Source organism: Polyodon spathula, chromosome 4 (assembly GCF_017654505.1).
Source record: "Polyodon spathula isolate WHYD16114869_AA chromosome 4, ASM1765450v1, whole genome shotgun sequence".
Lineage (NCBI taxonomy): Eukaryota > Metazoa > Chordata > Actinopteri > Acipenseriformes > Polyodontidae > Polyodon > Polyodon spathula.
Window position 1 is genome coordinate 29,320,056 of NC_054537.1, and position 144,179 is coordinate 29,464,234.

Sequence of the window (144,179 nt, forward strand, 5' to 3'; positions counted from 1 at the left end):
GGGGGAGGAAAAAAAAATCCCAAAAAACGAATAGTAGCAAGCCTAGTGATATAACAGAAGAAAGTCACAGTACACAAATATGAGGAGTTAAGCATAGTATCTGTGCATTTTTAGCTCAATTGGATTACAAACTTGTTTAGAAAGAGGGGACTGTAGCACCATGAGGAGCAGTTTTGAAGTGTACATTAGCAGCATGATCCAATACAAAAATATTGCAGGGAGTGTTTCCAAGATACACATTCAATATGGTTCACTTGTACCACTGAAGCTTATACCGATTTGCAGAATTCTGTGTCTCTCACTTGGCTTGCAAGTCCTTTCACAAAATGACACAATATGGCTCACCATACATAACTTTTTTTTTTTTTTTTTTTTTTTTTTTTTTTTTTAAGTGCTGTGAAATATGGACTCAGATGAAAGGTTTACACGTTTTTCATTTCCTACCACTCATTACACTTTGCTCACCTATACTTGCAATTGAACTCCATAACATGAACATTTATTTTCTTGGACTGATTTGATGCACATTTTGTTTTTTTTACCCTTTCCAGTTAACAATTAGTAGCCAATATATTTATTGCATTACACGTGTTTTAATTAAACCTCTAGTACTGACAGTGTATATAAATTTACGTTAATTGTACAATAAAACCCTTTGCAATTACTTACAACTATTTAAAGTTACAAGGGTTTGTAAAAAGTACAAAGCACTGGAATACCAATAGGAAAGAAATCCAGCACAGGAAGAGACAGAGGCAGCTAGGGTTTGTATTGCTTATGAAGTAGTGGGCAGCACCCAAACAACAAATGATAATGATATGAAAACTGACAGAACGCATGTTGAAAATAATTGAATGTCAAACAATGTTATGTAATCTGTTTTCTACCTTTGTAAATATGGTAAAGCAGATTGCACCAGATAAACTTGCCTGTCATTAATAGCCCATTCTGTACAAGATTAGGTCACCATAAAAACTATATTCACAGCATGCAGAACAAGACAATTACACATGATACAACTACATGGTCACAACCACAATTTTTACACATATACCTCACCAGGCAATCACAAAACAGACCTGTGCAGTGAATCTGAAGGGAAGTTTAAATACATTTTAAATGTGTTGATGGGGGATTAACAGATAGGGCATACTTATTAATGTCATATATCATTAAGAGCCACATGCTTTCTCTAGAAGAGAAAAAGTTTAATATGCATGGATTTGTATATTTTAATTACATTGAAAGCCTCAAGTCAGGGACACAGAAGTTTTGTGCAAGTAAAGCAAAATGACACCGATAGTAAAAAACACTGTAAAATATTGTACCTGTAAGACTATTAAACATTTTAAAACTTCTATATACAAAAAGATAAAACATTCTAATGACTAAATAAGAAATCTAAGGGCATGAAACAAATCCTAAAGCAAATCCTTTAATTTTTTTTTTTTTTTTGCTCTAAAAAGGCTTCCGATTTTAGAAAGTGCTATATTTTAAATATGCCTTATATGGAGGCAGACCAAGCAATAATGTAAAACCACATACTCGACACAAAACACTTGGCACATTTAAACCAATTTTAACAATACATTCAATATATTTCTATAAACGCTAGATGTGGCTCATTCATATTTTTGAAAAAACATTTCAAGGTTTTTTCTTTTTTCTTTTTTTTTTTTTAAAACCACCACAACATTAAGGTTGCAAATTTTCGTAAAGTTAGTAGTGATCTATACAAAACCAAACTAAAAAACAAACAAAAAATGCCAACATCTTTCGTTTAACTAAAAGCACAGAACGATCACTATCAGTCTACTACAAAGTGAATGAGGTTCAAAGTTGTGTTTGAGGTCCTTCTTTGTGACTTAACTTAAACTCTCCCTTTATATGCAGCCAAGACTGGCAAATGGCATGTGAACTAATCAATTTAAACAGAAATCTGACTTGCTGTTAAATACAACAGCAATGATCCTAATCATCAATACAGTAGGGCAAAAACTGATATTCACTGAAAGTTTAACAATACAGTAAATACCCAAAGATCACAAAAAAGTGTGGCTCTGCTACAAACATCCAGTTGCTTATACTGAAATAAAGCTTTTAATATTAGTTATTTATATTAGAAAAAATCATGTTTAAACTGAATCACAACTAAAACATGGAAAGATCTACATTTCATATTTTTTGTCAGCTTACGGATTTGAATATTGTTATTGTTAAATAGTGTTATTTCTATACTTGTCTACATGTACCATTTAAAAAAAAAAATAAAGCTTTTAATATTAGTTATTTATATTAGAAAAAATCATGTTTAAACTGGTAGTTTTTTTTTTTGTTTGGTTTTTTTTTTTGGTTTTAAAGAGAATTGTTACAATCACAGCTGTGCAACCTTTTGCACACATTCTCCAAGTGTTCGTAGTGGGTTCAGAACTTGTTTATATTTCAAAAGTTATCCAACTGCAAAGAAATACTGAAAGTAGGCACAGCAATCAGAGAAAACCGAGCAGCAACATTAATCATATATAATGAATAAAAAAAAACAAACAATGCAACAGCAAACAAATGTGGTTTTGAACAGGTTTGTCAATACAGTTCAAAGTGGCATTGAACTTATAATTTGCATAAGTACTATTACACGATTAACAGTTAAATATTTCACTAAAACTGAGGGTCTTGAAAGGATTTCAAATGCTTAGCAGGAAATTAACTTTTTTTAGGCATAAATACACATGAACTTATGCGAAGTGCTATATGTTTACTTAGACATTTAAAACTGGTTACTGTTATACAGTATTGCACCACACTTTTGTAAGAAAGGGGACCCTATTAACTGTTTAGCGTTTGTTTTAAAATGATTGAAGGTTACAGTAATCGCATACCATTAGGGGCATTCACTGTTGCAGGCAACCTCTCCAAATCCCAAAAATACTAAAAGCTGTTATTGACCTTTCAGAAAAAAATAGCAGTGGTGGCTGATCAAAGCTGCAGCTTTTTAAAAGTGTCAGTTTAACAAAACTGCTTCTAAGAGTAACACTCTCAGAATAAGGCAAAATGCCACCTGTGGATGTTATCAAAAACCTAACCACATTACCACCAAAAAGGAGTCTACACTTGTAAACTACAATACATTTAAAATTCTGTTACTGGCTTTTTGAAAATACTTTTGAATATTTGGCAGTTACATTAGCTTTCCTCTGGTAAGAAGCTCCCATAGTCTACTGAAAGGCTTGGTGAAAGCAAGGCAGGGTGGTAGTTGTGCTTAGACTGGTTGTAAAGGCTGAAGGCAATCCTTGTAAGTGGCTTATGCCCACAACACTCCCAGGGTGTTGTGGCTCCTGGGACTGTGAGGGGAGCTGGGACAGAGAGGATAGAGTATCGTCTTGGGTGTAACTTATTCCCAGGCCTCCGACTGAAACAGATGGGTTATATGGAGGGCCATTTAAAGGCAGGAAATTAAATAGTTGAGAGAAGTCTAATGAAGAGGAGTGAAGAGGGTCACTGGCAGAAGCAGAGCTTTTTGAGAGTGAAACATCCCCAGGTACGTCATCCAGTGCCTCCAACTGTAGCTTTGAAGCAGCGCTTTGTGTATCCTGTGATGAAGAGGGCATACTGCTTTGTAGTTCCATTAAATAGTTCTCTATTTCTCCCTTTAATGGCTGTTCTTTTTCAGGCATAGAAATGGCACACGAGGTAGAACCAAGTTGATATTTCAAAGAAAGCTGGTGGGGAAGGAGAGTGGCTGACTCCATGTCGAGAGGACAGGTCACTCCAAAAGGCAAGGATGTGGTGACCATTTGGTGTGCAGGTCCCACACTCTGCATTGGCTGGATCTGGGAGTTGTAGATGTTTAGCTGCAAAGTGTTGGCAAATGGCTTACAGGCAAGTTCACTGGAAGATATGGACATCATCGAATGCAGTTCATCTTTTATTGGTAAAGAAAGGTTACAGGAGAAGGAGTCTAAAAGGTCCAGTGGTTCTGTTTTGACCTTAAGCAGTTCTTGCGTGTGGCTTTTCTTCATGTGTCGTGTTAGGTGATCCTTCCGACCAAATCTCTGAGCGCAGTATTGGCAGAGAAAGTCCTTCCTCCCAGTGTGCACCACCATGTGCCTACGAACATCCTTGCGGGTATAAAAACGGCGGTCACAGTGTTCACACTGGTGCTTCTTCTCTTTGGTCCCACCTGAAGACTTACCAGCGTGGGTCTTCAGGTGTGCCAGCAACACCCCTGTGCTTTCAAATGTTTGCAAACAGACCTTACAGGTGAGGTCACCTCTGGTTGCAGCATGTAAGGCTAAATGACGCTTGAAACCAAGCTTGGTATTGTAGTTCTTGCCACATTCTTCACACTTAAAAGCCTCTTTGTTTGGGTCATGTGTATGAAGGTGATTCTTTAGGTGATCCTTGCGGTGAAACATTTTCTCACAATAATTACACTTGTGGATTTTCTCAGGAGAATGAGTAGCCATATGCCTTTAAACACAGAGATATTCTGTAAGCATTTATGCATTTTAACAATAACTCATTTATTAAGATTAATTTGGCAAAGAATGTGTAGCCATGTATTTTATACTAGGCCAAAATAAATTGCTAAAAAATTAACACTAGCTGCACTTAAACTAGAATCCATTGGAAAATGACAGTACTGTTATATGGAGATACTAATGCCCTGTTCACACTAGCATTTTTATATCTGTGTCACAGGAAATAAGTTAGCCGTGAAATAAGTTAGCGTTTGCCTTTTTGAGCCTTTCTGCGCACGCGCGAATTTTAGAAGTTAAAAGGCAATGTTCTGTGGAGATGCCATTTGTATTTTTGTAAAACAAACAGGTTTTGCAGACCTATTTTTTTATTTAAAAATGTGGCGTTTGATTTCATATTCATTGAAGTGTATTGCAGACATTTTACTAAAAAAAGTAACATCTGTCGTCTTATAGATCGAAGCGTAAGTGTACGTTTAGGTTTGACTAAATACATTTTAAAGTAAAGCGCTCTGTTTGTGCAGTATTTATCAAATAAATATTTTTAAAACATTGTCAGTATAATTTATGTTCATGCAGAGTTAAAATCACTACTTGCCAAATGTTTATTTCCTTTAAAAAATGTTGTCATGTACTGTGGCGTAAGCAAATAAGCATTTATTCTATGTAGGCTCAAGTTTAAGTTATTACTTTCAATTTAAAATGATCGGTTGTTTTCTATTTTGAATAAATGTTAAGGGGAAGTGGGTACAAACACTTAATATACAGAGAATACTGTACTCCACGTTTTAATCAAGTCTACGTGTGGGAATATCTAAACCTGTTTTAATATATACGGAAAGTGATCGTGAAAGATGGTGTTTTAAGAGATATATAGATAGATCATTTGAGAAACGCACAAAAAGATTGGCTTCCTACTTTCATACGAAGAAATACACGCAGACTTCATATATATGGACGTGTATTTCTTCGTATGAAAGTAGTATCCTATGTTATGAATGATAAATTAGAGTGCAGTACTTACAGATCGATGCTTGTGATGCGGTCTGGTTTTGTTTTTTGTATATTTTTTTAAAAAATTGTTTTAGATTTTGCGCTTTTTTGGGGTGGGCCTGGGAAGTATACATTAGAGGGGAGGGGTTTGTGACTTGACAGCTGTAATAATCTAATTGCACATAAAAATAAATCTTAATGCTTTCTGATGTCATAACCAATACACAGAATATTGCATTTTCCTCTTTCGGTAATATTTGTACAAAGAAAACCTATAATTTAAATATGCTGCGATTACAAACTTAAAATGACAACTCTGATGATGGTTTAAACTGGGAATGTTAAATAACAGATATTGTCATTATTTAAAGAGTGTTATTATAACGATTTAACAAACATAATTGCACATAAAAATAAAATCGCACGACCACGTCTGTAGTAGCTTAAAGTTAACCGCTATTAAATAAAAAACATGACACAATAAGTGTTATTAATATTATAACAATGTGTTTTCAATTTTAACCACATATAAACTTAGCTTTAATAAAGATCCTGACTTTTTAAAAGAAAAACTATTTTTTTAATTAAATAGTACCGACATAAAATGCAGACTGCTTAACCTTGCCTTTAAAATTCTAAAATTTGCGCATGCGCAGAAAGGCTCAAAAAGGCAAACAGCAACTTATTTCATGGCTAACGTATTCCCCATGACACCGGTATCGTTGCGGAACTGTACCAAAACACCTGTCCAGACTCGAGTTCTTATCGGCTTGTACCGATACAACTGCTTTGGAACGAAACTCATAAAATAACAGGTTTCGTACCGGTACTGTTTCGACACGACTTGGAACAGCTCAAGTGTGGACAGGTAAACCAACACAGTATCGATACAGTTAAGTCAATATTCTGGAGCACGCGCATGCCTTGCTTTACAGTTTAAATACTTTAAATAGCTTTAAATTTTACGGTGAGCAGTACCTTCATCACGGCTACACCAAAAAATGCCAAAATAATCTCCACAAAATTAGTGATGATGGCCGAGGTAAAGCATACTGCAGAGCAGTGCCGCTCTAAAATAAAATCCCTTGCGAGAGAATATCAAAAAGCAAAAAAAAAAAAAAAAAAAGCCAGCTGTCTTTGCAACCTCAGGCTTTTAAAGACAGTTAATTGTTTGTATTTGTTTGTCTCATCCTTTCCTGTTCTGCTCATCTCTTAATGCTTTAAACACCAAAACAAAATACTGTACATGGACAGGACAAAACATGCTGTATTACACAACAGCGGATCCATTTCTAACAGATGTAGTCATGGAAACGAGTTCAGACCCCAAACACACTGTTGATTTAAACATGTGGCCAGGTATATCGCAACTGTATCGGTACTGTACCAGTACTGAAAAGTTAGTTAGGACAGAAAGTGCTTTATACCCGGTATATTCTACACCGAATCAAACTGTACTAGTATTGTACCGGTACAAGTGTGAACAGGGATTAAAATCAGTTTCCAACTGGACAGCATCAATATAACATGAAAATCAGTGAAGTTTAGTTTGCTTATTAAAAGTAGCTGTTTCATGTAACAGTAATTAAAACTCCAGATAATGAGAATAACTCAAAACATGTTGATCTAATGCAACATCTTATACTAAACATATTTGTCAATTTAAAACTGACACAGTACCACGTAAAACCTGAAAAACTTAACTACCTACTTAAAGTGGTAGTTCTACTAAATTATTACTGCCAATGCAAATATTTTAACTGCAGATAAAATTACGCATGAAAAAAACCCTTCTTTACAGCTACAATTATATACTGTAGGTAAAGTTGTATAGGGCTATATATGAATACATGGTCTTAGTTGAACTTCAGAGAGAATTTAGTACCTTAGGAGCTTGTACTTGGAAACAAAGGCCTTGGTGCAGTCTTGTTGAGAGCACGGGTAGGGCCTTTCGCCTGTGTGAGAATATAAATGCACCTTTAATTTCTCAACACTGCTAAAGGCTTTATCACACAGCTGGCACAGAAAGTTTTTTCTAGGTTTGCTTTCACCTCGCTTACGTCTCCCTGCTGCTGCTGGGACTTTCTGGGTGTCCTTAACATTTGCTAAATCACCGGGTATGACCGTGTCCATTGCAGTCTAAGGCAGGCCTCCTCGCTGGACACTTGACTATGGCCCAGCTCTACTAAATGCTTTAGCTTTGGCTGGGTTCCCTTGTTTCATGTGGTCAACACAGTTAGTACTTTGGGCCTGAAAAGAGAAAAAAAAGGGATTATGTTAAAAAAGCAATATAAAAATACATTGAGAAAATGTTTATATCCATCTAAAATGAGCATCATTGGTCAATTAATGTTAATGGAGTGCTACCCAAGGCCAAATCAATTTGTCTTTAATGACAATGATTTACCAGCATACATAGAACCCCAATTCTTTGCTTGTTATTTCATGTCAACTCAGGATTATCCAAAATTAGCAAACAGATACAAAAATAATAAAATAAAAAAAAGGATAGAAGCAATACGAAGTGTCCTATTGGGATTATAAAATGGCCCTTTCCAGAAAAAACTTAGGAATGAGGCTAAAGAGATTCAACCAGTGTGCTGTGGTCCAATAACAGCTTTTCTTGGAATTACGATCACCCAAGCTATTTTATAAGGGAACTACTGCACTTGGAAGTACCAGAAGAGAGCAGCAACTGTTCAATAGTTCGGTGTCTGAAATATCTGCATATTGCATATAGAAGTACTGTATAAAATACAAAGAACCAAAGGATAACCAGACAGAATATTGTAAGTGCTAAAAATATGTAAGAAAAGGGAATTCAAATCAATTGTTAGCATTGCTTTCAAAATTATGCAGTCACACAAACTAATTTACTGCACAACAATGCAACTTTCCAGATGAGAATGCTGTACCAATGAGCTTCCACTGCTCTTAATAAACATTGTTTTCCCATAGCACTATAGTAAAGCGGTCATGTGACTTACATAAATCAATGGCACCAGAAGTTGTTTTCAAAGAATGTTTTTCACTATTTCTACAAATGAATGTTGACTAGTTTCACTACAATTCTACAAAAGCTTGCACACAATTGTATTTCTAGTACCATGTTAATTCACACCTGATGGAAGACCAGTGCACTCTTCCTTAAGCTCTAATCCACTTTCACTAAATATTCGATGGTGACCAGAATGTGTTACTTCCCTTAAATAAAAATAAATAAAAAAAGACTGATGCAAATAAAGGACTGACCGACATTGTGTATGAGTGTTATCTGTATGTACTATTAGTGTACTCCTTAATAAAAACATCTGATTAAACGGGACATTGTTGAAAAGCAACGTTCAGAATGTTTTGTCTCCGTTTACACGGTTACTTAAGATAACTTTTTCAAGTCATGTAAAAACAGCTATATATTTAAAACATTACAAACTCAACCAAATAAATAAATAACACAGTTGCCTAAGGGACAAAACTAACAGAAAAATCTACTTGCCCCCTACCTGGTCGCACAAAACACAAAATAAGTTGGAGGATTTTGCTTTTAATAGTGAACACAATCATAGTGATTAACAGGGGCGGGTCTAGCCTTGCAGCTTGACTAGTTCACAAAATTTTTCAAGGATGTACAAAAGGTTCCCTGTAACCCAACCTCACCTCAACAAATCTATAACATACTTTAAGGAAAATGTTTAATACCAAGAGTTCAACTATAAGCAATACTTGTTAATTATTCAAATATAAAAATAGCTTCTACCTGTCCCCACCCCCCACTTTCTCTATAAGGTGAATCCAACTCCTGATGTACAGGTGTTTTAGTTTGTTGCATGAGAGATACAAAATCATTGCCAACTTTATCAGTGCGTTTACATGGCCAGTAATATTCCACTAGTATTTGGAATACTGAATAATCCGAAAATATATTCTGCAATGTAAACAGCATATTCGGAATAAGAGGAATATTCCACCCCTGCATATTCAGAATACTGGAGGTGGTATATTCCACTAGTATGCAGAACACTAGGGGAATATAAAGCCATGTAAACAGCATATTCTGATTACGAAGTGTAATCCACAACAGACACGCGCAATAACAAATACAGCAGTAAACATGACGGCACGTGCGAGCAAACGCGGCTACTTTTGGTCTGATGAGACATCACTTTTAAGGATTTTAAAGCCATAAAACAGCTTGATAGCAAGAAACAGATGTGTAGAACTGTTTAAAAGGATGGCAGAGACAGGATCAAGTTAATCACTGATGTCAAGTTTTAAAAGCACAGCACTAAAGCAAAAAAAAACTAAAACCCCATGCGATGCAAGGGGAGGCGATGGGGAAAAAAAAAAAAAAAAACCTGCGTTTCACATTTTAAAACTAGAAGAAACAAGCACATATTGTACATTTTACTCTCTGCAAGCTTTTCCCACATCTGCACTTTTTCTGTAGGTGTTTACTCACTCAGCTTTTTAATATTACAAAATTGATGAGAAGTGCATAACAAACTATGTTGTATTCAGTGTTTTATCAAGTGTAGCATTGTATATAAACTAGTAAGTAGCAAAAAAAAAAAAAAAAAAAAAAAAAAATGTATTTTATGTAAGGGGTGCACTCTCACGCAGGTGGACATCAGGTTTGAAGAACGTTCCCCTGACCAGCTGACTGAAGGAAAATAATCCTGTCAGTATGTCACATTGTAATAGATTAGCCATCACACACATCTTTTATTTGTCAGAATTTCTAATCCTGCTAGATACAGTATAAAATGTTCTTACAATCCAAGTACAAAAGAATATACAAAAAACATATCAATACATGCTAGATCTGCAAATATGCAACTACTTTTAAAAACATTTATATACAATTACATCTAACAGAAATTCAATCAAATGCTCTTTGAAAAAGCAACTATGCATATGATGACCATTAAATACACGCACAGTATTTGCTTTATTATGGTTATTCTGCTGTATATTTATTTACTGTAGGCTCTGTTGATGTGCTTGCCTAAACAGGGGCAACTCATCTTCAATCTGTCCTTGTTGTAAACAGGCCAACCTTGTGAACACATTGCACTGAATCAATGCCCACAAGCATCCAAACCATCTAAAAATATCAGATTCCATATCTCAAAATAACAAACAGAAATACACCTCCACCAGCTCTTTACAATAAAACAAAACGATCCTACTACAATCAGCACTCTGTTTGCAGTGTGAAGCAAGGTATGCATACATTAACCCTCCTTTTATGTTCAGAATTTAGGTACATCTTATGTTTTGGGTCATATTGACCCAATGCAATTTCAAACTAATTAAAAAAAAAAAAAAAAAAAAAAAAGAGCCTTAAATTGATTAAATGTTTTTATTTGCAAAGGTGTTACTCTTTTATGCTCTTTTAGTCCAGGTCCTGTGATAAAACTTATTTGACTGCCAGCCTGGGAGCTCCTCATTTTGGAATGATTTTACCAGTGAGATGCTGCTGCAATACTGACAGAGAAAATGAGGCTCTTCCTTGTAGATATATATAGGTTGTTTTTTGTTTATAAATATCTCCAGACAAGTAAGCCATTTCCAGAGATAATACAAATATAGTAATAAAATAACAAATTAAAAGTAGTTAGTTTTATTCCTGCACACAAATCTATACAGATAAATGCCACGGGTCAGTGACCCGAAACATCTTATTTGCACACATGACCTGTTCTAAAATAAACGTCTCAAAAGGTTCTGTTTTCTGTGTATAAGTTCATCACCCCAACTTAGGAAAAGTCATAAAATATTATACAGAAAATGAAAAGAAAAACAGCACTTAAGCTAATTGGAAACTAGAGTCGGGTCAAATAGACCCAAAACCTAATAGGAAGGTTAATAGCATAAGATATATTCAGTTTATCATGTAAACGCAGAATATGAAAGGAATAAGAGAATTCCGCCTGCAAGTATACAGAGCATTCAGAATATTCCAAATAACTTGTGCCATATAAAGGTACTGTATTACTGCTGCTGTGTGGAATTCTGATTTCTTTAAGTTTTTAGTTTTGTAACTGCTGAACCCTTTTTAAAAGGACTTGTGTATAACCTGACAAGTTTCTCTGCATGTTTTTGTTTAACTCTTTCTACCAAAATCCACACTATTTACAGTAGGCTCTATTAAATTCTGCAATGACAAAATAGTTTCTCTCGTTTATTTTTATTATATACTTTTTTTTTGCAACCGTATAAATAACATTTTACAGCTATTTCCTCCTCTAACATCTTGTCCCACGATAGCTAACTGGAAAACTGCTGCAGCAGCAGGGTGATCCTGGTTTCATACCATGATGGCTTTTTTTTGGAGGACATTATTTTCCTGCACTACTCACTGAAAAATAAATATACGTTAATGAATACATAAACAGTGACATGAGATGTAGTCTTATTTTAAAATAAACTATTGTACAGAATCTCATATATAAGCATTTCATTTCTATCATTATAAACATATTTGTCAATCTTCATGTGTTAATAGTTTCACAAATCAATGTATTGTGCATGTCCAATAAATAATTAATATCACTTCTGTTCAAATCTAGTATTTTTTTAATTTATTTTTTAATAGCAAACTAGGTTAGCAACACTAAAATAATAATTTTAAATGCCAGGGAAAGTTTGTCTTGAAATGCTTTAACTGTAAACTGGGGGGGGGGTTTAACTTTACTAGATTGCTGCAAGCAGTGTCACTTATTTGCTAATTTACAAAAAAACACACTTTTATAACAATTTAAAACACGTTGGAGGCGTGTTCTAATATGCTCTAAAGATGGTTTCACAAAAAAAATAAAAAAAAAACACCACACAACTTCTCTGGCAATCCCTTTAATTGGTGTACAAGCTGAAACATTCATCTTCACTTTGATAAGCTTCACAAAGAGGTACAAATAACACAAACACAAATATTCATGCAATACATGGTAACCACATGAAAACCAGGAACTACCTAAAGGTTTAAATACATGGTGACAAAGAACATCGGTCCGTTTTGTTTTGCTCTCAGCAGCCAGCAAACACCAACACATAGATGACGCATGGCTGACCAAGACGCCTTGAACAAGCACATCCAAATGGCCAGGCCCTTTGGTGATCATTCAGTTGAGGTTTCAGTAGCCGGGTTTCCACACAACCTAGAAAGTCATGATTTACGCAACGTAGCACACACTACAGGAAGTGCATGTCTAAAACACTATACGACTTTATAGGGATGGGTAAATCACCTTCTCACTCTACAAAAGCCATTCAATTTACCAAAAACGCAGTTCCAGAAAGCCTCACACTATCCCTGCGGAATTCAGATTCAGGTATTTTTTATTAGTATTATTTAGCTGTAGTATTAATATTATGTAGTGGGATATGTGAGTAAGTAGGACTACCAGTATCTTAAAATGTACTTCACTAAACATTGACTACAGTTTTATATTATTAATCTAAAGTGCTGGTATTTTAGCTTGGTTCATAGATTACATTAAGGTTCAGAATTGCTGAAGCTACAGTTCTAAGAAAAGTTGTCTTGCATATGCACATAGATAACAGGTTTATGATATATGCAGTTAAATGTTTAGAAAATACTGGCAAAGCACACAGCACTTAAAAAAAAAAAAAAATTCCATTTGGTGGAACGCTATCTCCTGTAGTTCAACAACCCCCCCCCCCCAAAAAAATACCACACACACATCCCACATTTGGCCACATGAGGCAGGTTGCACTTGCAGTGCTTAAACACAACATAAAAAGTTTATGAAAACCCAATTTAAGGAAGCTGTACAACAGCAATAGCTGCGCAAAGCCAATTTGGAACCCAGAAAAAATTTAAAATATCCTCCCGTATTTTATTACATTACCGTATTCCTTGAAATTTAAGGAGGCAACTCAAATTTCCCATCCTCAATTTGAAGAACAAAATGAAACAATTAAAATATTCATTTACAAACATACAACCTCAATTACGCATATGGAGGTGGTTTAGCCATCTGCTATCACAGAGTATTACAGTTATGTGCTGCTTTTCATTTCCAGCCGTGATTACTCACACCTGTTTTTCTCCCAATTTGTGAACTGTGGCATTGGTTGGCACGTTGAAAAGTACAGGGAGTCTGATCAGCATTTCCGATCTGTCAAAGCTGGTACTGTTCATTAGAAATGCTGAAATTGTAAAGTTTCTCTTCGAATTCCTGACGTTGCTTTGAAAATGGCTGCTTGTATATCAGGCAGTAACGTTTTGGCTCGTCTTTTCTCGGCAGGAAGTCACATTGCTGTTTGTGTATTTCGGGCAGCGACATCTTTGTTCGTCTTTTAACACGGTCAAGTTGCGGTTTGTGTACTCGGGTAGTCACCTCTTTTGTTGGTGATTTTAATACACTCATCACTATACTGTACTCTAAGACAAAATGATTCAGAAAGTGCATCTTAAATGCAAAAGGAATTACAGTACGTTATCTGCATTTAGGAGGAAAGGTCTCTAGCTAAAAGAAAACAGTGAGAAAAAAGGGGACTTGTTCTTTCCACAGAAACTGTTCCACTGTAGTGGTATTCAGCTATTTGTAGGTCAACACATCACATGATGAACAAGCACAGAAGTACTGCTTTTTCAGCACTACAGTGAGGTTTCTTTTCAATCTGTTTAATAGATTAAACAAACATTGTGAAAATGGTAAATCACTAATCATACAGTAATTAACTAAGTGTAAAGATACTATAAAAATACTGTTTAAAATAACAAATGTTAGTCAATGCACCAGTCACACAACAGTACTGAAATTATTCTGAAAAAAAAAAATAATCTGTAGCCTAAACATAAAACCATCGAATTGTGTTGCCACAGATACAATTTGTTAAAATAAATAAACAGATGATGAAAAACTTGACCACATGTAATTACAATTCAGCAACATCTCTAATGTGTCATTGCCTTAGATATTTAATACAATATCTTTACTTATTTTCATATTCTTCCGACTTAAAACAACCAAATCACTATCAGACAGTACCATGTATTTGTTTTATTAACAGCACTAGTGGAAAATTCTTCTTAAATACAAAACATTTTAAAACAGGTGAACATGTACCTGAAGTGAATCATGGATATATGCTAAATAAAATGCTTTTTGGTAGGAAGCCCTGTAGACTTTTTGCCAAAAAATTGCAATACTTAACTTCTATTTTAAATGTCTTTCGAGAAAACCTTTAAAGAGCCATTACAACCCATTTGTAAAACTAAGCTAATGTGTGCAAAATATACTACAGAACATGCACACACTGAATACATTGTGTAACAAATATTTACCCAAAGTTCTAAAATGTTGGTTGAAAAAAACATGAAATCGGACAAAAGGACAGTTTGGTGCTTATTTTCCTCGGATTAGACATGACAGTAAAAGGCTTAAACAACTTTGCTATGAAGAGTTTCAACTCTAGGTTCAAGTTTCACTTCTCATTGTAAAGGGTATATATTTTTTTTGTTAAATAAATGCACTTAGCTTTTTATTCCTATTTATTTTAACCAAATATTTAAACAATAAGAATCTGTAGGTGAATGCATTTTGTTTACATTTAAGACTGTTCTTCCGCATTCTGTTCTGTGAGTAAAGTGCAGTATGTTGTCCCAAAGCAAAGGGACAAACAATGTATTCCCCCATACAAACTTCATTCACAGCACAGTCTGCATATAACTTTACAACAAAATAAAAAATTAATACTTTGTAACAGAAATAAAACGTGTTTTTATTCAAAGAGAAATCAATTATTTTGGGGTTCAGATTTCAGAAAAGTAGGTCCATCAAGGAGTAAAATATTGAATCTATGCCATAATTCTGCATTTCATTCCCCCAAAAGAGGCTTGTTTATGTGTAAAGATGTTTTTGGGAATGTGCAAATCCACACAGGTCATTCTGTTTTGTTTTTATTTTTAACAGCAATAAATAAACAATCAATAAACGAAACCTGTAGATGCAGAAATCACATGTGATTTGTCCAAGAACGAGTATACAGGTTCAGTTTCAGAAATGGAACATATTAACTTGATTTCCTCATGATTTATAAAAATTACAGGTTTGACTGCAGCTGTCCTACAGCCAAGTGCTCACATTGTTTTTTGTTAATTGCTATACAAATTTATTGTGGTTTGTTCTTTTTACTTCTGCCATGTACTGTACAGTGCTTTGCGATACTTGTATAAAGTGTTATATAGATACAACAAAATAAACACATGAACCATCAAGGCAGCATATACAGGTTTATCATTTTGTCCTTCTCACAAACAAGGAATTTCAATTAACATTTACTCTAACTGTACTTTAGCAAATGAAAGAGTTAACACATTTGGTGTGAGCTATCGTGGCACTATTACCTGGCGCTACATATTCTGACTGGTTAAATGTAATAAGTGTCCTCTTGGCCATTTACCTATTACAGTACCTTCACAAAAAACTGTAAAATTAATTATCCTACTTGGAATCTAGCATTTTAACTTAATCAAACTCAGTTATTTGTAAGCAACATATTTCTCTGGGTTGTATTTTCAATACAAGGAAATGCCATGTAAAGAAAAAAAAAGTACCAATTATAGCTATATTTCAATTAAGTTGGGATGAAAGTCCAAACAGATAAGTTAAGAATGAGGCATAGAAAGTGGTAACTTTCTTAAATCAGACATTAGTAAAATATGTGCACGATAACATGTTTTGTTTAAAACTGCAACTCTGAGACCCATGTAGCCAATATAAAGTACAAAACTGAACTATTTTGTGAGCTACAATTACTATAGAAATCAATCAATTGTTGGCCAGGCTAATTTGTTATTATGAGAGTATTTATTTTATATATAAGCCCTAAAAGACAACTTAAACAAATAAATTATATTGACAGAATATTTTTGTTGACATCGGCTGTTAAAGAAATAGGAATTACTAAATGATTGTTTATGAATAACAAACCCAGATCTCAGAAGATCACAAGGCTGAATTAACATGATTTTGCTCGATACCCTATCTTTAATCATAATAGTAAGAATTCTGATAAACAAGTATACATTTTCATTTGACATGAATATTGAGCGCACACTTCTGTTAAAGTGGATTAACTTCATTAAGAAAGCAATGCTGGATTGTAGCTAATATGCTCATAATGAACCCAAACAATTTGTATTGGTATTTATTTTAGTCATGAGACATAGAAGAACTTTAAATATGCAAGACTTAAGACACAAATATAAAAACATTAGTTTTTGGTACAGAATCTTCTCTGTTAGCAAAGAATTTTCATTAGAAACCAAGACATATGGATACTCAAGAATACTGCTGAATTATACATATTTTTGCAAACTTATCGGAAGTGAAATTCAGTAAATCCGAAGAGAATGGTGTTCTTGTGCAATTTATTATGAAAGATTTTAATTTTGGTGTCACTAACACTACTGATACCCAAGAAATCTGGTACCCAGTGAGATTAGCCATGCTCGTTATTCCCCAAGGTCTATGGTTTACAGTTAAGTCTCATGGTAGGGCTCAATTAACTCTAATTCCCAAGCATGCACACACTTTTTTTTTTTTTTTTTAAAATAACACACACACACACACACATATATATATATATATATATATATATATATATATATATATATATATATATATATATATATATATATATATATATATATATATATATATATATATATATATATATAATCTAACTAGAATGGCCTTACAGCATGAATAAAAAAATTAATATGGGACTATTTGACCTGAAAAAACAAACAAAAACTGAGAATTTATAGAACTTGCAAATTACCTGTCTTAAAAAGTTCAGAAGATAACAGAGGTTAGTTCTTAATGCGTGCCATTTTTATGTTTTTAAAAGACTGGGAAATCCTGTTCTGGTGTGTTCTATAAACCAGAATAAGGATTTCTAAGAGGACTGTCAGAGGGCTACCAAGCACATGAAAGCCTTGTTGCCAAGTAGAGGGAACTATCAGCATACTCAAATTTAAACAATATGTTTAAAGAACATACTTCTGGTTTTGTTCTACAACAAGACTTTGAAAAAAAAAAATATAATAAAATAAAAAGTGAAGCTTCTTGTATTTAAATAAAACCCTGCATTCAGACTATTTAATAATTGAAACAAATTAATCTCTCAATTCTCTTCCCAACATTAAACATTTCTGGGATACCAACCAACCTTAAAAAAAAATAAAAGTTGATCATCCTTTGAAGCAAAAACAGGATATAAAACAGCTGACAATTCTTTACACAGACCCAGCTAGAACAGATTCATGTGGGGTTGGTCAACATTTTCTGAATCAATTTGTACAAGCAGTAACTGCTTTGGTGTGATATGTACCAACTAATATGGACAACTTCAATTTCTTATGTTCAAGGTAAGACATCTGTAAAACTGTAAATAGACATTGTTACTCTCCCCATCACAGCTTCTTGCATTAGTCACAAAACCCAGTCAAACCTTTCTGTTAAGAAAACAATTTTATTTCACTAAAACCTTATTCACTTGAAGGTCAAAACTATCTTTACAGGTGTTCTACAATAACTGAGTGCATTTAATCACTCACTTTGATTAAACTCTGTGCAACTCAGATGCATACCACACAGTTTATCAATTGATTTATGGTCAGTTATTGCCGTGGGAATAGGTAAATCCAACCCAGAGAATATATTTTAGTTCAGAAACTTGATATGTTCCTAAACTTAAGGTATTTGTCTTTGCTTTCAATAATGAACAGTTTTATACCACACAATACTTTAAAATATCTGCGACTACCATTTTTGTCCTAAAAGTTAATTAAAATGAAGCATATCTTCTGAAAAAGGCAACAAGGACAAAATAATGCACATCAGCTACTGAATAGCTTGCAATTAATGAATTGCAGTAAAACTGGCACATTGAACAAACACTTTAGCAGGGAACTGGTGCTTAACAGAAGCAAGACTAACAGCAGTTTAAATAGAGGTTTAAAGCAGATTTAAAACATTTGTGTACTTATGAAATTGCAACATTTATTACATCTTTATATAAATGTACACACAAATGTGTACAAGATATTTAAATACAGCATTCAAGCTATGATTACTAGCATAGTAAGTAAAAATTGACAGTTTTGTTTCACAATACTTGTATCAGTCAGTTTGACAAAGTGAAGGCTTAACAGACTTAACATTAAATTTCACATGCTGATAAAGGCCAAAGTGTAACACAAAAAGAACACAAATACAAACATTTAAAATGAGCTCCAAGCTATGATTACTAGCAAAATAAAAATGAAGATAGTTTTGTTTCACAAAACTTGTATCAATCAGTTTGACTAAAATAAAGTGAAGGTTTAACAGACTTAACATTAAATTTCACTGATAAAGGCCACAAAGTGTAACACAAAAAGAACACAAATACAAAAATTTAAAATGAGCTCCACAAAACACGCTCCACAGAGAATAAACCACACATTTGCAATGTATTTAGAAACACATTTTACATGGTGTTAACTGGTCTCTAAAATAAAAATTGCATATGTAGCAGACAAAATAAAAGTGCTTAAATATGCTTTTTAATTAAAAAAAAAGGCTGGATTGTATTTGGCATTTAAAATGCATCACTTAAGTTGGGTTTTCAAAATAAATACATACAGATCTTTATATACAAGAAAACGTTTCCAAATGAAAACAAACCTGTTCCTAATAAAACATGTGTTCTAGCAGAATTCATTTGTTTTAAGCACATATAATAGCTTTTGCACACTGTTGAGCAACATCAATATGATTACAGTATTTCTCAGGGGACATTTCACACCATATTATCTTTTTAATTGCTACCAAAATGCACTTAAAGCATGCTTTTTCTCTACTGGCACAAGGATTTTAGAAATAAACACATATTTAACAAGCTATTACTCGTTCTTTTCCATTTGGACGACAAAACTTTCGAGGTTGTAAATGAACCAAAACGATGACATTTCTATGTATTAAATTAAATACAAAACGAAGACTACATTTGTATATTACTCCTGATGCAAACTATGTTTATGTTCTCTTCCTAAACCCTGAACTTAAATGATAGTTCAATGTAAAACATAAAAGCATAAAACTATTTCAGTTAAGAAAATTGCTGATTATTTTAAAAAAATAAAAAAAATATGCAAATCCAAATAAGTCAGTATGGCCATTTTTAAACTCCAGAACCAATTTTAGTTCTGTTTAAAAACAAAATGATACCACTTCTAACTAGAAAATGCAAAAGATATAAAAACAGAACGAAAGTGAATTGCTGTTATAAAATGTCAGTTTTGGAAACAGCATTTAGAATCGTTTTTTGCATAAATGTATTTTCCATTATATAAATGTGAAGCTTATATATTACTACTGTACACCACTTGTAGTTTTTGTATCCACTGCTTTCGTATATTACAAATCGTAAAACAGTTATCTAAATACAAATGGCATGTACATTTTAGAAAGCATTCCATGTGACTACCAATTTTTTTTTTTTTTTTTTTTTTTTTTTTAAAAGAAATAAATAAAAGGACCAGTAACTGATAAGCTAAAATGGTACTGTCTCTTTAAAATCTCGGTCCAACTAAAGTTCCCATGTTAAATAAATATCAACAACACTTTAAGATGGTAAAGATGTATACATATATAGCTTACTTGTATACTTATCATTAGGTATACCTAACTAAAACGCAAGAGTAAAACCAAAAAAAACTTACAATTAAAAGCTATGTGTAGGGAGCACCGAGGCATATGTCTCATCAATTAACCAGTCAAGATTAAACTAATCCAAAACAGCCGCCTTTAAAACAAGTAATGCAAATAAACAGAAAACCCAGTTTTTATCTTACCTAGTTACACAAGTAAAAAGACAAAAACAAAAAACAAAACAAACAAAAACAGAACACGCATTTAACTAGTGCTTGTCACATATACAGACACACGTTCAAAGGCAAATATAAACAAGGTGACAGACATGCCTAATATCCAAAAAAGGGCAATTCATTCACGTTAATGCATTTTAAAACACAATCTATTAATTTTTCAAAGTTAACAAAGTAAAACATATCTAGCTTGAATGTGTTTCTTAAAGAAACTTTAAAATATACACTTGGTTTCTGACTTCGTGCATCCTTTTTAGAAATCTTATGAAAACGAACGAAACTATATACTGTAGATTTAAAGTTAAATGTTGAATTAGTTTTTCCCTTCTGTTCTCCCTCCATTTTGGTTGTTTGTGATATTGACAAGCAAGTTCTCCTCTATTGGTGCTTAATCTACTTTAGCACAAAACTAACACTAAATATGCATTCCCAAATTAACCACCTTTTGTTCAAAACATTCAATCTTATCACTGTAATCACTCAATTACCAACAATTGCAAATCTTTATCTCTAACTTACACAGAGGAAAATACCAGCTTGTCTTAATGGATGAGTGTGAAGGTGCTTTAACACACATTTACATGAAAACTGCAGCAGTCTGCACGCAATATGCAATTGCAAAAAAAATAAAAAATAATAATAAATGAAAAAAAATAAGATTTTTATTTGCATGCCCCGTCAGATGTCTTCCTCGCTCTGTTATAATATTATAGGAAACGTGTTTATAACTAACTTTCCAAAACTTTTTGCAACTTTTTATAACCCCAGAAATTCCCTCTGATGCGTGAGATGAATTACTTAGAAACATGACGTGACAACAATCAATTCAACAATTTTATTTAATTTTTTCTTCATTTTTTATGTCTTCCTCTCCCTTTCTCTGGGGTCCCAAACAGGGGGCTGATTAACAAACACAGCCCCCCCCCCCCCCCCCCTGCTCACCCCTTTCCCATAATTTAAACAACCCTGATATTTTAATTCAAGAAGACAGTAACAATTCACCAAATTTACATCAAACTCACCGCAGAAGCCTTAACATCCTTTCTATTGCCTTTTTCTTGACTTCAAACAATTTTCTGAATTTTTAATAATTTTTTTCTCATATTTTTTGCTGGACGCTGCGGGCCTGAAAATTGTTTGCTTTCCCCCCCTTTCCAGCAGCCATTGTATATGCGCTGCGGTGCTACCAGTCTTAGTCAAACGCTCACGCCCATTTCTAGCCCAATCGCACTCCTATTTCCGATTTGTTGGATGCTCCGTCACTTTAACCAGGTTGGAGATCTATTCGCCACAGCTCCTGCCAATCAAATCCTCGACTCGGCACATTCAGTTCCAATCGAAAACAAGTCTTCTGCTGTCGATGTGCTTGAGAAGGCGGTTTCGATATATTCAATTGGAGACGCTGTTAGTCCATCCAGTTAATTGCCTCAGCAATGCAAAATCTGAAACGTCGGTTGGGGTTTACGGCTGTCAGTGGCGCATAATATAACAAGCTAGGTTGCAAAGGGGTTGTTCTATGGTGGTAAATGACGTTCTAAATTTAAGTGTGTGAGTTTTCAGTGTTGCGAAAAGAGAGGTAGGTAAGAAGGAAAGTATACAGGAAAGTGTTGAATGATATAATTGTTGTTAACTAAAGGAAATAATGGAAACAAAATGTCAGTATGTGAATCATGCTAGTGCCAGGGGCAGTTAAACTTACTCAACACAGGTCACCTGCACAATTGAATTTCCAGTGTCTTGGTAGCGGCTGCTTCACAGATATATAACATTTCGTGCCAGGAATCGCTGTACACCTGCACTGATATTACGTTTTCATTAATATTATTAAATAGGAGCATGCTACTGAGGGCTTTCTGTACTATGTGTGTGCAGGGTAAATCAATCAGAAACAAACGTGGTGCTCTTGAGGGTGAAGGTCATATTTATGTAACTGATGTGTGTGGTTCCTTCGTGGACTCTGGGCTTTGCGAGTAATTAAGTCATGCACGAGCAAAAAAAAAAAAAAAAAAGAGACACAAAAGGACAAATGCTAGTGTCCAGAAGAGAATGTTCGGGGTTCAAGTTGTTCTACTCAGTTTTAATGCATTGTTGTGCAAGTTCAAGTTATTATAATACAGCAACAACAATACACGTGGGAGGGGTGGTTAATGGTAACATTTTAAAAACGGCATCATTGAGCCTAATGGTTAGTGGTCACCTTGTTATAAAGACAGAAGTCGCATATATATATATATATATATATATATATATATATATATATATATATATATAGAGAGAGAGAGAGAGAGAGAGAGAGAGAGAGAGAGAGAGAGAGAGAGATATTGCAAAAGTAACAATTATAAACAAAGATTTTAGTACGAAATCACAGGGATGTAAGTAAGACTCCCTTTGCATAGCAGTTTGATTAATTTTGATCCTGGTTTTACTATGTTTAATAAGGCACATCTGAGATTGTTACCTATACACTGTGGCTAAGCAAGCTCATAGTAAAACCTAGAATGAGTGAAATTTATATGCAATAGGAGACTTAATTACATCCCTGAATTACAGGTTTCCTTAGACTGTATCCAGGAACCATACATGTATGAAGAGACACTTATATATATTTTTGAAGTGTCTCTTCATACATGTATGGTTCCTGGATACAGTCTAAGGATATTATATATATATATATATATATATATATATATATATATATATATATATATATATATATATCCCCCCGGGCAATGCATCTTTTTGAAATTCACATAAACAGAAGCAACATTTTTCTATTACTACGTTTTATGTTACCATGGCAACAGACCCCTAAACTGGAAAAAAATAATCCTGGTATCAGTTAGCTTCATACATATGTACATGGCTGATGTTGTTTTTATCAGACTCCCTACTACTGTCATCACTGCCTGCGCCGCTTAATGTCAACAGCCACCATATTTACAACTAACAACAAGCTTGTAAAGAGCACAATGCCATATTTTGCAAGTCTGATAAGGGCTTCACAGTTATAGAATCATGCACTTGTGTCAAGCATCTTTAATTCATCTCCAGCTATTTGACCTTATATCTAGATCTTACAAGATAAGCTAAGTTGGTTTATGGTTAGTGGACCTCAGTGGAGTGGCAGAAAGTAGTTATGCGGGCAACAGTGCCGGAGCCTTTCTAAAAGTGGGGGGGGGTTAGTTTTATAGTGTCACCGTAACTAAACATTGTGTGCCCGAGGTGCCGTCAGGTATAAATAAATAACAAAAAAGTGGAAGTGCCACAATGTTGGAGGAGGAGATCTGTGCAGAAAGTTGCAAAACACAGGGGTAGCTCGGGTAGCTAGTAAAATTCTTTAAAGAGGTCTGTATAAAGCATCTGACTTTACCTGAGGACTTGTTTTACTACTGCTGCCGAGGTGTGACAGGGTCAATCACAAATCTGCACATTAGGAACATATTCCTACATGTGTTACTCTATATACAGCATTCACTGAACTGATGAATGCTATATGTAGTCACATAATCAACCATGGACTATAATTAGTACATGAAACAAATTGGGTTTTATTGCATATCTAATATTGTTTATTTTAAAATAAGTAATGGTAGCACAATTTACTGAAAAAAAGTTACATTTTCAGGAACATTGCTAAGCCAAAAAAAGAAGGGGGGAATGTAAGCTTTATATCTCTCTCTCTCTCTCTCTCTCTCTCTCTCTCTCTCTCTCTCTCTCTCTCTCTCTCTCTCTATATATATATATATATATATATATATATATATATACATATATATATAACTTTTATTACAGCTTACCAAAGTAGGTTATTTTGAAAAAAGTGCAAGGTTTCAGATTTCATCCAAAACAGCGTGCACTTATTCTGAATAAAGATTACTGCAGCCTTGTTTCTTTAACGCTAATACAAACATGGCCGTGCAAACCCTAACAATACTGCTTTCTCTCGCAGTTTAAATCTGAATGGATGAAAATTCACTTCTCACAATGGTTATTGAGAATGTCAGATATTTTACCTGATAAAATAAATGTTGGTGTGTATAGTTCAGTTCGTGTCATGTAGATTGGTAAAGTAAATTCAATCTGGCCGTTTAAAATCCCACTAAGAAAATGTTATGTTCACTTCCGTGTCCCTTTGCCATAGTAAACAGTTAAATTGAGACTTGTTTGTGTGTAAGGCCGCTAGAAAACATTTGCTAATATAAATTAATCACAGTTTATGAAAAAACTGCCTTAATATGCAACGCTGCCACAAGGAGGACATTTAAAAATGTAGGGAGCTTTATTTTTCAGATTAAACATAGGAGGGCCAAATCGTATACTGACACCCCCAGTAGGAAAAATGGGGGGTCATAGTTGGTGGCTAAGTAGTGGGCTCTTCTCCCTCTGAACCAAATCGTGATTTTAGGGGGCACTATCGTTGTGTGTGAGTACTAGGTTTTTCCAAAGACAAAGCTCAGACAAACCGCCCTCCACACAAAGTATTGTCTTTTTGTGTAGTGTATTTTGGATCTTTATTGACTGTCCACACGCTTTCCTTAGGGGTTTGCAAGCTCAGGAAGCGTTGGGTGTTTGTTTATGTCTTCAGAATACATTTGAGGCCTACTTTATAACGAAATATAACTTAAATGTTAATTTTGTGTTCAGGGCAGAAGCATATTGTTTCAGTATGTTTAGATGTTAAATTAATATTAATTTCCAATTATAGGCTTTTGTTTGAAGATACCAAGGATGTCTAAGAATGTACGGAAACTGACAGACCAGAACATAAATCCTTGTTTAGAGGCAAGTAAACAGTGAAATGCATCAGAATTTTGTGTGGCAGTGGGAATTGTCATGTATAGTTTTACACCCTTATGGATTTTAGTAAGTCTTGCAATCTTATTAATGAATGATGTGGACTGACCTTTTGTAGTACGGTTCATTAAATCTGGGTTGAATCTTTTTTATTTAGTAATTTAACAAGCAAACTTCTGACATAAACGACTAGTATTTATAACACAATGTAATAACTTGGTTATGTGCTTGGTTTGAATTTTAGCTTTCTATGTTTAACCTACAAACCAATAAGAAGAAAATGTAGGTTGGAATGAACACCATACCCTATTGTCGGAAGCTATACAAAATAGACCATTTGTGTTCTGCTTTACAAGTCTAGTGAAAAGGTATTACTGTATATAATATACTATAGGCACAATTCTGTTATATAATGAGTCATCTTAAAATGAGGGAACACTGTACAAAGTCTTGCATGAGGGGGTGTATGAGATAGCACGTTAAAGGCTGTTCATTATCTTGCTGCAAAATTTGAACAAACGTAAACAGAGCTGAAAATTTTAATGTGACTTTTCTTTTTGTTTATTTATTTATTTTTATAAATAAAGGAAACCGATGATTCCAGGAAATGTTTGGCTACAAATAACTACAAAAAGGACATGTGCTCTTCCTATTTTATAAGATACAAAAACTGCAGGAAATTTTGGGTAAGTGATCTTCTTCAATGATAATGTTCATATTCTGTACATGACTGTATTCATCAAGGAGTTTTGAGGTACTGATACATATTGGCAGGACTGTATAAGTACTGTACGCCATTGTCTTCAGATTTTCTACAAAGCTGACAGCCACTGTCATGTTCCTTTTTAAAGAGTTGTCTGGTTAAAATGTAATTGTCTCACAGCCAAATTGATTTGTATCGTGAAAAATGTATAGAAATTCCAACAGTCTTGAACATGAATCATCATCTATCAATCAAATTTCAGATGGTAACTGTCCAAGGCGGCCACATTTGCTGCAAACTCCAGTCATATCTCAGACATCACACTGGCCTCATATAACCACAGTGTATCGTTTTGGGGATGTTCGTTTTACTCTCTGGACATATCAATGATCATGTTAGATGTCGGCACTATGTGGGCTGGATCTTGAGCTCGGATTCAGACCCACGATGTTTTGTACAGCTACTTCAGTCCTTTGTTGAAGTTAGGTTAGTTTATCATGAGTTTCTTATCACCACTCGAAAGGCGGTCATTTGTTTTGTCTGTTTTACAGCACAACATAATGACGCAGAGGAGGAGGGACGGTGTAAAGCCTGACATGCCGAGTGCAGACGAGAGGCAGCAAATATTACAAGCTATTGGTGGGAAACCATATTGATCACTGTGTTTATTTTTGTTTGGTAAGATTATGATTGGATTCCAAACTGAACTATGTGATGGTATGCAGTGTGTAAAAGGAAGTCCATTATGTATGTATATGGAATAATTGTCAGTGCAGTTTAATGTGCCTCGGAGTGTTGATACAAAAAAAAGGTTATGATTGGATTCCAAACTGAACTATGTGATGGTATGCAGTGTGTAAAAGGAAGTCCATTATGTATGTATATGGAATAATTGTCAGTGCAGTTTAATGTGCCTCGGAGTGTTGATACAAAAAAATAATTTTGTATATGAAATATCATGGTGTGCTACCTCCTGTTTGATGGATGTGGAAAAAAAAAAAAAAAACATGCCTCACTCTACCTTTTTGTCTGTTTGTTTTTTAAAATTGTAATATATTTAACAAATATCAGTCTGTAATTAAATGTTATGTACCAATGCATTACATTACAAAATATCAGTGTGTCATATTTCCTAATGTGTTGGTTCTCGCACATCCTTCAAAAAATGAGGATCTAAAAAGTGTATAATGAGTTTAATGCGGACTTGATCAGAATGAGCCATCAATGTTTATCCAACAAATACTGATACACACTCCATGTGCATGTAAAACCTGCTGATATTGTATGTCCAAAATGGTTAGCTACTGTAAGTAAAATGTTAGTTGAAGTGTGCAAGTTGTTCCCTCTTCTGTATTGGGAAGCAGCTTGGCACTGTATGACATTGTCAAGAAAGTCAACTGACAGTGAATGGGTGCTGGAGACTACTGTACTTGCTATAAATATAATTCAATATTAAAGTGTTGAATAGCCAACAAATAGATCGCTATTTCACATTTAGCAAGACAAACAAATTCCTCTAAGACATTACTGATGTATCCCTTCTTTGAGGCGATCAGTCTTCGATATTACTTTGATTATTGTGTATTCAGAGGTTTCATTGAAGTCTGGGGAAAGTGTACTATGTTCCTGGGTATCCATAAAATCATCATGTGTTATGCATATGGCATTTAAACATATAAGTAGCTGATGTGCCTCAATCTGTTTTCACATGCTTGTTTGCTTAGACTTTAGATGAAGCAATGAAAAGGGCTGAACAAAACACTAAGGGATAACAAAAAGATCTGTAACATTTGTTCTTCTCAAGAAGTTTTGGGTAGTGTAAATAACACATATTTTTGTACAATGAAATAGTCCCTATAATTTTTTTTTTCTTTTTAAATAGTGCCCCTTTTAAAAATAATTTTAGATCTTTGTTTGAACTTCAACATTAACAGTATAATCATTCTTCCCTTTTTTTATTTTTATTTTTTTAAATAGGCTCTTGTATGTTTTCTCCTGTGAAATAAGTATTGTATTTAACAACACTAGAGGGTGCCAACAGGCTTTACAAAATATAATGTGCCTTACAGACACGCCAGGCAGCATAACAGTTTACAGTAATAAACATTTAATTTTGCTGTTTAATTATACAGTATATACCAAAAGAGAATATATATATATATATATATATATATATATAGTAATATGTAGCCTTACCCACTGAGGCTCACACTTCACCCTTTTTTCACAGACCCAGACACAAAACTTTAAGCACTTTCATGCGCTTTAATTATTTACAAAAACAAATGCACAAACATAAACCTAACTCCACTTTGGAGTGCTAAACTAAACTTTCTGTCTTCTTAACTACAAGTGGACGGCTAAGCTGTTTACCAGTAAAACAAAACACTTTTTAAAACACTTTTCACAGTACCTTTCTCCTTAATTTTTAATTTTGAAAGAAATGGTAGTGCCTTGCGCCAAGTTATCAGTGAGAACTGTCAGACTACATATAGCAAGGATAGTTTACATGTTTTCATGATATTGGCGCGGCAAAAGTAAATCGGCCAAAAGTACCATTTTATGTATAATTTGTAGTTCCCAACACCCTTAAGTGAAATGTAGAAAAAAAGTCAATATTTGTGTGACAGATTGAATGAGTCTTGGTGTTAGATCTCCTTCCTGACCTGTGAGGGCACTGTGTAAAGGGAATAGAGTACCCTGGACTAGATGGCCCAACAATTCATTATCAGGGTTAGGCGGAAGTCTAGAAAGGAGATGGAGCTACGATATACTAAATCATTGACCCAGGAGGTTAAAGGTGTGGCAACTGGATTGGAGGCGCGGACATGGGGTCATGGTTGACGGTATGCAAAGGGGACGTAATGTTCCTTGTGATGGTTACGCTAAACCGAAAGGACCTGTATAGAGAAAAGTACCATGACTGTTATGTTTGTTTTGTCTGTCTTGTCTTTACTAGAACTGTGTGTTTTTGTTAGATTAGACGTCTAACATGATCCAGAGTTGTCGCTTAAGGCCAGCACTAAAACCAGACAGCACTGCACATTGTATCACGGATAAATTGTACTTCACCACAGGCACTACAGCACTCACTTTGGACTTGTGACTGTGTTTGTGTTTTGTTTGTATGTACTGAATTATTATTATTTATGAGACTGCAACCCACAATTATCCTCTGCGCAAAATGCATCGCTGTGTGTATCGCCAGCCCTCCTTTTGTTTACTGTTTGGTTATCAGACCGATTTGCTAAATAAAACAGAAACCATTTCACCCGTACTTTGTCTGTCTTTCATTGTTGGATTACTGCACGTGTACTGCACCAGCTCTACACCTGTGCACCACTTACCACTTTGCCACAACCTGTCATACAGTAGGAGAAATAAGTTGTCAAAGTAAGATAAAAATCTTTTGCAGATTTTTGCAGACTCCAGGCACTTTTATCCACACATATGTATATTACGGGACATCCGAGTTTACTGACAATTAACTTGTTTTGTCAACATGGAAACATACTAGGGAATACTCTGGACTGGAGAGGAGGGCTATAGTAGAAAATGATTGATCCTAGGGAGGACTATTTAGGAGGCAGTGTGGTCCTGTGGTTAAAGTCCAGGGCTTGTAACCAGAAGGTCACCAGTTCAAATGCCATCTCTGCCACTGACTCACTATGACCCTGAGCAATCACTTAACCTCCTTGTGCTCCATGTGGATGAGATGTTAAATCAATGTTATAAGTTACTATTATAAGTGACTGCATATAATGTACAGTTCACAGCCTCACTGTGTAAAGCACTTTGTGATGGTGGTCCACTATGAAAGGCGATATAAAGATATTATTATTATTGTTACCAACAGTGGGCTATAATGCCCGAAGCCGCAGGCACACCCTGAGGTAACAATATTCTTCCCGAGGGTCACTTAATTTTCCACTATGACTGAGTTTGCAGTATATATTTAATATCTGAATCAGTCAAGAAAAAAAGTGAGGCAAGGTTGGATAGTAAATTCAACTTTATGTATTTTGTTTCAATATAGCTGATACAGCATAAGTAAATAGATAACAGATTATGTGTTTGAAGTTCATAGAGTATAGTTAGCAAAGTTTTTCTCTGTCTGGTTTGACGACTGCTGCATAATGCAGTTTATATCCTGTCCATCATATTTGTTTACATAGTCGAGTTGAATCTGTTTGAATTTCAGAAAGTCAGAAAGCAGTGACAGTGATGTTTTAATCACCTTTTTAGTTTTTGGAGCATCTTTCTTTTGTGGTATGTTTGTAATTAATTTTATGTTATCTTACAGAATCGTTGTTCAGCCATTTTCTCTTCACTGGGGAAAAAGGTGTTCCTTTGAAAAGGAAATAGATTTGTCTCTGGGGTCCTGACTGTAGACATTAGTCTTGTTTGTACAACTGTATTCATATGATATCAATCAGTTCTCCATCGTATTAAATAACTCACAAATGCCCACAGATTGCCCAGAAAGTGGTAAAACAGTAGGTTAAATAATAAAATGTACAAATGTTTTTTTTTTTAAGAACTATGGAATTATGCAAATAAGTAGTATATTTAAAAAGAAAAGGCCCCCCCGTGTACATTAGGGGTGGAAGTGGAGAATCCAGCAAAACAGCAGCTTCTGTGGCTTTGTGGTTCCCCTTAAAGGTACAGAAAGTTGGTGTTCCAAAATTAAATATGTTTATTATCCACGTTCCCAATTCTTATATTGCTTCCATTTTTCATAATATACTTGAAAATTATTCAGAGTTCAGTATAGTCAATATGTTCTCTACTGAAGACCATTAACATGCTTCCAGGTAATTCCTCACAAGGTCTCTCTAAGTCATCAGTGTGAGACGCATTGGATTAGTCTCACCGATGCCTGTGCGAGCTTCCCTGCAGGGGATGAAGGTGAGACCAGTAATCAAATTAGTCTCCCTTTCTTACCTTTAGTCTAACATTGAGAGATTGTGTGTTCTGTCATTTTAGATGAAAGTGTCATGTATTCTCGCCAGAAAAAGTAACACAGCAGATGATTCTAACAAGTATAAATTACCAGATCTTAATGTAGATGTAAACAAACATAACTTTAGGTTCTCCTAACAGGTTCCACAGACCAGGTTCCTAGCAGGCAGTGTTACAGTATATAATGTTGTACAGCTTTTTCAGACACTACTGCTGTTGGGTTCATAATTGGGTGATTAGTGTTGAAAGGCTTAATACACAATTGAGATAATCTTTGAAAATCCACTTTTTATACAGTTTAATGATTCAGCTCTGTTTTTTATACTCGTGTGGTTTTTCTTCACTTCAAAAAACACCAGGGGGTGCCAACGGGCTTTACAAAATACAATCAGCCTTACTGGCAGACCAAGTAGCATTGACAGTTTATCATAATCAATGTTGTATTATTATTATTATTATTATTATTATTATTATTATTATGTAAAATTAGAATGATTAAAAATTATATTTTTTTATCCCCACAAAAATCTTCAAAGAAAATTGATTGAACCCCGGCATCCTAACATTTTGTTTTTCTCTTGTCTATTACGATGAAACTTTTGTGAGAAGTAGACAACTGTGTTAATATGTCTTCAATCAGTCATCAGTCATAGTGACTAAATAACTGACAATGGACTGGACCAAATGCCCATAGACTGCATGCAAAGTGGTAAAACACAAAAGGTTTAATGAAATGAAAATAATGCAAACACAAAATAGACTATACAGGTTAATGGCAGTGTGACCTTATATATATATATATATATATATATATATATATATATATATATATATATATATATATATATATTCGGAGATTAAAAGAAAGTAAAAAGCAACATTTGATAATTCCAACAGGTTTAACCTACTAGATCTTAATATTAAAAAAACCCACAGAGTTGATAATTTCATTGTTAACTGTAGGTTCTCCTAACAGGTTGAACCAAAAACCAAATGAAACACAACGTATGTCTGTCTTCCAGTACACATATTGCAGGACTTTTAGCCTTATGACATTTATAGTTGGGGGGGAAAACCAGCTGACAGTTTTTGCAAAAATCATTTAATATGTGTAGCCTTTAAATAATAGCAATGTATTTTATTCTTACAGAATTAATTTGTAATTTTTAATACAATGCTTTATTAAATTAAATTAAATAAATCCTGCAGAATATCAGTACTGTCTTTGTTTGTCAAGGAAACTGGGACCATTACAGTTTAAGTCAAGACTAAAAACACACTTTTATAAAATGTCTTCCTTATCGTAGTGGGTTTTAATGTAACTTTAAAATTGCTGCTTTTGTATTATTATGTGTATACTGTTATTTACATGGTCTGATTGTGGCAGTTGTATGTGTGGCATGCTATACAAATGCACTGTGTTTTTTTTCTGCTATGTACTGCACAGCGCTTTGCAATACTTTTGTATAAAAAGCACTATATAAATGCAATAAATCTAAAATAAATATAATACTAACCACAGGATCACAGTAGTTTGTTACAATTTACCACATGTGCTCCACAGACATAAACTAGAATGGACTGTCCACTCTTCAATAACTGGCTTGTTTCATTTTATTTTGTAACTTGTCAATTTTTTGTAATATGATACCTCACCTGTATAAGACTGAGCCTTTTTGGGTAGCTCTACATTGGCCACGTCACAAGAATCAGTAGTTTTCCTAACAATGTACACAGTTAGTAAATGTATTAGGAGTGCCTTTTACATAGTGTTGTCAGTAATGCAATATGGCACTGGTCTTGGCAGCCACAGTTGCAGAAATAATTGTGGGGGTAAAATGAAGAGCACATTTCCCACACAATCTTTGGTTGATAAGTATTCCTTTTGGAGGTACCACTGCACTTGTAAGATGGTTTGTTCAGCAAAGATTTTTGCATATAAAACAATAGTTGGTAATGTATTTGTTGGTTGGTGATAGGGTACACCAGACAACCAGAAAAATCTAGTCCCTGTTTGTGCATATTCATATTTATTATCATTGGAAAGTTTGAATTGCTGGCTAAGTGATTTCTGCCTTAGTGACACATCAAATGCATGTACAGAAGAATTACACACCTACTCACCTGTCATGTATGCTTTGAACCAGTGAGTAATTTGAACTGCCAAGTTTAATTTTTGTAATATTCATTTTAATGCATGTAGTATTAGGCATTTGACTTTGGATTAGAAATGCAGCTGTCATGAGTGGGAGTTAGAGGCATCAGAGTCAATATGCATCAGAGAAAAAATAATGCAAAACATTGGGGTGAAAACAGCAAGGATGAAGCCATACTTTTTCAAAGATGGATGGAAATGGCAGTGTGAATGCAGTGTGTGTACAATAGATTACTGCCTATTCAGCAGGATAAAGCTTAAAATGGCACTGTCTAACCCAGAACATTTTGAACCCAGAACATTTTATGTATACTGTATTTTTTGTTTTAGTTTAACTGTTTTTATATATAATCACATGTTAGTGGTTTAATGAAGTCACCTCAGTTGGAGACTAATCCCATCTACAACTTTAATCACTTTGATAAATTGTGAGAACATTTTATATATACTTTATTTTTAGTTTGAGGGTTAACTCTAATGTATACATTACCAAACACGCTTATCCCTTTAGATTCCTAACATTTGAACTTTGTTTTTATTACAGTCTGCGTATAATAAAGTCTGTCATCTACAAAAGACAACTTTTGACTTTAGAAACCAAAGAGCAAAGATTGTTTCTGATGTGTCTTCTTTTACGTAACTGAATAGTCGTTACATAGGGTTTCCTTTTATTATTATAACAGGTAACAGCATCATAAATATTATTGCACAAGTCACTGATATTGGAGCAGCATGCTCGAGGAAAGCTACGAGGAGACTTTGTTAATACTACTGTAGTCGATAATATACATTTTAGTAAAGTGTCGAAGATCCAGGGCCCTATTTAGAAACAAGTTGAGTTTCATGAATATCAAACTTTAAAAATCTATTATAAAGTCACCACAGTTACAGTTTTTTTTGTTTTTTTTACCTGAATGTATTCTACTCCAATGTAAGCTGTCAAAGTATGCCCTGGATTCCTTTTTTCTTGAAGTTTCAGTGTGAATCTGTAAGCATCAGATTTAACAATGGCTGTGTCTTCTCAATGTTCAGTAAATGCTTGTGTTTAACATGCATTTTTGCATGATCTTACAGTATATTAAGTGTCAGATGCCAGTAATACTGTTGTCTGCAACTATACGAGTTAGGATGCTGTGACTTTTTTTTTTTTTTTTTTTAAAGTGTAGAAAAATTGTATTTAATGTTTATAATGGTTTTGCCCTATGACCCCCAACCATTTTGTAGCCCTCCCCCCTTTTTTTATTGAGAACCAAGGCCTAACACATTCTCTTTCAAATTAGACTTTACATGTTGTAAGATGGCAGTGAGGGGGTTAAAATCCTTCTCTGCCAAAACATGTGAAAATGCAACTTGATTTAATTGTTTTATTGTTTAGTAATCCCCTGCACCTGGTGTTAATTGTAAATTAGAGCCAGGTGCAGGGTATTTAAGAGAGGCAGCTTAACTGCTCAGGGCTGCTGAATAAAAGGAGACAGAATGTGTGGTCTGTTTCCGAGCAGTCAATAGTAAGGTACGGTGTTTGTGTTAACGACAGGTAAACGGTTTAGCCGTCCTGTGAGGATAGTAAGGGTCCAGTGTGTATTAATTAGTGCTCAAGAAAGAGCTAGGTGTTTGTTTTGTTTGTATTGTTTTGTTGATTTGTGTTTATTAAAAGTGCACGCAAGTGCCATAAAAATCAATTTCTGGTTTCCTGGGCCTCTTCTTAAAGGGGCAACGAACCGTGAGAGTGCAAGGATCTTTTACAATGTACAATCTACACAAACTCAAAAAGCCTTATCTTAAAGGACGTATGGAGTTTGCGAAAAATCACGCAGATGATACTGCAGACATGTTGGAAAAGGTTTTGTGGTCTGACGAGACAAAAATTGAAGTTTTCGGTCTAAATTCCAAGGGTTATGTCTGGCGCAAGCCCAACGCTGCACATCACCTAGTCAACACCATCCCAACTGTCAAGCATGGTGGTGGCAGCATCATGTTATGGGGATGCTTCTCTTCAGGAGGGACTGGGAAGCTTGTCAGGATAGAGGGGAGAGTGGATGGTGCAAAGTACAGGTGAATCCTTGAGGGAAAACCTGTTTGAGTCAGCCAAGACTGAATGGGGAGGAAATTCACATTTCAGCAGGATAATGATCTGAAGCACAAAGCCAAAGCCACACTGGAGTGATTGAACAAGAAGAAATTTAAAGTCCTTGAGTAGCCCAGTCAAAGTCCTGACTTGAATCCAATAGGACATTTATGGCGAGACTTGAGGATTGCAGTCCATCGACAATCCAACAAACTTATCAGACCTGGAGCCATTTTCCTTTGAAGAAAGGGCAAAAATTTCACCATCCTAGTATGCAAAGCTAGGAGAGACCTAGCCAAATAGACTCATAGCAGTAATTGCTACAAAAGGTGCTTCTACCAGGTACTGACTTAAGGGGTTGAATACTTATGCAACCAGTACATTTAATTTTGTACATTCTTTGCAGGTTTTGCTGACATTTAACCTCCTCATATAACAGTGTTCAATAAAAAAAAAAATAAAAAAAAAATTTGAAAAACTGCACGCATTTGTAATTCAACAAGGTGAAAACTTTGCAGGAGGGTGAATACTTCTGCAAACCACTATATAATAAATCTGAAGTGACTATTAAGTGATTTTACTGTTAAAAGCAAACTAAATGATTTCTGGGTTCCTTAAATAATTTGACATTGGTCACATCTAATAATAAAAATGACAGTTAAAAGACAACACAAACCAATTTTAAAAAGCATGTTTTGTTATCCTTAGAAAATATATTTGGATAAAAAATAGTAATGCTGTGCTAGGTGTAGCAGGTTACGATTTCAATGTGTGGAAACAGGTGGATGTAGCCTACTGTAATTTTTTTTATTTTATTTTTTTGAAGTGGCTCATGGAACTCACAAACATATCACAAGTATTTCCTGGAATTGGGTTAATATATTACAGAATCACTGTTCAAAGTTCAACTTGATAACATACTCCTGCCTTTTGCCCTAATTTTGATAAATACAGATATACAGTAGATGTATTGGCACCCTATGCTTATCATACCATATATAATTACCAGATTAAGAACAAGCATTTAGTAAACTGACCTCTACTAAAACAAAAAGCAAAACACACATTGGAGTAATTTAACAACTAATCTTTATATACACCCCCCCCCAATACTCAGTCATTTCAAGTATACGTTTATAAGAAATGTGCTATTATTGCAGTAGCAGCCATGTGAGGGCTAAGAAGCGGGAACAAGGAGGAGGGTTATATTTTCCTATGTGATGAAACAAACAACATTTGCACCTTAATTTACTATTTTGAGATTTATTTTTTGAAACCAGAAATCCCACCGCTGCTAAAACCTAACATCGATTCACGTACGGGAGGTGGTACATTGTAAAAAGCAGACAACTTTGGACAATTTATTTTAAAATAAGTATGTTCTTTAGAATTGATTGTAAGTACAGCACATTTTTTAATGTTTGCTTTACTCATTGTAAGGACAATTGTAGCACATCATTGTGTAGAACTATTATATATATATATATATATATATATATATATATATATATATATATATATATATATATATTATACATACACACACACACACACACACACACACACATTTTTTATGTACTGACTAGCGTTGGTACTGCTTTAACAAATTAGTTGTTGCATATTGCATGCTGTTAAAACATTGCTTAATTACATAATAGCCGAAGGCTGGTGTCGCTTTGAATAGATGAACTTAACTATTAGCTTACTTTTTTTATTTGATGTGATTGTGTCATTATGATTGGCGCACCTGATGCATGCTACATGCTGCATGTTGTGTTAATTTACGCTACTCATGATTTATACTATTTGTTAATTAGGTAATTGGCAGCCAGTTTTGTTTATCTATAGTAATAGAATTGCATCTCACGTTTTGTTGCCCCTTTAAGCAGGACCCAGGACACAGAAATGGAAGTTTAAAGCACATGCACTTTAACAGAAACAATAAACAAAAACAAAACACCAGGCTCTGAGTACTAACTACACAAACAGAAACCTACTGCTCCGGTAGCCCTAGCTCCAGTCTCCACTTCTCATTCTGCTCCCATCGAGCAGCGGTATTCTTGTTGATCTGGTCGATCAACTCCTAACTCCATTTTTCTCTGGGTCGTAAGGGCTGCCCACACAGGCTGCCACCATATGTAATACAATTGCACCTCCCCACAGTTGGTTGCCCCTTTAAAAAGCAGGACCCAGGATACAGAAATGGAAGTTTAAAGCACTTACATGCTACTTTTTTAGTAAACACAGAAACAAAACAAACACCTGGCTCTTTGAGCACTAACTACACAAACAGGAACCTAACTCAAACAGGACAGCTAAGCTGTTTACCTGTTAAAACAAAAATCAACCAACACACAAAAAGGCTTTACACAGTACCTATTATTTATTTATTTATTTATTTCAAAACAGTTTAAAACACCATCAACCAGGCCTTCCACACAACAGCAGCCTTGAGCACGTTGGCTGCTTTTTTTAAATACCCCGCACCTGGCTCTAATTTACTATAATCACCAGGTGAAAGGGATAATTAATAATAAAGGTATTAACTGTGAAAGGGAATTAATAAAATAATATAATAATATTATATATATATAACTATATATATATATATATAATATATATATATATATATATATATATATATATTATATATATATAGAATTGAATCCGCGCCCTTTTTTTTTTTTGTGTTGGATAGAATCAGCAGATGTCTGAGGCATTGCAATATGTGAGAGAGGGCAAGCAAGCAAGCATGCTCGGGCGGGGTTGTGGCGTGTCTGTGGAAAGAAAGTGAGAACATTGATTCTGGTTGTTTTGTGAGCCGTATAGACACAGGATTGTTTGTGAAACAATCTGTTTGAAAGCTATTAGTGAACAAGAAATTATTGGAAGTTTAACCAATCCACTCGGCCTGTTTGTGTGTGGTCTGTTTAATTGCTGTTTGAAGCCCGCTGCCACTGTCCTTGCGATTATTTTAACAGTAACATTTAAAACACATGTATTTCAGTGCCATATTACAACTACAGTATATATCACTCCATATAAATACAATTGAAAACTGGGGCTTTTGGCTTATTGGCAACTTTTAGTTAACGACAACTTTTTGCTGGGAACCGAGAGGTTGTTAATAAGTGGCATCTACTGTGGATAGATAGATAAACAGATAGATAGATATCGTATTATGTTGAGTCAATGCCGTGGATTGAACGATGCCTACCCCAACTTTTAGCTGAAAGTAAAGTTTTCACCAGTATTTCTGATTTTTAATAACAATACGCAAATAATGCCTGAGGGGAAATATCGTGGCTCACGTCAATAGAAAAAAACTGCCTAGAAGCAGTTGCGCTGTGCATTAATGATTCAGACAAGTGCTTACATCATCAATGATGAAAGTTCAAATGACGAAGACGTGGGGTTCGGTGGTTTCGGATTAGATGGTACAGACTCTGCAGTCTGATTGGTTATACTTTCCTGTTATGACGATACAATCCCATATTTTGAATTCTTTTTTGGACATTGCATGAGCTTGTAACTCAGGCATTTTTTTTGTATTGAACATGTTATGCTATAGTGATACTTTGGATGCTACATTAATTTAATATTTTGTGTTGTGTTTTCACTCTGGACACTCCAATTTCACACTTGCAGAAATTATGTAAAGCCATTTATTTTAGTGGACCAAAAATGTCACATGTTTATATATATTTTTAATGTAGCAACTTTTATTCTAGTGTATTTCACCTGCAAATGTGATTTTTCATGACATTCTTTTTTACCACACACTGTAGCTTTAATGCATGTTTGTTTTGTGAAAATATTTGAAATGACAACAGTGGGCATACTGCAGCAACTCTGAATTGTATTTCACCAGTCAATAAATATGTTAACTGTACCTCTTGATTCTTTAGCTGTGCTCTACCTAAGTAAAATGTTCTGTCCAGAAATTTATATAATTACCATACTTAGACCTTTAGAGTGTTCTATTCTTTAAAAAAAAATATAACTTACAATTTCTCCCAAGATGTTGGTTAAACTTTATTAGGATTAATAATACCCACATTATTAGTTTTACAAAAAAGACCAGACCTTCCTTTTAATGAATTTAAAATTACACACAATATTAGTATTTGTGAATATAATGTAATTATGCATTACATTTTTGGTTATAATTACTTCAGTCATCACACTATTCATTGTAAGATATTTCTGATCTCTTTTAAGCTTTATGGAAAGCACTATTACATCTTGTCTATACCTGAGTTCACATAAACACATCTGTTGTTGATAGATGATTTAATTGTGCAGTATTATATCTTAAAATGTTTGTTTTTTTCTTTTTGTTACGTTCACATATCACTCTGTTCACCTGGTAGCATTACACAGATGCATAAGCAAAATGGTGTGGAACACTGGCAACAAGATACGAGGTATGAAGTGTAATGAAGTATGTTTAGCTATACTCAGTTAAGCCTATACAGATGGGACTTTCTCATAGGCTGAATTATACTTAGATCACAAGACATAATTATAAAGTCTTACAATACTGATAAACATACTAATATGTTAGTGTAACCACTTTTTAACTAAAACGTTGTAATCTTGCCCATATGGCAGATAATCCCTCTGGTTCCTCGTGTGCTTTCTTCTGCAGCATTAATCACTCTTGATATGACCTCTGAAATGGTCCATGAAGTTAAAAGCCCCAAAGTAGATTCCAAGGATTAGTCCCATCTTCACAGGTACAATACTATGAAAAGGAAACACAGAAATTGTAATAAAATAAAATAAAATCACGGTCATTTATTTGCACATAACACAAATTAAATGCTCTTTACCTTACTTGGCTCATTTGCTGAAACAGACACATGAATTAAGCAAAGTTTTAGTAACGAGTTGAACACGCTTCATATTTGTGTGCTCTGTGTTCCTTACAAGGAGTTAAAATAGTCCTCCCTTGTGACCAACTCCATGTGAAAACAAAATTCACCATTTAGAACACTCTCCCAGCCCCTTTCAATCAGGCGACAATCAAAGATCTCACATATTAGGACCAGTTATCGTTAAAGGTTATTTTTCCAGTCCATTTAGTAATAACTCTGTAAATTATATTTACAAATATCCTTTGCACAAGACAAGGAGTGACTACTTGTTTGCAAAACGTATGCTTGAACTTCAAAAGAAACTTAAATGCCCCATTGAAAGGGTAAATTGCCTGAAGATTTTTCAGTAAGTGTATTCCACTTTTTGTTTTACTTTGAATTCAATGAAATTCATTTATCCTGCCACAACACTGTATATTCCCTCCTTGTGGACCAGGTATTAGCATCCTACCTGAAGCTATTGCACACTGGAATTCGATGATACGTTGCAGAATCACTGTTCAAAGTTCATCTTGATAACATATGCCTGACTTTGCCCTAATTTTGAAAACGAATACAGATACTCAGTAGATGTATTGGCACCCTATGCTTATCATACCATATATAATTCAGATAAAGGTAACAAATTAAGGAGTGACACATTTATTTTTTGAAACCAGAAATCCCACCACTGCTAAAATCTGACAAATAGGTTCACACACGGGAGGTGATAGGTACCTTGTAAAAAGCGACAACTTTGGACAATTTCTTATTTTAAAAGTGTGTTCTTTAGAATTGATTGTAAGTACAGCACATATTTTTTATGTTTGCTTTACTCATTGTAAGGACAATTGTAGCACATTAAACTAGAACTATTTAAGCCTACTCCTTTTGTTTTTGTTTTACACATGCATGAAGAACAGTTCTATGTTTGGGTATTTCATGTTTCTCATGTTAATTTTTTAACCCTGTAACATTTAAAACACATGTATTTCAGTGCCATATTACAACTACAGTATATATCCTTCCATATAAAAACAATTGAAAACCGGGGCTTTTCGCTTATTGGCAACTTTTGGTTAAAGACATCTTTTTGCTGGGAACAGAGAGGTTATTAATAAGCGGCATCTACTGAATATATAAAGAGACAGATTGATAGATACCGGATTCTGCTGAGTCAACGCCGCGGATTGAACGATGCCCACCCCAACTTTTAGCTGAAAGTGAAGTTTTCACCATTATGTCCGGTTTTTAATAACCATGTGCAAATAATGCCTGAAGGGAAATATCACGGCTCACGTGAATAGAAAAAAACTGCCTAGAAGTAGTTGCTCTGTACTTTAATGATTCAGACTATTGCTTGCATCATCAATAATGAAGGTTCAAATGACGAAGACGTGAGGTTCGGCGGTTTCAGATGAGATCACATATTTGTCTGCAGTATGTTCCTTACAAAGAGTTTAAAATAATCCTTCTTTGTGACCAACTCCATGTAAAAACAAAATTCACCAATCTGAACACTCTCCCAGCCCCAACTGGGAGGAAATCAGAAGATCTTCTCACCTCCAATGCCTACAGAACGTCTACACCCCCTTTCAAAATTTTCACCTTTTGTTGCCTTGTAGCCTGGAATTAAAATGCATGAATTTTTTTTTTTTTCTCATTTATCTACACATCCTACTACGCAACTTCCAAGTGAAAAAAATATTCTAGAAGTTTGCAGAAAAATAATTAAAACTAAAAACTGAAATAGCTTGGTTGGGTAAGTGTCCACCCCCCTTGTAATATATATCCTAAATTAACTCAGGTGTAACCAATTGCCTTGAAAATCACACACCAAGTTAAGTGGCCTCCACCGGTGTTAAATTGTAGTGATTCACATGATTTCAGGATAAATTCAGCAGTTCCTGTATATTCCCTCTGCTGGGTAGTGCATTTCAAAGCAAAACCATGAGCACCAATGCGCTTTTAAAAGAACTCCGGGACAAAATTGTTGAAAGGCACAGATCAGGGGATGGGTATAAAACAATATCAAAGGCCTTGAATATCCCTTGGAGCATGGTCAAGATGATTATTAAGAAGTGGAAGGTATATGGCACCACCACGACCCTGCCTAGATCAGGCTGTCCCTCCAAACTGGATGACCGAGCAAGAAGGGGACTGATCAAACAGGCTACCAAGAGGCCAATAGCAACTTTGCAAGAGCTATAGGCTTTTAGGGCCAAAACGTCAAAGTGTGCATGTGACAACAATATCCCAAGCACTCCCCAAATCTGGCCTGTATGGTAGGGTGGGTTTCCTTGAGCCATTACTCAAGAAAGCCCACTTTGAATCCCGTTTGAAGTATGCAAAAAAACACTCAGGAGATTCTGTGGCCATGTGACAAAAAGTTTTGTGGTCTGACGAAACTAAAATGGAACTTTTTGGCCTAAATGCAAAGCGTTATGTTTGGCACAAACCCAACACAGCACATCACTCAAAGAACACCATCCCTACTGTGAAGCATGGTGGTGGCAGCATCATGTTACGGGGATGTTTCTCATCGGCAGGGACTGGGGCACTTGTCAGGATAGAAGGGAAAATAAATGGAGCAAAGTACAGAGAAGTCCTTGAGGAAAACCTGCTGCCCACTACAAAAAAACTGAAACTGGGATGGAAGTTCACCTTTCAGCATGACAAATACTCAAAGCACATAGCCAAAGCTACACTGGACTGGCTAAGGAACAAAAAGGTAAATGTCCTTGAGTGGCCCAGTCAGAGCCCTGACCTCATTCCATTCAAAAATTTGTGGCATGACTTGAAGATTGCTGTCCATCAGTGCTCCCCAAGGAACTTGACAGAGTTTGAACAGCTTCCACCAAGTATTAACTCAGGGGGGTGGAGACTTATCCAATTATGATCTTTCAGTTTTGTATTTTTTATAATTTTTGTCTCAATAAAAACTTTTTTCCCCTTAACATTGTGGAGTATGGTGTGTAGATGAGTGGAAAAAAAAAATCCTCATTTAAATGCATGAAACTCTGAGGCACTGGCACAACAAAATGTGAAAAAGCTTCAAGAGGGTGTAGCCTTTCTATAGGCAATGTATTAGGACTAGTTACCATTAAAGGTTATTTTTCCAGACCATTTGGTAGTTAAAATACTCCTCCCTCATGACCAACTCCATGTGAAAACAAAATTCACCATTCAGAACACTCTCCCCGTCCCTTTCAAACGGGAGACAATCAAAGATCTCACCTATTAGGACCAGTTATCATTAAAGGTTATTTTTCCAGTCCATTTGATAATAACTCTGTAAATGATATTTACAAATATCTTTTGCACAAGACCAAGAATGACCCCTTGTTTGTAAAACCTAAGCTTGAACTTCAAAAGAAAGTTAAAGGCTAGCTTGAAAGGGTAAACTACCTAAAGATTTTTCAGTAAGTTTATTTATCCACTTTTTGTTTTACTTCGAATTAGATTAAATTAATTTATCACGCCACAACACTGTATATTCCCTCCTTGTGGAACAGGTATTAGCATCCTACCTGAATCCACTTATGTGCTGCAAAGAGTTTACGATGGGATCCTGTCAGCAGTTGCACAGGGACTGATTCTACACTCATATCGTGACAAGTTAAATAGACTTCAAACAAAGTGAAAATGAAGTCTGGATAACTAAAACAAAACTAAAAAAAATCTATATACATGCAAAGGGACAAGAATGTTTTTACACCAAGGGTAGGGGTTTCATATTCAGGAGAAATTTAAATCAGAGGTACCATTGGCCATATTTAATGTATTATTTAATTTGCTGGCCAGAAAAAACAAGTCTCGTTACACTTGCTTTTAGGTATTTTTGGGGTATGATCTACTGCTAAAAAAGACATGAAATATAACAAATCATGTAACTCTTTCAGCACTAAGCACCTTTAAAAAGGCAACAGCATGATCTGCTCTTTTAAGTGGAGTTACCTTTTCTAGAGCTGCCTGTATATACAGATCTGCAGAGTTGAAAGTTAAAATTATATTCATGACTCGCTACATTCTCCTTTTAAAATCCAATTGGAATTTGAAGTGCTCCGATTTGAATTTATGCGACACAAAATGCTTTTTTCTGTAGGGTTAAAATGGAAGAGCAACCCTGCCCTTCCCCTTGGGGGACCCACCTATAATCATGTGACATGTTATTTGTAATCTGCGATTGTGACTGCTCTATAAGGAAACGCTGAAGCTAATTAGACCCACCTAACCTGTAGGTTATTATATGACAATTGCAAAGTCTCTGATTTTGATCTTTTATAGTGCTCTATAAGGTATTGCAGAAAATGCATTAATTAAATAATACCCCCTATACCTCTCACACCCTGGCCTGTTGCCCCTTTGGCCTTATGTTTGACATCCCTGGCTCTGGCAAGATCATGTGGTAGATACTGCATGTGCTGTGGGTGTTGTGCAGGTGCAAGAGCTGCAGGTGGCTCCCTTGTACAGTCTGTATTTGAACTTTGAGAGAGTCACAGAGAACCACTACGTACCACCTCTAGATACACCATCTCAGTGTGCGGTCTGTAGAACTGTTTCAGAACAATTTGGCAGTGAAATGGTTCATTCTCTCTGGACTGCACAGGTAATGGAAATTGAACAAGAAAATCAAAGACTGCAGCTGTGTATAGAATATTATGACAATGACACAAGATCAAGACCATGTTAACTTAAAGTCATATGTCCTCAATATGGCAGAATATTAGGGTTATCCAGACAAGCTGAAAGGGAGCTCTGGTAAATATAAAGATAAATTAAGAGGAAAATAATAACTCAAGATTGGAACAGTACTGATACTCAATTGTGGTAAGCACAATACAACAGTAAAGGAAATGTAAAAAAGTAATTTAAGAAACATATAATATGATTTTTACTGATCTGATGTTTTAATATAATTGTGGTTACTTACTGTCGTATAGGGGCAATAACATACAACTTTGGTTTTCACAATAATACTTTATTAAATCTTCTGTGAAAAATGTGTAGGATATGTGCATAAAGCTATATACTGTGTTCTACAGAAATGATTTGTGCAAATATAATTAAATCTAGCCTAGTGCGACAGCATATACATCTCACACACACACACACACAATTTTTCTTTATTTCCATCCACCAAGTGTAGAAAGCAAATATTTAACAATTTCAAACTTTTTGCAGATACAAAAATTACAAACTTTTTGCACAAACATCTGTGCATTACAACACAGATTACATATACAAAATAAAGAATTTGACACTTTTTTTAAACAATAAGTCATTTGCCAACCAAACTATATTCTGTTTTCCTAATCTCAGTTTTGAACACACATTGCAGTTGATGTATTACAATGATAGTTATTTAAACTTTCTGATTAAAAGTTCTGTTTAAATTCCTTGTTATTTAAAAATCTCCATGTCAAGCTAACCATTAGCTTACTGATGCTTTGAATGCCCTCTGAAATGATCCATGCTTTCAAAAACACCCAGATATCTTCCATAAAGAACGCCAAGCTTCGAGGGGATTGAGCTAAGAAAATAATACAATTAATGATGTTTAAAAGAAGAGTAATGCTTCCCACCCCCCACCCCCGAACAGTACATCAGAGCTGAACACTCTAGTTTAAAATATCACTTAAAACTATATTTTATTACAGGGGTGGTAAAAACACTACTATTGCACATTAATTTGACCCATTACAGGTTTTAGTATGTGCTTGATTAGCCCACATGTATATGCAACAAGTGCAGGTGTCTCTTAAACCAGATGTGAATCAAACTGTTATCCCTCCATTACTGAAATACATTCATCATAGAACTATATTCCAAATTTTCATTTTAATTAAAGCAGCTGTGATTGAAATAATAATTCTATTCAATTTTTTTTTTTTTTATCATATTGCTTCACTGGCATTTAGCAGGCTGATCACTGTCAAGTACATTTTCAAAGAAACAATCCTTTATCCACCTTTAGAATCACACACTTTCTTACTTACATTTATGTTAATTCGAGAACTTTTACTTTCATAAACGAAAGTACCACCAAATGTATTAATATAACTAAACAAAATTGCCAACGTTACCTGGAAGCATTTGTTTCCTTTACTTGTGTGGCAAATATGCCATTAAGAGAATCAACTCTTTTTTTATTATTATTATTTCTTTTAAATACTATTAGGAACATAGAGTTTTGTACATCATTGCTTGCATGGAGACTGTTTAATAAAATAAACCACCTATACTTTCATTAAAAGTTAACTCTTCTACGTATGCAACTACCCTTTTTTACAATAGCAACGCCATGGGAACAGACAAACGAGGGTTCCGAGCACCACCCCCCCTCCTCCAGCTCCCCCTCTTATGTTGGAAAACCACTCATGTTTTGCCGCTGTTCAACTTATTATTAAAATGAAACCATGTTCTTAAAGTTCAACGCATATTGTTTAAAATCCATACTTAAAATTCCTAGTGTACGCAGTAGTCACACCGATCCTGTTTTATCTCACACAGGCAGTTCAGTGCTGCTTACTGCTCAATGAAATTATTGCTGCAAAAAAATTATCACGATTATCGATTATTTTTCCAACCCTAATATATATGAAGATCTGAACAGATGCCTCCTTGATGTAGTCTGGGCAAGCAGCTGTTGTGCTTGTATGAAAGTGGTTTAAGAAAAGGGTTTGTAACTAGGAGGACCCCGGTTCAAATCCTGGCTCAGCCTTGGTGACTCATTACAACTCTGCCAGAAACAAAGCACCTGAAGTTCTTGAAATGACCCAACACACAATTGGCTAAGATACTATCTAGGACTGTGTAAAACTCAGGGTACCTCAACTATAATAGTAAATATTTCACAAACAAAGAAATAATATAACATTAGATAGACAGACAGATGGATGGAAAAATAGATTAAAAACAAAAACTTACTTTTTCAGAGCAAAAATCAGGTTTAGGCTTCTTGGCATCACCAGGTAAACCTCTTCCTTTAGAATAGCATCTACAATCTTTCTGGCTGCATAATTGGGATCCAAAATTGGAAGAAGTCGTGGCCATCTGCATTTAAAAAACATGAAAAATTAGAAAAGCATGATACACTGGGCTCATGCGTGCTAGCGTTCAATAAATCACGAGTTAAGGCTTTGTGGCTAGAACCTATTCCGGCCTACGCCAGGGGTCGGCAAGCTATGGCTCCCGAGTCATACCTGGCTCTTCAAGTAACCAAATATGGCTCTTGAGTCTCTAAGTCATTCACAAATACATACAACAAAGAACAAATAAATAATGAAATGTACTATTAGTGTCATCACACATCTACAAATGACCAACTCGGCAGGTGAGATACCACTTTATTTACTTATTTTTACATCCACCTACACGCTACTCTTATTGGTGCTTGTATTTCTGGAGTCTGTTTCATCATGTTTTGATTGGTAAAGAGATCTGTCAACAAGCAATATGCACAAGTCACAATCTGTATCCCTGCTTTTACTGCATTTTTTTCAGTTTTGAAGTGTACTGTAGAGCTCTTTAGTTTCATTTAAAAAATAGCAAAAAGTCAGATAAGGAATACCATTCTTTTCAGCCAGAAGGACCGATATGTACGCCTTTGTGGAGATGTCAGGATTTCCACTTTGTCTCATATGCAGTGAACGACTGGCTTCAAACAAAAAAAATCGAATTTACAATGACATCGCGTGACAAAACATCCTGAATTTGCAGCAAAATAGCCAGAAGGCGAGGTGTGGAAAAAGCCCTGTGAGAAACTGCAAAGAAAAATGAATGCGGGGCAAAAGTAATCTACTGGCATGGTCGAATAAAGGTGGAAGTTTAAATTCAGCAAGTTTCGTAGGCTCTTTAGAGATCATTCGCAAAGGAAAGCCTTTCACTGATGTCGAATATGTGAAGAGCTGAATGTTTAATAGAGCTAAAGAGCTATTTGAAGAATTCCCTAACAAAGAAAAATCTTGCAGCAAATACAAGGGATGCCTTTATCTGCAAAAACAGTTCACAATCAAAACCGTGAACACAGCGGATCAGGTTGACAAGCAGCAAATAGAAAATATGTTCTGCTACATATTTTAATTTGCTGTGGATGAGTCAACGGATGTCTGATGTTGCACAACTATGTCTTCTCGGGCGATATACACGTGAAAACTTTGTATAAGAAATGCTTAGGATGCTGCCAACGAAAAATCAAACAAGAAACGAAGACATACTTAAAACTGCTGGATCTCGTTAGCGAGAAGCAGATCCAGGTAGGGAAGCTTGTTTCAGTATTTACTGGCGGTGCACCCACCATGATGGGTAAACACAAGGGATTCGTTGATCTTTTGTCAGAACAACAGAAATGTCCCATTTTAAGCTTTCATTGTATTATGCATTGTGGACATTACAGGTCATTTGAATCAACTTAATGTTAAATTTCAAGGGCAAGGAAACACTGTCCTGTCACTACTGCAGGTAGTTTTTGGAATTGAATCCAAATTTAATCTGTTCGTCAGAGATAGAAACTGTCAGACTGACTCACTTTGAGATGTTACGGCATTTACATTTGATCTGTTAAGGTTGTTCAAGCCTCGTTTTGTGGACTTTCGCAGATACAGCACTTTGTTGAAGTTTATGATTCGTCCCCATGAAACTTGTGCAAGCATTGGACTTGATGGTAATTCCGGGCATCTCAATCGGAGAGTTCAAGCTGGAAGTTGCCGATTTCAAGGAGTCAGATATTTGGTTGAAAAGTTTTGCACTTTAAATTAAAATCTGGAAAGCCTTGCTCAGCAATGTGCAGAACTAGCAAAACAGCACCAATGGACTGATCTGAATAGATTGGAGTGCAAAGATAAACTCATTATGCAAACTTGGAATGAACTTCCACTTGTATACGGCACAATACAGAATATCAGTTTTGCTTTCTAACGATGTTTGGCTCCACCTATACATGTGATCAGGCATTCTTCCACTTGAATCACATCAAAAACAATTTAAAATTGTTCCTTTTTTTGCACTTTAAAAGTACGTAAATGTGTGTTTATGGCTCGTTGCAGACCACTTGTTCTAAATTTCCATTCAGTTTGGCTCTCTTGCACAAAAAGGTTGCAGACGCCTGGCCTATGTTGTAGCTTCAAGCGTTCCAGTAACCATCATCCTATTGAGAAACTGTCAGTGCTCAACAAAACATATTGCCCAGTTCCTGCAACTTTAAAATCAAACAGGTAAAATGATCAATCTTAATAAATAATATATAATATATACACATATATATATATGTGTGTGTGTGTGTGTGTGTGTGTGTGTGTGTGTGTGTGTGTGTGTGTGTGTGTGTGTGTGTGTGTGTGTATGTTTTAAATACAACTTAATCTTGTCAGAAGCACACAATATTTTGCAAGAATGTTATTTTAATTCTAGATGTTTAGGGCAATCCCATAACAATGCAATGCCTGTTGACTACAAAAGGCAGAGAAGTATGTGGGTGCCAGCTGGTGCTTTAGGGCTCTTGGACCAGCACACACTGGCACTCTACAATAGAAAGGGTTTTAAGAAAAATACATAAATCAAACCAGTCTGGAATATCAAGCTTTAAAAAAATAACACAATCTGCTAGTTTTAACCAATGGAAAAAGTTAGATTTCAAAACTGGTTATGGTTTTGCAAGATGGAGAAAGACTATCATTGTAATTATTTTTCTGAATATAAATGGAAAAGTGCATTCTTTCTATAGCAAGTATAAACACCTGCTGAATTCAGTGTAATTTTAAAAGCATTTATCATGTCAGAACCACATTTTTAAATGGAGTTTGAATGTGTGTGCTGTGTGAACAGTTAAAGAAATACATATAAATCTGGGTACCATACTGTAAACTGCTTAACACAAATTGAGTGATTTTGTTTCCCCCCAAAGCTGAACCACCACCACCACCACAAATTTAACTTACTTAGTGTAGCAGCCGTCAAACATTCCAGTATTTATAAAATATGGGCACACGATTGTGGTTTTAATCCCATCCTTTCCTGAAGCAAGCATTTCCAGACCCACAGATTCAGCAAAGCCAACAGCTGCGAACTTGCTTGCACAATAATCTTTTAAATAAAATGAGCCAATACAAGAAATGTTAATGTATGAGCAGTTATTATACAGGAATTGCATTAACACATTCAATTATGTTAGATTTAAAAAGGCCAACTATAAAACACCAGTATCCATCTATATATATCATCTAAAATCCAAGGTTACAAAAAGCTATAATACTTCACTCAGAAAACGTGTGACATCGGCATATCCTACGTCATTTCAGCTCCTCAGTATTTACTGGGTGAAAGTATAGTACTGTATGAAAGCAGCTCAGTCAATAGTGGAAGCAACTGGTTGCTTCATAACTGGACAATTTTACTCTCCAAGTGAAACAACCAAGGAAAGGTAACACTACAGTATCTGAAAGCATTATTTAACCTGGTGTAGTATGACACATACATGTTTACTACAGGGCTGCACATTTTAATTAGACTACTTTGTTGTTTGACTCTAGTTATGTAAAATGAGTTTAAATTAAAAGACTGAAATAAATTATTTTGAAAATCTGAAGCCATCTGTTGCACATCTTGCAAGTCGCGGTTTATTGGAGTATTCTAGTCCAGTGGTTCTCAATCCTTGTCCTAGGGGACCATTGCCCTGCTGGTTTTTATTCCATCCAAGCTCTCAGTTACTTAATTGAACCCTTAATTGAACTAATAATTGGCTTAATTTGATTTTTTAAATAGTGTAGCTTCTAAAAAGTTGGAAAATGTAAGTTCATTATACAATTTGATATCTAAATTGAAATCTCCATCTGTTTAAAATATTTAAAAAACTCAGATTAGGCAAATTAGTTCAATTATGTAATTGATCGCTTGGTTGGAACAAAACAGGACCAGGACTGAAAACTGTTATTCTATTCCAACACATTTTGCACTCCGATTAGTAGAATGTCAAAATCGGTCAAACGCAATGTAAGCTTTATCTACCTGTACTAAAAATGTACTTTCAATCCATTAAATATATTAGTAGTTTGATCCACTTTGGACATTGATACCAATGCTTCATAATTTGTAAAATAAATTAATGAAATTAAAATAAACACACACATTTTCATTTAATTTATATTGTATATATAATCTATATATATATATATATATATATAGAGATATTATATATATATATATATATATATAATATAATATTATACTAATTATGTGTGTGTGTGGGTGGGGACCTGGACAGCCCATTAACACCAATCAGTCCAGCAGAACTGGCAACGCTGACAAGATGCCCATGGTTACTGGCCATCATGGCAGGAAGGAATGCTTTATAGGTCTAAAAAATGTTTTTGAATAAAAAGATTTTACATTAACAATTCAGCTTCCATGTGTTTTGAAGCACTGGAAATGATTACAACTGAAATATTAACCTAAAAGGTTTAGTAAATTCTAGTACAAAAAAAACAAGGTTTTATTAAAAAAACAAGTAATATTTCAAGTTTAATTAATAAAGTAAAAATAAAAAATAAAAATAACCTACCCAGAAGTGAGCCATGGTGTTCACTTCCACCGTTTTCTCTATAAGGCTATCTGGTGATTCCATGAATTTCTTGCCAGTCACAATTCCGGCATTGTTTATTAGGATGCTAACATCTCCAACTTCCCTTTTGACCTAAAAAAAAAAATTAAAAAGTATTCATTAAACTCTCAAATTGAGATAATCAGTTGCACACACATTCACTGCAAACTGCGGGCTTTAGTCCATGCTTCATAAATGTACCTTTGTAATGATATTTGTTCTTTATGTTTTGTACTCAAATCTATGATAATGTAAACGTATGTGTTCTTTACTGCCCAAATAATTTTACTGGGGAACCGTATTGTGCTGCAGGCATGCATACTCTTATTTCTATGTGGTGGCAGCGAGGTAGATTACTTGGGCTCTTCTTTTACAAACGGTATGTGTAAAGAAGCTGGACTCCACAAAAGCTATACATAAACTTAAACCACACAACTCTTTAAACCCATGCAAAATATATAATTGAGTCTCCTGTCTCACATGTGCAATGGTTCCCCAAGATATAACACATTTTACAGGAATGACATAACTGGAAGTAGAGTATTTATTGTCCATGTCACTAAACTAAGATCCCTTTCCCTCTAATAATTTTGGTATTCCCAAACAGATACACCAGGGGCAAAATCTAAGGGGAATGTCATACAGGACAAAATGGTTTGTGTAATAAACATTAAGACAATAAATCAAAGTGGATTGCCTCTTTGGTCTCAATATGGCAGCCGCATTAGGTCAGATAGCAATATCATGGTCACCAATACATTTTGAATGTAGGGTTTATATACCTGTTACTTGAGGTATTGTATGAGGCTTTGGCACTATGGTGCCCACAATCAAACAATCACAGAGTACAGCTGTGAACCAGGTTTGAAGCAACTACATTTTGATTTAAAAGGAAACGACAAAGGCCAATTGTACCTGATCAGCTACTCTGTAAACCTCTGTCTTGTTGCTGCAGTCACACACATAGCAGTGGACTCTGGAGGCGCCCTCTTTCTTGGCTAAACGGGCAGTCTCCTGACTTCCCTCCTGGTTGATATCCCAGAGAACCAGTGTGACTCCCAGCTTAGAAAACTCCAGAGCCATCAGCCTGCCAATGCCACTGCCAGCCCCAGTGATGAGCACAATCTCCCCAGTCACATTCTTTCTTCTCGCTGGAATGAACAGCTTTACAAATGCTTCCAGGAGGTAATAAATGGACAGGAATGTCACCTGCAAGGTCTCCAAGAAGAAGTTCATTGTTGCAAATCCTGTATTAACAATAACACAGCCTTAAATACACAAGTACTTAAACATACAAGTACAAAACAGAAGCAAATGTTAAACTGTATGCATGCAAACAGTATTGCAGTATCAATACTGGTGTTGTCTTACTTATCAAAACGTAAAGTCTATCAGGAGTATATTCTTCATAACTTATTGCAACAAAGTGAAGGCTGGGTACTGACAACCCCGCATACCTCATGGGAGCGTGTTAACCACAATGCAGACGAGCTAGGCTCCTTTGCATTTGTGGTTTTACAGCTTTTTGCCTCAAGTCATCGCACTGACAGCGGACGACAGAATCCGTAAAGGCAGTACATAACACAGCACTGCCCGTTACATAAATGCACCCGTGTCACATCGATTTATGCTCCCTATCAAACGTTTCTACTTTGCATGCCCAGACTACTTTCACCCTGCACTGCGCATGGCCAGATTTTTTCAAAAATCACCGCTCATTTCCCAACACCGAAATCCTAAACCTAAGGTAAGTATCCTATACTGCAGCCATTACACATCTAAAGTTGTTCATGTTTGGCAGTGAATAAGCGTTTTTGTTATTTAAAAAAGTGACAAGAGGGACTGATTTCCTCAGTTGTCCTGTCAGGAACATTTCGTGGTACCTTTGTATGCACTGCCGATATACGCTTATTGCAAAAAGGCCGGCTCTTCCGTCCAGCGGTAGCAGCGCTATGCCTTAGTGCGAGAGCTACCGGGTTCGCGTCAGCCCTCCACCTGTATGATGTTCCTGCCTGCGCTACTTTTTTTTTTTTTTTAATAAAGTAGAGCAATTAAACAACAAACTAGGCTATGATCAGAACTAAATAAAAGCAACTAGGTTTGGAAGAAAAACCGTGTCTGAATCCAGTCACGTTAGTGTTTCACAGACTCGATAAAAATCTGCCGATCTAACAGATATCGTCCAATTCACTTAAAAATCTAAGTAATGTGTAACGTATTATTTTAAACGTTGAAAAAAATCACCTAACACATAGAAACAGCACGATATTTGACACCGGGTCCGTCACTATAGTATAATTTAATTATAGCTAATTGTCAAAAGGGACAGGTGTTGCGTAACATAAACTAACCTTTGCACACAATCTAGGTACAACATAACTTTTTAAGGAATAATGTTCACACCTATCATATGGGTTAAATGCCACTATCGGCTGAGTAAACACGTATAGTAGCTCCGACAAACGTTATCCCTACATGTAACATTTACTTGACACACATCTTTCAATAAAACGATATACAATACCTTTACTAAGTGTCACTCGATGCTTTCTTCTGTTCACTGAGGAACTGAATGGATTCAGCGTTTGACGCTACGAATTCTGGGCTACTGAGGGATATAAAGATTTCTTCCACTCCCCTCTGTGACCTAAAAATAGGAAGGGCTAATAATGGAGCCCTAGTCTGGAGCCCGGAAGTGTGAGTTTGAGAGTGCGTTCGCAAAGCATTTAACAGTCAACGCTTGTCCTGGTGAAATGTTTCTTGCCATTATTTCAAATTTCATCTGCATAAATAACTGAAATAGTAAAAATCAATGGTTTACATTACACAGAAAAGCTAACGGGGAAATAAAAACGATGGATAAAAAACAACTTTATATTATTATTATACTTGTACTACGCAGCCAGTCAGAGTGTATTGATTTTAAGGACAATAAGTGGAATTTCACCGTTCGGATATTTTAAAAAAAAAAAAATAATAATAATAATACATGAATTTTCTAAATTATATGATGTTGTAAATTGTTGTATTTATCAATAGACTTTTTGTGTGATTGTGTAATGTATACATGGTCCCATTTGAGAATGGCTGCAGAATGTTAGTAGCAGTACTAGTATTGAAATTCTTTTCACCATAGGCTTTAAGTTCACAACAGTTCATTTCACCAAAATAAAAAGTACAGTATTTGTAATAAATTAAGAGAAACATGTTCATCATTATATATGATTACCCCCCCCCCCCCCTTATTAATCATTGAAGTCTTCAACGGGTTATGAATAATCAATAACCACAAAGTGCGATTTTATTAGTTTTATTAAACAGAAATGCATTTTTAGTTGCACTAATTCAAAAATAATATTTGTAATGTTATAGTTTTATTGCAGTTTAGTGTACTATAGTACTTTATATTAATACTATAGTATTTTATATCACTACTATAGTCCATCATGTTTGTACAATAGTACTTTATAGTAACTTTTCTTTTTGTTACTGCATCTTATAATGCGCTTTGTGGTGGTGGTCCACTATGAAAGGCACTATATACAATAAATATTGATTGAATAATGCTATATTACATTATAGTATACTACAGTACATCATAGTAGTACAATAGTATATTTTAGTGCTCTATATTAATACTGTATGCTATTGCATTTTGTAGTAGTACTTTAAGCACTACCAGTACTTTAATGCACCTCTTGATAAGTATTTCTGGGTTACCTGCAAACACCTCTACACCTTCTACCTCATATAAAAATCCATCACACAAACACCTCTGCACCTTCTTCTACCTCATATAAAAATCCTTCAGACCCTATAGCAAGTTCACGATCACCAACTACAGCACACTTACTGGTCAGAATTTCTACATGTGTGAAGAAACACAAGCACAGTTGCTGCTGAAATTACATTTAAAGTCAAGTTTTACCTTGACCAAGGACATTATGTCAACAGATCTCCCATTCTCTAACTGACCTGCATGGCTGATTCTCTGGGTGGCTGTAGTGTAGTTCACAGAATGATGCAAAGTGTGATTAACAACAAAGGGGGCAACATATTCCCCCATTGTATTTATTAAGATTGTATTGGAAACATGTTCTGCAGCTAGTCGATGAATGACAGACATGCCATTGTTAAACCACTTCCCAGGGGCGTGATTTTATGAGCTGTGATAGATGGATCCAATTTAAAATCCGGAAGTATCCTATTGAATGCTCTTAGGATATTCACAGAGACCTTATACATACATGTTCCTGTTTTCCAAGGTAGACTATTAATAATAAGATATGCTCTGCAAATCTGAGGAGGCACATACTAAATAAATGAAGAAGTACTCTGTTGTAACCTTCATAATGAAATGCAGACACACACATGGCTGGACCCCAATCTCTGCAACTATCTGACAGGTGCAAAAGCAAATGTATATTGAAAGACACTTTTTTCTAAGTCATAGAGCATTTCCATTTTTTAAGAGCATGCTTTACTGACACAATTGTACTGTCACTGTATCTGCTAATAACAAAATAATGGCATAAACATGGAGGAACCAATGACACAAACAATGTTTGTGTAGAAACTGAAAGCAAGGTTATTGAATAAAAAGTAAAAATGCTCTCCACTCAGATGTTCTTTGCTGTAAGGAACGAAGTGTAAATGTTATTTCAGATGGAAGTTTAACTTTTACTAACATATTGTATAATTTCCCCATACATCAACACAAAGAATAAAGTTTTGATGAGCTGGAAGAATCAAACCAAAGATTAACTAATTGCCATACAACCCTTAGCAAAACACAGTACAGGTAATCAAGAGTTATATAAAAGTTTGCAATGAACATCAAACCACTAGGCCCCTTAATGCCAACAAAACTTCTTTAAAAAAGTCAAAATAATAATTCATGTTTCAAAATGATGCATAAAAGCATTTTGGTAACTCTGGGAGGTGGATTAACATCTGTTAGCCACATTTAATTACCCTATTAGAATGTGAATCCTTGTTTAGAAAACAAATGTATTGGCAATCATTTTTTTACCCGACAGCAAGGCACACAGTAATAGCTGTTGTAAGTTGTACTTGTATGTTTTTTTTTTGTTCTTTTTTTGCATGCAAGGCAAAGGTAGTAAATGCAGCTATCGGGACAAAACTGATTAATGAAGGGAAACTGCTTGCAAGGAGTGACACGTGATTAATAAATTAATAAACACAGTTCTGAACACAATTGTTCATGAAAAATCTCTTTTTGAGAGTTTTTGTTGTCTTTCATTTGTAATAAACCATTAGGGCAAGCAATACTGTACTGTGCATTGCACAATACAATAGTTGCACAATACAATTTAATTTTAGCCATGTGATAGTAATTGTAGTACGGTACAATAGTACAGTATTATAGTACTTTATTACTATAGCGTTCTCATTTTACTTTAGTACTATAGTATACTTTTTATAGTAATGCTATAGTACTTTTTTGTAAAGGCTACAACGTGTGCCCACTTTAAATGAACCGTTACAACAGCCCCTGCCCCCATCCACCAGAAAGCAGGATGGGGGGTATTGTAACGGTTCATTTAAATGTTAGTCTTGAAGGGTTACTGTAACATCTTGGTAGAAAATGGCTTCAGAAAAATGAACAAGTGGATTTGATAGCTGGATCTTTAAGAAATATGTTCCTCTGTAGCCTGACAAACCAGAAAAAATATCTCATTAAAATGTGAAAAGTGCCTGAGAAGTAACTATGAGTGTAACTACGTTTTCCATGTAATAAGTGACTAATTGGAATAATTCTAATAACTTGTAACTGTATGGTTTACTTTTTAAAAGTAACTTCCCCAACACAGTTTACAAATAAACACAATACAGCTTACATAAACATTTAGTGATTTTTTCCTTTGGGATTATTGATACTTTAATCTTTTACATAGCCTGTGCCAGAACTGGCTATTGTATTGTAATTCCATCTCTGCTTCCATCATTAGCTTTGTAATTGCTCTTCTCTAAATACAGCACCATGATGTTTTGATCTTTTAATCAGTAGTAAAGGGATCTGAGCCTTGGGATTCATTACTGATGTTTTTGTGCAGCAAAGCGCTGTTTATCCAAAATGAATGTCAATGACTAGAACCTGCTGCATTGAAAAATAAATGAGTTAGAATGGAGAGGGTTACTCTGAGAAGCTTATTACTGTGCACTGAGCAGCTGATTACAAGCTCTTCTGACCTTGCTTCTGAATTGAATCTGCTGGAATAAGGTATACATTGTATGATTTTAGTGTAATGATTCTCTGATAAACTAATTACAAGTTATAAAGAAACTAAAGACACTCATTTGTTTCACTGAGTATAATAAGTGTAGAACAGCTAAGCAAAGTCTTTTCAAAAACAACTTTTTAGAACATGCTCTTCTCAGGGGAAGAACTACACAGAAAGTATTGCTGTGTGTTTAATATCCAGTGTTGTATGTCCACTGACCTTATGTAAACAATAGTACAATAAAATATGTTCAGTGGTGTATACTATAATTGATCTTAACTGTGGTGAATCTAAATATTATCACCATTTACTGTAATATTAAACTAGGACCAAACCAATTCATTAATAATAATAATAATAATAAATAATAATAATAATAATAATAATAATAATAATAACAGACTATTATAAGTTCAACACACAAGCTTTGAAAGTATTTTGTTATGTGCAGTTTTGAAAGAAGCACAATTTCATAGTAGCAACCATATATTTTAATTTAATAAATTATATCTGGAAGAAATTATATCTCATACCTAGGCTATTTTTCAGGTTATCTTTTCTCTAATAAAGCCCTACTGCACTGCTTAAAGATTATTATAATATTGTTCTCAAAATGAAAAATGTAAACAGGATAGATATTATGTAAATTTTGCAAAACCCAAATCTATCTAGTTTCTCTACAGCACACCCATTATTGAGAAACAGATGATTTAATGCAGCTATTTGAACTTATCCAACAAAGGTAATGTTTTTGTTTTTTTTTTTCTTTAAAAATACCATTATGCTCCGTAAATTACTTCTGGAGACCATGTAAATGTAGTTTTGTCTGGTATATTGTATATTTTATATTGAGACAATAACTACAGTGTGCACAGGGAGGGAGTATAAGATCACACACTGAATGTTTGACTACAACTGAATCAGTTGTATCATGGACAGATTTCTAATATATGCATTTGTGACACATTCTCTGTATATCAGAAGTGGAAAGTGTCTTGCTCAGTACATTGTGTGAGGTTCACATTAGGAATACTAATGAAAGTCAAACACAAAGCATCACTTTTCATATAATGATCTGTAATAATTAGACTCCTCTCCTTCTAAAGAAACACAAATGTACTATATACAGATAAGGGATGGGTATAGAGGGACGATATATCAAGAATGCAAATGTTTGACCTGTCTTTTTAATTTCAATGTGAGTAACTGATGATTTGAATAGATTTATACTCCACAAAGGAGATTTTTTAATTTTGTGCACCTATTGTTTCTTACTGGTGAGCAGGTTATTGATTTCGTCAACTGAGGTACGAGATTTCATTTTGCTAATTATATTTAATTGAAATCAGATTAATTGAATGGTTTACAAGAGGGTTCCATCTAATAAAACACCCATCCTTTTCATTCTCTATGGGGCATTAAAGATAGAAAAAAATGTTAGAGAAAGAGTCAATAAAATGCAAGAATTCAATTGATTCCTAAGGCTTTCATGTCACAAGTGGACAGTATATAGCATGTGTAAATACAGAATCAGAATTAAAAAAAACAAACGTATAATCCAGTTTTATACTGAATACTGCATGGTCAACTGTTTGCAATTAAAAGCTTTGGAAATAATTGTACCTGCAATAATACACAGCATATGTGCAAACAAACAAGTTAGCTATGCAGTTTATCTGACAATTCTTATTAAAATGCAAGCACTCATCCACCATATAATCCACTGTTTCAAAGTTGATTTTCTGCAGACAGGTCACCTCTAGCAGCTCATTGCACACAGCTACTGAATACTGTTTATACTAAGAGGACCCTTTAGAATCATGCAATTACTTATTTATGTAGGGTGGTGTGTGTGTGGGTGCTTGAGTATGTTCTTTTTTATTCAGGCTTAATACTTGGGAACCATATTGTTCGGTTCAAGATTTTGAGATGGTCAAAGTATTTTATTTTTATTTTAAACGTTACGAGTCAAAATGAAACATGATAACGCAGGAGTAATGTTTGAAACTGACAGCTTATCCTGCGTTTTGGCACTGTCTGTGTTGGATATTCACATTTGCAAGGAACTCGATGAGGAAAGGTTTATCTAGTACGCCTATTTTCTCTGAATGCCAAAATCGTTAGTTAATGGTTTGCTTGTTTTTTCTTCCAGCCCAGGTCTGTGATATAACCATGTGCTTAATTTTTAAATTGATCAAATTCAACCCCTCACATGGCCTAAAGTTACTACTTATCGTTCAAATACACCAATTAAGCCAGGTTACAGTGGGAGCAGCACTTCAGGACTACCCATGGCGATTTGAGCATTGTGACTCAGCAGGTAACATGGAAGCTGCTGTATTAACTGATCCATCACTGTTCCTACTGTTATGCAGCTCTCCGTTCTACCATCAATACAAATATACACTGATATTCTCTTCGCCACTCAATCAAACCAAAGCACAGTGCATTTCTGAACAGCTTTCAGGGAGAAGAGCATAGCATATAATTTAAAATACAGTAACACACACCAGTTCTTGCAGGTAAAATTAATTTATTATCTGTACAGCTAAGCAGCAGGAGATACAGATTTGGTTCAAATGGGGGAAAAAAAAACTAGAGTGCATATAACTCAATACAGTTTAAGCCTGTAGAACTACAGTACATACACACTAAGTTGTTCAGTTTCTATATGCTACTGCATCCCTTATCTTGGCAATGTTACATTGCTCATTTACAGAGGCAGACTGATTGCTTGTATTTAGGTAGCTGAAATAAGTATGTTGCATACAGTCATGCTAACGTTGAGAAAAGGGATGCCGTCATAAAAAAATAACCCAAAGAATGCTGAAACATTGGCCTACTGTAACACTGGAAGCTGGATAGGGAGGGAAGAAAGATATGTTGGTAATTTTTCTTTACCAAGACAGTAAAAAAAACCTGTACATCACAAGCAAGACAGTAGAACAATAAAGTATGATTAATAAGAGTTTTTTTTTTTTTTTTTTGCATCCTAATAACCCATAAATCCTCCATATCTCTTTTCAACCTCTTCAGAATTAATCTCCTTTGAATCTTTGTTTTTGGGCTGCTTTGAAAACCACTCGTATCTTTTGTTGTTTTCTTTCCAGTCCGGTCTACCCACTCTTCTCATGAATCCTCCGTATCTTTTCTGCAATTCTTTGATTCCATCTTCGAGGTCTAGATTTCTCTTGATGCTTCTCATAAATCCTCCATACCTTTTTGTGATCTCACCATCGTGGTTTTTGTTATTATTGCTGTCCACTTCACTGTCGCCAGCATTTAGGATCTCCCTCAAAAGTCCTGCAGTGTCTGCCTGTGAGCCGCTTTCAACATCTTTCTTCATAAAACCACCATATCTCTTGGCCAGAATTTCGCTCCCGTCATTGTCGTCATCTGGTTCAACATTATATAGTTCAGCCATCTTCTTTGTGAAACCCCCGTAGCGCTCCATAAAGCCACCGTACTTCTTTGCAAGTTGGTGGTCACCATTTTCCTGGTTGACACCTTCAAGTGGGTCGTTTACCTGTTCTGTTGACATTTGAGGCTGATTTCCTTGTAAGACATTTTTGCAAACCTCCCAAGTTTTTGTTGTCAGCAGCTTCCTTTCGCATTCTAACGTGCACGTCTGAAAAAAAAAAAAAAACAAGGTAAAATCAAACTGTCATGGATTATGCAATTATAAAATCCTGCAATGTTTTACAAAGTATGCTTCCATAAATGATGTAATACAGTTAATACATTTTTTTATTACAAATGTTATGCCATGGTTACATTAAAATAAAAAGTTAAGCAACATCAACGATATACTGCATACTGCGGATATTTTATTGTCAACTATGCGCAAACATTGCCCTCTGGTGGCTGTTGTTTTTTTTCATGAAGCTTTCCTTAATTTGTGATTACTTTTTGATTACCGGTGTAGTGTTAGAAAGTGCTATGTTGTCAGAATGTGGTACGCACACCAACACTTGTGAAATGTCAGAAACTGGCATGCGGTCACATTGAAAGTGGTACACTGTCAGATTTTGGTACATGTGCAATCAATTGCGATCTGGTGGGTGTTTTCCTATTGTCAAACAGAGGTACATTTACCATTAATTAATGATAATTTATTTATTTAATTTTTTTTTGCAAACTTAAACTGGAAACAGACAATCAATTTCTCTAAAAAGAAAAAAAAAATCACAGCGAACGAGACAAAATGAAAAGCCCACTGCAAAGTTGCAGAAGTAAAAAAAAAAAAAATGTACAAGACGTAATGTTTTGCACGTGATGACTATATGCATACTATTTTTTAATACTATGTTTTTAATACTAAAACTAAAAATATGATCAATTAAATATTAAAAGATTTAAAAGACCGAATACGTTATAAAGTACCAGATTTGAATGGGCGCTTCCCTGCTTTCTTAGCGGAGTTAGTTTAGGCATGCCTCAGCAAGCGCAGTGTGCTGCATAACACTTTATACCTCGTACCTGAAAACAACAGTACACATACTGTATATACTATCCTATATACATAACTTTTTGTGTACATCCAAAACAAACAAACAAAAAATAAATATTTGTGTACACTGCTGTTATACCCCTTGTACGCACGTATGTATGCATATGCACTTTTATTTATTTAAATCATATTGTGTTAATACAAAAATACGGAGTCAAACTTTTTTATACAGTTACGTATACATATGCAATAGCGTACGCCATCTTAAATGCATTGTTGTTAATTTGATCACTTGTCAAACTTGGTTTTCCAGTGCTTCATGGTGAATAAGAAAAACAAAACAACGTTTCACGTAGCAATTGAAAATATTGTGTATTAGCATTTCAGCGCCCGTTGCCTTTTGTCAGATTTTTACAATCTAAAAATATATTATTTTAATTGCTTTCCCAATGCAGATTGGAAACTGTGTTATTCGAAGCACCCTACAACACAGCAATTAGTATTCTGTGAATGATAGTTATTGCCAGCATGACGCCTTAAAGTCTGTATGTCTAACATTACTAAAGTGCTAACGTACTGAAAATGGAACATAGTTGTATTATTATTATTATTATTATTATTATTATTATTATATTATTATTATTATTATTATTATTATTATTATTATACAATATCATAAATCGATGATTTCTATATCGATGGCTACCAGTTTCTATACTATAGTCAAACTATAGGTGGAAAATAATTTTAGGCAGTGTTTGTAAAACTGCAACAATAACTTCTGACAGAAGCTAATTAAATAGTGAATGATCTTATTGTGTCGATCATCAATACAATTTGAAAGATTCGATTTTAAAACAAATCCTGTTTACATTGTGTGGATTTCAAAGCTGCACTTGGTCCTGAAGCTATTATGACGCACTGAGAAGTCGCGTGCAAGTTTCCTTACGCTTGGGCTTACCTCGCTATTCTCTCTCTCTCTTCCTCCGGATAGGCGAGGAGAGAGAAGGAGAGAGAGAGGTTAGAGAGCAGAGGGGAGAGGGTCGAGAGTGGGCAGGAGAGAGTGAGAGAGGCGGAGAGGAGGTAGGGGAGGTAGGGGATGGGTGCAGAAGTCTAGGGGTGAGGGAGGTCTCTCTCTCTCTCTCTCTCTCTCTCTCTCTCTCTCTCTCTCTCTCTCTCTCTCTCTCTCTCTCTCTCTCTCTCTCTCTCTTTTTCTTTTTTTTTTAACAATGAAATACGTCTGTGTGCACTACCCAAATATATTATTCCATTTCAATTTCCAGACATATGTCTTCAAACGTTTTGATAGCAGAAAGGATCAAGAGCACTGGCAAGTTTCTATCAACAAGCTCTAGCGCCTACCGTTTTTCTGCCTTCGATATAGTTTGTCTGGTGACATTAATGAGTTTTTACTAACCACAGTGTTGATTTCTGCATGACGATCCTGTAGGTGATAAATACAGTAGGCACAGTCTTTGCCACACTCTGCTTGGACGGTCAGAATGAGACAGGCATTCAGAACCAGCATCCAGCAGGTGCACTTTTCTGTAAGCGCCATGGTCTGCAAATACAGAAAATAAAACCATTACATACAGACAATAAACGTTTCAATGATATGTGTATTTTTTTTTTTTTTGTATATATCTTTAAAACCAACATGTAACACACAATAGCTACTGGACGTTCTGTATAGAACCATATGGTGTTTGGTCTTTGGCTGCGTTCTAAAACGAGCCGTTCTTGTATACGTGTTCATTTACGGCGTTCACTATTAACCCAAACTGTTCTTAGTCATAACTCCGTGTTTATGTATAGGTTTTATCAAATAGGACGTTTTGAATTCTGGTGCCCTAATGTGCTATAGGACCAAATGTTTTTTTATTTAAAATACTTTCATACATAAATATAGATAGCGCGTACTGGAGCAGCAGCGATGCTTTATCTAATAATGCAACTTTATCGTCGTGTATGCGTTTTTATCTGCATGTGTGTCCTGGATAAAAAATACATGTGAAAAAACAAAAAATGTATAAATGTACCCACAGGAAAAAGTATTTGAAGCAATCCATTGTTCTCTTTTCCACCTGCTACTGGTTGAAAAGGGTTACACATTTAATCACAAGTAGAACTTAAGAAAAGCAGCACAAATCCTGCTGCAAGATTTTTACTTTACTTGGTACAATATGGTCCAAGCTTATTTATTTATTTATTTATTTTTGCACATTTAAGATGACGACTTCCAAAGCGCACCACACGAACTATATTATGCACTTTGAAACTGTATTCCAGATTGTTGTGTGCTTGTTTGAAATTATGAAATGATACAAAAGATAAATATTGCGTGCAATACCACAAAACTACATAGAAATAACACAAGCTGGTGTCCGAAAAAGAGCACCATTTAACACGAAATATGGTTATGAGAAATCAGAGCTTTAATGAGAAAGCGCAATGTTAAGAAAACATTCTATATTCAGTTTCAACATATAATGCAATACATACCCTTGTCTTTGTTCCCAGGATAGAGAAAGCCCTCTGAAGTTTCAAGCTGCAATGATGCCGAGTGATGCTCGCTCCAAATATTTATACTGGAGCCAGCCAATGTCTCTAGAGAGAATCTAGAAACAAACAGCATCACTGAACCTCACGCGCTGCCTCCTCACTTTAGAACACCCTTTAGAGATGTCAATCAAGAAAATGAACACGAACACTACCGAGGTGTTCATTGGGTTGTGGATGGGGTATTATGGGGGCGCATTATTATTATTATTATTATTATTATTATTATTATTATTATTATTATTATTATTATTATTATTAGTAGTAGTAGTAGTAGTAGTAGTAGTGATAGTGGTAGTAGTAGTAGTAGTAGTAGAGCAGAAAAAAGACGATAGCAAAAAGTTCCTAAAACAATAAAGAAGTTTCTGATAATTCTTTCTGATACATTTTTTTAAGATTATTGCGTGTGTGAAATACAATACAATAAAAAAATATTTACCATAAAATTCCCAATATTTATGAATAGCTGTGCATAAAAAACAAACTTAAAGTCGCAGATAAAGCAATTAAATGGAGATCAATTCGTAATCTTTCGAGATATGCTCTACTGACAAATACACGTTGGTAAACGACTGTAGGGAAGATCGTGTTTCAAAGTGTTTAAAAGCAGCGAGGAGATATGTTTTGCAATATGATTTAGGTCACAACCGATGTCTCTTGTAGTATGCATTTACTTAAACACCACTACACAATTCAAATGGGGCAATTATTTAGGCTGTCTCTAAAAAAAGAGTCCAAGGATTGGCTAATCATTGAGATTTTACTATATCCTGCCAACCAAGAGATTGTCTCTTCAGTCAGAGTAGATTTGATGCATGCAGAAAAATGCAGGGAACTATTGCCGCTGGGGATAGAGCCGCAATCCAATCTCCAGTGCAGTTAACCTAGCACTAAAATTCATCACTAAAAATATTTTGAAAGTTTTCTGAATCCAAGATCATTTCATACTAAAACTGCAGTTTCTCGGAATTCTATCTGGTTTTACACTACACACCAAGCATACCACTCATTCAAACTTATTATTGTATGTAATCCCTATAAGTATATTAATCCCTGTAAGTAGAACAATATTAGTGTCATCTAATATTTAAGCAAAGGGGATAAATGAGATTACTCTAGAAGAATATATAGTATATATATATATATATATATATATATATATATATATATATATATATATATATATATATATATATATGTATGTTTTAGTTAATCACAAAATGATGACTTTTCTTATATGGGTTTCCGTGAATATACCCAAAGGCACTTAGCTTTCATATCAACAAAAACAATTCTGTAAGATCATTAATTAAACTGTTTTCTCAAAATGAATTGTGACCACCCATTACCAAAACAAATCAATAGCAAATGCACCCATGGCAGTTTTAAAGAGAAAATGAATTTAATCAAACTCCTTTCAACTATACCAGTTACAAAGAGACAGTTCAATATTTTCCATAGACTTCCCTGTCAGGACTAAAAGGCACCACCAGGAGACAGCACTAACACTGATTCACTGTCTTGAAATATGTCTCGATGCACATCCATGCGTAAAGAATTGAGCTCTGAATTGCATACTGAATTGTACAATCTGATTTAAAATGTTGTATTCCCATTAGCTGCTGTAGATGACAAGATAAAAACAGAAAGGGTCATAAAAGTTATTCTTCTAAACTTTTTTTTTTTTTTTACAAAGCTATCCATCCTTGTAGTGTAGTAGTAACATTGTAAATCTCAATAAGGATTATTATTTCTTATTACAAAAAAAATACACATTTCTGTAAACCTAAACATTATTATTATTATTATTATTATTATTATTATTATTATTATTATTATTATTATTATTGACACATGTCCACATATTCAGTTGAGGCTATCATCATTGACACTTTTTGATTATTTTCAATATTATTACATAAGTAGCATGCTATATATGTTGATTTCAATTAAATTGGGAATTGGGGTTGGGAAGTTGCCCAATTCATAGCTAAGACCTCCAGTTTTGAATTCAATTGAAAATTTCTGGATCAAGTATCGAGCAGTTGAAATTGATCTGAAGAGAGTTGCAAAAGATATCTATGTAAGAAGCTCATACATGTTGTAGCAATTGGTCTAGAACTGTGGTACATCATTTGGGGCTCTTCTAATGCATTCCAATCAGGGGCCAGTGGCAGGATAGTGCTGTAGCCCAAGCTGGTATCACCAGAAAAGAGACTCGGACCAAAAGCTGCAGTTTAAGTGTTGTTGTGCTTGTTTATTAAACCAACAAACAAAACAATTGAACAAATAAAGAAGGCACAGGGGCCAAAATAAAAGGTTCAAACAAAACAATATGATGTAGGCTGGGCCTTTGCCTTCGCTACCTCAAACACAACACAGTTACACATAGCTGCCTACTCAAACACTCACCTAAACATCAACTTCCAAACAAAGAATTTCTCCTCCTTTATATAGCATGTGGCTGGTGCCTAATGAACCATCCATCTTTAAATCAAGGCTCCAGCCACATCCCCACATGTAATCTGAAAGGGAGGATTTTAACCTCCTCCCTGCCAACCGTATATTTACACCACACACACACACACACACACACACACACACGTTTGTATTCCTATGCATGTGGGGACTTCTCATTGACTCTCACTATATTTTTATTTACTATTTCTAACTCCAATCAGACAAAACTCCACTTTTTTTTAAAGACATACTTAGTTCTTAAAAGGTGTTTTACAAAGTGGGGATGTCCCCACAACATCATTTTTTCAGGAGTTACTGTCTTTGTGGGGACATTTTCACAAATTTTGTCCCAACATTCATAGTAATACCTGCCCACACACACACTGTTTGCAGCATCATGGCTTCTACCCTGCCACAGTGCCATTTTTCTATCATGCCCACAGTTATTTACTGTAGTGTTTCATCCATGTCTTTGATTGTTTAGTTGAACCTAGGTGTTCAATTGTGTAATTTTAGACTGGACTGTAACAAGGACCTGGTTTGGAATGGGCTGAAAGAGCCACAACATTTTTAACACTGAGTGGATGTCAAGACTTTTATTTACTCAACACCTTTTGTTCTTCTGGGACTAATGCTAATAAAAAATATTTTCATGAAATTACCTAAAAAAAAAAAAAAAAAAAGTCTGGGTGATTTTTTAGAGGATTATCGTATAATTCGATGTTCTTCATTGCAAGGCACGCAGGCCAAAGGTGGCTCCTGGTGGACTTTAGTGCGGCCCCTGAATTGCGGCCCCTGACAATACACAAATGTGAAAAAGGCGGTGTGGCGGTCCTCACACTGATGTCTTATTGGCGAAAGTGGCCCCCTCTCTGAAAAATAGTGAAGAACCCTGCTGTAATTGATCATTCTCTATGCTAATCCAAGCCTTGCTAGGGTTTTTAATGTCTTCTTTCTAATATTTAAACACATGAGAGATGGGGGAGATGTTGTAAAAAGTAGTACATTTTTAACTTTTTGGATATTATTAGATTTTAATGCTCTGCATTGGCTTTGGCACTCTCCCAGATTAGAGATGCAAAATCGGCAGGGACTGTCAGCTCACCACGCAAGAGTGATTGACTTGGCAGTGGGGTTGGATAATGCCTACAGACCTGTTCTCATGACCTATTGTGGGGCACTAGAGTGGTGAGGGGACATTCTAAATTTGGGAGAAAAACTGGAGTAAATAATTGTGTTTTCTAAATTTAAATAAATAAATAAAACCCAAAAAAGTAAACTTTACTCCATCAAAAAAAAATTAATAAATAACCTGTAGAATACTTTTACTCATGACTTGAATTATTATGTAGATCACTTTGCATGACAATTGTATTCCTCTGAAAGGGAGTGTGTGATATGAAATGGTATTGAAGGCAGCAGCACATGAGTCGCAATCAGCAGTAGAATGGAACGGATTGTTCTGATGAGCAGAGTACGCATAGATACTGCAAGGAGTAATCAGTTGAGCTGCAACAATATTTTCAAGTACATTGAAAAATAAAGGGAAGTAATGAAATTGGGTGATGGTTATTTAAAACATCAACCTTCATTCCTTCCTAACAAAAGTGTAATAATCACAGCCCTTGTAAAGTAGATAACTGCACTATTCAAATAATTATAGAGCTATTAAGTGAGTTATACAAGTAACGGTAGCTGACTAAAGAGCTGGATTCAGTTTTATTAATGTGGAATGCGTAAGCCTTGGTAGATATTTTATTCATTATAATTTGAAATGCAGATTGAAATTTTATAAGTAAACATGGAAGGGTCTTCAGCACAGAAAACTGTGGACATTTACAAAATGTACATTCTTACATGTTTTTTACTGACAGTTGTTTTTTCCCCCATAAACTTAAGCCTGTTGTCTTCTTGTTTTAAAATAATGTACTTTGTTGTTCCACTATGTCCCTCAATCCCAGTCTAATACATATATTGCCAGGGCAATTCGGTCAAAAAAATGAATAAAAAAATATCTTTAGTCTTATAGATCAATAGATCGTTAACCTTAAAATCCACATCCTTAACCTTAAAATCAATAGTTTAAATGAATGCTACAGATTCCAAGTTGAGAGATAACATTTCATTTGAAAACTAAAACATAAAAGATACTATAAAATGATTGTCACTTAGTTTTGATGCTCAACAAAATCAATGAAATGCCTGCAGTTCAGTACTGTGGTCATGGTAACCTCAGTTATTCATTTGGAAGCAAGATGCCATATATATGCAGTAAAAATCAATAATTGAAATGGTCTAAAAGGAATGTCAGGTAATTAATTGACACTTATTGAGGCTACTTAGAAAATAGCTATTTTTAAAAGCACAACAATCAATCTTGTTACTTATACCTGTGTCCAGGAAAATTTGTGTTTAATATTTCCAGAACTCCCTCAATTAAATTTAAATCATAAGCAGGGATGCTTTAAACAACCCACAACACCCCATTTTAATATTATATATGAAATATGTCTTGAAATCATTATGAATTTACTGAAGTAGTTATACAAGATCAGTGATAGTTAAACAAGCTATAGCCATCAATTGTTGTCATGACTGGATGGACCAAGATTCTTCATGACTCTCAGACTATTACAATGTTCCATTTCATTTCATTTGGTGGAGGTAGTAATCTTTCTGCTCAATTTGTTTTTGTCCTTTCACTGTGAAATCTACATGTTTTATTCATGTTTATTAAATAAACTAAATTACTACTTAACATTGCTGGTTCAGTGACTTAAAAACAATATAATAAATGCAAATAACTACAATAACATCACAATCACATTGCTAAAAGGAAAACTTTTTTGGTTAGAATGATATTTGAGTTTTAATTTTGAGGCTACTTGTTATAGTGCGAAAAAGAAAATACTAAGATCCAGGAGAATCAGCTTGAATGTGGTCAGAATTCGTTTTAAATAGTGAAAACATCTTCAGAGAGAACCCGGTTGTACAGTCTCTCCTTAAACCACTGTGTTGATATCTGATGCCAACACACAGTGGAAGCATTTACCCCATTACATTTTTAAAAATGTGCTACTTTTGCCCTTTTCTCTAATCACTACAAATGAAGACCACATAGTCATTAATGCCTATTCCGATTTTCTGTTCACAACAATTAGGCAGCTTCTGATATCATCTGGTCAGACTCAAGTAATCTAATCTAGGTGTTTTTTGTATTCTAGATCGGGTTCATGAATTACCCTTTTTTTGCCAATATCCATTTCTCTCTTATGTGACAATATGTAAAATAGCTGGTCGTGCTGTAAACAAGCTACCTACAGTCAATGATTCAGTCATTAAACTAATCAATCTAAACAAATCAGTTCATATCAGTTTGACAGGAGATAAAGGGACTAACTACTTGACATATAAGATGAGATATTTGTTTATGAATATCTTGTAATTCGGTAAGTCTGTGGGAACATTTGATTTTGTTATTAATTGGCACACATTTATAATTGGAAATCCAATCAGTGAAAATAAAATGCAGCTCATTTGAGACTCCACAGCTCCACCTTTTAACACGCACAATCTTCATTTATCCCAGGTCTGCTCTTGGCTTGATCTGGCTGCTTCAAATTAGTTGGGATCACACTGAGTGTTAGCTGATGCTCAGGACTTAGGCATGAATAAACATAATAACAAACATCAGCGGTGTTATTTAGTTGCTGGGTGGCTGAAAGCATGATAATTATTTTCACAAAGGTTCACATTCAGCACAAAACAGTACAATAATGTTTTCATTTTCATATCTGCATGACTAAAGAGTACAAATTGCTAGTGGTCTGACTAAGACGTCTAGTTGACTGGCAAGGCTGAACAATGTTTATGTTTCAAAACCACGATGCAGTTGGACTAATTGATGCCATTTTGAGAATATCATTACATAGTTTACCCTGTCTATTATGGTAAAAGAGCCTCTTCTCATGAGCACTTTGAGTGGGCAAGAGGACCACAAAGAGAAAATAAACTGTTATACCATATAGTACAGGGTCAACTGTCAACCCGTTACCGTCAGTAAAAAACAAAATTTTTGACCAAATATAACATACCTAAGACTATACCCATAAAACTATTTCCATTAACTGTCACACTACCACAAAATGCATATCATTGCTGATTATGTTAATATTTTGCAGTACATTTCAATATAGTATATATAATATATTAAAGTAATTTACAGCACATTCCCTGTCACTGCTGTAAATTCAAAATTAGAGCTATGATGAGAATGTTGATGACCATGACATATATGCACAGAATAGTATAGAGTAAGAATGACCTTTCTTCATAACAATTACTTAAGTGGTTCCCTAGATACCGCCTATGCAAAAATGTACGTGTGACAAACAGAGGGACAGAATACAGACAGTCACCCTCATATAATCTTACAGTGCTCCCACTTTAGAAGGCAAAATGAGATAACTAACTACTTCAGGGTCTGGATGGAGGTTTAATTGGTTTTAATTAAACAATTTACAACAGACCAGGAGTGGAAAGGCCAACTTTAGCCACCCCTGTTCTACACGTTCACACTACATGTACATGATATTTGTTGGAACTTCTACAACATAAAACTGCTTTTCCCAATCCAATTATAATGCCTGAAACCATGAGAAGGTATTGAAGTGTGGAAGTTCAGAAGCACTGCTCTTGCTAGTAAATATGCTCCAGTTACTATATCTAAAGAAAATGTGCAGATTACATTAAATAATGTGGTAGACTTTATTTGGAAAACAGGTGATATACACAAAGCAGAACACCTATCAGTTACAGAGACATATAGTGAAGACATCATAGAACTTTTTGCAATTGTCCCCAAGATGTCCGACATCCTGTTTCGCCACAACACAGGGTTCGTCCATCTTGGAGATGGCGTAACAGTAAACTTATCAAATGTCCTTCCTGGTCGGGAGAGACTTACAGCTCAGATTCCTTCTCTCTTCATTACATATCCCATCCCTGAGTGGAGCCAAAGGAACACTTGGCTAACCCTAACATCTTTCCCTGCACGAGGCTTCATTGTGTAAGAGAAGGGTTGCAGCGCCAGTTACCACTGAGTTATCCAGGTGTTCGTGTCCCTCATCATGTCTAATCACTTAAGGGGCTTGGTCCGTGAAGACAGTGAAGGCCAAACACTCCTTTTATTGATAGTTCCTTTTCCTGGTAGCCATTTTCTTGCTCAAATAAATAATGGGGTGTTCTACTCCATCAATCTCCTGGGACAGAACAGCTCCTAGACCAATGTCAGAGGCATCGGTCTGAAGAATGAACTTGAAGTCAGGTGTAACTAGGGCTGGGGCCTGCCAAAGTTTACTCTTAATCATGTCAAAGGCCCCCTGACATTCCCCTGTCAACGTAACTAAATTTGGTGCATTTTTCATGGTGAGGTCAATCAGGGCGTTAACTATGGTGGAATACTCTGGGCTAACCCCAGTAGTGCCCTCACCTGAGACTTGGTCTTTGGGATAACCGCCTCTACCAAAGACTGGATTTCAGAAGCGACTGGCTTTACCCGGCCATTACCCATAATATAGCCAAGATATTGGGTCTCACGTTTGCCAAATGCACATTTCCCCAGATTAGCCGTCAGACCTGCTTCTCTCAGAGAATGTGGGGTGGCTGATAATCTAACAATATGATATCCCTAGGTAGAGCTAAAAATCAACACATCATCAATATACGCTGCAGCTTATTTCTGATGGAGATATAGCACCTGGTCCATCAGTCTCTGGAAGGTTGCTGGGGCTCCATGCAGCCCAAAAGGGCATGGTCTGGAAATGGAAGACTATCTGGAGTAGAAAAAACAGTTTTCTCTTGAGAAAGCTGAGTCAGTGGGATCTACCAATATCCCTTTGTTAGATCCAGAGTTGAGATAAACCGCACCTTTCCCAGTCTGTCTAGGAGCTTGTCCACCTGAGGCATGGGATGTGCATCGAACTTGGAGATCACATTCACCTTATGAAAATCCAACGAGTGCAGCCGTCTTTCTTGGGCACTAGTACAATAGGGCTGCACCACTTGCTCCAGGAAGGCTGAATAACTCCAAGCTCGAGCATAGTCCCCACTTCCTTGTGAACTGCTACCCGCCGACTTTCCTGGATCTGTTACAGCCTTTCCCGGACCCTGACACCTGGCGGAGAAATAATAGCATGTTTAACCCTTTATGAACGTACTGGTTTGTCTGCTGGCTCTCTAGTCTGAATTCTTGCTCGTTTATTGTATAGTTGTTCTTGGTGATGCTGAGTTTGTTTTAAATATTCTTATGCCAAACGACTGACCAATTCCAGATGGTCTCTCAAGAGTATTAGATACTGCTCCTCCCACCCCTCTCTCACAAGATCCAGGATGACTCAGGGTTGCCTCCCGTACAGCAGCTCGAAAGCAGAGTACCCAGTCGAGCTTTATGACACCTCCCATGTTTCTGTTCTTGATGGACAAAACACCTCAAAATCTGTTTTAGTGTCTGATTAAAACACTCTGCTTCTGATTAAAATCAGTCTGTCTGTGTTTGGTAAACAGAGGTCCTGATGGGCCGTATTTTTTATAAATTATATACTTCTTTTAAATAATCAGACATGAAGTTGGTTCCTTGATCAGTTAGTATGTCTTTGGGAATCCCTACTCTTGATCACTCCATGAAAGCTGTGCTCTCAACATCAGGTTTTGGTGTGGTGCTGTACTGGGCTGTGTAGTGCTGTGCTATGATGTGCAGGGGATAGTTTCCTGGGTCCTCTTACTGGCTGTATAGCTGCAGCTCCCCTGTCAACCCTCTGCAATGAAAACAAAACAAACACATCAGTCAGCAACCTATGGTCAATGCTCATGCAGCTGCACCCCTTTTGTGCTACCAAACTCCACCCCCACCTTATCAAATCGCTGCGCAACCCTCAGCTGATCAGAATGGATTTGTTTAGCAGCACTGCAGCCAAGTACTCTCCACAAGATGTCCGACTTCTGGTTTCGCTGCAACACACAGTTCAGCCATCTCGAAACAGCGTAACCCTAACCTTACCAAACGTACTTCCTGATCGGGAGGCAGACTTACAGCTCTGATTCCTCTCTCCATCACACCTGGGCTGCATGGCTCTGTTACACAAACAGGATTGGTCTTCTGGTAGCATTCAGCTCTGATTGGACTCTTGGATGTCACAACAGTGAATGGTGTGTAATTACAGTATGATGTAGCACTGTGGTTAGTTACCATAACTACCACACCAGCTACTGGTTAATCAAAAAAAGCTGTTGCACAAAACCATATGGTATCAATGATCCAGTATGACAAGCATATTAGAAGTATCAAATTGAGGCCCCAGTTAAATCAAATGTAGCCAAAGATGACGTTGGCTAATTAACTAAACTGGCATTGTATTCCTCTAATTTTAACTTTTATTTTCCATACAATCACAATGGAAAGAAATATTACTGTTTGGTTGGCAGAGAAGGTACATATACAGTAAATGGCAAACATATATAGCAAATTGAGCATGCCTCCGGGAACACTGTCAGCGGCTTAATCACCTGCTGAAGCAGAACCATATCACTCAAAAAAACCTAACTGATAATTCATGGCTTCAAGTATTGCACCTAATGTACATAATGTTCTTTGTTGCTTAATTATTTCATGCTTCTCTGGTGTAACATGTCTTCAGATGCAACATCATTTTTTTTTTTTTTTTGCCAGTAACCTTGTCACCCTTGAAGAGTTTAATGTTAAATAGCATTCTCATTTTCATGATTAATTATAATTATAGTACTAAATCACTGGAACACAACACTGTGGAGTGAATACCAATTCCTTTGCATCATATTCAAATAAAAGCTGTCCCTTACACATTACATTCATACATGTTTTTATTTTGTTTTTACTGTCTTGACATTGTAACAGGAAAATTTTATTTTAAATAAAGGCGATCTTATTCAACCTTCTCTTAAATGTCTGCTAGAATACATAAACTTAACATTTCTGATTGGCCTTGTCACTGAAGAGAGATTATCCACAATACTTTTTGTCCTCAAACATGTTTAAATTAAATCTTTCAAAATGAAAGTTTAAATCACATACTGATACAGCATATATCGTCTGACCTAAAATCCTGTTTGATGAATATTTGCAATGTTAGTATAATGGGTTTTCCAGCAGGCACTGGTGGTTCCTACACTGACTCAGAGAGAGAGATTGACAGAGCAGGCCCAGGCAGTCTTTTGTCTTGGCTCCAACTGCTGTGCTATTGGTGGACTCTTTATGGTGTTTGTTTATCCAGACTGCACCATACAGTTGTATCTCAGAATAATGAAAGTGAATGGGAGCTAGATTCCATGTGTCACATCATTTTAAATATATGAAGACAGTTAAAGTACATTTCAATGTTGTGTTAAATTGTGAAGTTAGAGCAGTGTCAAATGCCCTTTCAATGTCCCATGTATTTATGATGTTTTCTATTGTTCTGAGTTGTTAGAAGGGGAGTTTATTTATTTATTTATTTATTTATAGAACAAAGACAAAAAAAAATGTAATATAGCATAACAGCTCAAATGTATCTTATGAATATAAATAAATCTGGATAACTATATCTATATATAGACATACCTATAGCTATTTTGTAGTAAACATGTAGAACTGCATAAACAATGCAGATTTATTTACTTTAACAATATAAAGAAAATAAAAAAATAAATGTGTGTAGCCTTGCACTTCAGAATTAATTCAACTTTTTTTTTCATACTGTAAACCTCAGCAGGTTGCAATTTTTCCTGACAAATGTACTCACACTTGTACTTTCCGGATCATTCAAAATATCTTGGCAGAAAGGCTAGTGAGTCCTACTTAAGATAAATTACGACCATCTATTATTAACAGCACGACAGTGGCCGCCTGCTTTGCAGTAATAATACCCTCTGAAAATGGCAGTGACAATGATTCAAGGAGCACAATATAAACCCCAATCTGCACTTATTTGTTAGGTTTCTAATTTCCCTATAAGTGCTTCCGATTTAAACTGTGGAATTCTTAATATCCCCTGGCAGCCTCAGTGGAGCAGAGACTGATTTGCAGGCAGTTAGAAACTGCAGAAGCAGATGTCTATAGGTACAGTACTGCATAAGGTAGGATTTAAAAGTCTGTTGAGTATTTAGCAAAACATGGGGGCTAATAACATAATCGGTTCATATAATATACTTAGTTCTAGGCAGTATATACTGTATATGTGGTTTTATTTGACAGAGTTAATCTGTTGTAATGGTTCTGTCTTATAAGGGTAAATATACTTTCTTTGCTTGTGCCTTAAATTAATTCAATTGAAACTACTCTGCTCAAAAGCGCATACATTGCTTCCCAGGATAAAAAGTTGAAGCATACCAATCATTAAGAGGACTTAGTGTTCAATGATGTCAGACTGCCATTTGATTCAGAGTTCTTTTCAAAGATTAGGAATGATACATGAGACAAACAACAACAAACAGTGTGAAAGAAATCATGTGGACTGACACAGCTGTTCCTTTGGTGGACATTTTGTCTCAAGCAGTGATAAATGAGACAGATCTATAGAAACACTAATATTGTTTGTTATGGTCTAGGAATAAAAGATGAATTGCTTGAAAAGCTACAAATATGGCAGCACAATTGCAATACATTCATCTTTCTCTTCTTCAGCATCCTCTTCTCCTGTTCACCTAGTTATTCTTAAATACTTTAAGTTATTGTGGTTATAAAATGGCTTCTAAACTAGCTGAAACTAAATCTTATTCTGTATTAGAGTTATGAGGCTAGTGAGAGCTGAAGTTGCACAGTAGTATTGAGGCAATTCCATGGGTCGAAATCCTTTTCAGTCAATCAGAGAGCTTTTAAAATAAGTCTCAAAACAGACAGACACTTCCTTGTGTATAATTGAACACTTGCATATGTTTCTTCTAAATTGGCAATACATCTGGGGCTTTCAACAGTGGAGAAAAGCATCTGTCCGTTTATACTTTTAGATCATGCATAAATATGTGTATATATATATATATATATATATATATATATATATATATATATATATATATATATATATATATATTAATGAGCCAAAATGAGTGCTTGTACTCTAAATAAGCCAAAATGAATGCTTTTTGCTCTGTACTCTAAATAAGTAAGGTATTCATCTCATAAGACATACATTAGGAAACCTATTGTTTAATTGTGTGTAGGTTATATTATTTACATTGGAAAAAGTAGTACCGGTAACACCGCCTACATGACTATGTATTAGTTTTATAATGTTATATTTATTATGTTATGTTTGAATAAGTAACACCCATAGAGTAGTTTATGGCTGTCACTAAAAGGTGTTCTGTGAAACTAGCACTGTCATCTCAGTTGGAAATCTGGGTGCTGGGTGTTATGGAGTTAAGCAGATGCTTATACAAGTGAAGGACAACAGTAATATAAACGTATGTCCCTGTCTGCTATGCATCTTGAATGTGTCATTTTATTCCTCCTACAGCTTTTCACTTCTGTGCCTTGACAGCAGTTATTATTATAATATTATGCTTATTAATGATTCTGCATAATATTCTCAGCCTCTCAGCTCTTCACACCAAATACTATAGGCAGTAGGTACGAACACAACCGTTGCATCCTCCACACAAAATATTGTCCTGGTTTTAAAATAATGACCGCAAACACCTATGAATTCCTATGCATTAACTGCTATTCTTGTAGTGTTTTATTTGAATTCATTTGTTTTTAATTATCTTGACAACACTCTACAATAAAGTTTCGATATTCATATGAATGTATTTTATTGCATATGAGTGGTATCTTAATAACACATGTTTTGTTGTTATTCTTACAGCTTTATGGTGTACGGAAATTCATCATATTTATAACCTTTACTACTTTATTACAACATTACGGCAGTCTTTGGTCTACAGGAGGTCTTGCAGAGACATGGGTAAGATAGACATGACACGTGATGGTTCTAAGAGTGTACCGCAAACATATTCAATACGGTGTCTGGTTGTTGTATGATATTAAATATTGTAGTGTGTTAATGAGTATGTGTCGCCTGAATCAGTGCTATAAGAGGAGAAACATGACAATGTAAAAGTCAATATAGTCATAGCATATGATCATAAGTCATAAGGGGACCTATAGTCATAAGTAGGGGTCTACTTAAATCGCGGTAAATTTACGTATTTTTCACGAGTAAGTTGCGAAATAAAATTAAGATTTCGCGGACCTGTTTGAACATTAAATAAACCTAAGTAGACAGTATTTCGGAACAACTATAAAGCCTATAAATAGCGGTGCTTGCTTCCTTACCTTCCTGTCATCTGTTAAAGGCAAGCATGCAACATCCCCCCGCAGTTGACTTGCGCATACATTGAAACTGTACATCTGCATCCACTTAACTCGTATGAAGTGTAAGGCAAAGCTTTGCCAAGTTATACAGATGTGGAAATCGATTAGAAACAGCCCCAAAACTCAGTTACCCAGGCGCATCTGGTATGCTTTAATAAAGGCAATGTATGCAGCACGTTTGTTGTCATGTTATTTCAATAATTAATTTTATTAGTACCGAGTCAAAACATAGAGAACCTGGTTATTCGGGTATAAAATTCCAACTGCGAAAAAATATAAGTTGAGGTGGCTGTGCTGGATTGTTTTAGTACTGATTTAACTTGCAGACAGGAATCCTTTTTGGGCTGACTTTCCAGTTTGGTTTCTGAAAGCTGTTTATTTTACGTTCTGTTCAGCAGCCTCTGTAGTAGCCTTTTGTTTAATGTGTGATTCTGAAGCTAAATAGCGCTCAATCGTATGTTCTCCAAAGACACATTAAGATATGCAAAATAATTACCTCCATCTGCATGTACAGTTTCTTTGGGAAATATCTTGAAACGATCATCAGCTGAAATATACTTTGCTTTTTTTGTTGTCCATTTCTACTATTTCACATCCAGTGCTGAAAACTAGATTTTAGCAACGTAAATGAAAACAGTACAGCATCAATTTGTCCCACCCCCTGCTGTACAGTACAGGCCACAGAAAAGCAGTACAGACGCACTGATAGGCTGATTAAACCTTCGTTGTCATCTGAATAGTAAATAACAACGTTAAACACTTTAGAGATGTTTTTTTTTTTTTTTCCGTAAATGATATTTTGGACGTTTTCTGTTTGTTTTTTACTTAAGTGCAATGCACACAGGACGGCGAAGGAATAAAAAAGGGCTATCTACAGAAGGATGATACGTAGTTTGCGTGCGTTGTGCAGCAGTTTATTTAAACACGTTCCTCTCTCTCTCTCTCTCTCTCTCTCTCTCTCTCTCTCTCTCTCTCTCTCTCTCTCTCTCTCTCTCTCTCATCAACCAGTCCATACGTAACCTGGGATTTTGGACCCTAGTGAAAGAGGAAGTAAAAGGCGCTTAGACGTTTTGCACTAAATCATCTTGGGATCAGTCTGCAAAATCGTTGATTTAGGTAGAGAATTAACGTCATAATTAATTTAAAACAGTGTTATTAAAGCTAGTAATTAGATTTTAACTAGGTTGCAGGTATATCTTCAAGAACATAAGAACGTTTACAAACGAGAGGAGGCCATTTGGCCCATCTTGCTCATTTGGTTGTTAGTAGCGTATTGATCCCAGAATCTCACCAAGCAGCTTCTTGAAGGGTCCCAGGGTGTCAGCTTCAACAACATTACTGGGGAGTTGGTTCCAGACTCCCACAATTCTCTGTAAAAAAGTGCCCCCTATTTTCTGTTCTGAATGCCCCTTTGTCTAATCTCCATTTGTGACCCTGGGTCCTTGTTTCTTTTTTCAGGTCTGCCTTTTTTATAGCTTCCCCACATTGTCTAGATCAGGGGTTCCCAAAGTTTTGGTGATGGAGGGCCAATTTCCGGAGGTTGTATGGGATGGGGGGCACAAGAAAATGTACCACTCATGAAACCGAAATATGTCCCCAGTTCATACCCTTTTTTTATTTCGTATACATTTTTGTATTTAAATTAGCAACACCAGCAGCTTTGAAATGTATTTGTATTTTATCCTGTGTCTTGGTGCCACAACAGGCTTAGGTTTGAGCACCAAAATCATGCTGTCACATCTTACATTGTCCTGGTCACAACAATTAAAGAGGACAATACCGAAATAGGTACTCTTCAAACTTTATCAATAAAACTATTTTGTGGGTTATTCTTCAGCAGTGAGGCAGAATGCATCTTAACTTGTACAACTAACCACTTCACTAAGAGCTGAATGTATGTACAGTAAACTCTGCTTAATTCGAATCTCTGGGGACAACACAAATATGTAATTTGCCCCATAGTGTGGACATTTAGAGCTATTTCCAAAGTAAATGCGCAGAAATAAAACACAGACGTTACTGTATTTTACCTTGATGCTTTATTTATTTTTTTCTTTTTAAAATCAACAAAATAATCACACATTTCTATTTAAAGTGCAGCATTAATTATTCATAAATTATCTGCCATTACATTGGCGCTTTATGCAATTACATACGATTGCTACATAACATCCTACTAGCTACTTTACTGTAGCCTAACTGTAGTCTTATTGAGAAACACTGTACAAAAAAGAAATGTAACAGTAACAATTTTAAACTATAGCCGGTACTGTTACTACAGTAGTACCTTCCCTAACAAAATATTCAAGTTGAACACCAAAACTACAATACTGTACAAAGAGTAAGTGCATTTTCCTGATGTAGTTGAAGCTGCATACAGTTTTGCTCTTAAAATAATCAAATAAAATCTACAACAGAAAACGTGCCTGTATCCTGAACCGTAACGTTTCTTACAGTCACTCTGTTAACATTACAGAAGCTAGCTAGCTACTTCATCTTCACATCACATCTTGATATCACAGTCTTTGAGCATCTTCCCCTGTGGAAAGCGACAGGAGATGACAAAATAATAATTTAAGAAAAGTAGAAGTGTCTTTTCTTTTCTTTTCTTTTCTTAGGAGGTTCCATGCTATTTTCCTTTAGCACGGCAAATCTACTGTGCATTATAGGCGCCATTATTTTTTTTAAAGGGACAGTGCACATATAAAGACCATATCTCCCATATGGTATTTATAATGTACATTTTTATTGCCTGCATGCAGTACCTTACACTCATGTATATTAAATGTCATTTGCCATGTGTCTGCCAGTTCTGAATGCTGTCTAGATCATTTTGAATGACCTTTTGCTGCTGCAATGGTGTTTGCAAATTTAACAAGTTTGCTTACTATACCAGAATCTAAGTCATTAATGTAGATTAGGAAGAGCAGAGGACCTAACACTGATCCCTGTGGTACTCCACTGGTTACCTTGCTCCATTTTGAGGTTTCTCCTCTAATCAGTACTTTCTGTTTGCTGCATGTTAACCTCTCCCTAATCCATGTGCACGCATTGCTTCAGTCCCTACTGTACTCAGTCTGAGAATTAATCTTTTATGTGGGACATTGTCAAAAGCTTTCTGGCAATCTAAATAAACCATGTCATATGCTTTGCAATTTTACATTGTCGATGTTGCAGCTTCAAAAATGGTTAGTTTGACACGATCTCCCTTTCCTAAAACCATGACGACCGTCTCCCAGGATACTGTTACTATATAGGCAATATAAGCAGAGCACATTACAATTACACATAGCTTAGGATACAGCTTATAATACCAGTTGGAACATTCTTGACATAATTACTTTCTGAACATCATCATATCAGGCATTAACTGTAAAACCTTATCATTCAGTCTGCAGGTCTGTGTTGTCAGGGTGTGTTAAGTTGTCAGGGCATGCTAAGAAGGTGCTTTCTTCTCTAGGAAGTCTGAATTTTCAGCATGCAGGCTATTAAGGGCAGGGCATGCGTCTCTCTCTCCTGTTCTCTACAGAAGCACATAACACAGACCAAAGATACATAGCCACATGCTGGCACACTCTGTGAGATGGCTTTTTCCACACACATCAGAAAAGTCACATACAAAAAGAAAACTCAACTTAATGATCAACTCAAGGTGGCACAATAATAAGAAATGCATCTTGTCCCTGGAAAACATTCAACAAGCAAACATCAGGCACCTAACCATTTACAACCTTACCACTCAATCTGCTTGCTTGTCTTGGGATCCTCGTAATATCCCTTGAATACAGGTATACATGATTTTAATAGTCTAGCCATCTCACAAGTGTACTGGGCCTTTGAAATGTTATCCACAATTACAAGTATTGGATAGCAGTCTACCTCTTAAAAATACAGGCACATTATTTCATAGGCAAAACATTGCTGTGGCAAATGCTGTGGTACCTCAAATGGTATACATGTAACGCCAAAGCAGATTGATTGGGGAAAATGTGTTCTTCATATAACCAACTGTGGTGGAAGTTTATACTTTAAACTCCTGTAAGACAGAGACTCAGTAGGACAAGCAAATTTGACTGAACAAGTTTAATAGTTTGCAAACCCGAAAACAATCTCAACACACGCAGGTGTTAGGAAACCAAGCAATGTTCTGCTCTACGCAAAGCCAGTAAGCATAATATATACAATGTAACCTACAGTTGCTACGAGCCAATCACAGAAGCTTAACTCAATATTAGCAGATAGCAACAACTTGGAAGATTAAGGTGAGACCAATCATAGCAACTTAGTTAAATTGCAAGCCCCCTAAAATAAAAATGACATTTCTGTGAAGTGCCATGGAAGCAGCTTGCTGTTGCTATAAAATAGAACTTCCTCTCTCTAGCTAAATGTCAGTACTTTTCCATTCCTTACAAGGGCCACCTGTCTTTTAAAAAGAAAGAGGATGTATCTTCACAAACAACTACCGTTAATAACACATTATTATTATATTATACCTAAATCTTATAACCCTGAGCATGGAAAGCTTAAACAGTCATAGCAGTAATAACATCAAAGTGGCCTTAATTTTTAAACTTAATAGAAATAAGCTTTCAAACTTCTTTTTACATGGGTATAATCCCTTGTTGAGTCACACAGGCTAAACAAACACATGAACAAACAGCTCAGAGGTTAGTACATAAATTGCATAAGATGTAATTTTCCCACCACACCAACCACATTCACATTCTGCAATCACTGACACAGCATTCAATGCGATACAGGTCAGCTAAACAAAAATAATATACACAAATAGAGGTGTTATTACTCTGGGGTTAGAGACACAAAGGGTACCTCAGGGGTCAGAATGTGTTGCATATTACAACAGGGTAAGCAGGACTAGGCATTATCTTTATAGTGCTATCAACCTGTATTTTATTAACCCTAGTATTAGAAGTCATTGCTAATATCCCTTATAAAAGTTTACCCTGATAAATGTGTACAAAATTGTTCAGTTTTCCCATGTTTATAGTCTGCTTTTCCCATAGTTTACCATGATTTGCCATGTTTTTTAACATGCGTTATGATACCTCCCTGAGCTTTACCATGCTTTTACTATAGTACACTTTTATAACCAATTTAAATTCATGCCTCCTCTATAAATACAAGATCTTTGTTGGAGTAACTTAATTTTGTTGTTACCTGTTTGGGAATTATATTTTTAAATCATCATACTAATACTCCCTCTGTGCGCACATCCTTACCACACACAGGCATGAACACGCACACTTAAAAAATAAACACAAAAGAGAACTGCTGACTCGTCCTTTTTTTTATATGTCACAAATAAAGAAAGCAGTTTTATTTTTGTCAAATATTTGATTTAGTTTTATTCTTTGCTCATATAATTCTGTCTGGGTTTTTTTTTTTTTTTCTGGGTCTTTGTTTGAAGCATTCCCCTTCAAAAGAGAATCAATACTGCTAAGGTAGGCTTATTACTTATTAAGGAGGCTTATTACACTGGTACTATACCTGCCGTCACTCTCTATTCAGAAGAGCATATTTGCATCACAATAACCGTGCATTCAAATACATTCACTTAAGTCTATGCCAGGAATTTTGAAAATGTTATGTTTTCTTATGTAAATCCAGACTGAATTCAGATTTAAAAACCACTGTTCAATGCACAAATATTATGAATTTAATCAGTAGTTAATTCCCAGAGCAACACAGATAACTTTGTTGTACTTTGTAACTTTTAAGTCTGATTTCAAGCATTGCTCTATAGCTGGCAGCCTTACACTTGTTCTGATTATTATTTATTTAATGAGTATTTTGGAATTTTAATTTAATATTTGATTTGACCTCCTAATGCTCATTTTTCTAAGTGTCTGTCAGAACAAAAATGTGTTACTAACTTTGAGTCTATTCATTAACACAATGTCAGGGGATATTTGACTGTGCTGGCATAGACATAATAATTATATAGCGTGCAATTATGCAGTACAAAATGAATTGCTGTCACAATCGTGCAAGTAAATGTAATTATTTTTACTAGGAATGTAAAACTGACATGTGTAATACTTATATTCTAAAGGTCAAACTGTATACTTGCTGTATTCATTGTTCTTATTATTTTTTTATTTGCTATATTTCTATTTAAACACTTCAATTGGTAGGTGGTTATGATATTGTCAGAATTATAAATGTTAAATATGCATATCATTGATGCATATTCAAAGACGCTTGTGTAATACTAAAAGAAATGTCTCATATGATAAAGGGCATTATAGTCACCCCTTCCCCAACGAGGGCTACAGTAGGTATCATTACCTCACACTAACACAGGAAACTGGAACATCCAATCTTTGTCAGGTTTACCCAACACAAATAATTGTGCTAAGCTCACTTTCAAACCATTGACAGTTTAGTTATATTTTAGCTAGTCTTAACACAGCGTCAATTAACATCTAATAGCTGCAGTTCTTGCCTCCAAAACAGTAACACACGAACAGAAAAACTGCAGGTGCCAATATTTCGCTCTCACGTCAGCTCGTTCTGTCTTATAATGCTCCCTATGCAATCTGCTGCAATCCATTCAGCAAAATTCTTTCTTTCTTCAAATCCCAACTGAAACTGTAAACTACATGCTCACTGTCACAAATCAAGCTTTATTAAATAATTTGTTCTTCACGTCCTAATATTTACTTGGCCAAACACAATATTGCTAGTATGCCATCGCTCCACGGGACCACCAGAGGTTTCCATCAAATTATGTTTTTTTTTTTTCCCTCTCTGCGGAGCGGCTGAAATTAGTCATTAATAAAAAACATTTCCTCCAGTATTCGTTGTCACTTATTTATTTATTTATATATTTATTACAAATGTAGTCATCGCCAATGGTTTTAAAGCCCCATTATTATTTTTTAACCTCGGAAACTCGGAAAAAGGAGGCTGAAACACGCTCCCTCCGAAACGTGCTCCTGCCAATCCATCATATTTCGCACTGCGGATCCACAGCGAAGCCACAAGACCTATAGTGCCTGAGCACAACACAGATCTGAATGGCTCCGCTGCAGAACCACAGGTGTCCTATCAGCCACAGGGGTCGCTGGTGCATGGTGAACCATGGATTGTCCTGCCGACCTAAGCCCTCCCTACCCAGACAGTTCTCGACCAATTGTGCGCGTCCCCTAGGAACCCCCGGTCACGGTCGGCAATGACATAGCCTAGATTTTAACCTGCAATCGCTGGGTTATAGGGCACATGCTGCACTCCACACGGACAGCCTTTACTGGATGTGCCACTCAGGAGCCAGTTGTCACTTGTCAACCTATGTTTCTTTACTAACCCTGATTTTATTATTATTCTTTCTTTTTTTTTTTTTTTTTTGCATTGGTGGCGCAGATGCAGGGAGACTAAGGTCATCTTCTGGGGGCATAGCGGCGGCACTTCCCAACCTTAGGCCCAGCTGAGCTGACCTTGACCTCCCAGAAGAAGGCTGCCAGAGAGCCAGAGGGACCCCCTGCAAATCTTAACAATCTCTCCATCATTCTAGGTTCCCCAGCCTTGGAGCCCACAGTTGGTTCGGTCTCAACTCTAAGAGGGGTCATCCCTCTGATTGGGAGGCTCTCCCTGAGCCAGGGGGAAACCCTGTATTATTTTCTAACAAACTTGCTTTCATCTATGCCAGTGTTCCTCTTTGGTCCCTTTGCATGTTCATTTCCTTCTCTCAGAATTGCTGTCGCCCCAAGTGCTCTGTCTCGGAGGATTGGCCCTGCCGATCTCCTGAAGCATAGGCATTCCTTGTTAGTCAGGGCTATTTCTAGTCTTCTCAAATGTATCCTCTATCCTTGTCTTCATTTTCCCCTTGGGGGAAGTAACTATTGCTTCCCAGCCTTGGAAGCCGATCGATTCAGTCTCACCTCTGAGAGGGCAGCTCTTCGTGAACCAAGGGGAAAGCCTATCACCTTGCAAAGCATGTCATCTTCCTAAAGTCACAAGAACATAATTTCTGTTTCAAATCCCAGAGCTTGTCCCTCACAGCCCTTGCTCCTGTTCTGTGAAATGGTGTTAAAAGGGGTGAAGGGTAAAATATAAAAAATGTAATAGCCTCTTCTAAAATTTGAGTCACTTCTTTTACTACCATTAGGGTTAAGGTTTAGTTATATTTTTATCAGGTTTAAAATGTTACAGTATATATTTATAAATTCCTTTCAGTTATTAGACCCTTCCATACTGTTTCATACATTCAAATCCACTCAATTTTTCTTTAAAGTTACATTATTAATTTTAGTATTTGTGCTATTGTACTGTATTATGGAACACAATGTATTTTTTATTTTTAAATAAAGGTTTTTTCAACTCCAAACAGGTTATAAAATAAGATCATTTCTAGTTTCCTTAGAATTCTCCTTAGAATCTCACATTTAAGCTGTGGGATAGAGAAGAAATGATAGCTATGCATTTGAAGAATATATCTCAAACAGTTTACAAAGTTTAATGGCTGACTTAAAGTTTCTGAAGCAACCACCACTCCATTCCCATATTAGGATATCTGGCATTTTCAAAGGTCCATATACTTTTCTGTAGAAATAAGTTCATATTTTTGAACACACATTTATATTTGATTTGCTTTTTTATGTTTAATAGTAGGAAAGCAATTATATTGTCATAAGAAAATATGTTATAAAAAGTAATTTATTTGCTGCTTATACAGTACTAAAAGTCTAATAACATTAGAGTAAATTATCATGCATAATTTGAACATTTGGAACTCACTAAAGTTAAGGTGGTGAGATGTGTTATGATACGATGCTGATATTGAATTTCATTAATTTTATTGAGAAGCAAGTCTAAAAGAATTAAAGCCCATCTCTATTACCACTGTGAAGAATAGTTCCAGCAGAAATGTAATTATTTTGACATTTGTAAAGAAACTAGATATATATCAAACTACATTTAGAAGTTTAATAATTCCAGCAATACCTTGTGTTGCCTAAAAAAAAAATATATAAACTGGTAGTCAATAAATTGATACATTGTAATAAAAAATAGTTAAACCAAGAATTTGTGACTTTATTCTAACCATGTGAATGCATGACAACTAATCCCCCTCTGTACATACATATGCAACACTTGAGTGTTAATCTAGAGAAACACTAGTACCATTCTGATGAGACATTCTAAGGATAAGTTAATTAGATCATGAACTGGGGGTATATGAAATGTGTTTGTTTGTCAGAGTCTGTATGTCTGAAAATGAACATTCTTCTCAACCCTTGTAGTTTACAATCTGAATTTTTTAATTATGAAGTGTTATTGTAACAGGGGGCCCGTGGGATTTCCGGGAGGGAGCGAGGGGTGGTGGCACACATTATTTTTATTATTAATTTACTTTTAAATGTCATCATTACTATTATGGTTAATTGCAGTTAGTTTTTATATAGCGGTGAGGAGAAATCCTCTGAATGTCTAATTAACCCCCACCCCCACCCCCCACCCCCACGCTATAAAGGTAGAATAAAGTAGGTCCATCTACACAGGTTATTTTATTTGTAAGGGCAGATGGACACTCCAGTTTCGCTCTTACCCTTGAGGTATTATAATTGTTTTCCTGATTTACGACTTCGGTTTGTGCCTGTTATTTTACGCATGCCTCTCACTGGCGTAGATTCAATTAGCTGTTTGGATGTGAAACTTCCTGTTTAAACGTTCACAGGCATTCAGTTACTTTAAAATAAAGCACCTTAAAATATAAAAGAAAATGTATTTATTAATAGTCTATATTTAATAGGAATGGAAATAAATGCATTTGGTTTTGTTTCTTTTCTATTTTAAGGTGCTTTATTTTAAGCTTCACATTAATAATGGAAGATATCTTGTACAAAACAACAACAAACAGAGTGAAAGTACAGCTGTGCTTTATTTTCTTCCCTCTCCGTTTCCCTTTTCTTTCCAACCTGGTTTGTTGTTTTAAATAAGCCGGAAGCAGAAATTGTTTCAATCAATGCTTCCGATGGCATCTTGCTCCCGCTCTGTGGACAGCTGTCAATCACTAGAAATCGACAACACACTCTGAAATTCAGCAGGATCAGTCACTCAAGGCATGGATGTAGGGGTAGGAACACAAAACAAATGAAATATACACTCATGCTTTATAGCAATTCAATAGTGAATAAACAAAATAAACAATCAGAATACACAATAAATCAGAATAATAATCTAAGTGATATTAAATGACAAACAATATTCTCAACGTGCAAATACAAATACATTAAAGTAACACTATTACATCATTAATAAAAAAGAAAACTTCCTTTTAGTTTTCAGATTTATTGTAATTCTTTTGAATTATACTAGAATTCTAAACAATAAAATGTAGCAATAAAATCAATAAAATCGTTTTCATATTTGTTTTTAAAAGTTGAAATATAATTTTGTCTTCATACTTTGCTTCACATTTGCACTTACTATTTTAAAATTTTAACAACATATTTAGATATTGTATTTATATTTTCCCCAAAAATGCAAACATTAACACCTGCTCCTCCTCTTTTGACAGCCTTCAACAAGAAAGTTGTTCTGGAAATCCACGCCTTCAAAAGCACACAGAATATATGCTGATATTTTGGAAGACGAGACTCCCTTTTCAAAGTGCGTAGAAACAACCAATCAGCAGCAATAGGGCTTTGCGGCAGCTTTTGTCGAAATTCTCTTTTTATATTTATTTTCTGTGAACATTAGATACATGTATTAGCACTGGAGGTAGGTTGTTGCTGTTGTTCGTTGCATAGCTTTATTAGCTTCAAGTATTTAAAAAAAAAAGAAAAAAAGCCAAGGAAATCAATATGTTGTTTGGACTACCGAACGGAATTCTGCTTATAGGAATACTGTTTTATAGTTAGGATCAATAACAGCATTAAAGGTTTTTCTTGAAAAAAAGGCTCAGATTGATATTGATAATTATTATGTGTATGAAATTAAACTAATTTCCATACAGTAAAGAAAAACTCAGTAAACATTCACTTATTTTCTTAAGCAGCATACAGTATTCCTCACCCAAAAAGAAGACCGCAGTAGATTCTTCTTTTCACAACCACCACAATTAACTAAAATGGCAATACATGAGGTACAATGCCATAAGCAATCATTTCAGCCCAGATGGCTTTAGACTTGTAATTTGAATTCACACAGACATCACTTCCACTGAACTGGAAACCCTTTCATCTGTGAAAAGGCAACGGGGGTAGTAAGACTGAAGAAAGAAAACATAAATTGACATGATCTGACATTTAGCAATTACTTTTAAGTAATTGAAGATGTCAGTCCTTTAATTTATCAGAAAAGGGGACATAACTTTATCATTTGTAACTAGTTACATTTTTGTTTAAAGTAGCCACTGTTACAGGCTCAACATTTTATATGCAGTGAATGACACACGTGTTCTCAGGTGCTGTGCTTGACTGATTTGATACAGATGTAGGAAAGGGTTTAATAAGGTCATTATCCAGTTGAGATAGGATCCTGTTCATATTTGTGATTTGTTCAGAGTACTGATCTTAATTTGCATCTTAATAAAAAATTCCTTGTTTTACTTTTTATAGCATACTTTTATGAAAATATTTATTTTCCGTACTCTTAAACATAAAAAAAGCAAAACAAATATAAAACGTATTCAAAAACATACATTTACTTTCACAAAAAAGTATTTCTACCTTTGAAAATGTCAGATACCCTGATATGGCAATATGACGGTGTGCTTGTGTATGTCTGTGTGTTTGTTAGTTGTTCACATGTGGAATGTGGGGGTGTTTGTTGATTAATTGTCACGTTGTTGCCCGAACAAGGCTGGGCGAGGTGCACTGTTTTGAGGAGAGTGTGTTGGAGAGTGTTGTGAGACGGAGCTATTGTTTGTTTTGTAATAAATAAATAAAATACAGCTAAAAACTTACCCAAGGTGGGGAGCGGAAGAACCGCCATGGCCAAGCTGGAACAAGGGGGGAGGATCTGCCGTTCCATGTGGCCAGTTGGGAGGAGTTGATGCTGCTGTTTGGCATGCCAGAATGGGAGGAGCCATCACTGCCGTCCGGTGAGCCAGAAAAGGAGCAGCATCACTGCCGTCCCATGAGCCAGAGGGGGAGGAGCTATTCCTGTCGTCCCGTGAGCCAGTGGGGGAGGAGCTATCACTGCCATCCTGTGAGCCAGAAGGGGAGGAGCTATCGCTGTCTTCTCCTGAGCCAGAGGAAGAGGAGCTATTGCTGCCGTCCTGTGAGCCAGAGAGGGAGGAGCATCACTGCCGTCCCGTGAGCCAGAGGGGGAGGAGCTACAGTGGCTTGCAAAAGTATTGACCCCCCTTGGCATTTTTCCTATTTTGTTGCCTTACAACCTGGAATTAAAATTGATTTTTTGGGGGTTTATATTATTTGATTTACACAACATGCCTACCACTTTGAAGATGCAAAATATTTTTTTTTTTTGTGAAACAAACAAGAAATAAGACAAAAAAACAGAAAACTTGAGCGTGCATAAGTATTCACCCCCCCAAAGTCAATACTTTGTAGAGCCACCTTTTGCAGCAATTACGGATGCAAGTCTCTTGGGGTATGTATCTATAAGCTTGGCACATCTAGCCACTGGGATTTTTGCTCATTCTTCAATACAAAACTGCTCCAGCTCCTTCAAGTTGGATGGGTTTCTCTGGTGTACAGCAATCTTTAAGTCATACCACAGATTCTCAATTGGATTGAGGTCTGGGCTTTGACTAGGCCACTCCAAGACATTTAAATGTTTCCCCTTAAACCACTCATTGTCCTGCTGGAAGGTGAATCTTCGTCCCAGTCTCAAATCTCTGGAAGACTGAAAAACGTTTCCCTCAAGAATTTCCTTGTATTTAGCGCCATCCATCATTCCTTCAATTCTGACCAGTTTCCCAGTCCCTGCCGATGAAAAACATCCCCACAGCATGATGCTGCCACCACCGTGCTTCACTGTGGGGATGGTGTTCTTGGGGTGATGAGAGGTGTTGGGTTTGCGCCAGACATAACGTTTTCCTTGATGGCCAAAAAGCTCAATTTTAGTCTCATCTGACCAGAGTACCTTCTTCCATATGTTTGGGGAGTCTCCCACATGCCTTTTGGCGAACACCAAACATGTTTGCTTATTTTTGTCTTTAAGCAATGACTTTTTTCTGGCCACTCTTCCGTAAAGCCCAGCTCTGTGGAGTGCATGGCTTAAAGTGGTCCTATGGACAGATACTCCAGTCTCCGCTGTGGAGCTTTGCAGCTCCTTCAGGGTTATCTTTGGTCTCTTTGTTGCCTCTCTGATTAATGCCCTCCTTGCCTGGTCCATGAGTTTTGGTGGGCGGCCCTCTCTTGCCAGGTTTGTTGTGGTGCCATATTCTTTCCATTTTTTAATAGTGGCTTTAATGGTGCTCCATGGGATGTTCAAAGTTTCGGATATTTTTTTATAACCCAACCCTGATCTTTACTTCTCCACAACTTTGTCCTTGACTTGTTTGGAGAGCTCCTTGGTCTTCATGGTGCCGCTTGCTTGGTGGTGCCCCTTGCTTAGTGGTGTTGCAGACTCTGGGGCCTTTCAGAACAGGTGTATATATACTGAGATCATGTGACAGATCATGTGACACTTAAATTGCACACAGGTGGACTTTATTTAACTAACTATGTGACTTCTGAAGGTAATTGGTTGCACCAGATCTTATTTAGAGGCTTAATAGCAAAGGGGGTGAATACATATGCATGCACCACTTTTCCGTTATTTATTTTTTAGAATTTTTTTGAAACAAGTTATTTTTTTCATTTCACTTCGCCAATTTGGACTATTTTGTGTATGTGCATTAAATGAAATCCAAATAAATCCATTTTAATTCCAGGTTGTAAGGCAACAAAATAGGAAAAATGCCAAGGGGGGTCAACACTTTCACAAGCCACTGTATTCCTGTCGTCCCGTGAGCCAGAGGGGGAGGATCTATCACTGCAGTCCCGCGGGCCAGAGGGGAGGAGCCATTACTGCCTGCCCACAAGCCAGAGGGGGAGGATCCATTACTGCTACCTCCAGGGACAAAGGGGGAGGAGTTGCATGCTCCCCCCCCCCCCCCCCCCCCCCGACATTTTTTGGGGGTGAAAAGGGCAGGAACCGGCAACCTTCCAACAACCGCAACCGGAGGATCTGGCAACGCCACCAGCCCCACCACCACCGCTGTTGCCGGGGAAGCCAACAGCTGTGGGCCTGGGGATGTCCCAAGAAGGAACAATGGACATTCCCTCACATCCACCCAAACTTTGGATATTTAGGGGGCCATTTAGTGCATTGCACAAGGGGGGAGGTGTGTGTGTATGTGTGTGTGTGTTTGTTAATTGTTCACATGTGAAATGTGGGGGTGTTTATTGTTTATTGTCATGTCACTAATATATAAGGGAGGAAGGTGCACTGTTGTGAGGAGAGTGTGTTGGAGAGTGTTGTGAGCCGTGTTATTGTTTGTTTTTGTTATAAATAAAACCAATACAGCCAAAAACTTACCTTTTTGCCTCTGGGTCTGTCACAGGCAATCATTAAACTTTGTAAAATCTTTGAGATATGCACAGCTATCATTTCATCTCTATCCCACAGCTTAAATGTGAGATTCTAAGGAAAAATATGTCCATATAGATTAACAAAAAAAAAAAAAAAATCTTTACTTCAAGTCATCACAAATAAGCTGTAAACCTTTGAATAACATATAAATATTGCAGGTGTTTTGTTTTGTAACATTAACAAATTGTATTTTGATGTTAAGTAAGATAAATGTCGTCCATTATTTTTGGTTGACTTTTGTAATGCCTGAACATCTTAGGAGATGTTTTGTAAAAATAAAAGGCAGACGTTTTATTTCTAAGAAATGCTGTAATAACCCTTTGGTTTTAGTAATATTATACTCAACAGTATTTTTAAGAACAGTGCTTTTTGTTCTGTCTGTTTTATTAACTAACTGTTAATAATACTTACCTTAAAAGAACAATGTTTTAAGGTATTGTAGTTACCATTGTAGTTGCCTACACCTACCTTTAAGAACAGTTGTATCTGTATTTTGTATAGTAATGACCATTTATTTAGACTTACCTTTAGTGATTAATTGATGCTGTGCAGTTTATTGTGGATGTAAAGGAGACTTTCCTCAATTTGTTCATACTTCATAAAGGCTCTATTTTTGCTTTATGTCCAGTGATCCCTTTAAATGCAGATTATAGTTTCCCATCATTCACAACACTGCCCCAGACCCTGCTATAGGTCTGGGGACTATGACAAGGAGAGGAGTAAGATGTGACTCTCAACTTCAAAATATGCTGTGACAGGTTTCCATTAGCTATATTGTATAAATACTGGAAAACTGCTAGACACTGATCTGTATCTTTCATAGTAAATCAGCAGAAACACACAAAAAACATTGTTCAGGATCCTTTGAAAAAGATAAATTACTTTCAATATCAGGTTAGAAAAAGTATTTGCTGGATGGGTAACACCATTTGTCTTTTAAAAATGACATTTTCCACACAAATAAAAGTTGGGCTTTAACAGACTGGTCTATTTATATGAAAAATCTCTTTTATGATGTGATACTTAACATATATAAGTTGTATATATTCAGTTTCACAATTTATACATCTAAGCATGTATAGGTAAATAAATGCAACACATGCAATAAGTATGCTCAGGTGGACATTTACATTAAATTAATTAAATATGGCTTACAATGTCTTCAGGGAAGACATGTGTAAAATGTACTGTTCTTCAGTCTGAACATCATTGATCCAAATTGACTTGCTAATCCATTTTATTGAGTAGTATACTCAGCAGTGTAATGATCCATTTTCAACAACACTTTTAACTGTGGTGTGCATTTTATATCACTGGGAGAAATCAATGGATGCAATGTCACTGGTTTGCTGTCATGGAACAAATGCTCGACTGGGATTATTGTATTTGTGTAACAACCAATACAACCGTATACATTTTGATATATAAAACAGGACCATGGGGTTAGTTGTAGCTTTAGTTGTAGTTGTTTATTAATGAACCAGAATGCCATTGAGTCGGTATGCGATTTCAACACGGTACAAAAACAAACCAGAGATGTATGGTATAGACCTGTCAGCTGCTCAGTGTTAGTTTATAGTTTATAGATTTTCTTCACAATAAACTAAATGGAAGAGTTTAATGGTTGCAACCTTAAGATGCCTAATGCATAAGGAGGGATGGGAAATAGCAAACATAAATCAATGCAGGTTACACAAATGTAACACGTTAAAATCGGATTGACTTTCGTCTAAAGAAAAAATGTGTGGATACTGCACCACAAATGCAGCCATGAGTTAAGCATTATTGTTTTTTTTTTTATCATTTATCAAAAAGGACTGTGAGAAATGTAGTTAATATATGTTATCTTCCCAAAACGTTATTATATTACTCTCTGTGAGGCATGTTGGTCTTTCATTTGACTTGACTTTACAAGTATTGAGCAATATTACAGAAACTCTGAGGCTACTTCTGGAGCACAAAATAAGGGATTCCTTTTGGAGCACAGTTGTTGAAATGTTTCAGAAATCCATTTGACAGACAGGCATCATGTGCTGGTAGTTAAGTGATACCATGAACTGAGGATATCTCCTGTAAGTTATTTAACTAAAAATCTGGTCGAAGGCTAATGGTGATGAACAAGCCACTTAGTGCTTTTGAACCTTGTATGAATTTAACAGTTAATTGTCACAGTAAGAGGAAAAGCTAAATAAAGCAGGACATTGATTGGGCAATGCCTTGGGGGGGGGGATTGAGTCTTGGGGACTCAATAAACGGTAGCTCTCTAAAGCCATATTTGGGTGAGGAATACAAATGGTCAGTCATATCTTAGTTCTGTTCAGGCCATTCTGCTTGTCCTTAAAGGGTGAAAGCCTAGCATTAAATTGATTACGTCTGTCCTGACATAAAATACATTGACAGGTTAATGTTTAGGCTAATCTTGAGTCTTGTGTGGGGATGTTTTAAGGAGCACAAAAGTGTTGAGAGAATGAAAAACAACCCTTTACGATCTAGCAAAACTAAAAACAAAATACAGTTCAGTATTAAAACCACGTAAGTTGCTCATGAAGAAAGTTACGAGATATGATACATATACTTATTTGATGGTGATTTTAATATAGTTTAGCAACATAATCTAGCAACAGCCCACACAAATAAATGTTATTATTAAAATAAAATGTGTTTATGAACTCTGAGAAGCATGAAAGGCTGGTGGCACCAATGTAATGAGAGTCACCAAAAGTGATAGTTTCAACCACTCCTCTTTTGCAAGCTGGAAAATAGGGAGGCCACTTTATTGTTTGTTGGAACCTTTTTCAGGGGAAATGTTTTCTGACTCAGATGTCCATAAAACAGATTTTTAAAAAAATCCAGTATGATAATGAATTTAAAGTACTGTACTTGAAAGATGATTACTTTTTCAGGCACAGGTTTCTTTTTTTTTTTTAATTTAATAATCGTAAATTAAAATAACACACATATATTTTCAAGATACTTCAACTTGTTTGTCATCATAAGGTTACAATTGAAAGATGATTATTGTTCAGCCATGCACAGGGTCACTGTGTGGGTTTGTAAAAGCAAAAGCATCAACAAAAAAGTTTATTCGACATTGTTTTTTCTTCCAGCCAATGAAAGTTCCTCAAAGAGGCCATTAGGAAGTGTTATGCCATGAGCAAAACTTTTTAATAGCTTACTGATAATATAACCACATTAATGAACAGTGTCATATTAGTAAAAATAAAAAATAAATAAATAAAATACGTAAATGAGATCAACTAATGGTAAACTAAATACTAATCTAAGCAAAACCAACCAGGACAGCATCCAACCGAACAATCCAACTGAGCATAATAGGCTATTAAACTAGTAAGGAATTGCACATAAGGAAAACCATTGTGACTGCTAAATGCAAGAAGGTATAGTAAATGGTACATTGTAAAACAAAGAGGGGGTGAGGGGTTGCGTCTAGTGTAGTTTATGTGTTCAATTACTGCAGTGTTACCTGGAGTGCTCCAAGCTTTTACAGTAAGTGCAGATAATGAAAGACCAAAAAAGGTACAAACAAACCTAGCTCTGTAGCAAAATGGATAACATAATGGAGACATCTGTAGTGACCGATGTGTAACGTGACCTGAATTCTTAAATTGATACCAAACAAACATTTTGTTTTCTTTTTTGTTAAAAGGGTTTAAATTCTTGGTAGCAAATATACAGACAAATCGAACACATTGCCGTCTGTCAATGCACTATAGTAAATATGCCTTGTTAAAACTTGTGGTCATTAGTAGAATCATTTCGCAATATAGAAGGTGCTGAACAAAAAAAAAATTGTACATTTATGAATAAAATTGTAAGGTTAAAATGTGCAAAGTGGTGTGAATGTATCATTATTTCATTGCGTGGTGGGTGTGAAGCATTTATTTTGCATTTCAGCCCTTTATAATTATCCTTTTATCTTTTGCTTCGGCAGCTGCAGAAGGAATTTGAGGAAGGGAAGGGTGCAGCTGCAACATTTTATCATCCTGATTTAAGAAGAATGGTGAACCAAGGATCAGTTCAAATTCAAATTCAAACGTACTACTCAGGTTTCTTTTGCAAAGTGCAGTACGTCAGTCTCAATGTGAAACACTCCCACATAAACATATTGGATCATCTGTTCTATTCCTATTGATAAAGAACACTGAAAACAGAATACTGTAACATGGACCTGGTGGTTAAAAGTCAATGTTTTTCCGTAAGCCTTGTAAGCTTCTAGTTTATCTGTTAGGACACAAGTAAAGTTTTGAGGTAGCTATCACACGAGTGAAAGATACAATTGCAGAATTCAATTAATAAAGATAAATAGAAAAGCACCCCACAGGGTTCAGTGTAAATGAACAAGTTGTTCTGGATAATGTTATATCACCTGAATGATAAAAATATACTTTCAGACTAACACTAGGTGATAACCGTGTTACATTACCAATATTAATTGAACATGTTAACCAAAAGGATATATTAATTTTGCAGACTCTGTATAACTGAGAAAAAAAAAATACTTCCATTAAGATTTCACAAGGGCATATTTTGTGAATGATACTCCTAAAAAAGGAAACTTACATAATCTCCCAAAAAATGTATAAAATGCAGGAAAAAAAAAAAAAGTATTCCATCTTGAGACAGGTTGTACAGCAAACAGTTGCAAAAGTAATTATTTTTGTATGTCATTTTGTCAGACAATTAACACATACAGTATATAAAAACAATCTAAAAATAGAGTTTGCTGATTCCAATATCATGCTGTACATTATTTGTATTGTTTTCAGTCAGTTATTTGGCCAAAGATTATAGCTGAAGTTATACTGCATATGCTAAAGTTTTGCATCTTAAAGATAATATTGAACAAACTTTAAAAGTGCTCCGAGGTAGACTAAATTGCCTTAACTACAGCTGTAAAATAATCTTCGAATATAGCCCCACAGTGCAGTTAATTAGGGCCCTACGGTTATATATATATATACTGCCTCTGGGTTGGCTTTGTATTATTTATTGCAAGACTTCATCAATAAATGTGTAACACTTCAGACTATTCAAAACTAACAGAAATCAATACACAATGGAAAAGAATCAACTTCGACTTTCATATTTCAAAAAATGAGCTTAGCATTTTGCTGCTTATCTCAAATTAAAAGACATACATTACATTTGCATTCTGTGTGCATTCCTGTAAATGTCAATTCATTTTCATAAATATCCACATACACAACATGTAATGTACATATTTTCTGGAAACTTGTATAAACAGAATTAGAAATCAGAAACTTGATGAAATGTTGACTGAAGCAGAGAACTTTGCCCCTGCTGACTTTATTTGGACTAATAAATAAAATATAAACAATATCATTAGCTGCAGCAGTGTTGTTATCATTTATTAACAACACAGTCAGTTTGATGAAACAGTAGGTGCTGAGTTCAAATCCAAAATCAAGATATGAGTGGCAGGAAATGGTTAACTGCCACTGAAGGCTTACTATTTGTTGACCTGCATGCTGATATTATGTGTAATTACACTGCTTGCAATGTCTCCATCTGGGAACAGCAACAAGCAATGGTTCTTCAAGTTATATTTTGTAATAATAATAATAATGGTCTACTCCTTCAAAATACATGTACGTTATTTTGTGAGGATATTAATTCTGTTAACCTTGTTTAGTTTTCCCAGGTAATTCGGTTTGTGTGAAAGGCTGAATACCTTGGTTCACATTCTAGAAGAACTGCCTCCCAAAACAGCTCTCCAGTGAGAATTTGGGTTAGTGAATAATTTAAAAACTATGTGAGTGAAATGTATTTTGGGTGAGTAAAATGCAACATTACCTTGAAATAATGAGTATTTCAATAAATACTCATCATACTTTAATGCTATCTTATGGCATCTGCTTTAACTACAGCCTTACATTTTAATTGCTGTCACACACCGGACGCGATGCAATTTTTTCATTGGGCGACAAGATAATTTCACAGGAACGATTCGACAGATTTGAAAAGTGCCATATCTATAAAAATATTACAAATTGCTGTTGAAAAAACTATGATCAAGACAGGTACATATTCAAGAACAAGTCTTCTCTGATGGTATTTCAACACACACACACACACATATATATATAAATATTGTGATACAGGTGGGGTTTCGAGAGGGTTAGATAGCGGCACACATATCTGACGCAAATACAGAGCGAAGCCCCACATGTAGTCTGGAAGAGTCTTTGTGTTTAAATATCACACACACCTCATAGTTAGACACCACACTTCCCAGTAGCCCTAGCGAAGCCAATCACTGCCTGATGGGGACTGGCATCAGCTTTAAAAAGCTGCCCGAGTTAGAGAAAGGGGAGAGCGAGACGGAAACAAAAAACATAATTACAGTCCGGGACGAGAGTGGAACAGTGCATACTGCTTGAGTCTGACACATTTCAGATGAAAACAACAAGGAATAAAAATAAGACTTTCTTCATGTAATAGGAAAGCTGAGCTGCGACTGAAGACCACACTTATCACGAAGTGAACACAACATTGCTTTAAGACACTGAGCAGGTGCTGAGATACACAAGTGAGACTTCTAATCAAGGCAAGGAGTAAAGGATTGGAGCAACGCTCACAGACACAGAGTTACGGCACAGTGAGTATGTTTTATCTGTTTGGCTTTGTGCTCACAGAGGAATTAACCCTCCTATTATCTTCAGAATTTAGGTACATCTGTTATGTTTTGGGTCATATTGACCCGATGCAATTTCAAACTAATTTAAACAGCCTTAAATTGATTAAATGTTTTCATTTGCATAGGTGTTACTCTTTGTTCTACATAAATGGTGAGGCAATACCAACAGTGTCCGAGAAGCCAGGACAAAGTTTGTGTGGGAGAAGTTAGACAACAAGCAGTGGAAGGGTTGAAGAGCATAGACAGCAGTGCCTTACCGGGCAAACTAAAACTCTAGTGCTTTCAGTTTGGTCTACTGCCAAGACTGCTGTGGCCACTAACTGTGTATGAGGTTTCCTTGACAACAATTGAGAAGCTGGAAGCTTTAATCAGTTCATACGTCAGGAAATGGTTGGGAGTTCCACACTACCTCAGCAGAGTGGAACTTTATGGTAAAGAAATACTGCAGCTACCAGTATCAGGTATAACCAAGGAGTTTAAGTGCGCCAAGGTCCGACTGGAAAGGACATTAGTAGATTCACGTGACAGATGCGTAAGGGAGGCAGCATCTGTGTAGAAAACTGGAAGAAAGTGGTTGGCAAAGAAATCTGTGGAAGATGCTAAGGCTGCCCTTCAAATCGATGATATTATGGGGCAAGTTCAGCATGGAAGAGAGTTCTCTTGGTCTCAGTTCAGCTCCTCGTACATAGCACAAGGCAATCCCAGCTCAACAGAGGAAGCTGGTAGAGGTGCAGAAGCAAGAGGAGAGGATGAGGTGTGTAAAGGCCATTTCCCAGGCAAAGCAGGGAGAATGGATGAGATGGCAGAGTGTGGAACATATATATATTACACAGTGGTTTGCAGAAGTATGCACCCCCTGCAAAGTTTTCGCATTTTGTTGGCACCTGAGCGTACTCCACTATGCTTTCAAATTAGACTTTGCACGCAGAATGTACACAAACTACTCTATGCATACAGAATACAAATAAGTAAGCTTTATAGAGAAAAACAGATTAACCTCAGTTGAATAAGTATCGCTCGAGTATTTCCCTGGTGTCGCCCCTACCTCACCTGTCAGGTCGTCTGTGGTGTGAAAGATACTTATCAAAAGTATTGGTTCTATTCATTTTGTCACATTGCTGCACAGTTTCGCTTGTCACATCAAGTCTACTTTGAACTACTGTACAAAAAATTGGTCTTACAATAAAAACAAAAGCAACAATTATTCATATTTACTTAATTGACCAAAAGCCCTGCATGCACATACTATATATTTGTAATATTAAAAAAAAGACTGTGCCGATACTGCACTAATGCAAATAAAGAAGCAAAACTATTGATCGCCTTGTTATAACAATGTAGCGTTTCGTCGGAAGCGAGAAGAAACGCTGCTTTCAGTTTAATTCCTTTGAACGCCATCTCCGCATCCGCTCAGAGACCACTGTTCTGTCCTCTTCGCTGCATGTCAGGAACCACACTGCTGAACGGTTCTGAAGCCCTCCTTATAGACTTAGCCAGCTCCCTTATGCAAAAGGTACCAGGCTTATTGGCTCTCAGCTGCACACCAGGCACAGACAGACAAACAACAACAAAGATAACAACCAATGGGAACAGACCAGGGCAGACAAACAAACAACGGGTTACATGGTACGGGAATACACACACAAAAGGCAAACAAGCAATAGCGGAATACAGCGGGGAGGGAATAACACAAACAGCATGCAAACACAAGCAGACAGCAGGGAATACTGTATATAAACACAAATGCACGGCTTGCTACAACAATATAAAGCATCCCAACTCTCCAAACAAAGAATATTGTATTTATTAGATAGATTTACCTTCCAGAAATTAAATTGACAGATAGGTACATTGGTAGGTTAGGTTAAAGGAGACTGATGACACCGAGAAATTGATCCAGTCGCTCATTCAGCAGTCACAAACAAGAATTGTAAATGAGTGGATTCTAACATACTAGATTTATTTTTTTAATTGTTTTTTATGAAAACCCGAACTTATCGGTCATGTGTTTTTGGCAATTCCCTATGATCCATTCTCTAGCCACATCATGTGGTATATTTACAATTAACCATTGAGTAAAGAAGCTTGATAACATGCAAACTCAAGATCTACAGAAAAATTGCTATGTGTATTCGTTATGCATTAAATTTCAATAGCATATGTAATTCATATTTTTTTTCAAAGCTTAAAACATCAAGTACACAGCTTATCTAGAGTGCTGGCATAGTATTTGAGTCATAAGAAAAACAACAAAAGGTTGCTGAAAAGGAGAGACCTACAGCAGGGTGGAGAAATTGCACTGGGAGTGAAATGTTATGAGCTTGTGTTTGCTTTGCCTCTTTCTCTAAAGAATAATCATCATTTAAAAGAATACAATACAAAACAATACAATCTGCCCTACTTGGAGCACCTGTGAGAAGAGGTGTGATGGTGCACCTGGCCTGCTTTTCATCAGCATGCTTCACCTTTCACTTTAATAAAACATCATAAATAGTTTTGTGTGGTTTGTAAATAATTATTATGACATATTTAATAGGTATATTTCATTAAAAGAAAATAACTTTTTGTGAGAGCATGAATTGACATTTCAATTATGAAAACAGTGGGTTTTTTTTAGATTCTGATTCAATGCAAAGTTAATGTTGTTGCCGTGTGTATAAGAACTACATCAACGTCAAAACTAGTAATTATAGTAATTAGTAATTATAGAGAAAAAAAAGATATGTGCTTGTTCCCTGAGGCATTAATAACTTAATAACATTAATCTGTGACATTACCTTATCTTCTTAGAGGGCTTTTTTGTTACTGTACAGGACCTAATGATCAGGACCTTGTTAAGACGTCATTTAGTTATTTGCTCTTGATTTTATACAAGATTAATTATATTTAACAGCATTATATACCTTTGTTCGCTCATGTTTTATTACAACATAATTCATAGTATCATAGCTTAAACTTGATATTTATTCACAAGTTATGTTAACAGTAAAGATGATATCCATCTGAAACAGAATATAGATTTGATTAAAGAAATAGAGATGGAATAGTTCCTACTGGTTCTCCAATAACAAAAAACTGCTGTAATTGTGACTAGCTGTAATTGTATTTATAATTGTTTTTATATACAGTCTTAAAATTTGTTTCACTATCACTAAAAATTATTGCCATTTATTTAGAACTAAAAAAATTTAACAGACCTGTGAACAGGCTGGCTGGTGGTTATGTCAAGCCAGGAAGTGCAGGAGTCAATAAATAAAATATTTAAACACAAAAAATAACTCAAGAAACAAAATAGTGCATTAGCCAAAATAAATAGACAGACAAACAAACAGGGGACGAACCAAAACAAGTAGAGTAGCAATTGTTATATTTATTTGTTTCTCTTCCTCTCTCCCGTTCTCCACTCTCTGATTACACCAACCCCATCTATATATACAGCTGTGCTGGGATTCAATTGCTAATTAATCATTCACTTCAATCCCAGCACGTGAACTCATCTGCGCCGTTCCCCGTGCTCACATGCTACTACATATTTAAGTATGCACGTGAAGTGATTGTGCAATCCCTGTGCTTAAATACAAATATACAGTTTACATCACTTGTGCTACATATCCCACATTATATCCCACGCATCAAAATATATACACCAAGAATACACACCACATACAATGTAAAACACAAAATCAGCACAGGGACGAGGCACCCTGCCACACGACCCAAAACATATAGAAGTAGGCTGCAATACTGTGCCACACCCACAACATGCTTGGTTTGGATGATAATGGAGAACATTACTTGGCAGACTCTAACTTTTTTTTCTTAAATAGTCAAGTATTCTGGACATTCTGCCACACACCTCTTCATCTCACTAAACACTCTCATCCAGTAAAATCGAGCCAATATTTGTTCCTGTGTCTTTTGCACCGAACAAGGGACATCATGAGCCAACCGCATGATCTCACTCTGAAAAGACTGGGGAACGAGTAATTGCTTTATGGTCTAGCCTGTGCTCATGGCTTGGGATAATCTATATAGTAGATGCCCGACAATAATGCGAAGAGGATATGTGAGCGGTCAGTTGCTATCTAACTCCTTCCTCTAGATATATTACACCGGCCCCAGATGTTAGCCAGTGTGTGGTCATTTTTCTGTTCCCACACTAGGTCAACATCTAAGTCCCAGAATGTCGGTATATCGAGCTGGCCTATTGTAGCTTCAATCCCTTTTCCCTGGCGTTTGTTAGAAATTGATGATTCTCCCACCAAGCCCCAACCTTGTTTCATTGATATTCCTTCCCATTTTTCCATCCTTCGCTCTTGTTTAGTTTTCTTTGCCCGGAATCGGGAGTGGAACAAATCAGCATGCAGCGGGAACATTTTTCCAATAGCTTCCCCTGCTGCTCCCATGGTCTTACCGGAGACTGGTTTTATTGTTTTATTAATCATCTTTTCAAAATGTGGCCAGTCTCGAACTAAAATAACCGGATATGGTAACTTTGTAGTCACTGCCACGGTTATGCGGCGGGTAAGTCATCCAACAGTAAAATCTAATTTAGTGAGGGGATAGTCCTTGTTATCCCCATGAATACACGAAATGACCATGACCACCAAGGTAGTGCCCATTAAAATACCTTTTTCAATCAAAGTTTGCCAGCATCCTGAGTCTACTAATGCATGGGTGCTCACATCATCAACTTGCACATCAACAGTACAAAGTACCCCCAACCATTACCCCTGGGCTTACCTGTGTCTGGTGCAAGATAGTGGGAGGCCGTGCTACATTCCATGGCTACAGGACAGTTCCTGGCCATGTGTCCGTCCTCATGGCGATAACACTTTGCGGTAAAGGGCGCCATCAGAGCCTGTATGTCTCTCTGCTAGGCCGACTGCTTCCTCCAGTGTGGTAGGTCAATGTCGGCTGACCCAGGCTTGGCTCTTTGCACCCAGCACCGGGCGGACGTGCGGGTATCGAGGCAGAGCCACTTGGTCAGCCGGTCAACTAGTTGTTGCGCCACCACTTGAGATCTAACACCTGGGTTCTGCTAGTACTCCTGGAACTGGTGTTGGTAGGTTTCCTCGGTTATATCGAGACGCTGCAGTTTGGCGTTCTTGACAAGGTTGTAGTCAATCGTGGCCTGGTGTGACATTGAGCTTCCCCTATCAAGCAGGGGTCCAGTTGAGTGGCCCACCACTCCCAAGGCCATCTGGCTGCCGTTGCCTGCTGTTCAAAGGCGACCAAATAGGCCTTGGTGTCATCCTCCAGGGTCATTTTAACACTAGAAGTGCTAGAATTTCAAACTACCTAGAAGCGCCAAACCGGTCATTTTAACCTGTAGCTTTTTAAACAGCTGTAATATGATAATGAAAGACAAATGATCATATAAAAGTCAAAAGTTTTATTTATGAACATGAAATCAAACATTTGCATAGCAGAAACACCATATTTAAATGGTACTTGTGCTGGAGGACCAGCACGATACTTGTTTTGAGGTTAGTACAGCAGTTTTTCTCAGTCTGTTTATTTTGGCCAATGTGCTGTTTTGTTTGTTTTACTTAGAATTAAATTTGCACATCAGTGCTTCACTCATTACGCTGTGTCCTGTCTACTTTCTGGTCTGACGTCACCACAAGCCATCCGGGTCACACATGGTAATCAACTTTTACTTTATATTTGACTGCCATTGCAATTTTTTGCTTATATTCAATATGTATGTGGCATATTGTTTGTTAGAATAATGGTAATTTCTTGCTCCAACAAATATTAAAAAATAAAAAATTAAAAGTTTGGGAATAATACTAATATCTTATCATTTTCATATGGTTATATTTTCCTGTATGTTTATTTTGTAACTGTTATCTGCATCTAAATATTTAGAATGGCATGTGAAATAATGCTTCTGAAAATATATCACCAAACTACATTGAGCTAGCATGGACAGATTAATAATCCTGTCAGTCTTTAATTGATTCTCTTTTAACTTGTGGCGTTATGGATTGTGATATTTATGTGCTGCTTAGTAGGTCTAGGCTAGAGGAAGATGATTTTCATTTCAAGTTCTCTACTTATATATAATATATATATATATATATATATATATATATATATATATATATATATATATATATATATATTTTTTTTTTTTCTTCTAAACACTACCATCAGAGTCAGATGAACTTGTACAGTACCACTACAAATCAGCAAAAAGCTGACCTTTATAGGCTAAACCTCATTTGTACACCGATACAACCTTTTACAAAATAAGACCCCTGTATTCTTATTGACATTTTGGAAGGTTAAATGGCTGTCTCCCTCTAGGACCTACTGTGAAATTAAGATCTATAATCCTTTGGATGTTGAACCAAAGTCCTATTGTAAGTGACTGTGGCAGTTGTTGATGCATAGTTCACCCCTACAGCTTCTGTAAATCGCTTAGGATAAAAGCGCCTGCTAAATAATAATAATAAAAATAATTAATGTGGGGACCAAAAAACATGAAACTTGTATTTCCAATCAAGGGTCATTTCAATAGAAACATATTTTAAAAGCAGTTTGCATTTGCACTTCTTTGAAACATTGCTAGTTTTTATATTTTCTTTGGGACCCCTGTTGAGGTGTGTAAGCAGCAACTGCTGTGAAGAGAGTGTCACAAAGACAGCTCACTCAGCTGTGGTTCTTCACTGATCGACATTGCTGCTAACAGGGCAAAGCTCTTTAAAGAAAAAAAGGTGTTTTTATTTCACATGTAATAATAGACCCTTCAGTTGTGTAAAATGCTTTAATCTATTGGACAGAACCATGTCTTCTAAGTAAAGAAATGGCCTCCCTCATTCACTAAACAAATATTATAAAATAATAAATCTATGTGACCTGTTCATCCCAGTGAACATAAAATATTAAGCAGAGGAGCATTGTATACTCCACCCAGTGGCGTTATGCCCATAGGGTACAGGGTGCACATGTCCGCCCCCCCCTGCATTCTTGGATGGCATGCTCACAGGGACAGCGCTTCCACAGCCAGTGGCCATTAAGCTTCGCCTCGGTTCAAGCACGCTGCTCCAGAACTCCGGTCTTCAAGGGCAAGCCCTAGGCTGGAGCTTGGCAAGCCTGGTGGTGGCTTGTAGACAGCTATGGTTGTCGCAGGCAAGGGAGCACGACGCAGATAAGGCGGCATTGCTGGACACGCCGATATCCCCAGGACATACATTCAGGCCGGCTGTGGAGGAGATTTTATAGCGCTCCCTTCAAGAGTGCAAAGCATCTTGGCAGGTTGCCACTCTGCTCTCTTCCAGTGCTTCTGAGCGGGGTAGGTTGAGCCATTGGCAGGCCCCCCTGGTGCATACTGTCACAAGGATGGTCCCGGTACCCACTGCCCCGCTGGGAGACCTGAGGCATCACCTACATGCCACAGTGCTGTTGGACAACTGAGCCCCTCCACAGAGCACAAGGAACACAGGGCATGGTGTGTCCGTGCAACAGCGTTTCAGCAGGCAAGTCCAGGGCTGTCGCCTCAGGCAACCGCCTCAGAGTGCACCACCCCAACCTCAGCAGCCTTAGAGCATAATATGAAATGTCCTACACAATTATACACAAAAACTATATAAGGAAGCATAAATTTGATATTGAAGTTAACTGCCCACTCTGTGATAATGATAGTGAAACAGTTAATTTTTTTGGAAAGGCATGATTTCCTTTATTGCAAATAAAATTAACAAAACTTGAGATTACAAACTGGTCATGTAATGTTTGGTTTCTAGCATGAAGGAAATCAATGACTTTTATATTATATATCTGATTGTTTTATTTTATATTTTGCATTTTGTTACATTTTACCCTTTTTGTTACAAAGCAGGAGAGCAGGTATGAAACCTTCAAGGTGCGTAGAAAGTATCACAAGAACAAATGACGGGCTCACACATTAATCTTACCATAGTGACATTTTTCTAAAAGGTGGTATTTCAGAGGTCAGTTGGAAACACTGGAAGAGCATTGTGAGAAAGCTGCACCTGTGGCAACCAATTTAATGTGGGAAATGAGTGCCTGGTGGGCGATGACTCAATAAAGAAGAAACAATAATCTCCTCATGTCTATAATGTCAATGGGAAGACATTCCATGTTGCCAGTGCTCTTATTCTTCTATTTCTGCTTTTTGTCTGAAAGCACTTTTGTTTTTACAAAGAGGCACTGACCTAAAAAAAAAAGTCATTTTACATGCTAGATTAATTTTTTTATATATTCTTAGAATACATGGATGTAAAAAGAGGTCTTTGGAAATCATAGTAATTTACTGTGACACAAGAGCAAAGAAACACCTTTTAAGTGCTGATTTGAAGAACCACCAAAGTTCCTAATTATGTGCTGACAGGTGAACTGTGTGAATATGTCATTATTGGCAGCTATCTGCCTGTCAAAATAAAAAGCTGCCTGTCAAAAGAAGATGTATGTATTGTTACAATTACAACATAACTCAGCAGAGCATCATGGAGCATTTATTTTTCTTTATTTTCTTAATTTGGGGAAATGGAGGACTGTTGTCTCCAGAAGAATGCTTAACAGACCAACTTGTAAGACGCGTCATCATTTATCACTTTTTTTTTGTTTGTTTTGATGTTTATTATAATTTTAACAAAGTGATCTCCATAAAATGAGAAAGATGGCATGCAGAAAATAAATGGTTGTACTCATGGTTGAAGCCTTGCTCCAGTCATATCTATAGACTGTTCAGATTGCATTTAGGTATAATCTAATGAATCTACAGGTACACATTATACACTTTTTTCTGCTTCACTGGGCTTACTGGCTGGTAATTTCCTTGACAAAGAAATCTTAAGATGTGCAAATAGTTTTTAACAACAGGTCAATGGTTTCCACTTATAAACAGATAACAGTAGCATTACTATCTCACTGCATTGAGATGATGACTCCATAGTGCAGTTTCTTGCAAGTTCTCCATAGTGTTGCAGGTTCATGCTTGTTGTGTACTATATTTCACACATAGGTGTGTGTTAAAAACTGCTGAGCCTGCCAGTCTTTCTATATACTGTAAGACATCCCTAATTACTGTATGTACATTGGGTTCCAATAAAGTGAACTTTGTTCATGTCAGTATTATTAAGGCTTAAAACAAAACATTTCTGGGGAGGTTAACTCCACCGGTAACCTGTTGTGACATCTTGGCTGCATTCAGTACAGCTTCAACAGGCAAAGGGATCCTTGCATTTGCTTAATGATGAGAACTGTAGCAGTAGGTAATATGTCGATCTGTTCATGTTTGCCTTCACAGACTGATAATTCTCTGTTGAAGGAATGGAAAGCAAATGGAAATATGGTTGTTCATACATTAATTGTACATTTTTTTTCTTCTTTTAAACCTTTAAAACAATTGAATATGATGGAATTTATAAAACCTAGACCTGACCCGGGGCGTTCTCTGCACTACAAAAATGTATTGTGCAAATATTCTGGACTATATTTCTGGAGAAATGCACAAAAAGCTGTCTGCATTAATTCTATCCAAGCCTAAACTAGAACTTATTTATTATTATTATTTTTTTTTTAATTTAGTCATCTCCAATTTTTTACCCCAGTTTTCTCCCCAATTTAGTGTGCCCAATTATTATCTGTATCCTTGGCTCACCGCTCGCAACCCCCCCCACCTTCTTGGGGAACGGTGGCTGGAGCATGCATCCTCCGAAACGTGCTCCTGCCAATCCATCATTTTTCGCATTGTGTTTTCCCACATCGAAGCCTCCAGACCTATAGAGGACAACACAGATCTTGAGGCTCCACTGCATAACCACAGGTGCCCCATCGGCCACAGGGGTCGTTGATGCGCAGCGAACCATGGATTCCCCTGCCAACCTAAGCCCTCCCTACCCGGTCAGTGCTCGGCCAATTGTGCGCCGCCTCCTGGGAACTCCCGGTCACGGTTGGCTGTGACATAGCCTGGACTCGAACTTGCGATCCCTAAGCTATAGGGCATATCCACGTGGAGCGTCTTTGCTGGATACGCCACTCGGGAGCCCTAAACTAACACTTCTTGATGAGTCCACATTGAGATTGCAGCTTGTGACCAAGTATCTCAGGGAATCCTCAGTGTCTGGTAGCTTTGTGCGGTGATGGAGCTGCAGTCACGTTAGGATGGAAATCAGCAGTTGCTCAGTTATTACCAGGGCTCGTCATTTGGCATTATGCAGCACAGTGTCAATGACAAAATCAAGGAAGCAGCTGGTTAAACCACTTTAAAATATTCATGGACAAACTATACTAAACTAAACTATACAATCATGCTCCTTTCAAAAATCAGAGCAAACTTAGTGAATGTGCTGAAAGACTAGAGACAAGGATCTTAAAAATTTGGAAAGTGCTTGATATCACATGGGTGACTTCAGGTCAAAGAGCTGCAAAAGCTGTCTGGGGAATGCTATCAGGCATTATATGCACACTTTAAGTAGAGCGCAAAGAATGTGAAAAGGAATAACAAAGAAAAAGTCATGTGTTCTGGACTTGCAGTGATGCTTTCGTTAGAGGCACTTGTAATGAATTTAGGAATCATTCATGATGCAGTGGAAGAGCTGACTGACTTGTCTTTAGACTTTCAAAAAAGAGGCTTTATAATTATTGATGCTCACAGGGCCATCTGTAGACAGGTGAATGTGTTTTAGTATATTGCTGATAGACTTGGCTCCCATGGTGTGTTAGCATCAGAAGCAGAGAACAGAGGAAAATTTAAAACTTGTTCTGCTGTTGTTCAGCCTGTCTTTTAACTTACAAAGTTGCGTACTTACAGTGTGCTCTGCCAATGAGAAGAATAGCAACCAGATAGGGAAGGCTGAATAGAAGCAAGTAATAAAGGAACTCAAAGCCTTGTTCCCAAAGTACTTTCCTGATGGAATGGACATGGTGCATGGGGACACAGAAACAAAAATACCTCTCAAATGTTTTCCGATTGAATCACAGTCAGTATTCCTTGCTTACAGAAAATTCAAGGAAACTGGAGAGGAAGTTAGCTAAATCATATTGGGACTCCAATGGACACAGCACTTTTAATGGAAAGAACTTCAGCTCCATTGTTCCTTAAACAAGTCAGTCCCACTCTTAAGAAGTTTACCCCTGATTCGTACAGTGCCTATAGGAAGTATTCACCCCCCTTGGACATTTTCAGTTTGTTGTGTTACAACCAGAAATCTTGATGCATTTTAATGGGATTGTTTCCCTTTGATTTACACAACCTACTCAACACTTTGAATGTGTGAAGAAATGGGGGGGGGGGGGGGGGGGGGGCGACAAATCAATTAAAAATGAAAAGTCTTCATTAGATAAGTATTCACCCCCTTTGCTATGACACTCCTAAATAAGCTCAGGTGCAACCAATTGCCTTCAGAATTCACACAATAACTTAAATGGAGTCCATCTGTGTGCAATAAAAGTGGTTCACATGATTTCAGATTAAATACACCTGTCTCTATAAGGTCCTACAGCTGGGTAGTGCATTCAAAGCAAAGATACTACCATGAAGACCAAGGAGCTTTCAAAGCAACTCCAGGATAAAGTTGTGGAAAGGCTGTAGCAAAGTTGCTTGTGATTGTGAATAGGTGTAGAGGTGATGCAGACCAGAAGTAATCACAAACAATTGTAATCCACTAAGAAAGTGGTTTTGATTATAATCCGGGTCTGGCGACCAAATAATAAATCCTGGCAATACACAACAGTGTGTATTGCATGGAGAAAACAACATGGTTCCAGTCCCAACCAATAATCACAGCATTATCTGCCCCACAATAATATGGCACACAGTCACCAGTAATGGGTGTGTGCGATCGTGCTCATGGTGTGTGATAAACAATGTTATTTCGTGACTATTGGTACAGTGATGATCCGGCTTGTGCTGGCACAAGGCGACAGCTCCAGATATGTGTTAGCTGTCTGGTGGTTCAATAAACACAAACAGTTACTAACAGACAATACAAACAAACACAACACTCACAAATATTCTTTTACATTTTCTCCTTTTAGTATTTCTCTGACAGTCACTACTGCAGCTCTCTCAGTCCTTCCAGGTTAGAGCTCAAACCCAAGCGAAGGAAAAGATTAGTGTTTCTATGGCACATTTTATGCTACCCCACATGACCCCTTGGTAAACGATTCCAGCTGTGTCCATTGCTTACAGCTGCTATCTCATTTACCTTCCAGGTCAATACGTTCCTGCAACAGAGTCTCGCTTCCATCCAGGCTGACCGACTTCCCGACCTCGGAAATGAACTGTCAGGCCAGCCCAACCAGATACTTCTCCTTTCGCTATTTAGCACCTTCACAGGTCGAGAGGGAGATTTACAACCACAACTCACTATATTTCTGTCACAAAGGCACAGATCAGGAGAGGGGTATAAAAAGATTTCAAGACATTGAATATCCCTTGGAGCACAGACAAGTCAATCACCCAGAATCTGCTTAGAGCAGGCTGTCCTTCCAAACAGAGCATCCAGGTAAGAAGGGCATTAGTCAGAGAAGCCACCAAGAGGCCAATGACAACTCTGAAAGATCTATAGCGTTCCATGGCTGAGATGGAAGAAACTGTCCATGTGTCAGCAATAGCTGAGGCACTACACAAATCTGGCCTGTATGCAAGAGTGGCAAGAAGGAAGTCATTTCTGAAAAAAGCCCATGTAAAATTCCACTTGGAATTTGCAGAAAGGCATGTGGGAGACTCTGAAGAGATCTGGCAAAACGTTATGTCTGGTGCAAACCCAGCACAGCACATCACCCAGGTAACACCATCCCTACTGTGAAGCATGGTGGTGGCAGCATCAAGCTATGGGGATGGTTTTCATTGGCAGGGACTGGGAAGCTTGTCAGGGTAGAGGGCAAAATGAATGGCGCTAATTACAGGCAAATCCTTGAGGAAAACCTGCTTCAGTCTACAAAAGACCTAAGACTGGGACAGAGATTCACCTTTCAGCTGGACAATGACCCCAAGCTGTTCTAATCCAAGGGTTGCAATGAAACATGGCCAGATCATGTTGCAGGTGAGTACCCAGGGTTATTAAGTATTGATATGATTTCAGAGAATACTATGGGAGTTAAAATGACCAAGCCAAGTACATCATGTGTTTTAAGAGTAGTGCCTGTTACATAAAAGATTAGAGGGACATTTCAGCCCCTATTGTGCATTGTTTAACCTGCACCCTTTTGTATAATTTGTTCATAACACAGTTGTTTTTTTCATACCATTTTTTTTATAACATCACCCCTTTTTTAAGATATCTTGAAACAACACTGCCTCTCTACATCAGTTACTGCATAGTGTAATACTGCATAATACTTTCAGCTTCCTTGTTTATGGTGAATTGGTTATAATTGATCAGTTATTTTTCAAGGCTTATTTTTTATTAAACAGCTGCGCATACGAGTACCTGCACTTTTTTTCTTAAGGCTGTCACCTCATTTAAAAGTCAGGGGAGAGGAGAGGATATTTTTGTTTGATTGCTGTTTTGTTTTTCTGTGCATTGTTTAAAATTTTGTTGTGGAAGGTAAAGCAGTGGGACCAGATCCCACCAAATCAAATCAGTATGTTAACTGAAAGTTATTACATCGAGAAATGAAAAAGGCATCTGTACTACTGCTTGTGTAACGGGTTGTAGACAAGAAGTGAGTGGATTTCAAATGCTTTATTTAGGAAAGTACATGTTGTCGGGCTTGTAAGAAGCAAAAAACATGTGTTGACCTACAGTACTATTATAAACATGACAGTAATAGCAGGGAGAGGCGGATGGGGCTTTTGCTATATATTGCATTTGGCTTTAAATCCCTGTTTTTAACCAGTGACCATACATTTCCTTTGCGTTATTCAATGGCCAATGTTTCAAAATGTTAAATGGTTATAGCTATGATGCATCTGTTATCTTCAATTTTCAAACTAAGGAAAAGGAATTTTTAGAAGGCATTCAAGGAATGATCCAAAAATTGAATAAGATTGCAATACTGTAAGAATTTTTTTTTAATGCTTGTGCACCTCTTGATACAAATGTCAGAAGAATTCATTTGCACTGCTTTTCAAATCTAAATTAGTTTTCAATCTCTTGCCCAAGACATTCTACTAATGAATATTCATTACCTGTTGAACAGAATGTTCATTCCTCCTCCTCTTCTATAGTGGAAACCCAATTACAGAAAAATCACAAAAAGACAAGACACAAGTGTTTCAGCTCACCGACCTACGTTTTTACTTGACACAGCTATTGTTTCTCAAAAATCTATTTCATTTTCATATCGCAATCTTTTTTTTTATTGTGATACATGAAAGAGTTTAAACTACATCATTGCACTGTATACTTTTAAATGTAGTTGAACAGGTTTGTTTTCTCTGACACACACTTACCTTTATCTTAAAAGCCTGAACCAACCAAGGGGCTGTAACCAACATCCTGAGAATATTGTCATCAAAACCTTCCCAAACTGCAGTGTCTCCAACCATTCTTGAACTTGAGTTCACGAGTAGTTTGGGGCAGCCATAAGATGTTCATGGAAGTGTAAAATACACTGCTACACCATTGTATGAACAAATACAAACATTATTTGGCTGCTTTACAAATAACCGATTTTTAAAAAATCTTCAGTAACACCAAACTTTTTTTGACATTTATGAAGATTGAATAGTTTTTTCCCCCTCATGTCATATTGTCACACAACTATACTATACAAGATTTCTGTATTTATTGTGTTATGTCTAATCGTATTGCACTTATTATTACACAAATTCAAGAGGGGAAAAAAGTAGTAATTATACCTCACTATAAAAAAGATATCGCTGCTCTAGAAAGAGTGCAAAGAAGAGCGACCAGAATTATTCCGGGCTTAAAAGGCATGTCATATGCAGACAGGCTAAAAGAATTGAATCTGTTCAGTCTTGAACAAAGAAGACTACGTGGCAACCTAATTCAAGCATTCAAAATTCTAAAAGGTATTGACAGTGTCGACCCAAGGGACTTTTTCAGCCTGAAAAAAGAAACAAGGACCAGGGGTCACAAATGGAGATTAGACAAAGGGGCATTCAGAACAGAAAATAGGAGGCACTTTTTTACACAGAGAATTGTGAGGGTCTGGAATCAACTCCCCAGTAATGTTGTTGAAGCTGACACCCTGGGATCCTTCAAGAAGCTGCTTGATGAGATTTTGGGATTAATAAGCTACTAACAACCAAACAAGCAAGATGGGCTGAATGGCCTCCTCTCGTTTGTAAACTTTCTTATATTCTTATGTTCTTAAGTAAAAAAATATGACCTTGAGGGTGGGAGGTCCCAAATTTCTCATGACAGGTCTGTTCACAATTAAGACATTCATTGCTTCTTCACAAAGTCTGCTGCTCAAACAGATAATCTGGACCTGTAGATGTTAACTGACTTTTTAAAAATGCAATATAGGCAAGACCTTAGGTTTGATTATTTAAGTGTGATGAAGCTTACTGAAAAGATGTCCTGACAAATTGTTTTTAGCACCAGGCTCTTGTCAAACCTGCTGGCACAATCTGGGCCCCACATCTGAGCGTTGTTTATTTTAGGAATCTAATTATGCAAAGGCAAAAACCATTATATTTTGCTAGATTTTGCAACTCACTCCAGATCAAACAGCAACAACAACAATAATAATAAAAAAAATGCAAATATCAATGGTGCTGCCTACATTAAACAATATAATTTTCTTTAAAAATTGCTTGACATGTATTGCCCCTCAAAAAGTAGAAAGATATTATTTATGGTACAGACAATGGTGCTGCATCATAATGAAGTGATGAGGGTAGACAATAAGGGAAGCCTATATTAATTCAAACATGTGTATCGGTCATTGATTCTATTAAAACTTGTGCTTAAGGAAAATAGAGTACACAGCTGCTGTACTGTATCTAATAAAATATCTTTGTTGAAATCTACGGTTTGGAATCACAATTATTTGTACTCATGGATGCACGAAGGAGAGAAGTCAGATAACAAACTTTAATTTTTGATGTCAACATATATATGGTTGTTGATAAGTAGTTTAATTAATTTCTACACATATAGCTCTCAGAAATATGTTATTATTAAGCAGATAAAAAGCAGAAAATATACTGTGAGAATGGAAGACAGGACTCAGTAAATCCTAATGCCGGCACTGGGCAGGTTATCTTACAAAATAAATGAAAACATTGCTTTTAGCCAGTTGTGCAGTAAATGTATATATTAACGTGACCAGGCTGGCTTTAGGGGTGACGTCACAACAGGAAGTAATTCCATACACATGGCAACTGCGGGGTAAATACGAGACGCTAAGGCTCTCACTATTTATTAAACAAAAAATAAAAGGTTCAAACGAAACAAAACAAAACACATACACAAAACAAAACGGAACAAAACACACAAAACAAAACAGAACAAAACACACAAAACAGAACAAAACGCTTACACAAAACAAAACAGAACAAAACGCTTACACAAAACAAAACAGAACAAAACACTTACACAAAACACTTACACAAATACTAAACACTAATATGCACAGGAGCAGGGAGTACCCCATCAGAATTAACAAAATCCAATATTTGACCATCACAGAAAAAAAAAAAAATTACACATGGTCAATGGTTACTCTCTACTCAGGAACACTCAATAAACTGCTTATTGTTGAGGGGTTGTTCACCATAATAAAGTGCTGTAAATAATGTGGTATTGTGATCAGTTTATCTATAGTGGAACATTAGATATTTGCACATGTTACTTGTTCTAAAAGAAATTTGTAGGTGCAGTAGGTATGTGTGGTGTTGTGTGTCACAACAGCTGCAAGGTGAAGTAACAGTAATACTGGGAACAATGCCCCAGTTTTAGAAATAAATTAATGAGAATGAAGTCCTGGTTGCAGAAGTCGTTCAACATTTAAACAATGTCAGTAGCAGAAAGTCTGCTTGTAGTACACAATAAACAAACAAACAAAAAGAATTGCAATACAGAAAAACTATTCAACGTCAATTCAAAGGGAACAAGCATATGTGGTATAACTGGGCTTTATCAGTGCTGTAGTTCAAAATACGCATTTCTGGATACCATATAAAAGACTAAATAAGATGTATTTTACTAATATAAATGTTGTTTTGGTGATAATTACAGTCAAGGTAAAGCTTGATTCCCACCCCACCTTCCCTGATGGATGATGTCAGTACATTATGTGGAGATTCACCATGTCTGCTTGCTAACCCTGGGGAAAACCATGGGTTTTAGATAGTCCTGCATAATGGGGGACCACTAAACCCACTTCTAAAAACAAATTGTGCATGCTGCAGAGGGTAGCCTTACCAGAAATTTAATAGGGTTACGAAATGTCTCTTGAATCCCCTTGAAGTTTAAATGCAACAACTCTTTTCTGAAAGCCTGAAAGTATTACGGTGAATACAAATCATTACATTGCCAGCCTTGCAGTATTTAGATTTTCTTGACATTTGTAAATAACTCTGAATGTTAAAGATGTTTACTTTTGAAGTTCAAAATACAAATGAAAGAGCTGATAACTCAAATGTTCATTTGCGCATTTCAATGGCAGAGATTGCAAATTAAATCAACATTGACAGTGTTGAAAATCTACCTTTTTAAACTAAATCTACTACATATTGAAATGTTTTTTTTTTAATATATACATATATATATAAAATGGCTCGGATAAATTAAGTGCGGTGATTGGCTGAACAAGATCATATGACCGTGCGATAATAACTATATTACCGCATGGCTATGACATCATAGACCAAATTACTTCCCTGATCTATTAATATTACTACACCTTAATAGTAACAATTATCTAAACAGTGTTTCTGTTGGTAAAAATGTCAACATCCAACTGAAACAGCATTTAAATCACTCAACAATCTGTTTTTTTTTCATCTCTGTTACTAAGAATTACAGAAAAATTGGCAAATATACTGTGGTATTTATTTAGTCAGAGAACAGAACAAAGAAAACTCAGAGGCAAGCAGTAGCAGTAACACTATTCAAAAGCCATCTGAGAAATCACCACACAAGTCTCACTCAGCTTGTAATATACTGTATATGCAACAGCTGCATCTACTTATTAAACTAAATAGCACCTTATAAAACTGACTAACGAGTATGCAATATTTAAACTTGACACAACAAATATATCTCTCCACTACCCTCCGATTTCAGAAACATATTTAAAACAAAATTAAAATCTCTCCTGATCTCTGCTGACACAACCACTGGGCTTTTAAACAAGGTCAGGTTCAGTATAGAATTCTCTTGTGCTCGTCGCGGACAAGAAGGACTGCAGCACTGCACAAACTGACACGGCAGTCGTTTAGTCCACATATCATCTAATGCTGGTTTACATTCTACTGGCATCGGTGTGAAAACAGCCTCATAAATTATTTGTCAGCTTCTCTTGAAGACTGCAAAGTCTGAATAGGATAATTTCTTACAAAAAAAAAAAAAACACTCATAAGCCCCTCCCTCGAGTGCCAGGGCAGTGCAGTGTTTGGCTGTTCCTTGAATCCTCCCTCAGAAGTGGGAAATTAGTCTGCTTTCAATTTACAAATGTCATTTCATCTCGAAAAAATATTACTATAAAAGGCAATGTTCAATGTAATGTTTATGGCAAATAAAAAAACTACAAAATATAAGTTACAATCAGCCTTCAGGGACTATTTTTTTCTCAGTGGAAGGATACATAATATATTTCTTTTTTTTTTCCTTAAAAAAGCCAGTTTGTGTATTTATTTATTTATTTATTTATTTATTTATTTATTTATTTATAAGCGAAATAACCTTCCCCAGGGTGTGCGGTAAAACAATTCTTACCGCACTTCCTGGGTGGTTGAAGGCACTCGGCCTGTGGCCCCATGCCTCACGATGCACCCAAGGCGTGCATTAAGAATTGTCTTACCGCACACCCTGTTGTGCGTTATTTCTTACATATACATTTACCCCCTACATTTACTACAGTATACTATAGTTAACTACAGTATCATTATATAATAGAATATATAATATATCTGTATTTTCTGTTTATTGGTTTTGACAATTCATAACTTTGATTCTTCAATTGTAATTCACAACACATCAATAAAACATTTCATCTTAAACATGCTCCTTGGAAGTATATATGTTCCGGTTCATGTTTGGTAAATGTGTAGATTTTCCAGTTCATCGGTCAATGTATACAATAACCGGAATATGTGTAGATTAAGCAGCTCATCAGTCAACCTATAAAATAACAAGTATATGTGTAAATTTACCAGCTCAGTGGTCAATGTATAAAATGACTAAGGAGATGGTAGTTGATGCTACAGCTTGGCTCGTATTCTGTTAATGAATACTTTAAATGTTAAACTTAAATGGATTTACCTTAAATGTTGAACTGCTGATCTGCCAATTGTTTTCTACATGTTGGTGGATTCTTCATAATTACAATAAATAGAGATTATGAGGTCGGTATATCATTGAATTTTCTTTCATATCTTGACTTTTCGTGGGTTTTTGTGACTTCGTAGATCTACCCACGATGTATTAAAGTCATTTTCACTCCCATAGCTTAGTTTAATCCCTGCTGGGGTAGTTTATTCATAATTAGTTCTATGATTAATACGTTTTGTGACTAATTTGAAGATATTAGTATGTTTCTATATGAACTAAATCAAGTTATCAGATTTTGTTGCTGATGTGTTTATTTTCAAAAGGTTTTCTTTAGGTTGTGCTGCAGAGGTGCTCCATGGTTTTTTCTTTTCTTTTTTTAGGGGGGTGGGGGATGGGTTACTTCACAGTCTTGCACCAGGGCCTAGTAAATCCTAGCACTGGCACTGGTCCCAGTGAATTTATTTTCTTAGATATTTCTTTCCATGTTTTGTTTCTTAATGCTTTGCGACATGTTAAATAATATTTTCTGATTTTTTTTTTCAATTTCACTAACAGGTCAATTTTGTCTTTGTGGAAATGTGTTTTCCATTTTCTTTTTGGCCAGTGCCATAGTTGCATCAACGAACTTTGGATTTTGTAGTACAGTGGCATTAAATTGCCAGCCCGATGATATTTGCACTGTAGGAAGAAATTCAAATTCACACTGTATAGGATTGTGATCTGAAAGAATTACAGAAAGCACTGTTATTGTATTGGCAAATGTAATTAAATCAGGTGAAGACAGCATATAATTGATTCTTGAGTGCGTTTTATGCCATAAGGAAAACATGTGAAGTCTTTTCCGGAAGGGTTTTGTAGATGACAGATATCTGAAACATTCAGGTCTTGTGCTAAACGATTTAATGCTTGGGATGCTAATTGTTGTGAACTGGAAAAGCACCACTTGATCTGTCTTGTTGCAAATCAAAAGCACCTTTCTTATCTCCATTATCAGAGAGTACCCCGATGCGGACAGTAATTCTTTTGTTAGAAGAGGGGAAAAGTTTGGGTCAAAGACAGTGGGGGCATATATACTCACAAAAGCAATTTTTCCCCCTGATGTGTCGTTCATATGTAAGCCAGTCTTCCCGATTTGTCATTATTAACCTTTTCTATATTAAAATGGAGACTGCATTTAATAAGAATAACCACACCCTTTGTTTTCAAACCATCACTAGATGTCCCAGCAACTTTGTAAAATATGAGACTTTCTTTCATGCGCCTCGGAATATCGTTCCATCATTTCTAAATCTTCTCCACTGTTATTTTAATAATGTCTACACTCTAAGAAGTAAAGGTTCTCGTTAGACCCTTGCTTTGCCACTGTGGGCAGACCTTTTTAGGTGCTTCTAGAACCTTTTTTTAAATGTATTCTATATTCTCTCTTTGCAGACTTTCTGTTTTGTCATGTAAGCTACGAAACATGTATTAAAAATTGGAGTTTTCAAAACAATACAGTATTATAAACTGTAATTTACAAACTGACTTGGAAAGGTTAAAAAAATGAGCTCTTTGCAAAATGTTACTAAATGTTTCTTTGTCCTTGAAAATTATGTCTCCTTCTTGCTGCAGAGGTCTCCAACATCACCTTGTCTTTTATATAGTCTACTGTCTGACTGCAGCAAATTAACTCATGCTTTTCAGCGTTCTTAAAATAATCACACAAATGCGAGGCCTGCAATTACTGGCACGTTTAATAAAGTAAGACTGAATATTTAATAGACCTCATTTGCAAGATCCCCTCCCAATTTTAGCGCCCCAGAATTACATATGCATATACAGAATTACATATGCATCAAGGGATAAAGTGGCATTGCCCCTGCAAATCACGTATTAATCGCCTGTTTATGTCATTGCGTGTGTTTTATAAGTACCATCCAAGAATTTGGAAACCTCAGCGCCCGTTTCACGGTTGTAAAACATATGCAATCTTTTTACAAATCTGGGCCTCAGTGTTTAAGAATGATCTATAATAGTCCTCATTTCATAGGTGTCTTGATAGCTTATGTGATGTAAAAGAATGGATTTGAAATTGTTGAGTAAGCTCTTTGTTAATCTCTACAGTAATATAACTAAATCTGTTGTTATTTTTTTTGTCTTTGATAGTAAGTGCTTCAAAATGTAGAACTACAGTTCTTTGAGAAAGACACCTGCAATGCTTTTCAAAGCCAACAGTGAAGCTATCGGGTGATAAACTACTGATAGTTCCTGTTTGCTTCAAGACTATCAGGGGCTGGTCAAAACAGAAATCAGGACTACATTTTCCTTTTTACTCAGTTATCACCAAACTCTCTTCACTTGAAAGGGTATAAACTATGTTACTCTCAATCCATTATGTCAAAAGAGATAAATAAGTGTCCACAATATGGTACAATTACTACAGTATGGCAGTGATGATTGCAGAAAAGTGGAGAAATTGTCTTGAATATCCTTGGGTTGCTTTCATTTAACCAATAGCTCACGATAGACCTTGTGTTATCTTGGATTGACCCATACTTCCTTTTATTGATGTGGAAAATGAATATGACCAATAAAATAGCTTCAGGCTAATTGGAATGTTTTACAGTTGGAAAAAAAACAAAAAATTATAAGGCACATTATTTGAACTGGCATTGATGTAGCACTTGAAGGGGTTGAATGAATTATAATGAAATCTCCCTCTAAGAATATGTGTGTTTAACATAGGGTGGAACTAGGATAGGTGAGTCAACGTTTTGTTTAATGTAACATCTGTCTCCCTAAATGTAACAGAGACAATACCATCCCTTCCCCCACAAATCAGCTTGTAAATGTTCTACTGCATGATCAAGATAACAGGTCTGCTTCTTTGATCATTTTTCCCTCTTGATCGTTATCTTGTACTACACAAAACAAGTCTGCTTCTTTGATCATCACCTTGTCTGTGCACTGGTCATTATCTTGCCTGTGCATTGGTATAAAAAGTTGTATGTTGTAATTATGTGTCAGAGAACTAACTGCAGACCGCCTGCTTTTACTTCTCTCCAGAATTCTGTATAATAAACTTCGCTGTTACATTTACACACTCTGGTTTTGATTTTTTCTGGGTCCCTACACACTTGTGGTACTCTGTTGATAATGAAACAGTAACGCAACCAACTCGATATGAAGGGATAATTAATCTGTCAGAATGAAGCTCATAAATGACAGCTTGCCAACACAAAGTCGTTTTGCAACTTAATATTTTTACAAACCAAGTAGTCTGTTTTTATTTATTTATTTATTTATTTGTTATAAATTAGCAATGCTAAAACGTTTCTGAACAATGCTTGTGGATTAAAATTTCTCCTGTTTGACTATTATTTTCGCGTAACACTGATAAGGTACAAGCAATTATTCAAAGCAGCAGATAACAATCCAGAGAAAATAGAAACTCATTAAAATAACATTATAAATTGTTGCAAATAATTTGCTTTTTTTTTAAAATTGCCAATCACAAAATCAATCCCTTAAAATGACAACAGTTATTTAATTGAATCTTTGAATATATGTTTTGCTTTTAAATCAATGAAATCTGTTTTTATCAGTAACAATGACTAACTTCTACGAGCACCGATTCTGTTTTCAGTTGTTTATCAGTACATATATAACAGCACCTGCAACAAAATAATTACAAAATAAAATTAGGAACTGCCCTCCAAGTGTCATCACAATTGAATTATCAAGATCTAGCTAAAAGTCTAAACCAATCTATTCTATTCTTGTCTCGAATAATATTCATGCCCTATATGAGATAAATATAATTGCCAGCACCAGGCTAACTTTAAGATATCTGTCTTCCTTAAATTATTAATGCAAATAATAATGGTCAATTAAATAACTGTCAGTAGTTCCTAATTTTCCACATAAAATGAAAGCACACCCCTCCCCCACACATTCATTGGTTACTATAGATCACCATGGAAAACCAAATAGTGGTCAGTCAAGGGACCATAAAAAAAGAAAGCCTCGCTCTATGGCTAATCTAAAGCATATATACCCCCAAACCTATTGAAACAGTATTGACATTGATTTGACTTTTCCCAAGTTTGAAACGCCTCACATATGGAGAGGTAGAGATGAGGGATTTGACACATTTCAGGTTCAACAGAGATTGCAAGTAATATGATTAGAGACATCTTATTCCTGTATTTAAACTTCAAATGGAAGATAATGATGTGTGTGTGTGTGTGTGTGTGTGTGTGTGTGTGTGTGTGTGTGTGTGTGTGTGTGTGTATATATATATATATATATATATATATATATATATATATATATATATAAAAGTATGCAAGACCCAGGACACAGAAACCCCAGTATGCAAGACCCAGGACACAGAAATTGAATTTTATAAGTGCTGATGCACTATTTTCAATATTTACACAAAGTTATGAATCAAGCCCGGTTTTTGGGTTGGAACCGCATAACAGTCTCACGTTTTGATTGGTCCATGTCAGTCACATTAATATGTCGTCACACGAGTGGAAAAGCTTGCAGGCATTTTTAACATTGCAATCAGAGAAAGAGAGCGAGAGAGATCTACTTTCCACAACCTTTCAATTAAAATATAACGTGATATTTTGCTGTACAAACTATGGCTTATTACTTTATATGAATTATCATATTATGCACAAATGTAAGAATTTTTTTTTTTTTGTAGTGGTGTACTTTTTTCTTTCAAATAGCATATACCTATAATTGTTTGCGCAATGTATTTTAATATCAATTATATACACTATTGCAGTTTTGTTACAGGATACATTAGTTTATCTCTAATGTAATTACAGTTTTAAATATAGGCTGCTCCTGTTCTCAAATTCTGGGCTGCTTTGGTTTTTAGATAATTTTCGAATTCAGCCCAGTTTTTGGGACTCTAAGCGTGAGTTTCTAAGCACACACCACCATGCAACCCCTGCACACTCACACCACCATGCAACCCCTGCACACTCACACCACCATGCAACCCCTGCACACTCACACCACCATGCAACCCCTGCACACACACACCACCATGCAACCCCTGCACACTCACACCACCATGCAACCCCTGCATACTACACACCACTAAGCAACCCCTGCACACTCACACCACCATGCAACCCCTGCACACTACACACCACCATGCAACCCCTGCACACACACACCACCATGCAACCCCTGCACACACACACCATGCAACCCCTGCACACTCACACCACCATGCAACCCCTGCACACTCACACCACCATGCAACCCCTGCACACTACACACCACTAAGCAACCCCTGCACACACACACCACCATGCAACCCCTGCACACTCATACCACCATGCAACCCCTGCATACTACACACCACTAAGCAACCCCTGCACGCATACACCTAGTCATCACTTTTAGTGCATATTTCTGGAACAGAAGCACCTAGAACCACCATTCAAATAGTTCTAGGCTCAGGGGACCAGACTGAATGTAACACGTCCAGTTTTGTAGCAATTCTTTGCAAAAGAGGTGTTCAGCCCCATTCATGTCTATGGCAGTGTTAAACACATTTTCAGTCATATCTCTTGACCCAGAGCACCTACAACTACCGTTCAAAGGGTTCTAGGCTCAGGGGAACAGACTGAATCTAACAGACCATGAATTTGTAGAAATTTGTAGAAAATATTTTCAGGGTGTTCAACCCAATTCATGTCTATGGCATGGTTGAAAAACACATTTTCATGCATATCTCTTGAACCCGAGCACGTAGAACCACCATTGAAAGTGATATGGACTCAGAGGAGCGCCCAAAACCACCTCCTAAAACGGCGCAGTGGTTCACCCAAAAACTTGTGTCGTGACGAAAAAACATTTTTTGCAGAGCCGTCCTGGCACCTAGAACCGTGAAAACTCCTTGTGCAGGGGCCCCATGGGACCCTGTTGAAAAAAGAAAAATCAAGTTCCTAACCTCCACAGAACCCGAGATACGTACTGTCAAAAATGTCCAAAAAAGACCCTTCTCGGGCTCATATCTCAATGACTCCGGGGCCTAGAACCCGGGTTGAACTTCCTCGGGTCATGTCTGGGGCCCCACTTTCACAGGGAGGCATCCATTTTCAAATGCTACATTTTCAACAAATTTTCATATTTTCAGGTTGGATTTCCAATAGCTTTTGAGTTCCAGGTTGGCAAAAAAAGTCTAAATTGGGGTCCTTTTCAGCTGGGGACACGTCACTTGGAGGGATCGACAGTTGCCCCCCCGAGGTGGACCCCCATACAGATTTTCAAGTCTCGGGGACCCCCGAAACCGGAGATAGAGCACCCTGAAAAATGTCTATGGGAAATCCCATTATAAAACACCTTTGGGACAACGCCCGTAATCTGGCGGCGGGGTGGTATATGAACCTGTGACCAGTGATTTTCTTTAGTTGAGAGTCATGTGCACATGAAGAGAGTGCTCCCTAGTTCCTTGCCCCAGGGGTCATGGAGATATGAGGTACGATGAGACCACCCCCTCCCTATGGTAAATCCCGTTATAAAAAAAACAAGCGGCCCAGAATTCGGGACGTTATTTGCAAACAAAATCGGCCCAGAATTTGGAACATAAATGAAAACAAGGGCAGCCTATACTGTATTTAAAACTGATTACATTAGTTATAAACTAATGTATCCTGTAACAAAACTGCAATAGTGTATATATTTGATATTAAAATACACTGTTACACAATTATAGATATATGCTATTTGAAAGAAAAAAGTACACCACTACAGAAAAAAAAAAAAATTCTTACATTCATGCATAACATGATAATTCATATAAAGTAATAACCCATAGTTTGCTATATTAGTTCAGCAAAATACCACATTATATTTTAATTGAAAGGTTGTGGAAAGCAGATCTCTCTCTTTCTCAAGGGAGAATGTGCTTGAATCAAAACATTGGATGTATTTATAGGTTTTTGACTACTTGTTATTATTTATATTCAAATTCATGATTTATTCTTACATGGTGTAATGGTGTTCTATATATTGTGACATCATTTTTACTTCTATCTTTTAATCTGTATTAATTCTAATTAACATTATTTTATATACATTTATAATTATATTATCATACAATACTGGCTCGGAGGATCAGCCTTGATTTGGCCTCCCCAGCGCACAACCTTTGAATTAATTTTGTTTATTTATTTATTTAAATGTCATATATTTATTGGAGTTAATTAGTTCATTCTTTTCTGTTGAGTCCTGCTGGTATAATAGTATTCAGTCTATTTATCCATTTACTTTTTTCATTCTTCTATATGTCACATTATGTAATTTTAGCTGTTCTAATTACAAACTTTACATCATTTATGTCATGTCGACTGGTGAAGTGCTGTACTATTGGTTCATTCATTTTTGTTTATTTCTAATTAATGAAAGGTGGTTCTGAATTTTTTTATATAAAAGATGTTACAGTCTCTCCAACATATTTTATTTCATCACATTTTTCACAGGCTATTCCATAAACAAGATTGCTATTTTTATAGTAGGTATAAGTTTCAGTGGATATTTGTTGTTCTTATGTTTAATTATATTTTTATTTTTGTTCATGTATTTACACACTTGTACTACATGTACTAGTGCAATTATCTGTAGAACCTATTATGTCAATAATTCTTTTATATTTGCTGTGAACAAAAATATAACCTGAATTAGCTTCTCTTTTGAATGCTACAACTGGGGCCTTAAGAAATACTTTTTAAAAACATTTCTGAATTATGTAGAATTCACAAGTCTTTCCAAACTATCTTAGAAATATGAGTCAAAAGTTTAGAGTAAGTCATTCCTAATGGGACTCTAGACCTTTTTTTAAATCTCTTTTTAATATATTTTTATAATCTAGTAGATCATCTCTTTTTAGCTTATTTACTTTTCTTAACTCTGTCTTTATAATTCTTTCTTTGAATCCTCTTTTTAAGATTTGTTTTTAATACATGTCTTTGTTTTACATAGTCACTTTCTTTAGAGCATATTCTTTGTATTCTTATTCCTAGACTCTTTGGGATTGCCCTTTTAGTGTGTATTGGATGTGCAGAGGACATGTGTAAATACTGATGCATGTCAGTAGGTTTACAGAAGAGGTCAGTCTCAATTGAACCTACTTTAAGTTTTAGTACGGTATCTAAAAATTATATATTTCTTTTCTTGTTCATCGAAGGTCCATCTTGATTTGATTTCCATTACATGAGAGTACATGTTGAACTTCATGTTGATTTGAACTCGGCTCTCGCCAAGATAAGCACCAACTAAGACTTAGTTTTGCAGTAATGTGTTTTATCTGCAGTTAAGTTGTTTTCCATCTGATGTAGATTTCCTTATGTCTGGTGTTGACTGCTGAAGTGTAATGCTGGCACCAAGCATCAGCTCATTTTGCCTCCCCAGCGCATCAGCACTCACAACGGCTGCGATGTTGGCTCCGGGGATCAACCCAGTGCGGTCTCCCCAGTGCATCAGCATGACAACCGTTTGGATTGAGCTCAGTAGGGTACATCTCTGGGGTCTTCAAGTGGGCACCTTCCATCCTCGGTGTTTCATTGACTAGCCCCCGACACCTCAGGAGGGCTCAACAATGATTCTGGCGTCCCAGCATTACAACCCCCTCCATCCCCCACTCAGCTCAGACCAGCTTAATTACCTGTACATCAGCGTTACTTTCTTTCTATTGTGCTTGAGATCCCCATCCAGAATCTTTCCATCTCACCACAGCCAGTTGCTGCTCCTTTCTGCTGTTTCAGATAAGTTCTTCACTGTGCAACACAACTGAACCTGATGTTTCTGAGAAACCGGGTTGTAGAGTGTGCCACAAATCCTTGACAACCCACCTCCACTGGTTAACTTGGACTTTCCATCTTCGCTGTTCTGCTTCAGCAGCTAATTGAGCATACCAAAGTTTCTTCATCTCATGCGCCTCATCCACAGCATCTTCCCATGGCACTGTTAACTCTACCAGATGAACAAGGCGTGCTGATCCAGACCACAAGACAATGTCTGGTCAAAAGTTAGTGGTGGCAATCTCGGAGGGAAAAATAAGCCATTGACTGAGATTGGTAGCTGCAGTATTCCTTTACCATAAAGTCCCACTGCTGAGGCAGCGTGGAACTCCCAACCATTTCCTGATGTATGAACTGATTAAAGCTTCCAGATTCTCAACTGTTGTCAAGGAAACCTTGTACATAATCAGTGGCCACAGCAGTCTTGACTGTAGACCAAACTGAAAGCACCAGAGTTTGTCTGCCTTGTAAAGCGCTGCTGTCTATGCTCTTCAACCCTTCCACTGCTTGCTGTCTAACTTCTCCCACACGAACTGTATCCTTTAGATCCCCCTCATACAATCTCCCTAGACTTTTCACTGGCTTAACGGACACTGTTGGTATCGCCTCACCATTAATGTAGAACCTTTTATCTACTACTTTGCCTTTAATTATAAAGATGCTGAAGTTGAAAAACTAAGTTGCAGATCTCCAAAGTAGGCTTTCATTAAATTTGTTATTGTCATCAGTATGCTGAAAAAATCAAATGCTGCCCAAAGAAGTTCATGTGGCACTGAACCATATGCATTAGCCAAATCCAGGAATGTCACATGGAGCTCCTTCCTCTCCTTTCCTTTGCTGATTGAATTTGTTGCCAGATTACGCTGATGTGTTCTAAGCATCCTGGGAAACCTGGAATGCCTGCTTTTTGTACTGAAGTGTCAATGAAGCAATTCTTTAATAGGTAGGTTGTCAATATCTGCGCAATAATGCTGAAGAAGATCTTGCCATTGACGTTTAATAGGGAAATACGACGAAACTGACCGATGCTTGTAGAATCCTTTTCTTTTGGTATAAAGACTCCACCGGCTCAGCTCCATGCTCTTGGTGCAACCTGTTTTCCCATGCCACTTTCATCAATTTCCAGAGGATTCGTAGAACAGAAGCACTCTTGTACAATAATATTAAGTGTATTTCATTTACCATTTTATGAAACTGGAAAAGAGTCCAAACTCCAAAAATATCACCTACAAACTGAATGTATTCTAAAGGTTCTCTTTCTGATTTTCTAAGTAATTTTTCTTCCCATTCCCCCATTTATGTACGGCAAAATGCATTTCCAATTTAGATCATATTGCTGTACCATCGTTTTGTTTGTAATTCTTAACAAATGTAAAATAACTGTTTTCTAAAACTACATTGATCATGTTCGGCACCTCTGCTGTTGGTATTGATTTATCTAGTCTATTATCTAGTGCTTTTTGACAAGCTTCTAAAGTTTCTTTACGAGGGACACTTGGATACAAGGATTTTACATCCATGCAAAATAAAATTGTACTCTCTGGAAGGTTGTGCTGTAGTCATTCAAGTCTTTTTAAAAATTGTGTTGTATCCTTAACATAGTTTGATAATTTCTCAACGTGAGACACAAGTTGTTTTTCTGCTATTTCAGCTATTATGTGTGTCGGATTATCAATCGTACTGACTATCATTCGCATAGGGTGATTTTCTTTGTGCATTTTAGGATTTCCTCTTGCTAGGCCTGTTCTTGCATTATGTGGCTGCATGTATTTTTTTAATTCTTTTGATATAATGCCTTTATTGTATATTCTGTCTGCAATTTATTGATCTTTTTGCTTTTAACTTCTTCATATGTATCCATATTATTTAATTCACATTCTACAGATTTCATATAGTTGTCTGTGTTCATTATCACTATTCCCAGTCCTTTATCTGCTGGTCTTATACTTATATCATCATCATCATTTTTAACAACTCAGTCATAGCTTGTTTATCAATATTGGTTAAATTAAGTTTACATTTTTTCACTTGCTTTCCTTTCTACAAAATGGATAAAGGTTTTAAATTCTACCCATCAATTTCCTGCCATTTTGTGCTATTTAAAATAACATGAGCTTAAAAAGCTAAACCTTTAAATATACGCTTGTCATGTATTATAAATGTTGATACAAATACTGTCTCCATTCTGGAAAAAGTGTTCTGATATAGCAGTGCTATTTAAACAATATAATAAAAAAGACAAATGTGGAATCAATAACAGCCTACTTTTCTTAGTTCAAACAAGTCAACACATGCCATGTTCTAAATCAATCTTCTTTTATTGTACTGCATATCGCTTAAGAGAAATGCAAAGTAAAACAGAGTAAAGTTCACACTCTCAGTAGTGTTTCACTGCAAATCCACAGAAACATCAAATATAAACATCACAGTATAATTTTTGACATTTGCCCTTCAGTAAAAAATATGTTATAATCTACCTTCATGTATACAGTATAAATATGCTGTATTAGTACACATTAAAAGAGCCGGGTAAATTAACGCTGTGACCTTAATCAAAAACATTATTGTGAACATTTTACAAAATATTTTTGTTTTTTTAAGTGTTTGTGTTTTATAGTGGTTTTCAACCTATAGTACACGTACCAGTACTGGTGCATCACAGGCTTACAACATTTTACACAGATAACTTTAAACTCTGTTTCAAAGCTCTTTTCAAAATGGCTGCTCTAGTGCACTGGGGTTTGAGATCTGTCCTCTAAATCACTGCAGGTAGAGTGATAAAAAAATAAAACAACAACAAGCGCTGTAGAGATGTGACTAGAAGCTCCTTTAAATAATCTGGTGCCATACCCTGAATTGCTTTATAAGTCAGAAATAACATTTTAAAATCAACTATAAACTTCAGTGGGAGCCAGTGCAGTGAAGCCATCACAGGTGTTATATAGTCTAGAACCTAATACATCTGCCTTATCAGAGTTTAACTGTAAACAGTGTTGGAAAATCCACCTCTTCACATCAGTAAAGCATTCAGCTAAGACTGATACAGCCAGGGTATCATCAGGTTTTACAGAGATGTAGAGCTGTGTGTCATCGACAGAGCAGTGAAAGTTAAACACCATGTTTGCGTATTATCTCACCCAGTGGTAACATATACAAAGAGAAAAGGATGGTTTAATTGTGCAGCAGATTTCCCAGTTAGATGATGAGCTGATAATATCTCTTCAGCCAATGAAGCAGGCATGGTAATTTAAGAGTACCGTTACCATAATGAAAAGCAGTAATGTAGCGTGAGTTTTGTACTAAAGCAGCTGTTGCAGGGAAAATAAAAAGTTTATTTCTCAAACTGACCATTTTAAGAAATGTGAAAGCAGAATGCACAAAAATACTTGGGACTGTAATTAGGAAGTGTACTGCTGAGAACAAAAACGACACAAAATTAAGGTAATTAAAACTGAAATGTACTGCAGCTTGCTTGATTACATAAAAAAAAAAAAAACGAACACCATTCACTAAATTTAGCTCTCAGATTGTGCTAACGAAAATATCGAAACTGTATGACAGATCAGGACTTCACTAACATCGAGCATGGGAGCTGGAGCATGCTATTTCCATATTACAACTGGACACAGTTAAAGGTGCGGTCACCAATGCCATAGACAGCACTTGCAAAATATTTTAAATAAAAACATGCCAAGTTAATTGAGGTCTTCAACTGCATAGATTACCCATTTAGCAGAATAAGGCAACAAACAAGTGAGTACAGATACAACAAACCTGGTTGTAATGGGGTAGGTCTCAGTTTTACAACAGCGGTTTAAGATTGCACATAGTTACTGGTACACCTGGTGGTCCTTCCTGGAAACACTGGTACTTGAGATGTAAAGGTTGAAAAACACCGCTCTAGACATTTACATAAAATACAAAATAGGAAACAAAATAGAGCCAAATACAGAAAGCACTTAGCCCTGTGGTTTGTTTGCACCATGTGTAATATACGAGTACCTCCTCAACCTGCTGACCCGATGTGTCCCTGCCCGCAAGCTGAGGTCCTCCGACTGGCCTGCTTGTTAACCACAAGAAAAAGTGCACCACACTTGGAGAATGCTTGTTAAACTTCATGGCTCAGACTCTTTGGAACTCTCTCCCAACTTTGGTGTGTGATGCTCCCACTGTCGCTGGCTTTAAATCAACTCTCAAGATCCACCTGTTCTCTTTTGCTTTCCATGCTCTTTAGCCTGATCTGCTATTAGCTGCTATGTTGCTTCTTGTACTATGTTACTATCATGTATTATGCACTTTCCACTCTTTTAATGTACTAGTTCATGTATTATGCACTTTCCATTGTATTTAATGTATTATGCTTTTTTTTTTTTTTTTTTTTTTTTTTTACTGTATATCATGTATTATGCATTTCTCTGTATTTAAAGTATTATGGATTTTCTTTTTGTTATTGCATCTTGTAAAGCACTTTGTGATGGTGGTCCACTATGAAAGGTGCTATATAAAATAAAGATTGATTGATTGATTGACATTATCGGTTCATTTTTCCTTTTAGAAAGCAATGGTACAAATATTACATTGGCGTAAATATTTACTGAATCTAGCTCATATATAAAACAGTGGGTGGTCATTTTTTTACATTTCTCCTTACATTTCATGATTTTTGTGTACTTAAAGAAGCACAGGTTATGGGAATGCATTACCAGTTGATGAAGAAACATGCACTTTAAGAAACTATAGTTTAAAAGATTAACTGAATAGTTTTAGATTGATTCAGCAAAAGACCATTTGGGTTTAATATTAATTACTGGAGCAGGCAAACAGATGGTAAGGGGAACGCTTTTAAAGTTCACCAAATGGCAATTTAAAAGGGGACCCTGTGCTTGGTCAGAGAGAATATTTTGGGGGCTAAAACCTTCGAAAGCTTAAACAATCTCCTTCCTTCCTTATTTTTATAACATCAGGGTTTCCTGAGTGGAACATCAAACAGGCTTTGATGTTACAATCACTTAAGGTAATAAAACGAAAGTGGACCGACGTGGCCAATGATATTCTGATAGGTTAAGCAATAAGCGGTGATGTCTAAGAGAAACTATATTAACCCCAGCATTGTATTGTCTTGTTGATTCTGTTATGACCTGTGCTTAGGGAAAATGGAATACCCAACTGTTCGACTGTATTGAATAAAATATCTTTGTTGAAATCTACAACAGAGTTCAGAATCACAATAACTATTTATACTGCATAAAGAAAAAAGAACACTAACTTCCAACTAACCTTCTATTTTAAATCAACACCAATGAAAGCCTAGAATCCATACACTATTCTACCAGAAGTAATTTTTTGTTAAAATCAATGGAGGTTGAACATCACTTGTGGAACAGTAACTGTAGATTAAAGGTCGGGTTTTAATGGAAAAAGAAAAATAAGTCTCAACTTTTTCTCACAATATTTTGGTAGTACCTTTCGGGTAGTGTGGGTATCTATGTAGTTTTCTTTTAGCCAGAGAAATTATCCTTCCAAATGGAACTTGACTATTAATATGAGAATACAGGAGGGCAAATTTAAATGTTTCTGTTTGACTTCCAATTTGGCCTTACGCGACTCCGGATATTATGTAGCTTTCTCAAACTGGGCCCATAAGGTGTTTAGGTTGTTGAAGAACTGCAAGTGCGGCCACCAAAAGAATATAATAAAAAAAAGCAAGGGAACCAAAACAAAAACCCAGAAAGAGCGTTACACAAATTGAAAAATGAAAGAAAATCAACATTCTATAAGAAAGCGCTGTGTACTATGTACTTAGTATTTGCTAAACATTTTTTTACTGCATTTCTATTTATTATAAACCTATTACACACCTACATATATAATAGATACAAGTTTTCCTACTGTACCGTAGCTTCAGCAATTGTAACCCTTATAGTAGTCTATGAACAGAGCTAAAATCCAGCAGTTTAGGTTAATGAACCAGTTAAAATGTTTAGTGCAGTACATTTTCAAAATAGGCAACTTGTAATAAATCTGCAATAGGCTACCCTACTTGCTCACATTTCCCACTAAATAATAATAGCTAATATTATTAATAATAATAATAATAATAATAATAAAAGTTTCTTCCCGCTTTGGAAATCCATGCGCCAATTAAGTTACACATTATGATCCTCTTATGAGCTACAGAGAGAACAATAATATTATCAAATTTTGAACTGGTGCTCCAGTTCTGCAATGCCTGTGTGTTAGTGTGCAATACAGAATTGATTGAGAATGGAAAACAAAATGTAGTTTTTGGTGGTCCTCTCTGACCAGCGGGAACCTTCCTCTCGGAGTACGAGACGATGTTGTTTGGCTCTAAGTTCGATCCACTTTTATTGTGCCTGAAAAACACAAGCCAGGTTAGTAGAAACAATTGGGGCAACCTTGACCCCCACCACTTTCACGGTTGTGCCTATTTTCTTGTTGCTGGCCAAGGTTGCCCAAATTGTTTATTCTAACTTACCTTATGTTTTTGAAAGATCTCTTTTGTACCATAAATCAAGTAAATTGCCCTCACAGTAATACATTGAACTCAGTAGAATAAATAAATATAATATTTATCTTAGTGTATAGCATGTTCTCTCATTGCCATTGAGACTGCTGTTTATGATTACACCATTCCAACTCTTAAAAGGGGTCTGTAACAGGGCGAACAGCCCTGCACAGTGTTTATTTTAAAACGGGGTCTTCCCCTCCTCCCGTGTTATTTTGTATTTGTTTATTGTTTAATGTTTGTTTATAGATGACGGCGATCCGCCGTGTGTTTTGTTTATTATTTTGTATGACGGCGCAGCCGTGCATTTTTGTGTTATTGTTTTAAAAATATATTTGTTTATAAATGACGGCGAACAGCCGTATGTTTTGTTTTGCAGTGTGGATGGGAAGCCCCATTCACCTTATTAAAACCCGTGCAGAAGGTGGCCATCTCCCGAATTAATTAAGTGATTAATTTATTGCTAATCGGGAGATGGTCACCTGTATAAAAAGCCTGCAGCTCTCCATGTTCGAGGAAAGTGTGTTCAGAAGTGGAGAACGGGAGAGCGAGAGGCGAGAGAGGGATTTTAAAAAAGAAAATAAGGATCAGTGAAGGCAGTTGCTCAGCCTGACCTTAACATTTATTTTTGTGTTCGTGAGTTATTTAGTTTAATTGTTTTATTTCTGCTCTGCGAGCAAGTGTTTATTTTTATTCAAATATTTTATTTAATTTTTTGTTAATTAATAAAACGGCGCATGCGCCACTGCACCGTACCTCTGTTCTGGTTGTGCTTCCTTCTGGTCTGGGTCACCGCAACACCGTCTCTGTGACAGGGTCATTTTACTATATACTGTATTTAGATATATATTTTGTTACTAGTAGTGCAATAATCAAAACAGGAACAAAATCAAATCCCTATCCTGCATGATTCTTTTTCTAAGCTTTAAATCAGTCAAACACCTTTTCTCCTCAACGGTAAAACAACAATATGCTTTCTGATATGCTTTGCTTTCTGATATGCTTTGATTAAAAACAGCATAGCTTAAACTAATGCTTCTGCAGCTGTGTGCACAGGATGTGAGTGGTGTGGTAATAAACCCAATGCCCAGACAGGATTCTCCCAAAAATATCTGTGTTTGTTTTTACAACAAAAATAAACAGTCTGCCCCTCTACCAACTATGGTATCAGGGAGAAACACGGCAGGTTTCAGTCCTGATAAAATAATAAAGCACTCCTTAACCACAATCCTCCATGCACGAAATTGTGCTCCTTCCATCCTGGGATTGTGGTGCTTGTTCTGGTGAGGGACGTGCTCCGGGGTTTGTGCTGGCTCTGTGGCTGCAGCTCCTGACTCTCACCGCTCCTCTAGAAAAGACACAAAACACGAGACAGACAATAACAAACGTTCATTTACTCTGGCTGTCAATTCAGTGCAAGGGGCAGCACTGATGTAGCTGCTTCCCCTTTGTACTCAGAAACTCCTCCCTGCAAACAACCCATCGCCATGGTTTCTCCAATAGATGGCCGCCCCGCAGCTGCTTTTAGTAGAGTCCTTTCAGGTACGTGCAACTACACGGTCCCACTAATATGGTCACCTTCAGTTTTACGCTTACCGTCAAAGCGGTCCATCTAGGAGGAAGCTTACCGCTAACCTTACACATCGCCCTTTCTGGGCGGGAGAGAGATTTTCAGTTCGGATCCTTTATTTCTCTGTCAGAAGATGTTATGATATGACCCACAAGCACTGTGACATTGCTGCTTTGCAAACATACAGTGCCGAGAAAAAGTTTGTGAACCCCTTAGGATTTTCACATATTTCAAACTAAAATGTTATTAAATCTTAATCTAAGTCCTAAAGATAACCTGATTAAACTCATGACACAAAAACATGATACTTTTTCAACATTTATTTATCCACAAATGATTCAACATTCAATATCCATGTGTGAAAAAGTCTGAGGACCTTTAGATTCAGTAACTGGTGGCACCCCCTTGAGCAGCAATGACTTCAACTAAGCGTTTCCTGTAACTGCTGGTCAGTCTCTCACATTGGTTTTGAGGAATTTTGGCCCATATACCTTTTCAGAACGGCTTCAACTCGGTGACATTTGAGGGCTTCTTTGCATGGACAGCTTGCTTCAGGTCCTGCCACAACATTTCGATGGGGTTAAGGGCCAGACTTTGACTAGGCCATTCTAAAAAGAGGAATTTCTTCTTCTGCAGCCATTCTTTTGTAGCTCTGGTTGTACGTTTAGGATCATTGTCTTGCTGCATGACCCACTTTCCGTTCAGCTTCATTCTCCTCTAGAATCTTCGGATACAATGCAGAATTCGTGGTTGTGCCAATGATGGCAAGCCGTCCAGGTCCTGAGCTAGAAAAGCAGCTCTAAACCATCACACTCCCACCAACATGCTTGACGGTTGGGATGAGACTGTTCTGTTCGAACGCAGTGTTTGGTTTTCACCAAACATAACATTTCTCATTGAGGCCAAAAAGCTCTACCTTTGACTAGTCAGTCCAGAGAAAATTGTTCCAGAATTCTTGTGGATCATCTACGTGCTCTTTGGCGAACTTAAAACAATATTCTTTTTAGAGAACAGTGGTTTCCTCCTGGCTATCCTTCCATGAACACCATTCTTGTTATTTTTTGATAGTTGAGTCATGAACACTCACATTAGCCAAGATGAGAGTGGCCTGCAGATCCTTGGATGTTACTCCGGAGTTTTTTGTGACTTCCTTGATGAATTTTCGATTTGTTCTTGGAGAGATTTTGGTAGGATGACCACTTCTGGGATAGTGAAGACCAAACTCACAAAGTTTCTGATCTTTATATAGGGTGGGGCCTCCTACACCCACGCCTGAAGATCTGCCTAATTATTTAAACACCTGATTCTAATTATCCCCTTAACTGAGCTGATAAAACCAGGGGTTCACTTACTTTTTCACACCCTGAATCTTAATTACTCATTGTTTTTCTAATTCATATATCATTTTGTTTCAAAAGACACACAATTGGTTAATATAAACCCTACTTGATATTTAAGAAAAAAATTGTTTTATTCAAGAAGGCTATCATGGTAAAACTAAATTATCATTTAGGTTCACAAACCTTCTCGGCGCTGTAGGTAGCATGCTAGTAGTGAAAGAGGATGTTTAGAGGCAGCAGTCCTTTATTGAATTTATTTTAATTGCTGTGCTAGGGTTCTTGCTCAGACCTTCATGGTCTAATTATAATTTTACTTTTATTTACTGGCCTGGATTTTTCAGACATTAGCATAACTGCTTTCTTTGTATTTTCTTTGTTTCTCTTTCTTCTGATCCTTTCATTTATAAATGCAACGGCACTTGATTGATCAGTCCTGTAATTTAGAAGCACTTTGTCTAGTTTTTCCTTCAACCTTTGAGATCACAAATACAATAGTATGTTTTTCTAATCAAATGAATCAGGTTTGAGGACACCCTTATCATTGTATAAGTGTTCCAGTAATTAGAGACTTCTTTTCCCCGTTAGCTTTGATTTACACAAAATGAAAATCAAGCTGCTGTAACTCTGATTAAACTCTGGGCCCTACTCTCAAAGCTTAAACTGCAGAGACCACACAATTAAATTCCTTTTTGCTCAGTGATAACCCTTAGCTTTATTGAAAGATAAGTACTTTTATTGTATTTGTTTGTACGCTTTAATGTGGTCTTCATCAATGTTACTGCATAATTTTGAAAGTTTTTTTTGTTTTGTTTTTTTTGTTTTTTTAAGAAATGCGATTGACTTCTTAGTTATCAAGGGGCCATAGGCTCTGTAGACTGAGTGCAAGAATGTATGATAGAGCAAGGGAAAGAGTGTTGGAGTGCTCAGAGTAAGAATTCTATTCACTAGCCTCACAGAAGATATTTGAAAAGTAGAATTGCTAATAGACTGCTGTATGTGTACAAACTGTTAACTATACTTTCCCTTAGCTATTGTGTTATTAAGGATGCATTGTTTACTGAAAAACATGAGGTTTTTTTTTGCCTCCTTATTCAACTGTTGGTCCACAATACAGATTGGTGGCAAGGTGGGATATGACAGACATATGTTAGGGAATAAACTTAAAGCAAGGAATTAAAAGCACAGGACTGCAACAGTGTTTAAAAGGTATAAAGGACAAAAAAAAAAAAAAAAAAAAAAAAAAAGCAGGTTGCAGACAGACTCAGACACCAGCAGCAGTTGTCAGCAAAAACAGATAGCAGTGACAGAGTAAAATGTTGGAACATAACCTTTCAAAACAGAGTTGCCTCCATGTTTTAATGGGGAATGCAAATTATCTTTTAATCAATGGGCTACAATATTCGAAGTCAGTAGTGTTACAGCACCAGATATAAACCATGAACTCACACAAAAGGAGCGCCTATAAACAAAAAAACCCTAACCACTAAGAATGATTGCAAACAACATGAAAAGTAAAGGATATGTAAAAGAAAAAAAAAAACTACTGGTTTAAACACACATTGCATACTATATCTACAGTATATCATAATATAGCTTTCCTGCCAATATGACAAAACAAGTAAACTTAAACATGCCATATTTCAAGAAGCTTTTGAGTTGGCAAATTGCTTTCATGCTTCCAATAGTAAGGCATTTTGTTTTTTTATTCCTTATTTATCTGCAGTGCTGTCAAAGAATATTATTAGAATCTCTCCCCCCCCCCCCCCCCATTTTTTTCATCTGAAAAATGCTTGATTGATGATTCTGTTTACGTTTTAGTACAAATGACTATTGCAGATAATGGCATCTTTTGATGTACAGCAGCAGGTGGGAACACTTGCAAACCAAACAGCGATATTGAGAAAATCATGCTGGAAAAATCACTATTTCTACTGCTAATGTACAGGTAGTAGACAAATAAAATGGAAACACCCATGTAAAGTCACTTAATAGGGTGTTAGGCCACCAGTACAGCCTGTATGCTCCATAGCATAGAGTCTACCAGCCCCTGGAATTCTGCAGGAGGGATGCAGCACCATTCTTCCACGAGAAAGTCAATCAACTCACTCCTGGTTGATGGAGGTGGAGAACACTGCCTCAGGCGTCATTCCAGAATATCCTATAAATGCTTGACTGGGTTTAGATCTGGAGACTGAGAAGGTCATGACATATGGATAACATCAGTGTCATGCTCATCAAACCATTGGAGGACCACACATGCTCTGTCGATAGAGGCATTTTTCTATGCTCTTTGCACCCCTGGACTCTCAAAAGTGCATTGCCAGGTGTGATGAGCAGTTTGTGCACTGCAACCTGACTAAGGTGTCCTACTCTCTGGAGTTCTCTGCGGACCATTTTTGATGGAACTGGCAACTCGCACCCCAGGTTGAAATTTGCAGTCAATTGAACTGCAGTTACTCGCCTGTTTTGCCTTGCACTTCAAATGAATGCATGGATATCACAATCCTGGATTATGTGCTGAGAATCAGGTGTTTAAATAATTAGGTAGATCAAATAACATTTTAAGTTTGAAATATATGAAAATATGTGAAAATCCTAAGGGGTTCACAAACTTTACCTTACCTGGACAAGGAGAGAACTGCCTCCTGATGGGTTAAATCAATTTCAACTTAGGTCCCAACTTAACTTTAAAAGTCTGCAGGAATGAAGATTTATCTGCTCACTGCAATACAGGTAACCCCATTCAAATACTGCCAGCTTGTAGGTGGAGGAGAACTACACTCCAGCCTAGCTTCTTTTTTTTTTTTTTCTAAAATGAGTAATTATAATAGTAAAACTAGCAATGAGGTACACTTAAAATCTAATTATTATTTAAGGAGATACATTTTGAAGACTCATGTTCTAGACCACAGTCGAGAATAAAAGGATACATACAGGCAATATAAAATATTAAAGATAATGTCTAGTCTACACGCACACTGGTCAAAGCAAAAGTTACCATAATGTTGTAGCCCTAATAACAATAGACTGCCACAATATAGACAAAGATACTTTCAGGGACATTTCTCAGAGATGGTTGATATTTTAATAATTTAAATGGCTGTTTAAGTGGTTTTTTTTCTATTACAGTGAAGTTACCATAACATCAACAACGAATGAAGGGCAAGAATGACATTTTGGAATGGAGTAGGCATCTTAGGAACATTTAAAAATGCTGTTTCAATGATGTTTAACAATAAAAATAAAAACATGTCTAAAATCAGTAGATCATCGAGTTCATTCATCCCAGATGACACTGCTGCAAGTGGGGCCAGGCAGCAGTGTATGCTATCAACATGAGTAGTGTCTGTAAAGTTAGAATAATCAGTCCATCTACTGACTTTAAACTGACTGCACCTGCTACTGAAGATGATAACTCCAGGACTGCAGTCAAAAAATTTAAACCCAGCGCCACGTTCAGGGATAGATCGAAGTTATGCATTTTTACTTTACATTTTTAATGTAGGATTCTACTGCTGAGGAGGACCAGCGCCCTAGGTTCTTTATAAGATCCTGCTTAATATTGACTTTTTCTGCTGAGGTGGCTGCTCCAATTCAGAAGGAGTGAGGAGTATAGAACTGAGGAGAGAGGCCTGCTTTGGCAATGAAGGTGGCAAGGTGAGTTAAAAACTAATGTCTTGTAACTACTGCATGGGATAAGCTATGAGGGAAGTCTTCTTGCTGAGGATATATATGGACATAGAGGTGTAGGGACATAGTGCAGAATTCATCTTTGAGAGTTGAATTAATTGATCCTGATAGAGCTGGTCTGTCTTAGAGGTGTGGAGCATGATTAGGACATGGGAATTTGGAATTAAGGATATGTAACTGGAAGAGAGAAGGGAAGCTGGAAAGAGATGGGCAGTATATTTGAAGCATCTGAGGAATCCGAAGAATGCAGTTAAACACATGGTTTCCATGAGGCGATTGTCTAAGGGGTTAAAGCAGCCTTTTTGCAAGATGGACATGAGAGAGAAGAATATCTGAAGAAATGGGAAGTCGGGATGGGGAAGTAGGGATGGAACTCTTGGATGTGCCATGGAGCTTCAGGCAGATTGCTGGAATGGCCAGAAGAATCTAAGAAAATACTGACATGAGAAAGTAGTAGAACTGGATTCTGGAGGAGGTGGGGTTAAAGCTGCAGTTCTCGAAGATGAAGGCATGGCAGCTGTTGTTGATAGTAGAAAGACGAGGTTACCGATATCATCGAACCTGGTATTAATGAAGATGATGGTGTCTGCTACTGGTTGCATCAGAGTTCTTATATCGTTGAAAAATTCCTGGCAAACATCGGTGTTTGGTTGTGAGACAGGAAATGTCGGCTGAGTGGCATGCTCTTGAAGCAAGGGCGAGAGTGGGAGCATGGGAGGGAGGATTGAATACCGTGGGACTGCGAACAGGCTGAGCAGAGGCAGACAGGCTGGGAGGAATGATAGGCTCCACTGAAATGGCTTTTCAATAAAATATGAAAAGAGCAAGCCTATCCAGACTGGATGGAATGATGATGCCTTTTTTATATTGAGCAGTTTGGAGATGGTCCAATCTTGGCGTTGTAAAGGATTATGCGAGCAGGGCCGCTTGGAGCAGCGAAGCTGTCGGTTTTGCAGAGTTGCTGTAGACGTTACCGGATCTGGTCAGCGAGATTTTGAAGGGCCTGCGAGATCGCCTGAGCAAGTAAGAAAAGTGGGGTCAAACTCGAAGTTTAGACATTGCTTAGCAATGGAGTCAGAAGGTTTGCAGAAAACAAACTGAAACTCTAGACAGCGAGTTGTGTGTGGTTCAGACTTTAAATAGGAAATAGGAGATGATTGACAGGGAGAGCCGGGTGGAGCCCTGGCTCTCATCCCCCACCCCCCCAAAATATGCCTATAGGTTATCCCTTATGCTAGAGAAATGTTACTCTGTAAGAACTCCTTTTAGAGAAATCAATACAATATTGTTTTATTAGCTGTTTTATCTGGTCAGGTTTTAGGTATGCTAATAGAATATGATAGCAGGTTGGCTCCATGATTAAACGTATAACTTTAACCTGCTAAAACACTTACATGAAATAAATTAATCTTTTTTTATTTATTGTTTTGTTTAAAACATGATTTGATTAACTCTTCTAAGTAATTCAAATACAGACAAGTGCTGTTTCCAAATAAACTATACTTGTTTTTTGAAAACCCTATACAGTAGATTTTTCCAGCCCAACTGACTGAAATTAGACTGTAACCTACAGTACCTAAAGCATGTTCCTTAAGTTTATACCAACTACCAACTGTTATCCCCCCCCCCCCCCAAACATTTCTACTAGCAGTTAAGAGGTTTTCTGCTCAATCTTTTCAATAAGTTTCATGGGGCGTGAGCTGGGGGGTAGGGATAGGGCAGAAGAAGCAGAAGGGAGCGGTAAGTAGAAGAGAGTGCTGGCTAGAAAGGACCGGACCTAGGATAGAAGAGCAGGCGAGGCCCACTCTAGTAGCAGACCAGCGAAGCTGGACATGGAAGCTAGGATAGAAGGTGGTCGCTGAATGAGGGCGGCGATGCCGACACGAGCCCAGGGGCGATGGACCCAGAAACCGAAACCGGACAGAAGGATGGTCACTGACTGAGGGCAGCAATGTCGACACGAGCCCAGGGGCAAAGGACCCAGCAACCGAAGACAAGATACAGAAAGTGGTCACTGACTGAGGGCAGTGATGCTGACACAAGGCCCAGGGGCGAAGGACCCAGCAACCAAAACCGGATAGAAGGATGGTCACTGACTGAGGGCGGCGATGCCGACACAACCCAGGGGCAAAGGACCCAGCAACCTAAAACACATATGAGGGTTATGACTCGGGGAGCCGCCCCTCAGAGGAAGACGATCCTGGAAGACCGGGACACGAAAGGAGATAGAGAGGGAGAGGTACCCAACGTCTGAGACTTCTGTAAAGGGGCGCTCGTTAGACCCCCAGTTGGCCGAGACTTCACGCTGCCTGGGACCTGAGATAAGAACAAGGCATAGAGGTTAGTATGGGACTCGAGCATGAGTAGCCATGCCTCGAACTGAGACAGAGTATAGAATAGAACAGAGCCTTGAGTGAGGCAAGATAAGCGCAGGAGCTGCGAAAGAACAGAGTGTGGCCGGGGGTCCGCTCTGTCTCACATGGTGAGAACCCCCCTGAAGGTCAAGGGAGGCTGAAGCCTGCCCTGATGTCGGGGAAGTGAGATCACTTATCCCCCAAAAGGATGGACCCCTGGTTCCTCACCAAATTTCCCACACCGTGAGACAAACAAAAGACAGCACATGAAGGAGCCTGGAGGCGAGGGTGGAGAGGAGGGAGCCATGCGAGGAGGGAGGCCTGCTCTAGAGGAGAGGGTGGCGGAATGGAGGGAGGTCTGCTCGAAGGCGAGGCGAGTGATGATAGGAGTGAGAGGAATCAATGAACAGATGGTCTGAGGAGGGGGATGGGGGGTTGGGGTTCCTGATGTGGAGATACCTTGAAAAGGGAGATTGGGAACTTGATACTTGACAGGTGAGTGGACCGACCGCGCTGAATTTATCCATCTTGAGGTAAGCAGCCAAGTAATGGAGTAAGCACGGAAGTTGGCCGAGAGGCCCCTGATCTCCAAGCAACTTTTCTGAAGAGTGGAAATTAGCAAATGGAGAATATATGCTGATATA

At 36.5% G+C, this 144,179-nt stretch overlaps 4 protein-coding genes across 4 annotated transcripts; 1 reads left to right on the forward strand and 3 right to left on the reverse strand.

Annotated features, from left to right (window-relative positions):
• Window positions 1-2,294: 2,294 nt before the first annotated feature.
• On the reverse strand, window positions 2,295-21,531 carry LOC121314383 (zinc finger protein PLAG1-like). Its single transcript, XM_041247575.1, has 3 exons — window positions 21,402-21,531; window positions 7,357-7,721; window positions 2,295-4,470 (listed from the first exon to the last, which is right to left on the reverse strand). The coding sequence occupies exons 2-3, from the start codon at window positions 7,602-7,604 to the stop codon at window positions 3,216-3,218; spliced, it is 1,503 nt and encodes a 500-aa protein (XP_041103509.1). The 5' UTR covers window positions 7,605-7,721; window positions 21,402-21,531; the 3' UTR covers window positions 2,295-3,215.
• A 260-nt stretch (window positions 21,532-21,791) lies between these two features.
• On the forward strand, window positions 21,792-29,147 carry chchd7 (coiled-coil-helix-coiled-coil-helix domain containing 7). Its single transcript, XM_041247577.1, has 5 exons — window positions 21,792-21,955; window positions 25,085-25,161; window positions 25,761-25,859; window positions 26,428-26,593; window positions 26,722-29,147. The coding sequence occupies exons 2-4, from the start codon at window positions 25,108-25,110 to the stop codon at window positions 26,530-26,532; spliced, it is 258 nt and encodes an 85-aa protein (XP_041103511.1). The 5' UTR covers window positions 21,792-21,955; window positions 25,085-25,107; the 3' UTR covers window positions 26,533-26,593; window positions 26,722-29,147.
• Window positions 29,148-37,750: 8,603 nt separating this feature from the next.
• Window positions 37,751-54,113, reverse strand: sdr16c5b (short chain dehydrogenase/reductase family 16C, member 5b). The gene is made up of 7 exons (XM_041246697.1): window positions 54,035-54,113; window positions 52,426-52,757; window positions 51,472-51,603; window positions 51,167-51,267; window positions 49,853-50,059; window positions 46,848-46,973; window positions 37,751-39,805 (listed from the first exon to the last, which is right to left on the reverse strand). The coding sequence occupies exons 2-7, from the start codon at window positions 52,744-52,746 to the stop codon at window positions 39,712-39,714; spliced, it is 981 nt and encodes a 326-aa protein (XP_041102631.1). The 5' UTR covers window positions 52,747-52,757; window positions 54,035-54,113; the 3' UTR covers window positions 37,751-39,711.
• A 6,158-nt stretch (window positions 54,114-60,271) lies between these two features.
• On the reverse strand, window positions 60,272-64,801 carry penkb (proenkephalin b). The gene is made up of 3 exons (XM_041246622.1): window positions 64,708-64,801; window positions 63,623-63,766; window positions 60,272-61,383 (listed from the first exon to the last, which is right to left on the reverse strand). Exons 2-3 carry the CDS (start codon window positions 63,761-63,763, stop codon window positions 60,748-60,750), a joined length of 777 nt encoding a protein of 258 aa, XP_041102556.1. The 5' UTR covers window positions 63,764-63,766; window positions 64,708-64,801; the 3' UTR covers window positions 60,272-60,747.
• Between the last annotated feature and the right edge of the window lie 79,378 nt (window positions 64,802-144,179).

Bases quoted from the DNA above. Each gene is read 5' to 3' on its own strand.
- sdr16c5b (XM_041246697.1), bottom strand. From the start codon at position 52,746: ATGAACTTCTTCTTGGAGACCTTGCAGGTGACATTCCTGTCCATTTAT. The intron at 51,268-51,471 runs GTAGGTTATTTT...AACATTTTTTAG, and splicing joins ACACCATGGCTCACTTCTGG to ACCTATAAAGCATTCCTTCC. The intron at 39,806-46,847 runs GTAAGTTTTTGT...TCCTTTTCATAG, and splicing joins CTGATTTTTGCTCTGAAAAA to TATTGTACCTGTGAAGATGG.
- penkb (XM_041246622.1), bottom strand. From the start codon at position 63,763: ATGGCGCTTACAGAAAAGTGCACCTGCTGGATGCTGGTTCTGAATGCC. The intron at 61,384-63,622 runs GTTAGTAAAAAC...TTTTTTTTTCAG, and splicing joins ATGCAGAAATCAACACTGTG to ACGTGCACGTTAGAATGCGA.
- chchd7 (XM_041247577.1), top strand. From the start codon at position 25,108: ATGTCTAAGAATGTACGGAAACTGACAGACCAGAACATAAATCCTTGT. The intron at 25,162-25,760 runs GCAAGTAAACAG...TTATAAATAAAG, and splicing joins ACATAAATCCTTGTTTAGAG to GAAACCGATGATTCCAGGAA. The intron at 25,860-26,427 runs GTAAGTGATCTT...TCTGTTTTACAG, and splicing joins AAAACTGCAGGAAATTTTGG to CACAACATAATGACGCAGAG.
- LOC121314383 (XM_041247575.1), bottom strand. From the start codon at position 7,604: ATGGACACGGTCATACCCGGTGATTTAGCAAATGTTAAGGACACCCAG. The intron at 4,471-7,356 runs GTACTAAATTCT...CTGTGTTTAAAG, and splicing joins TCCAAGTACAAGCTCCTAAG to GCATATGGCTACTCATTCTC.